At 43.6% G+C, this 144,179-nt stretch overlaps 3 protein-coding genes across 5 annotated transcripts in view; 2 read left to right on the forward strand and 1 right to left on the reverse strand.

Annotated features, from left to right (window-relative positions):
- Positions 1-40,772: 40,772 nt before the first annotated feature.
- On the forward strand, positions 40,773-111,111 carry LOC140494601 (ceramide synthase 2-like). 2 transcript variants are annotated; one of them, XM_072593953.1, is made up of 12 exons: positions 40,778-40,876; positions 41,458-41,559; positions 74,303-74,476; positions 83,185-83,302; positions 87,478-87,596; positions 94,071-94,128; positions 96,271-96,321; positions 97,459-97,551; positions 102,552-102,680; positions 105,750-105,856; positions 107,612-107,768; positions 109,146-111,111. In XM_072593953.1, the coding sequence occupies exons 2-12, from the start codon at positions 41,501-41,503 to the stop codon at positions 109,320-109,322; spliced, it is 1,242 nt and encodes a 413-aa protein (XP_072450054.1). In that variant the 5' UTR covers positions 40,778-40,876; positions 41,458-41,500; the 3' UTR covers positions 109,323-111,111. The 2 variants fall into 2 exon arrangements, with proteins under 2 accessions (XP_072450055.1, XP_072450054.1); XM_072593954.1 differs by lacking the exon at positions 41,458-41,559 and having other exon boundaries at positions 40,773-40,876.
- A 12,212-nt stretch (positions 111,112-123,323) lies between these two features.
- On the reverse strand, positions 123,324-132,402 carry LOC140494602 (kelch-like protein 23). The gene is made up of 3 exons (XM_072593955.1): positions 131,425-132,402; positions 124,702-125,113; positions 123,324-124,224 (listed from the first exon to the last, which is right to left on the reverse strand). The coding sequence occupies exons 1-3, from the start codon at positions 132,344-132,346 to the stop codon at positions 123,906-123,908; spliced, it is 1,653 nt and encodes a 550-aa protein (XP_072450056.1). The 5' UTR covers positions 132,347-132,402; the 3' UTR covers positions 123,324-123,905.
- A 7,071-nt stretch (positions 132,403-139,473) lies between these two features.
- The window catches only part of LOC140494603 (CDC42 small effector protein 2-like), a 24,238-nt gene continuing 19,532 nt past the window's right edge, over positions 139,474-144,179 (forward strand). The window contains exon 1 of one of the 2 annotated variants that reach the window (XM_072593957.1): positions 139,474-139,769. The gene's annotated coding sequence lies outside the window, so the exon portion shown is untranslated. The remainder of the gene's footprint in view (positions 139,770-144,179) is intronic. The other variant, XM_072593956.1, reaches the window with a different exon arrangement.

Genomic DNA, 144,179 nt, shown 5'->3' on the forward strand with positions numbered 1-144,179 from the left:
CTGGCCACGCCCCCTGCCTTCCCCCAGCCAATCGTATTCCGGGAAAGGCTGGGGGGAGGGGCCTCAAGCCCCATGACCACCACGACGGGCGGGGAGGGAAAGGCCCATAAATCCCCCCCTGTCTCTCTGGGGAAGAGGTGCTGGCCTTTGGAGGGGGGAGAGAGTCCTGCAGCGCGCCGGAGGCGCTGCCCCTCTCCGGGGGACGGGCCCACGGTACCCCCCGACAATCCCGCACCGCGGCCCGACAACAGCCACGAGGGCCGCGGTGCGGGCGTCGACAACGGACCCTTTACTGGGTCGCCGAGCGGCGGAGGGGAGGTAGGTGTTATCCCCGCTCCTCCCTCCCAGACTGTTTTTCCGGGTGCCTTGGCCCTGGGGGACGACCTTTTCCTGGGGGATGACCTTTTCCCCGAGGAGCCAGGCGTCCCGGTGTCGGGAGGAGAGCGGGGCCCCGAGCCTCCGCCGCCCGACGACCCGAACTCGGGGCGCTCCGGGACGGGGTGCGCCGAGGAAGGTACCGCCGGTGACCCTGGGGGTGGGGTCGCCGGGGGTTCGAGGCCGGTTGGCGGCGCCGGACCAGCCCCCATCCTCTCGGTGGGGGAGGGGTCGGCGACCGAGGGCGACCTCCCGGAGGAGGGTTCGGGGTCGGTGGCGGACACCGGGGACGACGCGGACTCCGTCTGCAGTGACGTTTTTGAGTCCCAGGTGCCCCCCGCCGGTCTCCCCCTCATCCCCCTCGAGGAACTCCGGGAATTTGTCGAGGAAACTCGAGGTCGCCGGGATAGAGCCCAACTGGCGCTCGACCGCTGGAGCTCTTTTGAGAAAGTTTATTGGTCGGCCCACGCTGCTCACCAGGCGCCTGGGCTCGGCGTCAACGAGCGAAAGCGAGTCAGGAACTTCCTGGGGGCACTCCTGGTGAGGGCGAGGGACTCCTGTGCCCCTCCCTCGTCCTCCCAGTAACTGTATTTGTTTTTGTGTACTGGTGGTGGTAGCACGACGCTTCCGACATGGAGACTACTATAGCCAGCCTCAACATCAACGGCAGCAGGGAGTCACAGCGCAGATTCCAGACCCTCTCGGTCCTTCGGGACGGGAGGTATGCGGTGTGCTTCCTGCAAGAAACCCACACTGCCCCGGGAGACGAAGCCACCTGGCTCCTGGAGTGGCGAGGGGGGGTCTACATGAGTCACCTCACCCGCAGATCTGGCGGGGTGGCTATCCTGTTGGCCCCGCATTTTCAGCCCGAGATCTTGGGGGTCAGGGAGCCGGTGCCAGGCCGTTTGCTTCACCTGACGGTTCGGCTGGGGGGCGCGGTGCTTCACTTGGTGAACGTATACGCTCCCCTGGCCGGGCCGAGGCAAGCGAGCTTCTTTCAAGAACTGTCCGCTCATCTGGCTTCCATCGACGAGAACCAGTGCGTCGTCCTCGGGGGAGATTTTAACTGCGTCCTCGAGGGCAGGGACCACGGCGGTGCCCGCACTGGCTGCGCGTCGGGGAAGAGGTTGGGGGACTTGGTCAAGTCCTTCGACCTGGTGGACGTCTGGCGGACTCTCCATCCCGACTCCGTCGCCTTCACCTTCGTGAGGCCTGGGGTCGGAGCGTCCAGAATCGACCGCCTGTACGTTTCGCGGGCGTACGCCTCCTGTTTTCCGAAGGCCTCCACGCGGCAGGTGTCGTGCACGGACCATCACCTGGTGTGGGCGGAACTCCTTCCGTTCGGCGCCAGGCTCGGCTCCGCGTACTGGCACTTTAACAACCTGCTGCTGGAGGACGAGCGGTTCCGGGACTCGTTTCGTCGTTTCTGGGCCGGCTGGAGAAGGAAGCGGGGAAGCTTCCCCTCCCTGAGGCTATGGTGGGACGTGGGCAAAGCTCACGTCCGCGTCTTCTGTCAGGAGTACGCGAGGGGGTCGACCAAGAGGCGGAAATCCAGGATCGCGGAGTTGGAGAGGGAGATGCTCGACCTGGAGTCACGCCTCGGTCAGCCCGACGCGGACCCGGCCCTGCGCGGGGTGTACGAAGAGAAGAAGGCCGCGCTCCGGGACCTGCAGCTCGTCGGGGCTCGGGGCGCGTATGTGAGGTCGCGGATCCAGCTCCTGCAGGACCTGGACCGCGGCTCCCCCTTCTTCTACTCGCTGGAAAAAAGGCGCGGCACCCGTCAGCAGCTCCTTGTGCTGCTGGCCGACGACGGGTCCCTCGTCTCGGATCCGGAGGGCGTCAGGGCCCACGTCCGAAACTATTACACGGCTCTGTTCTCTCCGGATCCGTCCAGCGAGGACGCTCGCAGAGTTCTGTGGGAGGACCTGCCGCAGCTCGGCCCGGAGGACGCCGGAAGGCTCGACGCTCCCGTCACTTTAGAGGAGCTGACCGGCGCCCTCGACCGGCTCTCGAGGGGCAAAACCCCGGGGCTGGACGGGCTGACTGTGGAGTTCTTCAGGGCGTTCTGGGACGTCCTGGGGAACGACTACGCACAGGTCCTGGGGGAGTGTCTAAATGCCGGACAGCTGCCCCTTTCTTGGCGCAGGGCGGTCATCGTCCTGCTGCCGAAGAAGGGGGACCTTCGTTCTCTGAAGAACTGGCGTCCGGTCTCCCTCCTCGGCACGGACTACAAAATCTTCGCCAGGGTGTTGTCTTCTCGCCTGGCTTCCGTGCTGGCCCACATGATTCACCCGGACCAGTCCTACACGGTCCCGGGCCGGAGGATACACGACAACGTCCACCTGGTCCGGGACCTGATCCATTTCTGTCGACGGGCTGGTCTGCCGAGCGCCTTCCTGTCTCTCGACCAGGAGAAGGCGTTCGACAGGGTCGATCACGAGTACCTGCTCGGGACTCTGCGGGCGTTCGGGTTCGGGACGCGGTTCGTCGCCCGGATCCGACTTTTGTACGCCGCCGCAGAGTGTCTGGTTAAAGTTAACGGGTCCCTGACGGCGCCCCTTCGCTTCGGGAGAGGAGTGCGTCAAGGCTGCCCCCTGTCCGGCCAGCTGTATTCCCTGTGCGTGGAGCCTTTCCTGCGCCTCTTGCGGAGGAGGTTGTCGGGGCTGGTTCTGCGCGGCGCGGGCACGGGGGTGGTCCTCTCGGCCTACGCCGACGACGTGCTCCTCACTTTCACCGACCCGGCTGACCTGGGGAGGATGCGCGAGTGCCAGGCCGTGTACTCGGCGGCGTCTTCCGCCAGGATCAACTGGGCCAAGTGTTCCGGACTACTGGTCGGCCCGTGGCGGGTGGACTCTCTGCCGGAGGAGTTACGGGGGTTCAGCTGGAGTACCACCCATCTCCTCTACCTGGGGGTCTACCTCAGCCCGGCTGAGGAATCCTGGCCGGCCAACTGGCAGGAGCTGGAGGCCAAAGTCTCGGCTCGCCTAGGCCGCTGGACAGGACTGCTCCGAGTGCTATCTTACAGGAGTCGAGTGCTGGTCATAAACCAGCTGGTGGCCGCCATGCTGTGGTACCGGCTGGTCACTTTGGTCCCTCCTCCTGGCTTTGTCGCTGACATCCAGAGAACGTTGGTCGACTTCTTCTGGGACAAAAAGATGCACTGGGTCGCCGCGCAGGTTCTGAGTCTCCCTATCGAGGAGGGCGGTCAGTCGCTGGTGTGCGTCCGCACCCAGGTCGCGACGTTCCGCCTTCAGACCTTGCGGCGATACCTTTACGTCGAGCCTCCTCCTAGGTGGTGCGCCCTGGCGACGTATTTTTTCCGCCAGGTGCGTAACCTCAACTACGACACGCAGCTCCTGTTCGTCGACCGCGACGGTTTGGAGGTCGCCCTCAAGGTGCTGCCTGTCTTTTACCAGGACCTGATCACTGTCTGGAACATGGTCGAATCGCGTCGCGCCTACCCTCCGGCTGGAGTAGCGGCTGTCGTCAGGGAGCCGTTGCTCAGGAATCCGCACCTCCGTACTCGCGGGTTCGAGTGGCTGTCGGAGGGGAGGGCCGTGGCGGCGAGGGCGACCAGGGTCGGAGACGTGCTGGGTGCCGGGGGCCTGGGCTGGACGCTGCCGCAGGACATAGCGAGCAGGGCAGCGGTAGACGTCCGGTACGTGGCCACCGCCATCCAACGCCTTAAAACGGCGGTGCTCGGACCCGACGTAGTGCACCTGTTGGAGGACGCTCAGGTGTGCGGTGGGATCCCGTCCGCGCTCACCCCGGCCCGGACGGAATTTCACATTGGCCCCAGGGTCCCGTACTTCCCGCGGGAGCCTGTGCCCCACAACCTGAGCCGCCTCCGGAATTTTAATTTTGTTGCTTTCAGGGACATAAAAAGGAGGGCCCTGTATCGACTGCTGCTGCACACCGTCCACCTCTTCTCCCTCATCCACCGTCCGGACACGCCTTGGCGTGCCCATTTGCCACCGGGCGGCGGAGATCCCCAGTGGAGGGCTCTCTACGCGGGAGTCCCCCCCCTTTCTCTCGGGGATCTGGGGTGGAGGGTGCTGCACGCAGCAGTCCCCTGCAACCGCAGATTGCGGTGGTTCACGGACTCCCAGCCCAACTGCTTGTTCTGTGGCGCTGTGGAGTCTGTGGACCATGTATATATTGGGTGTGGGCGTTTGCACTCCCTTTTTGATTTTCTGAAAAACCTTCTCCTCTGTTTCTGGCTGCACTTCAGTCCCACGCTCCTGATCTTCGGGCACCCGGTACGGAGGAGGGAGGGCAGGTCCGAGGACCTCCTCGTGGGTCTGCTCCTGGGCCTGGCCAAACTGGCCATCAACAGGTCCAGGCAGCGGGCCATGGAGGGGGTCGTTAGGGCCGACTGCCTGCCCCTCTTCCGGGGTTACGTTAGAGCCCGGGTGTCCTTGGAGAAGGAGCACGCGGTGTCCACCGACACCCTGGAGTCGTTCAGGGAGAGGTGGGCGCTGCAGGGAGTGGAGTGCATCATTTCTCCCTCCAACTCTATTTTGATTTAGTCCCTACCCTCCCCTTCACTGTTTTGATCACACAGCATTGCCCTGTGGTTTGAAGGGCAGTGCTTGTCACTGGCCACTTGGGTGTTTTCATGTCTTCCTGGTGGTGGAAATTGAATAAAGATTTGTGCACTTTGTGTCTTTCACTGTGTCTCACACCTGCACACACACACCATGGGTGCTGGGGAAAAAAATAAGCACTACCGCACTTAGGCGGTAGTGTGGGGGTTAATAAAAAAAAAGAAAAAAAAAAAAAAAGAAAAAAATATAAACAGGGGATTAAAATAAAACTAGGAGATTTACCCTGTGGTTTGAAGGGCAGTGCTTGTCACTGGCCACTCGGGTGTTTTTCCTATCTTCCTGGTGGTGGAAATTGAATAAAGATTCATGCACTTTGTGTCCTTTCACTGTGTCTCACACCTGCGCACACACACCATGGGTGCAGGGGATAAAAATAAGCAAAAAAAAAAAGGAAGATAGAAACAGGAGAAAAAAATAAAAAATAAAAAAAATAAACAAGAGTGAGCCCGGGTGTCCTTGGAGAAGGAGCACGCGGGTGTCCACTGACACCCTGGAGAAAAAAAAAATAAAAAAATAAACAGGGGATTAAAATAAAACTAGGAGATTTACCCTGTGGTTTGAAGGGCAGTGCTTGTCACTGGCCACTCGGGTGTTTTTCCTATCTTCCTGGTGGTGGAAATTGAATAAAGATCTGTGCACTTTGTGTCTTTCACTGTGTCTCACATCTACACGCACACACCATGGGTGCTGGGGAAAAAAATAAGCACTACCGCACTTAGGTGGTAGTGTGGGGGTTAGATATATAAAAAAAAAAGAAGAAAAAAAGAAAAAAAAGAAAAAGGAAAAAAAAAAATAAACAGGGGATTAAAATAAAACTAGGAGATTTACCCTGTGGTTTGAAGGGCAGTGCTTGTCACTGGCCACTCGGGTGTTTTTCCTATCTTCCTGGTGGTGGAAATTGAATAAAGATTTGTGCACTTTGTGTCTTTTCACTGTGTCTCACATCTAAAAAAAAAACTAGGAGATTTACCCTGTGGTTTGAAGGGCAGTGCTTGTCACTGGCCACAAAAAAAAAGAAAAAAAAAAGAGAAAAAAAAAAATAATAAACAGGGGATTTAGAATTTCCTGACTTCTGGGGACTGACTCCGAGCTGGCTGGCCACAGCAGTGTACTGTTCACAAGTAAACAGAGTGACTTGGTGACGGGACACTGGTCTCTATGTAGTTATTTCAGAAAACAGTTTAATTTTTCCAGGTTATCTTGGTCAATTTGTAGCTCCTCAGTCAACCTCTGGTGTGGAATATTCCCCTCCCTGGGGTGACGAGTGTAAAAAGTTAACTGGTGAGAGACCGAAATCAGAGCCATATCACTGTATGAACATGATGTGGAGGTGCCAGTGTTGGACTGGAGTGGTCAAAGTTTAAAAGCACATGACACCAGGTTATAGTCCAACAGGTTTATTTGAAAGTACAAGCTTTCAAAGCACTGCTCCTTTGTCAGGTAGCTAGCTATAACCTGGTGTCAAGTGAGTTTTAACATTGTACGAACATGAATTAGGACCAAAAGCAGGACATGTGACCCCTCAAGCTTACTCTGCCATTCAATAAGGTCATGGCTGATCTGTTTGTCCTTTGGATTCCACATTTCCACCTAACTCCACAAACTCCAATTCCATTCCCTAAAAACAATCTCTCAAACTCTGCCTTAAAAAAGACCATCACCTTCCAAGACAAAGAGTACCAAAATCACACAACCTTCTGAGAGAAAAAGAGATTTCTCCTCATCTCTGACCTAAAAAGGTAACTCCTGAATTTTAAACCGTGCTGCCTCATTATGAACTTACCCACAAGATGAGACATCCTTTCAACATCCATCCTGTTCAGGATTTAATAAACTTCAATCAAGTCACCTCTCTCTTCCAAATCCCAGTGGAAACAAATCCAGTTGGCCCGACATTTCGTTATAAGACAGACAACTCTTTCATTCAGTAAAATCTGTCTGAACTGTGTCCAATTCATTTACATCATTCCCTAAATAAGGAGACTCAAAACTGTACTCCCAAATGGTTTCATGATGCCCTGTATAACTAAAGCATTGCAAGCTTATTTTTTTATTTCAATCTGTTTAACGCTAAAGGAAAGTACTCCATTATCCTTCTTAATTATTTGCAACCTAACGTTACGTGATACATACACTGGAATGGGTATGACATGATGGCATCTTGATTCTATTCAGCGGGAAGAGGATGCCCCCCTCTTTCTGTGCTCCAGTTTGGCCACTTCTTCAGGGCATAGGCTGTGGGGCGAAGGAAAAAAAAGGTATTTTTTGTTGGCATCTCCTGTGTTGCAGGAATGACCAATTCAGGCTGAGCGGAAGGTCCTGATTTGCAGCATCTGAACTGGTGTCTGACTGGCCTTTAAGCACCTAGTGTACACCTGATCAGCTCCTGGGGATTTATCCACTTTTATGCATTTCAAGACATCCAGCACTTCCTCCTCTGTAATTTGGACATTTTTCAAGATGTCACCATCTATTTCCCTACATTCTTTCTCTTCCATGTCCTTCTCCACAGTAAACACCAATGTAGAATACTCGTTTAGTATCTCCTTCATCTCCTGCAGCTTCTCACAAAGGCTGCTTTGCTGATCTTTGAGGGGCCCTATTCTCCCCTAGTTACCCTTTTGTCCTTAATGTATTTGTAAAAACACTTTGAATTCTCCTTAACCTTATTTGCCAAAGCTATTTCATGTCCCCTTTTTGCCCTCCTGATTTCCCTCTTAAGTATACTCCTATTGCCTTTATATTCTTTCTACCCTTTATACCTTTGTACTCTATTCACCTATATGCCTTTATACTCTGCTAAGGATTCACTCAATCTCTCTTGTCAATACCTGATATATGCTTCCTTCTTTTTCTTTACCAAAACCTCAACTTCACTGGTCATCCAGCATTCCCTACACCTACCAGTGCCAGACAGTTTGAACCCAGAAAGTCCAGCCAGTAGAGAGGATTTCCAGTTTCTCCCTGTACGATTTGCCAAGTGTGAATTCGCACAACATTTCACTCTCAAACTAAATGACCTGGGAAGCATGAGATCAGGAGAGATAATGCACCCCTGGTATTGGTAGAAATTACACTATCCAACATATTCAACACCACACATTAGCCTCTAAAGGGAAAGTTCTGTCCCTGAAAATAGCTTAACTCATCATTTAACACCTTGTTGTTTGTGGGAACTTGATGTGTGCAAATCCACAGCCACATTTTCTAGAATGAACAAGTTGTTGCATTTCAGAAGTACATCATTGGCTGCAAAGGTGCCCTGAGATGACAAAAGATGCTCAAGAAATTGATGTCGTTTGTCTATAAAGGTATATCAGAGGGCACTATACATTGCTCAGGAGCAGGAACCCAGCTCCAGTTTTGGTGCCCAATAGTGTCCCTTTGAATGGCTCCTTCTTTTGGTTAGGCATCTATTTTTAACAAAACCACAGTGAAGAGCCTTGAGATCTTTTGTTACATTAAAGGTGCTTCATCATTTTAGGTTATAATTGTTCTTGTCGAAAAGTAGGTGAGAGTTGCAGCAGGAAAGTCAATGTTTCGGGCGTAAGCTCTTCATCATTCCTCCTTCTCGGATGCTGCCTGACCTGCTATGCTTTTCCAGTGCCACACTTTTCAACTCTGATCTCCAGCCTCTGTAGTCCTCATTGTCTCCTTTTAATTGTTATTGTCCATCGTGCTACAATCATCAGTAGTCAGCTAATTCAACCCAGGGCAGGGCTCAAAGGCCCAGGAGCACTTTGCATTGAATCAGTCCCTAATTGGGCAATGCAACTGAGTTCAGAACATTTGGGAACCAATTTACAATTGGATTACACCAAGGAATGTTGTCTTGTAAGAAAGGAATCACTACAGATACCATCTATCAATCCAGACTCTGCATGCCAAACACAAGTATGTTTCCCATGTATTGAACACAGGAACAGTATTTGTAGTGTTATTTGGATTGAGTTCTGGGATACTAATAAATATTAGTGTGAAGTTTCAATCGCAGGATCTTGTTGAAAATGGGTTATTTATATATCTTGGCAGACCCTGGTTTACAGAGAAAATAAACCAGATTTTCATTGACGCAGCCAAAGTTTCAGAGGGATGTGCAGACAAATATTTCTCTGCCCCAAATGCGATAACACAAAAGAGAGTTGAAGAGGCTGAGAGAGATCTTGGCTATGATACTCGTTTTGCTGTGGGCTGTGCTGGATATCTTGCCACAGTCACTTCCTGGTTAGTGCAGGCTGCTTCTCAGACATAAATATTGGCTTACTGAAGTCCTTGAATGAATGAGGCAAACCCCAGATGTTTTTTATTCTACACTTTGTTTCCTGCACATTGGTGTGTTCAGTGCAGGCTGAATTCCACCTGGTGTGATATCTGAATCACTCTTCAATGTTAATCTCGGGAGGGCTCCACCAATAGCTAGCTCCCCCCATTCCTCCGCACACTCCATTTCCTCATTTATCCATTGATTTTCTTGGAGTTTCATGGGCAACCAGTCCTTTCTGTGTTTAACTTGTTGATTGGGTAGAAGTTAATAGATGGTTGGTAAATCCACTGGTTTTTCCTGGTTTTTGAATATGGGGCATCACAAACATATGATCCCTCCAACCACTGCAGGGCATGGGGGCTTATTTACAGGACTTAGGCTTGCTGTCCACAAACAAACATTTTCTAAATTGGTCCTTGCACCAATGGCAGGGGGATGACGTCAAGGATTCTACTCCCTGAGGGAGACTGCTGAGTTGTCCCTCATCTTGGGGATGCTCCTTGTGAGGCTGTAGCCATCACTATATCTGCAGGGCTTCAGAAAGCATTGACTCTTCAATGTACCACTGAGCATCCTCTTTGACAAAGCTTCCAGAATCACAGCTATTCATTTGTGGATCTGTTTGCTCCTTTGGAATGTGCCATGATGGAAACTCAACCTTCAAAGATGTGCAGGTCAGGTGAATTGGCCATGCTAAATTGCCCGTAGTGTTAGGTAAGGGGTAAAGGTAGGGGTATGGGTGGGTTGCGCTTCGGCGGGGCGGTGTGGACTTGTTGGGCCGAAGGGCCTGTTTCCACACTGTAAGTAATCTAATCTAATCTAATGTTACAGCACAGCGTCATCATAACAATGCTGATTGGAATTCCAGAAACTCCCACAGTCTAAATATACAGTATGCTCTGCTCTCTCTCTGTCTAAATTATTTGGATTATTTGTATCAACACTTCTTTCCAACCCTTCCCCACATTATTCTCTTTTTGACAGTTACAATATCCACATGTTGCATTTTCTAGCAATGGATTTCCTCCTTCACAAGCATAAGGACTCATTCCACCAGAGACTTGTGCTACTGCAGAGTAGTTACTGTCTGAAGTGGACAAGCTGCCAGTGCCGCAACTGTGGCCTATTTTTGTGCCTAGCCTCACAGACTAGTTCAGAAGCAGCCTGATATAGCCATACACATAGCCTCATTCATTACATAGAATATCCCATCCAACACCTTCACCAGGGCAGGACAGACTCAGGGGAGGGCCCTTGACATCAGGGCTGCATTTGACTGCAGCCGGATTCAAGGATCTCAAACAAAATTGGAGTCAATGGGAATCGTGGGGAAATCTCTTCATCGGCAACATAACCGACACAAAGTAAGGTGGTTTTGGTAGTCAGAGATCAAGGATCTTATCGGAAGGATATCTCTGCAGAGTCCTCAGTGTCCTAGGGCCAAATGCCGCTTCATGAATGACTTTTCCTTCACCATAAGGAGAGAAACAGGAATGTTTGCTGATGATTGAGCAATGTTCAGCACTATTTTCAACTCCTCATATACTGAGCAGTCCAGGTCCAAATGCAGCAAGACCCGGACAATATCAAGATTTGGTTTTTATAAGTGGCAAGTAACCTTCACGCCCCACAAGTGCCAGGCTATAACCCTCTCCAACAAGAGGCAATCTTACCATCGGCCCTTGACATTCAATGGCATTACTGTCACGGAATTCGCCTTACTGCCGTCCACTCCCCCAACCCCACCCTATTAAAAAGACATCTTGGAAGTTATCATTGACCAGAAACTGAACTAGATTAGCCATTTAAATACTGTGGCTACAAGAGCAGGTCAGAGGCTGGGAAGACTGCAGGAAATAACTCACCTCCTGACTCGGCGAAGTGTGTCCATGATCTACAAGGCACAAGTCAGGAGTGTGATGGAACACTCCCCACTTGCCTGGATGGGTGCAACACCAACAATACTCAAGAACTCAACACCATCCAGGTCAAAGCAGCCTACCCGATTGGCACCACATCCACAAGCATCCATTCCGTCCACTAAGGACACTAGGTAGCAGCAGTGTACTACCTACAAGTGTACTGCAGATATTCACTAAAGATTCTTAGACAGCACCTTCCATGCCCATGAACACTACCATCTCGAAGGATAAGGGATGTGAATGCATGGGATTGCTAACACCTAAAATTCCTCTCCACATGACTCACCATCCTGACTTGAAAATATATCACTGCATATTCAGGTGGACTGCAGCAGCAAAGGCAGCTTATTGCCACCTTCTCAAGAGCAATAAAGGATGGGCCATAAATACTAGTCCAACCAGTGAAGGCCACATTCCCTGAATGAGATTTTAAAAAAGTAAAAGTCACATAAAGATGCAGACACTTGTGCAGAGAGACATGTGCAAATGCACTCGAGCACAGAAAAATCCATGAGTGTACATATAAGCTCAGCAAACACTCATGTGCAGGAAAGCATGATACATACAAAAAACATGTAACCACACACTTACAGACATAAAGATACACACGCTGTAAACTGGTAAAACCGTTACAGCAAGGAGACACTGCAGCCTCACATCGAAATACCCTGTGGAAAAGTGAGCACTGTGCAGGTCAGATTACACAGAAAGAATTTGTAAGTCCGACATCCCAGTGACTGTAAGAAGGGCTTTGTAATTTTTTTTTACGTTTGGAAAGTAGCCTAGCCAAACAAAAAGGTTCGTGAGACTCTCAGCCAATTCAATCTTGGCTCCTGGCCCACATGCTTAGTTTTCCATTTTATACCCACTAAGGGTTCAAGTAATTTCTGTCAACATAAGTTCAGGCCATGTGGTGACAGGCTGAAGTCTTGGCTACAGTATAAACATGACTGGTCTTCTGTCCTTCAGAATCTGACTGGGTCCTTACGCTGGCCATCACATGAATGGACACATGGGTTAATTCTCTATGTCAGGCTAGTACAGAGCTGCAAAGCCACTGACCTTAGCCTCCTGTTAACTGCATTTGGTTCTTTGTAGATTTAAGCTTCCCAACATGGCCTCTGACCACAGTGGGTCAGGATCAGATCAAACTAGCCTAGCTCTGATAAGCAGCTACTTTAATTGTTGATTTGAAACTGCACAGCCTGAGAAGACACTGGGCTTGGTTTTCTTTCAGTCTGTAATTGGCTCAATGTTAAATATGCAATGTGTTGCAAGCAATGTGTGTTCAATGGCTCCCACAGACTGCACACACAGCAGAGGTTGTAGTTACATGACTATGGCAAGCCAGCCAGGACACTAACAGCACAATTGCATTTCTCTACATATCGCCCTTTTGATAAAAAAAATTGCATTCATGGAAAAAGTATATTTTAGCCAGTTCCACCTCCATCAGTTTCTGTGAGGGATCGCACACATCATTTTAAATCATACAGGTCTCTTATTAATAGCATGCCTGTTGTCATTGTCTTTTCCACAGGTATCTGCTCCTTCCTAGGGTGAGAGAGTTTTCTTTAGTCATTCATGGGATGAGGGCATCACTGGCTAGGCCAGCATTTATTGCCCATCCCTAGTTGCCCAGATGGCAGTTAAGTGTCAACCACATTGCTGGGGGTCTGGAGTCACATGTAGGCCAGACCAGGTAAGGATGGCTGTTTCCTTCCCTAAAGGACATTAGTGAACCAGATGGATTTTTCCTACAATCAACAATGGATTCATGGTCATCATCAGATTCTTAATTCCAGATATTTATTGGATTCAAATTCCATCATTTGCTGTGGCAGGATTTGAATCCGAGTCCCCAGAATGTTATCTGGTTATCTGGGTTAACAGTCCAGCAATAATAACATGAGGCGTCATAGAGTCACAGAGATGTACAGCACGGAAACAGACCCTTCAGTCCAACCTGTTCAAGCTGACCAGATATCCTAAATTACTCTAGTCCCATTTGCCAGCATTTGGCCAATATCCCTCCGAGCCCTTCCTACTCACACACCCATCCAGATGCCTTTTAAATGTTGTCATTGTACCAGCCTCCGCCACTTCCTCTGGCAGCTCATTCCATACATGCATCACCCTCTGTGTGAAAAGGTTGCCCCTTGGGTCTCTTTCATATCTTTCCCCTCTCACCTTAAACCTATGCCCTCTAGCTTTGGACTCCCCAACTCCAGGGAAAAGACTGTGTCTATTTAACCTATCCATGCCCCTCATGATTTTATAATCTCTATGTGGTCACCCCTCAGCCTCCGACACTCCAGGGAAAACAGCCCCAACCTATTTAGCCTCTCCCTATAGCACAAACCCTCCAACCCTGGCAACATCCTTGTAAATATTTCCTGAACCCTTTCAAGTTTCACAACATCCTTCCTATAGCAGTGAGGCCAGGATTGAATGTAGTATCCCAAAAGTGGCCTAATCAATGTCCTGTACAGCCGCAACATAACCTCCCAACTCCAATACTCAATACTCTGACCAATAAAGGAAAGCATACCAAACGCCTTCTTCACTATCCTATCTACCTGCGACTCCACTTTCAAGGAGCTATAAACATGCACTCTTAGGTCTCTTTGTTCAGTAATACTCCCCAGTACCTTCCATTAGGTGTATAAGTCCTGCCTGATTTGCTTTTCCAAAATGCAGCACCTCACATTTATCTAAATTAAACTCCATCTGCCACTCCTCAGTCTATTGGCTCATCTGATCAAAGTCTTGTTGAACTCTGAGGTACCCTTCTTCACTGTCCACTACACCTTCAATTTTGGTGTCATCTGCAAACTTACTAACTTATACCTCTTATGCTCACATCCAAATCATTTATTTAAGTGACAAAAAGCAGTCGATCCTTGTGGCACACCACTGGTCACAGGCCTCCAGTCTTAAAAGGAACCCTTCACCAACATCCTCTGCCTTCTATCTTCGAGCCAGTTCTGTATCCAAATGGCTGGTTCTCCCTGTATTCCATGATGATCTAACTATGTGATGTTTCTTCTCTGGGGAGTCTGATTCCTGTGGTGAGTGCTGTTGCCATGGTAACTTATTGCTCAGGAATGGCAGCCATTTGGGATGGATTGTCATCCTGTAGGCTGTACAGGGATGGTGAGCTCGTTTCTTGCTGATCTATCATCTTCAGTGAAGACACAACGTCTTTATCGGTATGTAGCTGTCTGCAGGTAGGACGATAAATCCAACCATTCTGTCCCAGCTTAACTGGGAAGGGTGCACCGATAATTATAGGAGCAGGAAAATTGACGCTTCGGGCAGGAGCCCTTCATCAGGAAAGTCCCTGATGAAGAGCTCCTGCCCGAAACGTCGATTTTCCTGCTCCTCCAATGCTGCCTGACCTGCTGTGCTTTTCCAGCACCACTCTAATCTTGACTCTAATCTCCAGCATCTGCACCCTCACTTTCACAGCAACTATAATTATGTCCCACAGTTCAACAGGCTAACATAAAATGTATGCAATCCCAGTGAGACTATCAAAATGGCCCATTCGCCTAACCAATTGTTATTCAGGACAAAACTAACTCACACCCCCCCAGTTCCACCTTTACTAAAAGTAATCCTATTTACTGTAACAAATTTCACTTGAACGATTGTCAAGGAAAAGAAGAATTATTAATTTAATGTATTATTGTACATGACTCAACTACACCCCTTTACGATCCCTAAATACGCACGCTGTTCACAATTAAGATAGGCAAAAGACAGATGTTCTGACATATTATAGGGGATGGAGAAAATAGACCGGGAACAATATTTTGAAGATCAAAATGTACAGATCTCAAGGTAGGCTCGATTGTCTCTCACAATTTCTTTTGATTTCAACAATGATGACAATTTGTTGTCTGTGACACGATTGTTGTTCTTCACATTGATAATGGATTGTGTGGATTTAGATCTTTTCTTGTTAGAACTTTTTTTTACCCTTTCTTGACCTTTCTAAGAAAGAAGAGTGGGAGAGAGAGAGAGAGAGTGAGATGTTTTCAGGTTGTCGTCTCTGGATGTCTCTCCTGCCCTACACTTATAGCAAACTGCAGCTCAAAGAATCATCACCAGACTGTCATTCCTCAACTCAGAGTCTTTCAGTACCATTACGTCTCAAATTTGCAATTTCATTGCTTCCAGAAGCACCATTTCCTTGCACGAATGAAAATGTGCCCCAACTGATTTTTCCAAGTTGCAAAATTTCTTAGAATTTCAGCCACATAGCAATGCCTGACTTCCATTTCAGGTTATAAGCCAAAAAAGAAAAATATATGATCCCTTGTAGTTCATACTCATTGCATATAATTGAGATGACAACTGATTGGCATGGGTCCCAAATGCCACATTGGCTGACTTCTGTTTTGATTGTTAAAGGTTTGCACTCTGACTGGATCCTCGGCATTCAGCTATAGCACAGGCTTGGCATTTTAATCAAATTTAATTTGCCTTTCTGTCATTTCACCTTGACTTTGTCATTTGTGCTTGCTATTATTTCTAGCTTCTGTAGCCTTTCGCTATTGGAAGGGTAGTTTGGATGCAATGTGACATAGTGTCTGGTCTGGATGACTTTCCATGTTTTCAGTGGGGTGTATTTCTCCACTCAGAAATTGCCTTGTACAAATCTGTGCTCAATTTCTTTGTGATCCCTTCACTGACACCTCCACCTTCCCATTTGACTAGGTATATGTGGTGATGATGTACAGTATTGAATTTCTCAATCCTTTATGAAAGGGCTGAAATCACCACTTGTGAATTGAGGGTAATTGTCAGTCAGTACAATGTCTGGAAGGCATTCAATAATCTCACTGGTAATCATTGACATCAGTTGGTCTAACTCCGCGCTGTCAGAATAGTTAACAATTCCTGCGAGCACTATACCAAGCTTTGTCCATAGTCTATCTGGGGCGTCATGTGTCATAAATGGCTCTTCACTTTGCTCAGCTTGATATTCATTACTAGCACTGTACTGATCTTTAATCTCATAACTCACATTTTGCTAGTAAAGCACTTCTTTTACTGTTCTCAAACTAGATTCAATTCCTTTATGGCACGCAAGGATGTGACAGAGTATATCTTTACTCATCTCCTTTGAAATAACAGTCCAATTTCCTTTTATACAAGTTGCCATCTTAGGCTATCATGTTGTCTCTTTACGGCCAAAACTCTCTTAAAGCAATGGGATCAAGCCACCCTTTCATCACTACTTCCTGCAGCACATGGAGAGTTGGATCTTATTACATAATTTGTTTGGTTTAAGCAAAGCGCTTTTGCCTTTCAGATTTGCTGGGGAGGCTCCGACAGGGGACTGAGTGATGTGGGCTACAGTGAGATTTGTGGCAGAATTGGACATAAAGGGTTGAGGCCCACCTTGAGGTTGGGAGCATCTCGCTCTAACATTTACACTTTTCATGAGCGGTGAGGTGAATTTCGCACTCGGCAACAGCCAGTTGCTAGTTAAAGGGGATTATTACTTGTTAAATCCCTTGTTGGCAGGTCAACATACCTCCATATCCAGCTTCCTATCTTTTCCTAACCATCAAACCAGCCAGACATTGTGGAAATCACCATGGAAACCAGACTGGACACTGAGTCCATTCAGCTCCCACACGCTCCAAACAATCTCTATGTCGCTAAGGATCAAACAGCATCTCAGGATACAATCAACGGGCATCAGTCCAATCAATCGACACATACCCCATTGTCATTGGCTTCAGCCATCTGCCAACTCCTCATGGCACCTCACGAACACTGTGCTGGCTATTCATCTAAGTGTCTTTTAAATGTTGTAACTGTAACTGCATCCACCACTTCCTCTGGCAGTTCATTCCACACTTGAACCACTCTCTGCGTATAAATGTTGCCCCTCACGCCCTCTTTAGATCCTTCTCCTCACACCTTAAAAATATGCCTCCTAAATTTGAACTCCCCCACCCTAGGGAAAGGACGCCTGGCATTCACCTTATCTGCGCCTCTCATGATTTTATAATACGGTCACCCCTTAACTTCCCACGCTCCAGTGAAAAACGTCCCGGCCTTTCCAGTCTATTTTTATATCTCAAACATTCCATTCCCAGCAACACCCTAGTAAATCTTTCCTGAACCCTCTCCAGCTTAATACTATCCTTCCTATACCTGGATGACAAGAACTGCACATAATACTCCAGAAGAGGTCTCACCAACATCCTGTACAACCTTAACATGATACCCTAACTCTTATACTCAAAGGTCTGAGCAAAGAAGGCAAGAGTGCCTATTCTGTCTACCTGTGATGCAACTTTCAAAGAATTCTGTACCTGAGCCCCTAGGTCTCTCTATGCCATGCCAGTAATTTTGATACCATTGGATACAAAGTTCTGGCCCTCTGAATGATTGTATTTGATGTCCCATAATAGCAGACAGACCGGCCTGGCACAGTAAACCAAGGGCATGTCTCTGATATCAGTCCAGGGGATTGGCCATGGTCATGTATTGGTTCAAGGCGGTCTAGGGCAGGGGGTCTACAGTTAGGGAGCTGGATCACAGCTCTTATAGTGGACCCCAATCTGTGGAACTTCAGCTGTGGCCGTGAAATAATGTCTAATACTTTCACAGCACCATCTGAGACTACACAGAGAAACTAACAATTTGATGAAAGGATAATCAGTAACCTTTATTGAAAAGTGTAAAATTAATGCCAGTCCGTTTTCACTGTTGTATGCAGATAAAGTTCCTGATTGCAAACACTCCAGGGTCCTGTCCTGCCCGGAGCTCAGCAATTGCCTGGTCTCCAGTAATCCTTTCGGTACCATGGCCTGGGATGTGCCAGCTACAGAGTTGTCAGAATGAGATGCTCACCAGATAGTGTAATCTCACTGTCAACAACCCGTGCTCCCACTGAGGGGTCAGTATTGCAGCTAATTGGGAGGTGCAGGAGGCAGCTGAGCCAATGTTTCCTCTGGGGTCTCGGCACTCTCCTCCTCAGACCTTGAGGAGATGGTTTTTGGAGGAGCTGAGTGTTTCATTGTGGAGATGGTGGCTGTGAAATAGTGGAGAGAGCAGGCATCACAGCCAGTGGTTGGACATGATGTTCAATGAATGAGACTGACCACAGCATTACTGTGGGAGTTACCGTGGAGTGAAGAATGGTATTAACTTGGTCAATAGGACATGAATGTTTCTGTGAGGAGCTGGATTCTCTCCTCAATGGAATTAGCAACATAATGTCAGGCACCCCTCCATCCAAATGGGCTCTCTCTGTGGTGTTCTGGATTGTCTCCTGTTGTAGTGAGAGAAAGGGAGCAATTGAATGAGATGAATGTCAGTGGTATGGCTGTTAGTGCCAGTGCAGATGGGTGAAAGGTGGTGAGGTGTTCTGAGGCAGTAAGGAGACAGCACGTGGATGAAGTGCCAGTTGGTATGGGAAGCTGGGGAGTGAGCATGCTGTGCAGAGAGCATGCAGGGTCAGTGGTGTTGTGGGAGATTAGGGAGTCTGAAAGGGGACAAGGGAAGATGTGGCAGACAATAGTGAGAGTGTGAGGCCATGGGATTTGATGGGAGGTGGGCACAGTTGCAGGGATGGAGTGAGTGTGAGATAGCAGATAAAAGAGAAAGACACTTACCCTGGCAGAGTGGAGAGGGTCATTCACCTTCTAACAGCATTGTTGGCAGTTCCTCTGGATCATGGAGATGGCGCTGGCCTGGTTGGCAAGCTCTGGTGACAAGATTTCCTCTACCTCCCTCCAGGAAGAGGACGGCCCTCCTTTGTGCTAAGTCATCGTGATTCCTGTTGGAGAATCACGGTGCCACATTCAGCTTTTTCTGACATCGTCCAGGAACATCCTTGAGTAAGGAAGGCAGCTTCAGGACAGGAATACTCGATAGAGTGCACTGTGGCCGTGCAAAATATGGCACAGGTACAAGGAATGCTGGTCTTTTGAATGGTAATTGCTGAGCGGTGAGTTATTCCAGGAATGGTGCATGGGGAAGTCGGGGCCGGAATTGGATGTGAGGGACACCATTGGGCCAGAGTAGGTAGTTAATGAGATCAGTTGGATAGGGTGCAACAAGAAAACTGCAAGGTTTCACGGTGAATAACCTTCCAAAAAATTCATTACAACTCACTCAGTGGTTAGCACTGCTGTCTCACAGCGCTAGAGACCCAGGTTTGATTCCAGCCTCAGGCAACTGTCTGTGTGAAGTTTGCACATTTTCCCAGTGTCTGCATGGGTTTCCTCTGGGTGCTTCGGTTTCATTCCACAGTCTAGAGATGTGCAGGTTAGGTGAATTGGCCATGCTAAATTGCCCAGGCTGTTACGTATATTAGTCAGAGGGAAATGGGTCTGAGTGGCTTAATCTTCGGAGGGTCGGTGTGGACTTCTTGGGCAGAAGGGCCTGTTTCCACACTGTAGGGGAATCTAATCTATACTCGCACCTAGCCAGAACAAAACATTAGAGTCAGACAAATGTCTCTGCTGTGTGGATGACTTCCAGGGAATATTGAACTGTTGCTTCCCATTGAATCTGGAATGTATTACACTCTGTCCTAACAACCTCAACTGGTTTCATAGGGAGTGCTGCTCGTGACAGGATGTCAATATTATAAACCTCTGCCCCTTGACTCTATCTTACATCCAGCTGCTATCTGAGCAGGTGAAAAACATTTTGTGCAGATTGTTTGGAATGGCGAGAATCAGCTTGAGGAAGATTCTTTAAGGAAGTAGCTTGCGGTCAGATTTTATCAGAAGGTGATTAAAATGCTCACAATAGCCAACCACTCTTCCTCCATCTTTGTTCTGCTTGCTTTCGTGCCGTGAATGCAAATGCATTGGTTGTCATGGCTTCATAAGGGTTGTGCCAAGTCCTGTTGTGTTAAACTGCAATGGTCTCAGCATTGCCATTGTCATGATCAGTTGCCTGATTCTTGTGAAAACTCCTTTTTTTCCAGTGCCTCTGTACTGCCTATGTTTGTCCTCAGCTGTGAGCTTGAGTAAAGGTCCACATTCCCATGATCAATTAGGCAAGACCTTTGCCAAGTAAGTCACAAATCCAACAAATTGTTCCATTGCTTTCACATGTGTTTGTTGCTGCAACTCTCACCTTGTCAGGATCCAAGCAAACTCCTTTCCCTGGCAGTACATGACCTAACTACTTGACTTCAGACATCCTCACTTGCATCTTTACTTGCTCAGCTATAGGTTGGTGAGCTTGGGTGAGCTCTCTTCACAATCACACCAGGAGAAGGTGGCACACAATGCCAGGGAGATGGCTCACACAGCAGGGAGAATGCCCCATCTCATCAGCCATACTGCAATAAAAGAGTTGGCATTTGACATGCCTAATAGTATAGGCACAGGTGGAGTGGTGATGAAGACAGGAATATCTATCAGAGATGGTGAAAATCTATTGAATTCTGTAGATGAAGGGGATGGAGTGCATTTCTGCCCATGTGACAGCCTGGCAAAGCGTTTGCTGCATTGAGATGTCTCAGCTGTGCAGGGTCCTCATGATCCTGTTCTGTCTCCGTCCATGACAGTTGTAGAGGCAGAACATGACAATGTCAGAGAGACTTCACCAGGAAACTCACATGAAGATGGAAGCGGCAGTGCCAACTCCATCCCTCACTCAGACATACCTTACACCTACAGGCACACAAACACTGGTGGGTCCTGTAGGTAGGTACTGGGTGAAGAGCATGGTACTCCCCTGAGCCCGAAGTGAGGCCGGGGGTTGGGCGGTGTGGTGGAGTACAGACATGGCCTTGCTCAGCTGAGTGCAGAGGGAGGGGCCTTAGGAGACACAAGCTGATACAGATTTCCCTTCATCAACAGTGGGAAAATGTACCCATGAGTTGGAATGTCCCAATGGGCTCATCGTTCATGAGTACCATTTTGGCTCAGAGATTTGAAGGTCTGAAAGGAATGATCAAGGTGAGTTCAGATACAGCAACAAAGCACTCAGGAAGATTGCACTGACATGCTCACAATGTATGTTACATTCTGCAGCTTTGACTGCCCTGTAGCTCTGATGCACAAGATGCATGGCATGGATTCCAGTTGGGTGCCAACGTTCATGGTGCCCTCCAGCTCTCCAAAGAGCCATCAAAGGGTGGAAGGACTCACTGATGCCCATTCTGGACTGGTTACTACACAGGGGAAAGTGAGGACTGCAGATGCTGGAGAGTCAGAGTTGAGAGTGTGTTGCTGGAAAAGAACTGTTGGTCCGAGGAGCAGGAGAGTCGACGTTTCAGGCATAAGCCCTTCAAAGGGAATGTAAGTACATAGTCTTGTCAGTCACTTGGTTAATGTGCAAGAGTTCACCATTAACAGGAAACATCTGTCAAGCATGGAGCTGGCAGGTGATGGGCTGACCAGACTCAGAGTAGATTTTAAGTTGTTCACATACCAGCTGCAACTTTCCCCTGATTTATAACTGAGAGTAAACTGCCACAAATATTGATTTGTTTGTTAAGGCACTTTTGGACAATTCAGAGGTGATTATTAAGTGATTATAAAACCACAAGTGTTTTATTTCCTTTGAGTGACAACATTTTAAACTGATTAAATAACCTAAAGCCCAACCTTATCTTTATCTGTTTAACCTCATGTACCTTGAGCTAGAACTGTATATAATTCCAGTGAGCATTTGCTGCCACCTGCTGGTCAGAAGGACACTGCAGTTTTGTTATTGTGGGTGAGGTTGCTCAGCCTGTGTGCGGTCATTTGTCTGGTGTGTCCCTGCTTTAAAAGTTTGCACATAGTCATCGTGGGGATATCTGAGCAAAGGGAAATAAGAAAACAGACTTACCTATTTCAAACCTGAGAGGTTGACCTGAAGTCAGGGTCAATGTATTCCATGTTTAACTGAATAGAATCTACAGAACAGAAGGAAGTCCTTTGGCCCACCATACCTTTACCAACTCTTTGTAGGAGACTATAGAAACAGGATTTAGCCATTCATTCCATCAAGCCTACTCTGCCATTCAAACAGATCATGGTTGAATATCTAACTCAATGCCACTTCCCCGCATTATCTCCACATCTCACAATTATTTGGAGTTTCCTCACTGCTCACATTTACATCATCAGCAAAGATGGAAGAATTACATTTAGTCCTTGCATCCAGGTCATTTATACAGATTGTGAAGAGATGTGATCCTTGCAGCATCCCACTAATAACATCCTGCCAACTACAGAACCATCTATTAATCCTGACTCTCCACTTTTAATATACCAGTTTGGTATGCTTTCCTTTATTGGTCAGAGTAATGTGCACAGGAATTGGGAGGTCATGTTGCGGCTGTACAGGACATTGGTTAGGCCACTGTTGGAATGATGCATGCACTTCTGGTCTCCTTCCTATCGGAAAGATGTTGTGAAATTTGAAAGGATTCAGAAAAGATTTACAAGGATGTTGCCACGGTTGGAAGATTTGAGCTATAGGGAGAGGTTGAATAAGTGAGGGCTGTTCTCCCTGGAGTGTTGGAGGCTGAGGGGTGACCTTATGGAGGTTTATAAAATCATGAAGGGCTTGGATAGGATAAATAGACAAAGTCTTTTCCCTGGGGTGGGGGAGTCCAGAACTAGAGGACATAGGTTTAGGGTGAGAGGGGAAAGATATAAAAGGGACCTAAGGGACAACTTTTTCACTCAGAGGTTGGTACGTGTATGGAATGAGCTGCCAGAGGAAGTGGTGGAGTCTAGTACAATTGCAACATTTCAAAGGCACTTGGATGATTATACGAATAGGAAGGGTTTGGAGGGATATGGGCCGGGTGCTGGCAAGTGGGACTAGATTGGTTTTGGATATCTGGTCGGCATGATCGGGTTGGACCGAAGGGTCTGTTTCCATGTTGTATATCTCTATGACTCTATGACTCAATTCATTCTAAAATGTTATTACCAATTCCTCACGCTCTATTTATATTTATTAACTTCCAATGCTGGACCTTACCAAAAACATCATGAAAATTTAATACATCACATTCACTGGTTCTTCCTTATCTATGGTATGTTTAACACCCTCAAAAGAAAGTCCAACAGGCTTGTCCAACAGGAATCCCTTTTCATGAATCCCATGTTGCCTCTGCCCAATCCGACCATTACTGTGTTTCCCAAGTGTCCAGTTATCCTATCTGCTCTAATAGATTCTAACATTTTTTAAGAGATCCTTCAAACTGACAACTCTGCAATTCTCTGAGTCTTCTTCTTCCTCCCTTTTTAAAGGGTGTAGTTACATTTGCTACTCTCCAGATTGCAGGAATCTATCCAGAATCAAGAGTAATTTGATGGATATTCATTAATGCGTCCAATGTCCCTACAGTCACCCACTTTATCCCACCTACACTGGGGTATAGCTCATCTGGTTTAGCAGAGTTAACAAGTGTGGCACTGGAAAAGTACAGCAGGTTTAGGCAGCATCCGAGCAGCAGGAGAGTCGATGTCTCAGACATATGCCCTTCATCAGGAATGTGACGAAAATTCCTGATGAAGAGCTTATGCCCAAAACATCAACTGTCTGGCTCCTTGAATGCTGCCTGACCAGCTGTGCTTTTCCAGCTCCACACATTTTGACTCTGATCTCCAGCATCTGCAGTCCTTACTTTCACCTGGTTTAAGAGAGTTATCAACTTTCAATACTTAGCAAACATTTCAGGAAGTACTTGTTCACTAACATTGGTTCAGTTCAGTTCCTCAGTTTCACAAGTCCCTTGGTTGCTTACTGTCTCATATATCTTCTGTATATTCAAATAATACAAGTAATTATTTAGCTTTTCCTCTGTTTTGCTAGTCTGCACTATAAATTCTCTCCTGTCTCTACCTGTGTGACATTACTATAACTTTAGAAAGTGCAGTTTTTCCTGGCATTTTTTATGAAGGTCAAAACAGAGGTATACAGCAGTGACAATAAAGTAGACATCATGTGAGACCTTGCAGTTTCTTTTTAAGTTGGAACAATAGAAGGAGCCTGAATGGGTGGGTCAAGCTCCCATAGAACCAAGATTTTTAGTTTTTGCATTTAGTAACAGCTGCTGGAGTCTTGAAGCTGGATATGGAAGCTCTTATTCCAATCTCTGTTGCAACTAAAAGCTGGGGTTCTCTGCCTGCTGCTAGAATTGCATGTAAGACAATCTATTTTACTGAATTTGCCTTTGCTAATGGTGTGTTCATGGGATATTACTATATTGGAACAGTTAGTTAGTGGTCGTTAATATTAATATCATTTTAGCAAACATTTTAATAGAATTATAGTTAAGCCAATTCTTATCTTTTCTTTTTATGTTATCTCTTTTTTAACTGTACTGTGAAAATAACGTGGTTTCTTTTCAAGCCTAGTAGTTGGACCAATCAAATTGCATCTGGAATGCAACAGCTTATATTTACATTTAAATTAAGAAAACGTTAGGGTCTAGGCTATCTCCTTATTATATTTTGAGGGGGTTTTGTCTGGCCCATAACAACCTGTAATGGATTTACATTTGTCCAAGCTAACCCTTCCTCTTTCATATTCCTAAAGAAGAATTTACAGCCTGTCTTTATGTTCCTTGGTAGTCTGCACTCATAATCACTTTCCTCTCTCTTGATCACTTTCCTGACCTCCTTTGCCGGGTTCTACATTTGTCCCAATACTGAGGCTTACCACTTTTTCTGACATCTGTATAAACCACTTCCTTTGGTCTAATGCAATTGTTAACATTTTTTGGTAACCACATAATTGATTCAATTTTCCCATAGGGTGTTTGTGCCCTAGAGGAATCTGTTGTAGACTGTGTTATATTTCACGGTCAGCATGCCAGTAAACCTGTATTAGACAAGTAATGATATCATCACAGTATCACAGGGTGTGACCTAAAGGGTGTAAAGATTTCATAGTTCATCTCATTTTGGACCACTTGAAGAACTATGCTGTACTAGAAACATGCTGTCCTGTTGTAGCTAATACCTTTTTTAAAATTATTTTTATTAAAAACTTTTTCAAATCTTTTACAAAAACAACTATATATATAAAACAAAACCAGAATACAAAAGGATAGAGGTGGTACAGCAGTGTTATATCACAATACTATTAATAATAAACTCCTACTATTCCACAAGAACAAACATATCTACTTAAGCTAAACTACAATCAAATTAAATAAAAGTTAAATTAAGTTGAATTCAAGTTAAATTAAATTAAATTACATCACATTACTTTCTTTTATTTCACTCACCGCACTTCCACTGAAGCTCCCATCCGTGAGAGCACTGGTCATTGTACCTATATTTTCCCAGCTTCCCCATCCCAGGGCCCCACGGAGCTGCCCAATCTAACTCCCATGGCTATACCACAGCCCTGGTTAATATTGCCAATATGTCTGCAACTATATAATTTAGAAAGGGCCACCACATCTTGAAGAACTGCTCTGTATTGTGGTGCACCATATTTGTAAGGTAGTCTTGGGGGAGATGCTCCATCACCAGCCAGTGCCATCCCATAAGACCTGGGCGTTTTTCCAACCTCCAATTCATTAGAATGTTCTTCCTTGCACAGGGGTAAGAATGTTACACAACGTCTTCCCGTGTTTCCCTAGAGACAGCAAGTTTGGCAACTCCAGGAGAAGAAATACCGGATCCACCTTGACCTCAATTCCCAGGATTTCCTTCAGCTCCCTTACTATGCCACTCCAGTATCTCTAGATCTTGTAACATGACCAAAAGCAGTGTGTAAGAGTGCCTATACTAATTTTACATTTGAGATATCCTGGAGATACTCCTCTTTTGAACTTAGCTAGCCTCTCTGGAGCCATATGAGCCCTGTGTAAAATCTTCAATTGCATGGCCTGCACTTTGTTACATATTGAGATTTTCTTTACATTTTTCCATATAGCTTCCCATGTTTCCAATGAAATATCCTCACTAGTTCCTGATTCCAAGTCCTACGTAGTCTCTCCATATCTCCTAAGGCACGCCCTTTCTATAAATGATACAAAGTACTAGCCTAAAGAGCACCCATGCAATGGAGCACTCTTCTCCATGTGTGACTTGTAAGGCTGAGCCAGGAGCGTGGTCCTGCTCTATATACAATCCCTTATCTGAAAATATCGGAAAGGTTCCTATTAGACAATCCATATTTCTGACTTAGTTGGCTAAATGATATCAAGACCTCCCCCTCGAATAAATCTCCCAAACAAGAGATACCCTTATTCTCCCACACCTTAAAGCCGGAGTCTTTAACTAATTGCCCCAGGTTTAAATCCTGGGGCTCTCCACAATGGGGTAAATGGTGAGGTCTCAAGCCAGTTGCCCTCATCTTGCCTCATTATCCTCCAAGCTCTCACCGTTTTCAAAGTGATTGGGCTCTTCCACCTGCTCGGTCACGGATTTCACCTTCTCCATAAATAATAGATTAACTAGGGACATCTCGACTTCAAAGCTTCAGCGTCAGGCCAAATCAGTAACTAATACCTGCCTGTTAACCTAGACATTCATGTGTCTCAGGAACATAATATTGTACATAACGTTTGGTTGGAACAAATACATATTTTACAATACTATTATATCCAAATCAAATTTCTATCATGAGGGTTAATATGTTAATTGTCACGTCACTTCCACCCTGCTGGAAGTAAACTCACACATAAATCATGGTCATATTTCTTTAAATACTACCTATTGCCTAACTACCATCAAATGTTCTACTGTATTTTCTCAATCTACCATATCCAACTTGCTGCTAGAGTCATAGGGTTAGAGAGCTATCCAGCATGGAAACAGACCCTTTAGTCCAACCTATCCATGCTGACCAGATATCTGAAATAAATCTAGTTCCCTTTACCAGCATTTGGCCCATATCCCTCTAACCCCTTCCTATTCATCCAGGTGTCTTTTAAATGTTGTAATTGTACCAGCCTCCACCACTTCCTTTGGCAGCTCATTCCATACACATACCACCCTCTGTGAGAAAAAGTTGCCCCCTAGGTCCTTCTTAAATCTTTCTCCTCTCACCTTAAATCAATGCCCTCTAGTTTTGGACTCCGTTACTCTCGGGAAAAGACTTTGACTCTTCACCCTATCTGTGTCTCTCATGATTTTATAAACTTCTATAAGGTCACTCCTCAGCCTCCGACACTCCAGGGAAAACAGCCCCAGCCTGTTCAGCCTCCCCCTATAGATCAAATCCTCCAACCCTGGCAACATCCTTGTAAATCTTTTCTGAGCTTCACAACATCCTTCCTGTAGTAGGGAGACCAGAACAGAGTGCAATATTCCAAAATTGGCCTAACCAATGTCCTGTACAGCCACAACATAAACTCCCAACTCCTACACTCAATGCACTGACCAATAAAGGTAAGCATACTTTCTTCACTATCCTAGCTGCCTCTCCTCATACATTAACAATTTCCTCTGTCAGATTAAAGTCTCTAGTTTCAGAAAGTACTATATCACATTCAAACTTTGTGTGAAATTTTATCATAATAGATTAGTTTTGCTAAAGTGTGGAAACAGGCCCTTCAGCCCAACAAGTCCCCACCACCCCTCTGAAGTGTAACCCACCCAGACCCATTTCCCTCTGAATGATGCACCTAACACTATGGGCAATTTAACACGGCCAATTCACTTAACCTGCACATCTTTGGACTGTGGGAGAAAACCAGAGGAAACCCACACATACACAGAGAGAATATGCAAACTCCACACAGACAGTCACCCGAGGCTGGCATCAAACCTGTGTCCCTGGTGCTATAAGACAGCAGTGCTAACCACTGAGCCACTGTGCCATAATATAGTCACCATTTCCCAAATGCTACTTTGCAGTAAGGTTACTATTCCTGTCTCATTACAAAATACTGATTCTAAAACAGCCTGATTGCTATCAAGTTAGCCTTATTTTCCTACATTTTCTCATAGCCCTGCAATCTTTTCTGCATTGACGTTTTACCCAATTCCCTTTTGATTTCCCCCACCCTTCCAAGGGGTTCATTTCCAGACACTGACAATTTATCTGGAGTGCAATTGCAAGGGTCTTTAAGGTAATGATCAAGTCACCATAGACCTACTGGACCACAGCCTGCTTTCTCATTAGAGAGAGTGCCTGGTTTAACCTGAGGGTCACCACACCTCAGGCAAGGGCAGTTACCTTTGTCTGTGTGGGAATTGTACCCATGCTGTTGGTATCACATTGCATTGCAAACCAGCTGGTGAGCCAACCAACCCAGAGTGGTCTTTATGGGAGAATGTTCATGAGTGAATGTATTCAGGCTGGAACCTACTTCATACAACGACAAATTCAGTGGGGACAGAAAGGCACATCATCACCCTGAGGTAGTGTGGAGTTGTGGCTGGGGTTTGTGACCTCCATGACACACACATCACCTTTAGACCCAAGTTGCCTTATGGTCACAGAGACACAGTTTCAGGCGCTTTTCAAGGTTGCTGGTAAACCTCTCCCAGAGGAAGTTGCAGAGGGAGTAATTTCTCGAAGTCAAATCAGACTGAGGCCTGTCTTCCCCTAAGCATTCTCAGCAGAGAGAGCATGCTGTTTGGTCAGACAGTGGGGATAGGAAGGCCCTGGAAAACATTACTAGGCTGGCCACACATCCCTGGCATGGCGATGGCACCATTCCCCAGAATTTGATTGGAGTCACAATAATGTCCACACTTCCAATGATGCAGCTTCTCTTAGAGAGTAAATTCGCACCTGAGGGTTCTCCACTGAAACTCAGAGAAGGATTACACAAAACAATCCTGTCATTTTGTTATTTCTGAAGCTCTTCAAGTGGAATGAGTGAGAAAAATGTCCGTTCTTTATCTGTGAGGATGCTTTCATTTAAGATTGCTTCATGTGAGAAGAGCCTGCCCTCTTGTGGTTTGTCCGTGAATTAATGACAGAGCCAACATTGATGACAGAGCATTTGTGCTGAGCCTTCGACACTTCACATTAGCCCCAATTTTAGAGAGAAACATTCAGGCATTAACTGGAAACCTGGTGAAGCAAGTAGGTGGAAAGAACATCTTAAAGGAGTAGAAAAGATAAAGAAGTTTAGGGAGAGAATCCCAGAGTTTGAGAGCTGAAGGTACAATCATTAATGATAGAGTGAAGGTTAAAAAGGCAGATGATATGTTGGCCTTTAATGTTGGCAAGACAATAAAAGTACAGGAATGGAGAATCTCACCTAACTTGTACAGGGTTTTGGTGAGACAACATCTGTAATACAGCGTACAATTGTGGACTCCATATTTAAACAAGGCTATACTTGCTTTGGAGGCAGTACAATTAAAGTTTAGTCCCTTCACTCCTGAGAAGACGCTGGGTAAATTGAGCCAATATTTTCTGCAGTTTAGAAGAATGACAGGCAACCTTATTGATATCTATACAAGATGCTGAAGAGACCAGAACAAAATATTACGTCACTGGAAATCCAAATTAAAACAGAAATTACTGGAGAAACTCAGCAGGTCTGGCAGAATGTGTGGAGATAGAGACAGAGTTTATGCTTTGAGTCCAATATGACATTACTGGAACTGAGGAGAGATTTGGAAAAGTGATGGGATTTATACTGTGGGAAGGAGAAAGTAGTACAGAAACAAAGGTAAAAGGAATGACAAGGTTAGAGAGTGGGGCAAAGTAAAGTTCACAGGACTCACAGAACAATAGGTAAAAGAGGAGTGGTATGTTGGAGAGAAGAGTGTAAGTCTGGAGTAGGTAGCAATTATAGATGTTAATCACAGAAAAGGTTGGCCCTGTTGAAAGCAAAACCAAGAAAACCAGGCACTGGAGTGCGGTGACAGGGAAAACAACTTGAAGGATAGGGCTCATGCTGGTTGAACTCAAAGGTGAGCCCGAAGGTTTATGTACCTAAATGAAAAATGAGGTGCTGTTCCTCCAGCTGGCATGAACACCACTGGAGACTGCAGCAGATCTCAGATTGAAATGTGAACAATGAGATTCTGTTTTAAAAAGGCAGATGACTGGAAGTTATAGAGTCATAGAGATGTACAGCATGGAAACAGACCCTTCGGTCCAACCCGTCATGCCGACCAGATATCCCAACCCAATCTAGTCCCACCTGTCAGCACCCAGCCCATATCCCTCCAAACCCTTCCTCCTCATATACCCATCCAAATGCCTCTTAAATGTTGCAATTGTACCAGCCTCCACCACTTCCTCTGGCAGCTCATTCCATATACGTACCACCCTCTGTGTGAAAAAGTTGCCCCTTAAGTCTCTTTTACATCTTTACTCTCTCACCCTAAACCTATGCCCTCTAGTAGTGGACTCCCCGACCCCAGGGAAAAGACTTTGCCTATTTACCCTATCCATGCCCTTCATAATTTTGTAATTTGGAGATGCCGGTGTTGGACTGGGGTGTACAAAGTTAAAAAATCACACAACACCAGGTTATAGTCCAACAGATTTAATTGGAAGCACTAGCTTTCGGAGCGTCGCTCCTTCATCAGGTGGTTGTGGTGGACACAATTGTAAGACGCAGAATTTATAGCAAAAAAGTGTGATGTAACTGAAATTATACATTGAAAAATACGTTGATTGTCTGTTGAGTCTTTCATCTGTTAGAATATCATGATAGTTTCACTTCTTTCATGTGTAAATCAAAAAACCTTTTTTTAAAAAGTTGCATTCTCAGGTTAACTGTAACAATTGGTGATAGCTAGACAATATGTTGACGGTGTTGGCCCCCTGTGTTCTCTGTCTATGACCTGATGTTTAGGTTGATTCTAATCTAAAAAGTGAGATAACAGAGTTTTACATGAATTCATGCAGTTTTTTGAGCTAAGTACATGTAATTCTGCAAGTACAAATTCACCCCCCCAAAGTATATGTGTGCATGTGGGTCTTTGTGTCTGTCTGTGTGTGTGTGTCTGTCTGGGTTGGGGGTTGTGAGTGTGAGAGAGAGTGAATATGTGTGTGTAGTGAGTGTAGAGTGTCTTAGGTCTGTGAGGGGGTGCATGTGTGAGTATGGGAGTGTGTGTGTGTGTGTGTGTCTGAGGTGGGGGATTGTGAGAGTCTGTGACAGAGAGTGTATATGTGTGTGTGCATGACTGTAGAGTGGTCTAAGTCTCTGAGAGGATGCCTGTGTGAATGTGGGAATGTGTGTGTCTGTAAGGGTGTGTGTGAGTGTCTGTGTATATGTGTGTCCGTGTGTATGTGTGTGTATAGGAGTGCGTGCGTGTGTGTGTGTGTCTGTGTGTGTGTATAGTGCAATGGTGGTCACCTGTAGTGTGACATGAACCCAAGGTCCCGGTTGAGGCCCTCCCTATGGGTACCGAACTTAGCTATCAGCCTCTGCTCAGCCACTTTTCTCTGCTGCCTGATCCGAAGTCCATCTTGGAGGATGGTCACCCTAAGGTCTGAGGTCGAATGTCCTGGACCGCTGAAGTGTTCCCCAACTGGGAGGGAACATTCCTGTCTGTTGATTGTTGTACGGTGCCCATTCATCCGTTGTCGTAGCTTTTGCTCGGTTTCCCCAATGTACCATGCCTCAGGGCACCCTTGCCTGCAAAGTATAAGATAGACAACGTTGGCTGAGTCACATGAGTACCTGCCACATACATGGTGGGAGGTGTTCCCACATGTAATGGTGGTACCCATGTCCACAATCTGACACGTCTTGCAGCAGCTACCGTGACAGGGTTGTATGGAGTTGTCCTGAGAGTTGGGCAGCTTGCTATGAACAATGATCTGTTTGAGGTTTGGTGGTTGTTTAAAGGCAAGTAGTGGAGGTGTGGGGAAGGTCTTGGTGAGGTGTTCATCCTCATTGATAATGTGTTGCAGGTCACGAAGAACATGGAGTAATTTTTCAGCCCCTGGGAAGTACTGAACCACCAAGGGTACCCTGTCAGTTGCAGCCCGTGTCTGTCTCCTGAGGAAGTCATTACAGTTCCTTGCTGTGGCACGTCGGAACTGGCGGTCGATGAGTTGAGCATCATACTCCGTTCTTGTGAGGGCATCCCTGAGTACTTACAGGTGTCCGTCACGTTCCTCCTCATCTGAACAGATCCGGTGTACACGTAAGGTTTGTCCATAGGGAATGGCTGTTTTAATATGTTTTGGGTGGAAGCTGGAGAAGTGTAACATCGTGAGGTTACCTGTGGGTTTGCGGTAGAGTGTGGTGCTGAGGTGTTCATCCTTGATGGAGATGCATGTGTCCAAGAATGAGACAGATAGTCGAGAGTAGTCCATTTGTGAGGTTGATGGTGGGATGAAACTTGTTGATGTCACTGTGTAGTTTTATCAGTGACTCCTTGCCATGGGTCCAGAGGAAGAAAATGTCGTCAATGTACCTGGTGTACAATGTTGGTTGGAGATCCTGCATAGAGAAGAAGTCTTGTTTGAACCTGTGCATAAAGATGTTGGCATATTGGGATGCAAATTTGGACCCCATGGGTGTTCCATGTGTCTGGATGAAGAACTGGTTGTCAAAGGTGAAAACATTGTGATTGAGGATAAAGTGGATGAGTTGTAGGATGGTGTTTGGAGACTGGCAGTTGTTGGTGTTGAGTACTGAGGCTGTTGCCGCGATGCCATCATTGTGGGGGATGCTGGTGTAGAGTGTGGAAATGTCCATTGTGACGAGGAATGTTCCTGGATCGACTGGTCAGTGGGTGCTGGGTTTCTGTAAGAAATCTGTAGTGTCGCGACAGAAGCTGGGGGTCCCCTGTACAATAGGTTTCAAGATGCCTTCAACATAGCCGGAGAGATTCTCACATAGGGTCCCATTGCCCGACATGATAGGATGTCCTGGTGTGTTGGCTTTATGTACCTTTGGAAGGCAGTAGAAGTGGCCTTCACGAGAAGTATGTGGGATGAGGACGCATAGGGAATTCTGAAGGACTGGATCCAAAGTCCTGATCAATGTGTTTAATTCTCAGGCGTGCTCTTTGGTCGGATCAGCTGGTAGTTGCCTGTAGTGTTCCTGGTTGTTCAGTTATCGGGACACTTCCTCGCAGTAAACTGTTCTATTCTGAATGACAATTACTCCTCCTTTATCTGCTGGTTTGATGACAATGTTGTGATTGGTTTTGAGAGCCTGGATGGCATTGCATTGTGAACGGGTGATGTTTTGGGTACGGCTGACGAATCTGGCATTTATTTCCTGACGGTTTGAGCATACATGTCAAGCCCAGGGCAGCGGCCCTCCGGTGGGGTCCAAGTTGATACCCTCTTTGGTCGCTCCTCTACAGATCCCTGTGATGAGTGTTCCAGTTCATCAGTGAGCTCATTGGAATCACTGCTGGCATCTTGAAAGAATTCCTGCAGTCTCATTCGTCATAATTTTGTAAACCTCTATAAGGTCACCCCTCAGCCTCTGACACTCCAGGGAAAACAGCACCAGCCTGTTCAGCCTCTCCCTGTAACTCAGATCCTCCAACCCTGGCAACATCCTTGGAAATATTTTCTGAACCCTTTCGAGTTTCACAACATCTTTCCGATAGGAAGGAGAGCAGAATTGCACACAGTATTCCAAAAGTGGCCTGTACAGCCGCAAGCATGATCTCCCAACTCCTGTACTCCATACTCTGACCAATAAAGGAAAGCATACCAAATGCCACCTTCACTATCCTATCTATCTGCGATTCCACTTTCAAGGAGCTATGAACCTGCACTCCAAAGTCTCTTTGTTCAGTAACACTCCCTGGGACCTTGCCATTAAGTGTATAAGTCCTGCTAAGATTTGCTTTCCAAAATGCAGCACCTCGTATTTATCTGAATTAAACTCCATCTACCACTTCTCTGCCCATTGGCCCATCTGGTCAAGATCCTGTTGTGATCTGAGATAACATTCTTCGCTGTCTACTACACCTCCAATTTCGGTATCATCTGCAAACTTACTAACTGTACCTCTTATGCTCGCATCCAAATCATTTATGTAAATGACAAAAAGTAGAGGGCCCAGCACCGATCCTTGTGACACTCCACTGGTCACAGGCCTCCAGTCTGAAAAACAACCCTCCACCACCATCCTCTATCTTCTACCTTTGAGCCAGTTCTGCATCCAACTGGCTAATTCAATATATTCCATGAGATCTAACCTTGCTAATCAGTCTCCCATGGGGAACCTTGGTGAACGCCTTACTGAAGTCCATATATATCACATCTATGGCTCTGCCCTCATCAATCTTCTTTGTTACTTCCTCAAAAAACTCAATCACATTTGTGAGACATGACTTCCCACGCACAAAGCCATGTTGACTATCCCTGATCAGTCCTTGCCTTTTCAAATACATGTCCATCCAATCCTCAGGATTCCCTCCAACAACTTGCCCACCACCAACATCAGGCTCACCGGTCTATAGTTCCCTGGCTTGTCTTTACCGCCCTTCTTAAACAGTGGCACCACGTTTGCCAACCTCCAGACGTCCGGCATCTCACCTGTGACCATCGATGATACAAATATCTCAGCAAGAGGCCCAGCAATCACTTCTCTAGCTTCCCACAGAGTTCTAGGGTATACCTGATCAGGTCCTGAGGATTTATCCACCTTTATGCATTTCGAGACATCCAGCACTTCCTGCTCTGTAATATGGACATTTTTCAAGATGTCACCATCTATTTCCCTACAGTCTATATCTTCCATATCCTTTTCCACAGTAAATACTGATGCAAAGTGCTCATTTAGTGTCTCCCCCATTTTCTGCAGCTCTACACAAAGGCAGCCTTGCTGATCCTTGAGGGGCCCTGTTCTCTCCCTGGTCACCCTTTCGTCCTTAATATATTTGTAAAAACCCTTTGGACGCTCCTTAATTCTATTTGCCAAAGCTATCTCATGTCCCCTTTTCGCCCTCCTGATTTCCCTCTAAAGTATACTCCTACTGCCTTTATACTCCTCTAAGGATTCACTTGATCTCTCTTGTCTATCCCTGACATATGCTTCCTTCTTTTTCTTAACCAAACCCTCCATTTCTTTAGTCATCCAGCATTCCCTACACCTACCAGCCTTCCCTTTCACCCTGACAGGAATATAATTTCTCTGGATTCTCATTATCTCATTTCTGAAGGCTTCCCAGTTTCCAGCCGTCCCTTTACCTGCGAACTCAGGATCAAGCTTGTGAATTGAGTTGAGGGGTTCTGTAAAGCATTTTCTCATTCTGTGTTTGGATGCCCAGTGTAGAGTAGACCATACCATTACCACATCAGTGAACTCTAATCTACAATCTTCAGTATAGGAGCTTTTACGACTGGTGGACACTATGCTGACTGGACACTGTGATCAACACCATTACAGCATATTGATCTGATTGGTAAATTTCTGAATTAGTTTATTGTTCCTGCATCTTTAACGAGGGAAGGAGGAGGCCCTTCCACTGATCTGATTACAGTTAACAGCAACTGCTTCATCCTAAACAAATACAGAGTGTTGGAGAAACTCCACTTCATGAAGAGAAAGCAGAGTTAACATTTTGAGTCTCGAAGCTACTGCCAGATTTGCTGAGTTTCACCAGAATTCGGTGCATTTTTACTGCAACTGCTGCAGTTTTCACAATCTCACCACTCTCCCTGGGTGAAGTCTTTCACCCGAATTCCCTATGGGATTTATTGGTCATTACTTCATACTAATATCCCCTGATTTTGAACTCCCCACAATTGGAAGCTGCTTCCCTGTCTCTGTCCTATCAAACACGAATATAATCTTTAAGACCTCAGTCAGGTTACCTTTTCCCCTGTTGTGAATCTCTACTGGTCTCTGTCAGCAAACCTGACTGCTGTTTGTTTACACAATGTTGCATGTTGACACCACCACCTCCATGTTGGTGCTGACACTGTTTTACTGCCCATCCCCCATTCTGTACCCTCCCGCTTCAATTCATTTTACCTCCAGCGACCTGCTGCTTTTAAATAATGGGACACAAAACTAGTCACTTCCCTCAAACCACATTCCTGCCTCATGACTGCTGCTGGAGGAACAACATGTCATCTTCCACATAGTTACTTCATTACAGTCCCCAGGACTCATAGAGTCATAGAGTCACAGTCATAGAGATGTACAGCACAGAAACGGACCCTTCAGTCCAACTCATTCATATCGACCAGATATCCCAACCCAATCTAGTCTCACGTACGAGCACCCGGCCCATATCCCTCCAAACCCTTCCTATTCATATACCCATCCAGATGCCTTTTAAATGTTGCAATTGTACCAGCCTCTACCACTTCCTCTGGCAGCTCATTCCATATATGTACCACCCTCTGTGTGAAAAAGTTGCCCCTTAGGTCTCTTTTATATCTTTCCCCTCTCACCCCAAACTTATGCCCTCTAGTTCTGTACTCCCCCAATCCAGGGAAAAGAATTTGTCTATTTATCAATTATCACATCTCATGATTGTATAAACCTCTATAAGGTCACCTCTCAGCCTCCGATGCTCCAGGGAAAACAGCCCCAGCCTGTTCAGCCTCTCCCTATAGCTCAAATCCTCCAACCCTGGCAACATCCTTGTAAATCTTTTCTGAAACCTTTCAAGTTTCATAACATCTTTCCGATAGGAAGGAGACCAGAATTGCATGCAATATTCCAAAAGTGGCCTAACCAATGTCCTGCACAGCTGCAACATGACCTCCCAACTCCTGTACTCAATACTCTGACCAATACAGGAAAGCATACCAAACGCCTTCTTTACTATCCTATCTACCTGCAACTCCATGTTCAAGGAGCTATGAACCTGCACTCCAAGGTCTCTTTGTTCAGCAACACTCCCTAGGACTTTACCAATAAGTGTATAAGTCCTGCTAAGATTTGCTCACATCCAAATCATTTATATTAATGATGAAAAGCAGTGGACCCAGCACCGATCCATGTGGCACTCCACTCGTCACAGGCCTCCGGTCTGAAAGACAACCCTCCACCTTTGAGACAGTTCTGTATCCAAATGGTTAGTTCTCCTTGTATTCCATGAGAACTAATCTTGCTAACTGGTCTCCCATGGGGAACCTTGTCAAACACCTTACTGAAATCCATATAGATCATGTCCACTGCTCTGCCCTCATTAATCCTCTTTGTTATTTCATAAAAAAAACTCAATCAAGTTTGTAAGACATGATTTCCCATACACAACGCCATGCTGACTATCCCTAATCAGTCCTTGCCTTTCCAAATACATGTACATCCTGTCCCTCAGGGTTCCCTCCAACAACTTGGCCACCTACAACGTCAGGCTCACTGGTCTATAGTTCCCTGTCTTGTCCTTACCGCCCTTCTTAAACATTGGCACCTCATGAGTCAACCTCCAGTCTTGCTGCACCTCACCTGTGACTATCGATGATACAAATATCTCAGCAAGGGGCCCAGCAATCACTTCCCTAGCTTCCCACAGAGTTCCAGGGTACACCTGATCAGGTCCTGGGAATTTATCCACTTTTTGCATTTCAAGATGTCCAGCACCTCCTCCTCTGTAATATGGACATTTTTCACAATGTCACCATCTATTTCCCTACATTCTATATCTTCTAACACTGATGCAAAATACTCTAAGTCATAGAAATGTGCAGCATGGAAACACACCATTAAGTCTAACTCCTTCATGCCGACATGATATCCTAACCTAATCTTGTCCCATTTGCCAGCATGTGGTCCATATCCCTCTAAATCCTTCCGAATCACATTTCCATCCAAATGCCTTTTAAATGTAATTGTGACAGCTTCCACCATTTCCTCTGGCAGCTCATTCCATACAAGCACTAGCCTCTGTGTGAAAACGTTGCCCTTCTTGGTCCCTTTTATATCTTTCCCCTCTCACCCTAAATCTATGCCCTCTAGTTTTGGACTCCCCCACCCCAGGAAAAAGACTTTGTCTATTTACCCTATCCATGCCCCTCATGATTTTATAAACCTCTATAAGATCACCCTTTAGTTTCTGAATAGCCCCAGGCTATTCAGTTCAAACCCTCCAAACTTGACAACATCCTTGTAAATCTTTTCTGAACCATCTCAAGTTTCACAACATCCTTCATTGAGGGAGACCAGAATTACACACAATATTTCAGAAGTGGCCTACCCAATGTCATGTACAGCCACAACATGACCTCCCAACTCTTGTATTTAATGCTCTGACCAGTAAAGGCAAGCATACCAAATACCTTATATACTAATTCTTCCCAGTTCTGAGGAAAGGTCACCAGACCTGAAATGTTAACTCTGATTTCTCTTCACAGATGTTGCCTGACCTGCTGAACTTTTCCAGCAACTTCTGATTTTGTGTATTCTTCACTATCCTATCTATGTGCAACTCCACTTTCAAGGAGCTATGAACTTGCACTCCAAGATCTCTTTGTTCAGCAACACTCCCTAGGACCTTACCATTAAGTGTATAAGTCCCACTAAGATTTGCTTTCCCAAAATGCAGCACCTTGCATTTATCTGAATTAAGCTCCATCTGCCACTCCTCAGCCCATTGGCCCATCTGATCAAGATCCCGTTGTAATCTGAGTTAACCTTCTGCACTGTCCACTACACCTCCAATTTTGGTGTCATCTGCAAACTTACCAACCATTGCTCCTATGTTCACATCCAAATCATTTATATAAATGATGAAAATTAGTGGACCCAGCAGTGATTCATGTGGCACACTGCTGGTCACAGGTCTCCAGTCTGAAAAGCAACCCTCCACCACCAGCCACTGTGCCAGTTCTGTATCCAATTGGCTAGTTCTCATTGAGTTTAATCATTTCTGAACATGAACACCTTCCTCCATGTTTGGTACTCAGCTTCGTATTCCCCGCTCCTGTAATGTATGGGTTGGTCCCAACACAGCCAATCCATTTGCTATATGGACCCTATCAGATAAGCTATTATCCTATTGAGTGATGGGGCAGGCTCAATGGACCGAATGGCCTTTGCCATTCCTTATGTGTATGTTCTCAAGTTTTGTGACAGTGTAGAAGAGTGGAAAACCCACAGAATCATCACTTTGAACTTCCTTTCAGTATCATCCTCTTATCTGGAGATCAGTAATAGAATAGGACATGGGATAGAAGGAGCGTGCTGAGTGTGGAACACATGTGTAAAGTTGAAGAGCAGTGAATCAGGAATGACAACTACGTTTCATGGAGCAGGAATGGGATAATGGGGAAAAGCGAACAGCTGACTGAGTGACATTCCTATTCAATGTTCACGGAGATTAAAAAGGCCACACATCCATAAACTGGGTCAGAGCAGTCAATAATTGAGGCCCACATGCCAGACAGACTCACTTTTTAGTCCAACTTTGTGATGACCTTGGTTGACTTCAACCAGGTACGAAGTAAGACTGGTGCAATTGGCCTCAGCACCACATAGGCTTGGGGAGAATGGTCCTAGGGCCCCAGCTCAATAACAGAGCTGCAAAGTGGATGCATAAGGATTTGAGAACAGGACAGGATTTTGCTGCAGTACCTCCTCAGTTCCTCACTGCAGTCCCACACGTGAAAATGGCCACTGGAGTACCTGCAGCCTGATCCCCAACAACAGTCAGCAAAATCCGAGAGGAACCTGGACAGGAGGTGGGAAGGAGGAAAATACCTTCTTATCCACTTATAGGGTACAACTGTATGTTGGTGTTATCCCCAGTCCCACAGCACAGGAGTGTTTTCATTTGTTCACATTGAATAATGGAACAGATTTGATGGGTTGAATTGTCTACTTCTACTTCTGCATCTTACAATATGTGGGTGATGCTGTCCAGACCAACATTTATTTACCAATCCCTAATTGTCCAGGGGGAAGATAAGAGTCAACCAGATTGCTTTGGGCCTACAGTCACATGTAGGCCAGACCAGGTAGGGATGGCAGATTAAAGGATAGTAATGAATGAGGAGTTCTACAAAGATTCACAATGCTTAAATAGTCACCATTACGTCAGCTTTTCATTCCAGACATTTGTTGAATGTCATATTGCTGTTCCCCTGTGTCCCAAGGAACCCCTTCCTATTGGTGTACCGCTAGTCTCAAGGTACAGGTGTGTGTTGGTGTACCCATGTCCCAAGATACAGCTGTGTGTTTGTGTATCCCTCAGTCCCAAAGTACAGGTATTGGTTTGTGCACCCCTCAGTCTCAAGGTACAGGTGTGTGTTAGTGTACTGTGTCCCAAGGTACAGGTGTGTGTTGGTGTACTCCCACAGTCTCCAGGTATAGATGTGTGTTGGTGTACTGTGTCCCAAGGTACAGGTGTGTGTTGGTGTACCCCTCAGTCCCAAGGTACAGGTATTGGTTTGTGTACCTCTCAGTCTCAAGGTACATGTATGTGTTGGTGTACCCCATAGTCTCCAGGTACAGATGTATGTTGGTGTACCTCAGTGTTCCAAAATCGAAGGGCAGCTATGTATGTTATGAGGTACATTCTAACCAGATTAGAAATGTGAACTTTTGTTTTTCTTTCTCTCTCTCTCTGCACGTATGAGGCCAGAGCTCCTGAATGCCCGAAGTATTTCTGTATGTGTGTTCCACGTGTATGTCTGTACTGCCGGGTACAGGTGAATGTCAGTGTTTTCCCAGTCCCAGCTGTATCCGTTAGGTAATGATTGGGAATTGCATGTCTCCTCCCCCCGTTAGTGGGCGGTTGGAAGTTACAGAGTTTGCACTAGGTGGCAGCTCGAGTTGAGCTCAGTATTGTCCAGGCTGTTTTCCTACCTGCATTCCCGTCTGCAGCCTTCTGATTTTATTCCGCCCTCTCGATTGTAGAAAGCAGTCCGTGTCCTGAAGTTACATCAGCTGGAAGCGGCAGGTCAGTAAGAAATTTCATCTCACCACTTCAGACCGTAACCTTTCTGTTTGTTTTGGTGACTTGGGAAACAGCTGGAGCCGGGGTGAGTTCGCCTGAGATGGGGAGGGTGTATGTGAAAAGAGAGGGGGAAAAATAAATCGAAAAAAGGTTAAATTGAGGTACAGAAGGAAATGATCGACATGAGTGAGGAGAGAACAGCAGAGAGTGTGGGGAAAATAGAATGAGCAAGCAAGGAAGGAGTTTCAGATGGGTAATAGTTTTTAGTTCTTTCTAACTTATGTGCGTTGTGAATATTTTCCCCTTGAATTTATTTAGTTTTAATACTAAGGTGAGTATCCTTTTCACTATTATACCTAAAGTTCTGGGGAATTAACCCTCTACTCAACCCTGAGTTTGAATTGTATATTTAAAATGCCCCTTTTGGAAGCTTTGGGGTTTCCTACCTGGTAAACTAACAGACAAGCTACGTCTGATTCCCTTTCAACCTTGTAGCTTGCACTCCTACTTTATAGAACATTCGCGCTGTTCCTAATATTAAAGGGAAATGGTTAGATACAAGAGTTGTTTTTTTCTCTCTGCAGAGGCAGCATGCTCTGAGGCAGCATTGGTGTGCCCTGGAGTCCCATGGTACGGGTGTGTGTTGATGTAGCCATCAATCGAAGGGCAGTTACGTATGTTATGAGGTACATTCTAGCCAGAATACAAAGGTGAACTCTTCTTTCTCTCTCTCTCTCTCTCTCTCTGCCAGTATGAGGCCCGAGCTCTTGAAAGCTGACTGGTTGGTTGAGGAGCAAAAGACACTATCACTGAGTTTAAAAGGTTGTATACATGTCTCTGACTTGTTCTCCTTTTCAAATACACATATCTGGAAATTGAGATAAGGTGTTTCCTATTTTTTAAAAACCCATGATAGAGGTGTCAAGATAAAGGATCCAATTTCAGGGAAGGGGGGTGGAAGGGGAAACTGGCCAAAGTTACTTGCATAAAGCCTCAACTGAAGACTTTGAGGAGTAAGCCTAATCAGATCTTTGACACTCCAGGGATATCAGTTGTACTAGTTGAGTCCTTCTGAATTGTGGGTAGGCCCTAGCTCATGATGATGGTCTGACAGAAGATTGATGTTGAAGGCTGGGCATGTAGCTGTTTTCTACTGAACCTGTTTTAGAGATGTTATGTGCTGTGGCACAGTGGCTAGCACTGCTGCCTCACAGTACCAGGGGACCTGGGTTTGATCCCACTCGTGGGTAACTATCTGTGTGGGGTTTGCACATTCTGGTGTCTGTGAGAGCTTCCTCCCACAGTCCAAAGATTGCAGGTTAGGTGGATTGGTTATGAGAAATGCAGGGGTATGGGGATGGGTCTGAGTGGGTTGGTGTGGAATAGATGGGCTGAATGGCTTGCTTCCACACAGTCTGGATTCTATGATACACTCTGGAGCATGTGAGATTTGAACCTGGGTTGTAAATTTGCCATTTCATGTTGAACTTGGGCTCCCCTGTGATATTGCTCTATTGGGTGAACCAAATTGTCAGGGGCTTTGTGTGAAAACCTGTGTTGCTCATAACCTAGGAGGACACCTATCCCTCTAAAACTGTTCCATTGCTAAATTCGATAGAGGCTGCTCTATACCTTAATTCTATTGACCATTTGCTATGATCATTTTAATAATTCAGTAACCTACCTCTTTCTTTTTCCAAAGCAGCACCTGAATACAAATATAGCTCTATTGCAGTGCCCCTCTCCTTGCCTCAACAGCTTTTAGAGGGAAAAATGTGTTTTTTCCACAACTTTTGTTTGAGATCTATCTGCCATCCTTAAATCATCTAGCTCTAGAACTGAAAAGTGTGGCACTGGAAAAGCACAGCAGGTCAGGCAGCATCTGGGAAGCAGGAGAATTGACGTTTAGACATGTTCTCCTTCCTGAAGGAGGGATTACGCCCGAAACGTCGATTCTCCTGCTCCTCAGATGCTGCCTGACCTGCTGCGCTTTTCCAGCACACTTTTTGACTCTGATCTCCAGCATCTGCAGTCCTCGCTTTCTCCTAGCTCTAGAACTGCCCACTAAGAGGTTTCTTTCTTGCTAGGCTTATCAACTTTAACTCTATCAACCCCTTTAATCACTGGCACTTAATTAGGTCACCCCTTAACTTTCAATGTTCAGGGAATGGCCTGTGCAATTTGTGGAATTAACCCTTTAGATGTCTGTGCGCTGAGCAACAACTTAAGCCTGATGTCTGATCTGCTTTGTTAGGTTTAATCATTTTGTAAGAGTGGGTAGAAAGGAGGTAAGCAGTGATTATTTACATTGACATTAGCTCAACTGATAGACTGCTGGACAATGGAAGCAAATTCCATCCCTGAGTCTTGGTGCTGTCTCTCTGTCTGACTGGTTTGACCAAAACATGCTCATGATTAGTTCAGACAAGCTGGTAGATGCGAGAAACTAGTTCAGGTAGCCAAGTCACTCCTGATCCCTGCAGGGCTAATGCCCCAATGCTTACCTCACGTGAACAATCATTGGAAAGTGAACTCAGTCTCTAGTGGGCTGTTTGTTATTCTGAAAACTTTCAGAGATTGTGAAACTCTCAATTATTCTGAACCACTCTAAATTTGGGTCAAAGCAGTCAATGTGGTGTTTGAGAGAGAGAATTCCACAATAGGTAGACAATTTAAGGGTCAAAGAATTTAAGATCATGGCACTTAATTCTTTTCTTCAATGTCAAGGTCCTTGTTAACTAATAACTTCTGGATGAGACACTCCATTGTTTTAATTAAACACTGGACTGTTGAATGGATATTTGGCATCCTGATAATGAAATCTTTGTGCTGTCTTTTCAACACGCTCCAATGCAAGAAGCTTTTCCAGAACACATTGCCTACCTAGGGTGTGTTGTGTTTTACATGTTAACACGCTGAAGGTTTGGATTGTGCACTAGTGTGTGCTGCTTGGTATGAGGCCACCCCTCACCAGATCCCAATAGCTGAGTAGCATCCAGGGGTGGCAGAGATGAGATGCTACACACAGCCTCCAGAGTTGAGTCTGAACCAATGTGAGGGGAGCTCTCAGCAGTCAGAAATGAAAAAGTTAAACAAAACTGTCTGCCTGTTCCAGTTATCCAGATGATTAAAGATTTCAAGTGCTCAGTTCTGATGTAGCTACATTTATTCCTCCAATAGCAGATTAGTGGACTGCTAATCTCATAAGTTGAATTTCTGCTGTAAGTAAGTAGCTCTTGCCATACGTTTACAAAATCCTCAAAGGATCTCTGAGGAACAGGCTATTTGAGATGTGGTAAGTCACTATATAAATGCAGAGTTTTTGTGACACAAGTCATTGTCAATGCATAGCACAGAAATGTCGCCAGTTGTTATTAAACAGGTTTTTGTCATTATTTTTAAACTATGGTCACAGATCACTCCTTGTTTTACTTGGGGAATGGAGAGGAATTTGATCAAGTCTGCAGACTTTAGAGACAAGTCCGTCAGGGAACCACTTCACAAGCACAGAATCAGTTTGTAGGTATTGCATCTTTTAATGGGGTGAGCTGTTATTCAGTAATTCATGGTGTGCTCCTGCTCCAAGAGCACCAGTTAAATAGTAACGGTGCCTTTATTTAATATTAAATGCTGCATGTCTTCAACATTGAGGAAAGGAGACCTATCCACATTGTCTGCCCCAATGCACTTGAGTTTGTGTCAATTGGCAAGGAAGATTGAATCTGTATTCAAACTGTGTGCTGTCTTTTAGATAATTGTGGATGGGAAATACCATTTAAATTTGTTTGTTCATTCAGTGTTTCCTGCACTCAGTACTTAGACAAGGCTGTGCAGGAGAAAATCTTTCCCTGCCAGGGAAGAGCTAGGGAAGTGGACTTTGGAAGATTTAATTTGGCAGAATTATCAGCAATTGAGGAGGAGGAGGAATGAAGGCTAGCAGGCTTCTATTGGACCAATCCAGTCAACCCTTGTTGAGTAATACTGACGTTAGATGAAGTCTAAAAGGAGTGATATTGAGCTTCCTGTTAATACTTGTCTCCAAACTTGCATTTAAATCAATGCAAATCTGGAGGTGCATTTCATTTGGCTGAATTATTATATCCCATTTTGCACAAAGTCTTTGTACAATCTGACCCCCATTTTAGTGCTTTGAGTGGTCTGGAAAAACTAAGTGTGGAGAAGGTGGGAACACTTCTTACAGTGGATACAGTTTGAAGGCTAATGGATCACCAAATTGCTTCCCTGTAGACCCTTGTCTGTTGATGGATAGTTAGAGCAACTTCCAAGTTTAAAGGTTGATCAATAGCCAGTTGCAAAGCATGGGTGGCAGGGTGTAGAGAATCGGGATATAACAAAAGGTAGAGCCCCTATGCCATTGAAAGTCTCTCAAACCTACTTCACAGCACCCTATGATGTGGCGAGCAAGGAGCACCATTCACTTAGTCCTATTACAGCAAAATTCCTTCTGTAGAATAAGCAGCTGCTTTGCTGTGAAGTTGAGTAGAAGGCTGCAGCAGGGTGATGCCCTGGATTAACATCCCAATCTAGCAATGCCCCACCAGGTTCTCACCCTCTGAATGACACTATACCCAGGCCACTCTATGGGATGTCATGACCACTATCTCCAATTATCACAGTTGGACTTTAATGTTCCCTCTTGTTATGCTGCCTTTTTTGTCTCTTTCCCCATTTTCCACACCCTCAGCCCAGTCCCCCCCTCCATCCTGTAGCCCCAGGTGCTATCCATGTGGAATACTCCAGGAGTTACCTCTGAGTCAGTGCATTTAAATCCTCTTGCAACAAAGATAACTAGTTTCTATTCAGCAGATGGGGAATCAATAGAGAAAAGGAAATGAAATTCCTAAAATGATTCAAGACTTCCTTGAGTTGTTTGCAAGCCAATAAGGAGAGATGATGCATCTAGCTTAATGAGTCAAAGCTTAAGGAGTTGAATGTGGCTGGAGCAACTATTATATGGTGAAATTTAAAATCACAATAGGAAAGACTTAATTTTTGTTTTGCAAGGTCAATGCAATAACTGAAGGAGCAGGGGAAATTGGCACTCAGACCCTAGACTATTGGAATATGAGACTACTTACTTGTAGAGTCATTAATGAAGGGAGTATTGCATCAGTGTAAAGGAATGATACAATAGGGTGAATACAATGCAGTTCATTACAAATGCAGTTCATTACAATGCTGTCTGGCATGAAGTGCAAAAGACAGACTTGGAAATATTAGGAAGAACGTTAGTGTCTTTGGTGTTTAGAATTATGAAGGGATGGAGTAGAGTACATAGAGAACAGAATGCTTCCAATTGTTGAAGGGCCTAGAATGAGGGGATAGATAAAAGGTTAAATCTAAGCAAACTAAGGTGGAGAATAGGAAAAAGATTTTCCTGCTGTGGATTACATTAGCACAGCTGGTTGAAGAAGAGATGATGTAAATTATTTAAGTTCTAATGAGTTACCAGACTGAATTTACTCTGCTTTCTTCTCTCAGATGCTGACAAACTTAAGTTGGCCAGCAATTTGTTTTTGTTTCAGATCTCCAGGAGTATAGGTGTTGGGAGGTCATGTTGTGGCTGTACAGGGAGAAAGTGAGGACTGTAGATGCTGGAGACCAGAGTTTAAAATTGTGGTGCTGGAAAAGCGCAGCAGGCCAGGCAGCATCCAAGGAGCAGGAGAATCGACATTTTGGGCATAAGCCGCCATCTTCCTGAAGAAGGGCTTATGCCTGAAACATCGATTCTCCTGCTCCTTGGATGCTGCCTGGCCTGCTGCGCTTTTCCAGCACCACGCTTTTCAACTATGGCTGTACAGGGCATTGGTTAAGCCACTTCAGGAATACTATGTTCAGTTCTGGTCTCCCTGCTATAGGAAAAATCTAAATCTTTTCTGCACCCTTTCAAGTTTCACAACAGGGAAGTTGCTGGGCTTGAAGGATTTGAGCTCGAGGGAGAGACTGAATAGGCTGGGGTTACTTTCCCTGGAGCTTGGGAGGCTGGGTGGGGGGGGTGGGTCCTCCAGAGGTTTATAAAATCATGAGGGGTATGGATAGGGTGAATAGCCAAGGTCACCTTCCCAGAGTAGGGGAGGGTATGGGTTTTAAGATGAGGGGAAAAAGATTTAAAAAGGATCTGAAGGGGAATTTATTACAGAGGGTGGTGCATGATGAATGACCTGCCAGGAGAAGTAGTGGAGGCAGTTACAATTACAACATTTTTAAAAGGCATTTGGATGGATATATGAATAGGAAGGGTTGAGAGGGATATGGGCAAAATGCTGGAAAATGGGACTAGATCTGTTTAGGATATCTGGTCGGTATAGATGAGTTGGACCAAATGGTCTGCTTCTGCGCGGTGTAACTCTGACTCTATCTGCAGTTTTGTCTGTAATGAGAATAAGTGAATATAGTCACAGGTTGAAAGTAAACTCAGGAATGTTGTACTGCTTGTGTGGAGGTGAAGCAAAAATGGTTTGGCTGAATGAGCACCACCTGTGTAATTCCATTGATGGAGAAAAGTGTGTATGGGACAAATACCATTTAGGTGACACAGCTTGTATATAGGGGAAGTCTGTATCCATCAACTAGGAAGTAACTGAAATGCTGTGAAAATCCATCTTTTCTCTCTGGTTGCCTGTAAATTTGTAAGTTTTGTTCTTACTGTTCACTTGAGTAATGTAAATATAATCTAAACAGCAAGGCACTTAGAATTACACAATCAAGCAGAGCTTCAGGAAAGGGAACTTGTACCTGAAAAATGTATTAGAATTCCTTTGAGGAAATAACAGGCAGGATAATGGAACATACTTACAAACAACATTCAATAGTGTAGCACACATTGGGCTTCTTAATAAGAGCCCATTGTATTGGAGGTTGCATATTAGCATGGATGGAGGATTGGCTAATCCTGATAAGAAAAGCATTCTAGAGAGATGATTTGGAGATGCCAGTGTTGGACTGGGGTGTACAAAGTTAAAAATCACAGAACACCAGGTTATAGTCCAACAGGTTTAGTTGGAAGCACACTAGCTTTCGGAGCAACGCTCCTTCATCAGGTGATAGTCAGCGTCGCTCCGAAAGCTAGTGTGCTTCCAATTAAACCTGTTGGACTATGAGGTGTTGTGATTTTTAACATTCTAGAGAGAGGTTGCAAGATTGATCCTGGGCGTGGAGGGGTTTTCTTTTGATGTGGGGTTGAACAAATGGGCCTGTACTGTAATAGAGGAGACTCTTTGAAACACGGTTATTTGGGGGCTTGACAGAGTAGATACAGAACAGTTAGTTTTCCCACAGGAGGAAAACATCTAGAAGCCAGAGGGTAAAATGCCTAAGTGAAGGATCACCTATTTCAGAATGAGTTGAGGAAGAATTTCTTTCAGAGTTTAATAAAATCTGTGGAATTCTTGACAGTATTGTTCAGGCTGGGTTATGTGAATTCATGGCTGCAATAGACCAGATATTCAATAAGGGAATCTTGGGTTATGGGAATAAGGCAGGAAAGTAGAGTTGAGAATAATCAGATCAGCCATGATCTTGTTAAAGGCACTGAATGTGGACAGCATGTTATAGTCTTGAGATGTGGAGGATTAGAAGGATTCATTAATAACAATTCATCAGTAATCCTGGTACCTGTGCAAAGCTGAGTAATTCTAGAGCAGGCCAAATGTCCTTTCCTGGAGATTCCCTGCTGTCTAGTCCCCAGTGTTGTCTTCTGTCAGCATGTGCTACTACTAATCTTCACAAAGTGTATGCAAACTCTTCAGATTGAAAATAGAGGGTGTTAATAGTCTAAATGCTAAACCTATACCAAAATCCACAAAAGGAGACTTGACTTTTTTATAATTTTTAGAATTTTAAAAACTGAATTCAAAATGTCAAGCAGCAATGGTTTATTAGTCATTCAAATTGCAACAATGGCTGTACTTGCACCAAAAACATGGTTGCACGACATGTCTGAGTTGTTTGTGCCTTTGCCTCTTGCTTTAAGAGTATGTTAGTTGAAGTCCTGTGTTTCCATCGGTTCAGTGAATACTTGCCTTTCTTAAGGGCATTAGTAAGGTTGTTTGCACAATATTCAGTTCTACATGCAGCTTGAGACTGCTGTCCACTAACATTGGCTGTGCCCTGATTTTCACAGAAGTTATAGGAAATGTATACACACTGTTCATGATAGGCAATGGCCATTGTGAGCAAGTGTAGTGATCTGCCTCCTACTGCAATGATTTGAGAAAGTTCATTGTTATGGCAATTTGGTATCAACAAGGAGTGCTGCCATTGCAGGATTATCATTATCTTAAAATGTGGGGGGAGGAAAAACTGAATAAGCACACAAGGTAGGTTGAAACTTCAGTTTGGTGGAAATGGACAAGTTTTAACTTTTGTTAAACTAGATTAAAAGTAAAATGGCCCAAGGTGCTTCACTGGACTGACTTTATACAATTATGTTTCCTGACCAGAGGTGGGACAGGTGACCAAAATTTAGTCAGAAATGCAATTTCAGTAGCACGATGAAGGGGAGGAAAGGCCCAAATGTTTCACTTAATCCACACAAATCCCCTTATTCTCTACCTGAACTCTGATCATCTTCACATCCTTCTATTCACCTGACTCTTATTCATGTAGTGTCCTTTCACTGCTATCTTATTGAAGTATTGGGCATGGGAGGGTGGAGGTGGGGTGGTGGAGGAGGAAGAGGTGTGCAGATGCAATTTAGAGTCATAGTCATAGAGATGTACAGTATGGAAACAAAACCTTCGGTCCAACCCATCCATGCCGACCAGATATCCCAACCCAAATTTCAGCATCCAGCCCATATCCCTCCAAACCCTTCCTATTCATATACCCATCCAAATGCCTCTTAAATGTTGCAATTGTACCAGCCTCCACCACATTCTCTCTGGCAGCTCACTCCATACACGTACCACTCTCTGCATGAAAAGGTTGCCCCTTAGGTCTCTTTTGTATCTTTCCCCTCTCACCCTAAACCTATGCCCTCTAGTTCTGGACTCCCTAACCCCAGGGAAAAGACTTTGGCTATTTATCCTATCTATGCCCCTCATAATTTTGTAAACCTCTAAGGTCACCCCTCAGCCTCCGCTCCAGCGAAAACAGCCCCAGCCTGTTCAGCCTCTCCCTATAGCTCAAATCTTCCAACCCTGGCAACATCCTTGTAAATCTTTTCTGACATCTTTCACAACATCTTTCCAATAGGAAGGAGACCAGAATTGCATACAATATTCCAACAGTGGCCTAACCAATGTCCTGTACAGCTGCAACATGATCTCCCAACTCCTGTATTCAGTACTCTGACCAATAAAGGAAAACATACCAAACACCATCTTCACTATCCTATCTACCTGCGACTACGCGTTCAAGTAGCTTTGAACCTGCACTCCAAGTTCAGCAACACTCCTGGGACCTTACCATTAAGTGTATAAGTCCTGCTAAGATTTGCTTTCCCAAAATGCAGCACCTCTCATTTATCTGAATTAATCTCCATCTGCCACTTAGCCCATCTGGTCAAGATCCTGTTGTAATCTGAGGTAACCCTCTTTGCTGTCTACTACACCTCCAATAGACAATAGGTGCAGGAGTAGGCCTTTCAGCCCTTCGAGCCTGCACCGCCATTTAATATGATCATGGCTGATCATTCCTAATCAGTATCCTCTTCCTGCCTTATCTCCACAACTCTTGATTCCACTATCTTTGAGAGCTCTATCTAACTCTTAAGTGAATCCAGAGACTGGGCCTCCACTGCCCTCCAATTTTGGTGTCATCTGCAAACTTACTAACTGTTTCTCTTATGCTCACATCCAAATCATTTATGTAAATGACAAACAGTAGAGGGCCCAGCACTGATTCTTGTGGCACTCCACTGGTCACAGGCCTCCAGTCTGAAAAACAACCCTCCACCACCACCCTCTGTCTTCTACCTTTAAGCCAGTTCTGTATCCAAATGGCTAGTTCTCCCTGTATTCCATGAGATCTAACCTTGCTAATCAGTCTCCCATGGGGAACCTTGTCGAATGCCTTACTGGAGTCCATATAGATCACATCTACAGCTCTGTCCTCATCAATCCTCTTTGTTACTACTTCAAAAAAAACTCAATCAAGTTTGTGAGACATGATTTCTCACGCACAAAGCCATGCTGACTATCCCTAATCAGTCCTTGCCTTTTCAAATACATGTACATCCTGTTCCTCTGGATTCCCTCCAACAACTTGCCCACCACCAATGTCAAGCTCACTGGTCTATAGTTTGATAAATGTGAGATGTTGGATTTTGGTAAGGCAAGGACTAATACACTTAATTATAAGGTCCTGGGGAGTGTTGCAGAACAGAGACCTTGGGGTGTAGGTTCATAGTTCCTTGAAAGTGAAGTCACAGGTAGATAAGTTAGTGAAGGTGTCTGGTATGCTTGACCTTATTGGTCAGCGAATTGAGTATAGAAGTTGGGATATCATGTTAACAGCTGTATAGGACATTGGTAAGGCCACTTTTGGAAAACTATGTTCAATTCAGGTCTCACTGTTATTGAAAGCATGCTGTGAAACCTGAAAGGGTTCAGAAAAGATTAACAAGGATGCTGCTGGGTTTGGAGGTTTGAGCTATAGGAAGTGGCTGAGTTGGCTGGGGCTGTTTTGCATGGAGTGTCAGAGCTGAGAGGTGACCTGAAAAAGGTTCATAAAATCTTGAGAGGCATGGATCGGGTGAATAGCTCATTCCCTAGGCTAGGGAAGTCCAGAAGTAGAGGGTACAGGTTTAGGTTGGCGGTAAACGATTTAAGAAGGACCTAAGGGGCAACTTTTTCATGCAGAGGATGTGGTGAAGACTACTATAATTACATTTAAAAGCCTTCTGGATGGGGATATGAATAGGAAGGGTTTACAGGGATATGGACCAAATGCTGACAAATGGCACTAGATCAGTTTAGGATATCTGGTTGGTATGGATGTGTTGGACTGAAGGGTCTGTTTCTGTGCTGTACAACTCTGACAGTGGTTCTGAGGAAAGATCACTCAACCTGAAACTTAGCTCTGATTCCTCTCCACAGATGTTGCCAGACATTTAGTGAGCAAAATTAGGGTGCATGGTATTCGGGGCAAAGTACTAACTTGGATTGAAAGTTGGTTGGCTGATAGGAAACAGTAGTGATAAATGCCTCCATTTTGGAATGGCAGGCAGTGACCAGTGGGGTACCGCTGGGACTGCAGCTTTTTACAATATCTATTAATGATATAGAAGATGGTATTAGTAGTAATATTTAGCAAATTTGCTGATGATACTAAGCTGGGTGGCAGGGTGAAATGTGAGGAGGATGTTAGGAGATTACAGGGTGACCTGGACAGGTTAGGCGAGTGGTCAGATATATGGCAGTTTAATGTGGATAAATGTATGGTTATCCACTTTGGCAAGAGCAGGAAGGCAGATTACTATCTAAATGGAATCCAATTAGGTAAAGGGGTAGTACAAAGAGATCTGGGTGTTCTTGTATACCAGTCAATGAAGGTAAGCATGCAGATACAGCAGGTAGTGAAGAAGGCTAATAGCATTCTGGCCTTCATTACAAGAGGGATTGAGTATAGAAGCAAAGAGGTTCTTCTGCAGCTGTACAGCGCCCTGGTGAGACCACACCTGGAGTAGTGTGTGCAGTTCTGGTCTCCAACTTTGAGGAAAGACATTCTGGCTATTGAGGGAGTGCAGTAGTAGGTTCACGAGGTCAATTCCTGGAATAGCAGGACTACCTTACGCTGAAAGACTGGAGCGACTGGGCTTGTATATCCTTAAGTTTAGAAGACTGAGGGGATCTGATTGAGACATATAAGATTATTAAAGGATTGGACACTCTGGAGGCAGGAAACCTGTTTCAGCTGATGGGTGAGTCCCGAACCAGAGGACACAGCTTAAAAGTACGGGATAGACCATTTTGGACAGAGATGAGGAGAAACCTCTTCACCCAGAGAGTGGTGGCTGTGTGGAATGCTCTGTCCCAGAGGGCAGTGGAGGCACAGTCTCTGGATTCATTTAAGAAAGAGTTGGATAGAGTGCTCGAGGATAGTGGAATCAAGGGTTATGGAGATAAGGCAGGAACAGGATACTGATTAAGGATGATCAGCCATGATCATATTGAATGGTGGTGCAGGCTTGAAGGCAGAATGGCTTACTCCTGCATCTATTGTCAGACCAGTTGCACTTTTCCAGTCATTTTCTTTCTCTTTCTAAGACTCTGCGGCAAGTTCCGCTTCCTTACTGGAAAATTAGAGAAATTTCTCCACTTGAATTTATTAGTAACTATGTGGCCTCTGATAACTTTGAAAATAAGATTTTCTAATCGTATTCTTCTATAAAATCTCAACCTGTTCAATCTTTCCTGGTAGCTGTGATCTCTCGGTTCTGTTATACCCTTGTAAGTTCTCCAAACCCTTAAGTAAGGTGACAACCAGAATTGTACACTGTATTCTGTGATCCAAACCAGATTTGATTTAAAGGGTGTATTTTACTTTTATGTCCTTGTAAGACTAAGTGTTGTCATATTTTCTCTTTCCTGGTCTGACATGCAGCATTTAACAATGTTTGCTTGAATCTCAAAATTCATTTTGCTCTCCTATCTTCAGCTTGTTATACAAAAAACCGCATGCACTTGTAGGTTTCTTTAGTGTGTAATTTAACTGAACTGTTGAATGACGTTCCAGACTTTCGGGTGTGGAAAGCTGAAGGCTTGACCCCCAGTGCTGGTTGTGCAAAGAATCAAATGCTTAAGATATGGAGGAGTAAGGAGACTTGAGGGCTGTGGGGCTGGAGCAGATCCTAAAGAATGGGAGCTGTGAGGCCATAGAGACATTTTTAATTCAGTGGATGAGAATTTTAAAATAGTGGCTTGTTCAAAGTTTGGGAGAAGATTTGTAGCTCAGGTGCTCGTTGTGGTTCTGTTCGCCGAGCTGGGAATTTGTGTTGTAGATATTTTGTCCCCTGTCTAGGTGACATCCTCAGTGCTTGGGAGCCTCCTGTGAAGCGCTTCTGTGATGTTTCCTCCGGCATTTATAGTGATTTGTTTCTGCCGCTTCCGGTTGTCAGTTCCAGCTGTCCGCTGCAGTGGTCGGTATATTGGGTCCAAGTCGATGTGCTTATTGATTGCCATGCCTCTAGGAATTCAATCAATAAGCACATCGACCTGGACCCAATATACCGACCGCTGGAACTGACAACCGGAAGCAGCAGGTACAAATCACTATAAATGCCGGAGGAAACATCACAGAAGTGCTTCACAGGAGGCTCCCAAGCACTGAGGATGTCACCTAGACGGGACAAAAAATCTGCAACACAAATTCCCAGCTCGGCGAACAGAACCACAACAACATAGTGGCTTGTTTCATGTTAATAGTTTAGGTTAAAGATCCCACTCTAGAGTTTTGTTTACTGTTCAGTGCTTCAAATGTTAAGTGGTGTGCAAGCAGAGGGTTAAACTGCAGAGAAGCTTCAGGAAGGCAGAACTGCGTCCAATTGACGTTCTTTTGTTTTCATTTTATCCTTTTTTTTATTTCCCTGTGGTTATAACCACTCATCCCCACTCAGTCTTCCTTTTTCCAGATTAAAAATCACACAACACCAGGATGTAGTCCAACAGGTTTGCACTAATACTTCCAAATAAACCTGTTGGACTAAACCTGGTGTTGAGATTTTTAACTGCTCCAGTCCAACACAGCACCTCCAAATCATTCCTTTTTCCAGGTAATCACTGGGTGTGACCATTGCTTGCTCAATGCATGATCCAGTAAATTAGAAACAAATGAGTACATCTGATACTTCCTGGTGAGTTGGTAGTTTTGCATGAATAATCATTATTGTTTGTTTTTAGCATGAGAATGGCAGCCTTAGATACTTGTGTACAACAAGTGTTTAAAAGGAGGTAGCATTGAGATTAAGTAAACAGTGTGGACAATGCATGTTGTTCAAAAGTAACAATCAATTAAGATGCAAGACCTTTCTAAATCATTCAGCTTTTACGAAAGCTGCATGAATTGAATTTCAATTGCATTCTGCTCTTCAGCCCCTCCTATCCAATTGTATGTAGTTGGATCCTATAATAGTGTTGGAAGTTACCTTAGCGAGAGCCAAGTCCCACAGGTTTGAAAAGGGGGTTGAGAGAGAAGGCAGTAAATCAGCAAACAATGGTTCAGGGACACAGTTTGGAGATTCCAGCTGGAAGCTGAAAGAAAAGCCTCTGGAGAACTTGCCAATCTTTTTCAGTTGTCCCGAGAACCTCTTGTGCAGAAGTTGGTGTGAGTGTCCAAATGTCAAGACTGAGGATTAAAGGAAGAGGAAGTACATAATGTCAGTCTTCAGATAGAAGTTGAGATGGTCCTCAGTGTGGCAGGTTCCAGGGTTTCATTTTAAATTGTTTCAGTCTCTGTTCTGTCTTCCAGGCTGTTTCATTATTTGACAACTTTCATGTGCAATAAAACAGGTAGTTCCCCATTTCACCGAGAATGAGGCAGAAAAATGGGGGTTGTTACGAAAAGAACTTGTCTTTATAGCACCTTTCATTATCTTTAGATAGATCAAACTTTTGGAAGTGAGCAAAAGTGAGGACTGCAGATGCTGGAAACTAGAATTTAGATCAGAGTGGTGCTGGAAAAGTACAGCAGGTCAGGCAGCATCTAAGGAGCAGGAAAATCAACGTTCGGGCAAAAGCCCTTCATCAGGAATAGAGGCAGGGAGCCTCCAGGTTGTCGAGATAAATGGTGGGATGGGGATGGCTGCTGGGGAGAAGGTAGCAAAGAGTACAATAGGTGAATGGGGGTGGGGATGGAGGTAATAGGACAGAGGGGAGGGTGGAGTGGATAGGTGGGAAGGGAAGTTGGCAGGTAGGACAGGTCATGAGGTCAGTGCTGGGCTGGAAGGTTGGACCTGGGATAAGGCTGGGGGGAAGTGGGGGGGGGGGGGGGAAAGAGGAGAAAGAGGGAGGCAGGGTGGGGAAGGGAAATGAGGAAACAGGTGAAGTCCACATTGATGCCATGGGGTTGGAGTGCTCAGAGGTGGAAGTTGAGGTGTTCTTCCTCCCAGGTGTCAGGTGGTGAGGGAGCGGCGGTGGTGGAGGCCCAGGACCTGCATGTCTTCGGCAGAGTGGGAGGGGGAGTTGAAATGTTGGTCCACAGGGCGGTGTGGTTGATTGGTGCAGGTGTCCCAGAGATGTTCCCTAAAGTGCTCTGCTAGGAGGTGTCCAGTCTCCAATGTAGAGAAGACTGCATCGGGAGCAACGGATATAATAAATGACATTGGATGTGCAGGTGAAATTTTGGATGTGCAAGGCTCCTTTGGGGCCTTGGATGGAGGTGAGGGGGGAGGTCTGGACACAGGTTTTGCAATTCCTGTGGGCGGCGGGGAGGGGGGGGGGGTGCGTGGACCTGAACAGGCAGTCACGGCAGGAACAGTCTTTGCAAAAAGTGGACAGAGGTGGGGAGGGAATATATATCTCTGGTGGGGTTCGTTTGGAGGTGAGAGAAATGTCTTCGGATGATGTGGTTTACGCGAAGGTTGGTAGGGTGGAAAGTGAGGACCAAGGGGGTTCCATCCTTGTTGCAGTTGGAGGGGTGGGATGTGGATGAGATGCATTTGGAGGGTATCTTCAACTATGTGGGAAGGGAAATTGCGGTCTCTAAAGGAGGAGGCCATCTGGTGTGTTCTGTGGTGGAACTGGTCCTCCTGGGAGCAGATATGGCTGAGGTGGAAGAATTGGGAATACAGGATGGCATTTTTGCAGGAGGTAGGGTGGGAAGAGGTATAATCCAGATAGCTGTGGGAGTCGGTGGGTTTGTTTTTTTTAAAAAAAAAAGTCAGTGTCAAGTCAGTTGTCATTAATGGAGATGGAGAGGTCCAGGAAGGGGTGGGAGGTGTCAGAGATGGTCCAGGTAATTTAAGGTTGGGGTGGAATGTGTTGGTGAAGTTGAATCGCTCAACCTCCTCGCGGGCGCACGAGGTGGTGGCAATGCAGTCATCAATGTAGTGGGGAAGAGGTGGGAAGTGGTGCTGGTGTAACTACAGAAGATGGACTGTTCTACGTAGCTGACAAAGACCGGCATAGCTGGGGTGCACATGGGTGCCCATGGCTACCTCTTTGGTCTGGAGGAAGTGGGAGGATTCTAAGGAGAAATGAAGAGTGAGGATCAGTTCAGGAGAAAGTGAGGACTGCAGATGCTGGAGATCAGAGCTGAAAATGTGTTGCTGGAAAAGCACAGCAGGTCAGGCAGCATCCAAGGAGCAGGAGAATCGACGTTTCGGGCATGAGCCCTTCCTGAAGAAAGGCTCATGCCCGAAATGTCGATTCTCTTGCTCCTTGGATACTGCCTGACCTGCGCTTTTCTAGCAACACATTTTCAACTGAGGATCAGTTCAGCCAAATGAATGTGTTGGTGGAAGGGTACTGTTGGGGATGTCTGGAGAGGATGAAATGGAGGGCTTGGAGGCACTGGTCATGGTGAATGGAGGTGTAGAGAAGTTGGATGTGCGTGGTAAAGATGAAGCATGAGGGGCCGGGGAAATGTAAGTCTTGGAGGAGGTGGAGGGCGTGGGTAGTGTCTGGAACATATGTGGGGAGTTCCTGGATGAGGGGACGTAGGTGGAGATGAGTTCGGTGGGGCAGGAGCAGGCTGAGACAATGGGTCGGCTAGGGTGGTCAGGCTTGTGGATCTTGGGAAGGAGGTAGAATCGGGCCGTTCGGGGTTCCTGGACTACAAGGTTGGAAGCTGTGGGTAGGAGATCTCCTGAGGTGATGAGGTTCTGTATGGTCTGGGAGATGGTTTGGTGATGGGGGGGTGGAGTCATGGTCGAGGGGGTGGTAGGAGGAGGTGTCTTGTTGCTGTTTGGAGCAGAGGGAGTGGTGGGTTGCGCATTGAGGGTGAGGTTTTGGAGTGGGGGGGATGTACAGTTTGAGGCGGTTAATGTCTCGGCGGCAGTTGGAAATGAAACTCCAATCCTGACCTCACCATCAAGCCAGCAGATAAAGGGGGTGCAGTGGTAGTCTGGTGCATTGACCTCTACACCGCTGAAGCCAGATGCAAACTCGAGGACACCTTCTCCTACTGCCCCTTTGATAATGACCCCACCCCCATCACCAAACCATCTCCCAGACCATACAGAACCTCATCACCTCAGGAGATCTCCCACCCACAGCTTCCAACCTCATAGTCCGGGAACCCCACACTGCCCGGTTCTACCTCCTTCCCAAGATCCACAAGCCTGACCACCCTGGCCGACCCATTGTCTCAGCATGCTCCTGCCCCACCGAACTCCTCTCCACCTACCTCGACACTATCCTATTTCACCCCCCCCCAGTCAAGGAACTCCCCACATACATTCGAGACACCACCCATGCCCTCCACCTCCTCCAAGACTTCCGTTTCCCCAGCCCCCAACGCCTCATCTTCACCATGGATATCCCAATCCCTCTACACCTCCATCTGCCATGACCAGGGCCTCCAAGCCCTTCGTTTCTTTCTCTCCAGACGTCCCCAACAGTACCCTTCCACTGACACACACATTCGTTTGGCCGAACTAGTCCTCACCCTTAACAATTTCTTCTTTGAATCCTCCCACTTCCTCCAGACCAAAGAGGTAGCCATGGGCACCCGTATGGGCCCCAGCTATGCCTGTCTCTGTCTGCTACATAGAACCGTCCATCTTCCATAGTCACACCAGCACCACTCCCCACCTCTTCCTCTGCTACATTGAAGACTGCAATGGCGCCACCTCGTGCTACCCTGAGGAGGTTGAGCAGTTCATCGACTTCACCAACACATTTTCACCCCTACCTTTTAAATTCATCTGGGCCATCTCTGACACCTCCTTCCTCTTCCTGGACCCTCCATCTCCATTAAAGTCTCTGACTTGACACTGACATTTTTTTTTACAAACCCACCGACTCCCACAGCTACCCGGATTCTACCTCTTCCCACCCTACCTCCTGCAAAAATGCCATCCTGTATTCCCAATTCCTCCGCCTCTGCGGTACCTGCTCCCAGGAGGACCAGTTCCACCACACAACACACCAGATGGCCTCCTTTAGAGATCACAATTTCCCTTCCCACCTGGTTGAAGATGCACTCCAATGCATCTCATCCACATCCTGCACCTCAGACCCCACCCCTCCAACTGTAACAAGGACAGAATCCCCTTGATCTCCAGCATCTGCAGTCCTCACTTTCCCCTACCTGCCAATCTCCCTTCCCACCTATCACCTTCATCCCCACCCCCTGACTAATGCACCTAACCTCCCCCTCTCTGAACAACAGGGGCAATTTAGCATGACTAATCCTTCTAACCTGCATATCTTTAGATTGTGGGAGGAAGCCCACACAGACATGAGGGGATCTTACAAACTCCACACACAGTTGTCTGAGGCTGGGAAAGATTCTGGGTCCATGGTGCTGTGAGGCAGCAGTGCTAACCACTGAGCCACCATGCTATCCAATGTAGTGCCCTTGTGAGAATGCTACTGAGACAATGCTGTGACACATAATATCACATGATCTTGCTCTCCACCTGAGTAAAATGAAATCTCTAAAAGTCTCAATTTGTTTAGCTTACCTCGGGGAAACTCAATGTTTTGTAGTCACACAGTGAGACTAATGAAGTGTGACGGTGATTGTCCTGTTTGAAACCTGTTTTTTTTAAAAAATGGACTGTTTGTCAATAATTGAAGAGCACTTTTCTGACTACATTAGTGTTTCAAGTGTACAACATGAGGACTGTATTGAACTGCAGCTTGATGTCTCTACTGGGTATGTCTCCCACCATAGAGGTCATGTGACTGGCAGACTCCGACATTTGGATGTGATTGCATTTCAATCCAAACATCCTCTTTCTGATACAAGAAGGAAAAACCACTTGCTACTTATTGTTTTTAGTTACCTAAGTTCTCAATCATATGCAACTGTTATCATGCCTTAGGAGTTGATTTCAATCCATCTGTGTATGCATTGTTCACAAAACCTTTTGTCATGTTAGTGTCTCTTAATGGTCTATGGTGTTGTTGTTGGCTGTTCATTTAGGTAATGTTTTACCAGGGAGCTGTGCTTCTGGGTGAGGGGTTGCAGGTAGCTGATATTGTTCTGATCCGCTGTTGGATTGCTGTGGATCTGATGGTTGATGTGTTCGGTTAGATGGTGCATTAACCTCTTCCTGATCAGTCAACTGCAGTCAGGCTAATGTGCCTATGCTTGCAACAGCATCTGGTCACTTACTTGTACCATGCCCAATCAAGGTGGGAAATACACTATGCAGATCCCAAGCTGCCACTTCTGCTGGCTTTAGTTGACATTGAGATGGCTGTGGTTCGCACCACTGTCTCAATGCCAAGAACCTTGCCTTCCGTGACTGTCTGTTTGTCTGCAAACGATTGTCCAGTCCCTGGTCTTGTATGAAAACTGGCCCTAGAGGTTATTTTTACCTGCATTGGGTAGGAATTTTCCCACCTGGTCCACGATTCCCATAAATCATTGGAGTTGTTTCTGAGCAGCAGAAATGTCCTGTTTGACTCCTATCTTCTACAGGTTTGCTGTACTCCCTCCTTCGAACAGCATGACTCAATGTTGGTTTTGAAAATTCACACTGCCATTAAATGTAGCAACTTGTAATGTTTCTAAGATACTCTGCACCCTTTCTTCCTATTTATTTTTTTAATGGGCCAATGGCTGAGAATATTATGTGGCAAATGCCACATTCCATATAATTTGGACATTGCTCAATGGTCAATCTAAGGTCTAGCTGAGATTCCAAAAGGCAGACAAATGAAACAATGGCTTCCAGAAGGGATTATGGAGGTGGTTAGTCATCTCCTTGTAATACCTTGTTCAAATTTGTGTTTATGCAAATAATAGTGGATACATTCAGTTTGAAAACTGGCACCATAGCAGGGGACCACTTGGGTCAGCTTTGAGAGAAGGGAAGTAACCCTTTGAAACTCAGACTCCATCTCACTTTGTACCTTTTTTTTAAATTAGGTATGGGACTTTGCTAAGTGTGATCAAGCAGATGGGATTAGCATCTGCTTTCAGTGTGATGTGGTAGACAGTGTTTTATTTCTCCATGCCTGAGTTTTTTTTTAAATTTGATATTCAAATTTATTTTCTGGTTCCTGTTTGACTGTTTCCACTTTAAAGAAGAGATTTGTGCAGGGCGTCTGTGTATTTAGCAGTGAATGTGGCTGTTTTTTTTGCTTTTGTCTTAACATTGCTTGAAGTTGACTCTTTTAACTTGGTCAAAGGGTTCCCCTGAGTAGTGTTGTTTGATAGATGAAGGCTACAGGATAATAACCATTTAAGGTCATGTGACCGTACAGGCTCCTACATCCAATTTAAATGGTATTCATCTGCATTAATGTTGGCCCACTCCAATATTGATTATCATTGTTTGTTTATGATTTGCCCTCAAGTAGTTTTATAAAGTTGCATTTAAAGTTGGATACATTGTGTTTTATGAATGCAGTTTTGTTTTGTGGTCCACTGTCATAAAATGACTTTTATTGTAGCCCTTAGCCTGTAATAGTGTGGGCCTGGTAGAACATGTTGCTCACCAGAGTGAAGTCCATGTCTCCTGCAATACTGTTTGTATTTCTAGGTTAGTCTGGTGGCTGGGTCATTTTTAAAGTCTGTGCTACTTCATTGTTCCCAGACTTTCTCCCTCTTCTGCAGGTGAAATACTGAGCTGGCCACCACCTTCATGCACTACATATCTCAGCTACTGCTAGGCTTCTCTTCAGACAGCGTGTTTACTGCTGGCCATGGTTTGCTATCATTTTAGTAATATTGTATCTGGGTGATTTTTAAAAAGTGCACCCCTGTTCATGAACATCAATCTTTTTATTAAGTAAACAGACTACGAGGACAAACTAGTACAAGATGTATCTGGAAGCCTATGTTCTACTGTCCAGTTCTATGTGCTTTTATATTATGGCCTAGAAACTGAACATGTGCATTATGGTACATTGAACCTGTTACTCCAGAAATATGATCAGGATATGTAGGGAAGGGGGTGGGCAGTACAGGATAAATGAAGACTAGGACTTTTTTTTTACATTTTTAATTGATTTGAAAAAATCTTTGTTCATTCACACTGTTTTCACATTCCAATTTTGGAAGGAAATAGTCCAAGCATAGTTTATTTGTTCTTCTCCACTCCCAATAGTTTCTAGGCCCTTCAACTTTATTGTAGTTGACAAAGAAAAGTAACCAGCTCTGACCAGAAGAGGCAAAGAGTTGAGGTGCTTTTTAATTAGAGGTTCCTGAAATGAGCATTAAAGTGACATAAATGATTCTTTTCCCTCAGCTCAGTACCTTTTGTTTGTTTGGCTTTGTTATTTAAGGGCTTGTTTTATCCAAATGTTGTTATTGTAATGTTTAATGAATTAGTGATCCCCTTTGCCTCATTTTAACATGAATCTTTATACAAAAACTGAAATAAAACCAGATGGAAAATGGCTGGGCTTTATGCCCTCAACAAATATGGGGAGACTCAGGTGGGAAGAAAGAGTAAGAGCATTTCAATTTGGGAAAGTCTCTTTTTTTGTGTTGTCTACTTTGGCAGAGCAGCATTGGGGAGTGAGTTATCTGTTTGAGTGAGGAGATGAGTTGAGGGGTCCTCTTGTGTACATCTCTTTTTGGATGAAAGATGGATTCAATTTCGTTTTAGTACCAATCCCCAGTTGCCTAGTGACATTATATGCTGAAAACTGCTTGGACTGTATACCAGAACAAATCCAGAGAGACCCCAACTTCAAGAGGGGTAGGAGAATGGGGTCTGGAATGCCACTGTGTTGATTTTTTTGATAGGAGAACCTGTTGTGTTTGGGTTTTCATGTATTGGGATATCGACTGAAAAAGGACAGGCTAACATCAACTATCTTCTAAAAGATTCTTAACTAAACTCAGCTACTTTGTTATAGTTCAAAGGTTGTTGGGGTGGTGCCTTGACTACTGCAATGTTGTGATTTCTGCTTGTGTTAACCCTGCTGGTTAAAGACTTTCCTAGCTGGGGATGGAAATAGGGTTTGGTCCCAGCACAGAGATTCGAAACTAATCTTGCATTGTCTCGGCCTGGAGTTTGTGAAAAATGCTTTCTCATTGGAAAAGAAAACAGCCAGCAGTTTAGACTGATCGGCAATCTGCTCCCTCTTAAAAATAACCTTGCTTTCAATATCCCAAATTCTGCATTAGCACAGAGCCTTGGTCTGATCGCATCTTGGGAAGTAAACCAAACTAATGGACATTAGAAATGAATGGCCTTTTGTCTAGCTCATGTTGGTTATCCACACATCTGCTTTTCTGATAAATACTCCCTCACCTCGGCTCTGAACTGAAGAGTGATGGACTAAATCAGTGCCCAAGAGCTGCATCTCCACAAAGAGGAGAGGGCAGAGTGTTTGGATAAAAACATTAATTCTTGCTGCACCATAAGTTGGCAAGGCCAAAGTTTCCTGTAAAACTGGCATCTTCTCCACTTAACAATGGGATATTTTGTTCCACAGGGAACTGACTGGTCTCATTTGGGATTTGACAAACTTCTTGCAATCAGGAATTTGGCAACACATGATGGATATAAGATGATTCTTAAAATGTGTGGAGTTGGGTTTCCTTCTGAAACTCTGCAAGTCTGATAGCAACCATTGGAAGAAAGCAGAGTTAATGTTTCAGGTCTGGTGATTCTTCAGGACAGTTCTGCTTTCTTCTCACAGATGTTGCCAGAGTTTGTTTCTCTATTTTGTTTTTCTTTCAGATCTCCAGCATCTCAGTCATAGGCATACAGACGTATAGTGCAGATACAGTCCTTTTTGCTCCAACTTGTCCATGCCAACCTAAACTAATCTAGTCCCATTTGCCAGCATTTGGCCCATATTCCTGTAAACCGACCTATTCATAGACCCATCCAGATGCCTGTTAAATATTGTAATTGTATCAGCCTCTGCCACCATCTGGCAGCTCATTCTACACACACACTCCAACCTCCATGAAAAAAATTCTCCTTAGATCCCTTTTAAATCTTTCTCCCCTCACCTTAACCCTACGCCCTCTAGTTTTGGACTTCCCCACCCTGGGGAAAAGACCTTGTCTATTTACCTTATGCATGCCCCTCATGATTATATAAACCTTTAAGCTCAACCCTCCATCTCCGCCCCAGGGAAAATAGTCCCAGCCTATTCAGCCTCTCCTGATCGCTCAGACCTTCCAACCCTGGCAACGTCCTTGTAAATCTTTCCTGAACCCTTTCAAGTTTCACAATATCCTTCCTGTAGCAGGGACATCAATGTGCTGTATAGCTGCAAGATGACCTCCCAACCCCTATACCCAATGCACTGACCAAACAAGGCAAAGTACAAAACACTTTTGTCACTATTGTATCTACCCATACTCCAAGGTCTGTTTGTTCAGCAACACTCCCATGACCTTACTATTAAGTGTATAAGTCCTGCCCTGATTTGCCTTACCAGCATGCACCTAATGTTTATCTAAATTAAACTCCATCTGCCACTCGGCCCATTGGAATCTTGATCAAATGGGCCATTGTACCCTGAAGTAACCCCTTCACAGTCCATGATACCTCCAATGATGGTATCATCTGCAACTCTATTAACCATACCTCATGTTCACCTCAAATCATTTATATAAATGACAAAAAGCAGCACACCCAGCACCAATCCTTACAACACCACTGGTTCTTTGAGTTACTTTGGGGTTCCTCCTAACTTTCTGCTGTAGACTGGGTGCATGACACATTTCTCAGGACTGTTCACATTCTAAAGCATTCGAAGTGTTGTATATAAACTGTTTAATTATACACCGTGAAAGCTATTAATTGGGGTTTTACTTGAGCATATAATGCAGTCTAGTGACTAATGTATTGCCTAACGTGAAAGGTCCCAGGGAAGAGAATGAATCTCTGGTTAGGAGGTGACTGCTTGTACTGTAAGTAGTACAAGCCTGAAGTAAAGGTTGACTTCAGTAATATTCTTCGCAAATTGACTTTAACGGAATCAAATTTTTAATTTAAACTTTGCTGTTCAATCTTTGTTATCTGTATCAAAGGATTGATTCTCCAATGGAGAAGGCCACCTTTTTAAAGACCAACATTCTAATTGACAATACAGCAATCCCTGTTCTTCTGCAACAGAAAATTGGATAATGTTCAATTCTTCTTTAATCAGAGTCAGGCAGCATGGAAGCATCCTTTGGGATGACGAGTCCATGTTGACCATAATCCTGAACTAAACTAGCCCCATCTGTTTGTACTTGGCCCACGTCTCTCCAAATGTTTCTTGTCAGTGGATTCATTACTTAGAACGGTTTTAGTTCTTCCATTTCTAAAAACGAAACTCCGCCGCCAAAAAACTATGATCTACTTTGCCTAAGTCTGGTCCTTTGGCTTGTATGGCATGATGGATTAGTGACTGGATTTGGGTCCTGTATCTGATGCTGTAAATAGCATAGTTTAAGACTTATTTGTATAAGGAATGGGACCAAATCACTTCCTCCTTGTTTCATACAAAAGCAAGTTATGAATTGAGACCTTATTTTGACCTTATTTTCCATTTGGACAGAAGCTCTGGATGAATCCAACATTGTGCGGAATTCCTGTTATCGCAAGCTATTTTCATTCAATTTTAAACCACCAAGTCTGACTCCATCTCTGGTCCCAGGATTGCAATTTCACTATCTTTTAGGATTAAATTTCCTTCTGTTGCTTTTCACTAGTTATAATACTGTGTATGTATTCTACTCAACTTTACTAACCCTAACCCAATCACAGTAACAACTTTTTTTTGGATACATGCAGGAAATTGCAAAACAAATTAGTCTGGACACTAAATATTAGTGTTCAACTCACTTGTCTATCAGTTGCAAGTAGCAAAGTGAAAATGATCAGCTGGTGTAAACATCAGTCCCATCCTACTATTGCGCAAACTGCCATTTGTCGGGCGCTCCCACCATGGAATAGGGGTAAACCTTTTTTTTGCCTATGTGCGCCAGAGAGTGGTTAGCATTGCTGCCTCTCAGCGCCAGAGGCCCGGGTTCAATTCCCACCTCAGGCGACCAACTGTGGAGTTTGCACATTCTCCCTGTGTCTGCGTGGATTTCCTCCTACAGTCTAAAAATGTGCAGGTTAGGTGAATTGGCTATGCTAAATTGCCCATAGTGTTAGGTGCAGGGTAAATGTAGGAGAGTGGGTGGGTGCATTTGGGCGGGTCGGTGTGGACTTGTTGGACCAAAGGGCCTGTTTCCACGCTGTAAGTAATCTCATCTCTTCAATTGAAGAACACTACTTGCTGATCTATTAGAGGATCTATGCAATCTCCTTGAAGTTCTGATTGTCATCCTTAGTAGGATATATTTCTAGGGGTTTCATTAAGTAATCTCCTAACTCCAAAGGCCTACCAAATTAAACAGTCTTTTTCTCATCTCCAGTACTTTTATAACTACATTGTAATCAAATTTGAATAAAAAAGACTAGTCACTTTTGTAAATGTATGGAGTTGTAAATGTGATAATTATGTGGACTACAGTACAGTCCTGTAGGGTTGGCAGCCCCATACTCCAAGGACAATCTCAGGCGATAATGGCTGCTGGAATGAGGTTAGGTCGAGGATAGTGTGTGGGAGAGGAAAGTGCCAGTGCCTTGACTGGAACAAACAGGGATCTAGGAGGTACCTTTTTTCTGCCTTGAGTTATTGTACGGATTTGCCGGCTGAAAAATGTTTTTCAGCCTAAAATACTCAGCTGTGCTGGCTGATTTTTGAGCTGGAATAATGCCAAAATCGAATTCCTATTTGATCAATGCTGATAAAGTTTCGTCAGGTGGACTTTGGGCATCTTGAATATGGCTGAGATGTCCCACTTCACACCATTAGCCCCTTACACAATTTCTAAATGTTGCACCTCTGACCTGCTCCAGTTTTACTCAAAATGTCCTTATCTCTGAGGAATTGCTGCAAGTGAAGTGTGTTAGATTTTCTAACCAGGTTAGAGATGCTGTTACACAGGTTGAGATGTGAACCCAGGCCTCCTGGCTCGGAGATAGGGGCACTACCACAGTGAAACGTTGTCAATTGGCAGCAACAAGGTTTTTCTGTAGCACAGTTTTAATGTGCTATCACTAAAAGTGCTGGTGTAATCTTTAGTCCCTCCTGTAGATAATTTGTACCTGCCTGCTCTACACTTAACTCTGTGATAAGGAGAGAAAGTCTGATAATTGGATGTGGAGTTTGAATCATTTTGAATTTTAATCCATCTTTCTCCTTGTGTTGTCTGCAGGTGTGGTTTAAATTCAGCAATATTATCAAAACTTGCACTTTCACCACTGTTATTGAAAGTGGTTTTGATTCCAGTTCACGCTATTAGCGTCCATGTTTTGATTCATTTCTGGCTGCATTCGCAGAGATGTATAATCACGGCTGCCCTGAACACTTTGCTTATTTTTCCTCTTTATTGCAGCATCTTATTGAAGTTAGAGTTTTAAAACTTTGTCACTTTTCTTGAGGGTTTAAATAGTAATCCAACTACTGGCCCCTTTTTGAGTTGAGCTGAGGAATATTGTGGGATTGATTTAACATACTGGGAGTATGTTGGAGAATGCCAAACAATGGAAAGGAAATTAAACTTAACATAGAACAATACAGCACAGAACAGGCCCTTCAGCCCACGATGTTGTGCCGAACATTTGTCCTAGCTTAAGCACCTATCCAATTGCTGCTTAAAAGGTCACCAATGATTCTGACTCTGCCACTCCCACAGGCAGCGCATTCCATGCCCCCACCACACACTCTGGATAAAGAACCTACCCCTGACATCCCCCCCCCCCCATACCTTCCACCCTTCACCTTAAATTTATGTCCGCTTGTAACACTCTGTTGTACCTGGGGAAAAGGTCTCTGACTGTCTACTCTATCTATTCCCCTGATCATCTTTTAAACCTCTATCAAGTCACCCCTCATCCTTCGCCGTTCCAATGAGAAAAGGCCTAGTACTCTCAACCTATCCTCATACGACCTATTCTCCATTCCAGGCAACATCCTGGTAAATCTCCTCTGCACCCTCTCCAAAGCTTCCACATCTTTCCTAAAGTGAGGCGACCAGAACTGCACACAGTACTCCAAACGTGGTCGTACCAAGTCCTATACAGCTGCAACATCACCTCACTACTCTTGAATTCAATCCCTCTGCTAATTAACACTAATACACCATAAGCTGCCTTACAAGCTCTATCCACCTGAGTGGCAACTTTCAAAGAGCTATGAACATAGATCCCAAATCCCTCTGCTCCTCCACCTTACTAAGAACCCTACCGTTAACCCTGTATTCTGCATTCTTATTTGTCCTTCCAAAATGGACAACCTCACACTTGACAGGGTTGAACTCCATCTGCCACTCCTCAGCCCAGCTCTGCATCATATCTAAGTCCCTTTGCAGCCGATAACAGCCCTCCTCACTATCCACAACTCCACAAATTTTCATATCGTCTGCAAATTTACTGACCCACCCTTTGACTCCCTCTTCCAAGTCATTAATAAAAATTTACAAACAGCAAAGGACCCAGAACTGATCCCTGTGGAACTCCACTTGTAAATCGGCTCCAGGCTGAATATTTACCATCTACCACCACTGACTTCGACCGGTTAGCCAGTTCTCTATCCAACTGGCCAAGCTTCCCACTATCCCATGCCTCCTGACTTTCCACATAATCCTACCGTGGGAAACCTTATCAAATGCCTTACTAAAATCCATGTACACTGCATCCACTGCTCTACCATCATCCACATGCTTGGTCACCTCCTCAAAGAATTCAATAAGACTTAAGGCAAGACCTACCCTTCACAAATCCGTGCTGGCTGTCCCTAATCAAGCAGTGTCTTTCCAGATACGCAAATCCTATCCCTCAGTACCCTTTCCATTACTTTGCCTACCACTGAAGTAAGACTAACTGGCCTGTAACTCCTGGGGTTATCCCTATTCCCTTTTTTGAACAGGGGCACAACATTCGCCACTCTCTAGTCCCCTGGCATCACCCCCATTGACAGTGAAGACGAAAAGATCGTTGCTAACGGTTCTGCAATTTCCCTTCTCGCTTCCCACATAATCCTAGGATATATCCCGTCAGGCCCAGGGGACTTGTCTATCCTCAAGTTTTTCAAAATGCTCAGCACATCTTCCTTTCTAACAAGTGTCCTCTTGTCTACCAGTCCATTTTATGCTCTCCTCTTCAACAGTTCCTCTCATTTGTAAATACTGAAGAAAAGTACTCATTCAAGACCTGTCCTATCTCTTCCGACTCAATACACAGTCTCCCACTACTGTCCTTGATTGGACCTACCCTTGTTCTCGTCATTCTCATGTTTCTCATACGCATAAAAGGCCTTGGGGTTATCCTTGATCCGACCTGCCAAAGATTTTTCATGCCCTCTCTTAGCTCTCCTAATCCCTTTCTTTAGCTCCTTCCTGGCTATCCTGTATCCCTCCAATGCTCTGTCTGAACCTTGTTTCCTCAACCTTATGCAAGTCTCCTTCCTCAAAGACATTCAATCTCCCTCGTCAACCAAGGTTCCCTCATGTGACCATCTCTTTCCTGCCTGACAGGTACATACATATCAAGGACACGTCACATCTGTTCCTTGAAAAAGTTCCACATTTCAACGACTTCCTTCCTTGACAGCCTGTGCTCCCAATTTATGTTCCTCAGATCCTGTCTTGCAGCATCATATTTACCCTTCCCCCAATTGTAAAACCTGCCCTGTTGCACGCACCTATCTCTCTCCATACCAAGGTGAAAGTCACAGAATTGTGGTCACCATCACCAAAATGCTCACCCACTAACAAGCCCATCACTTGTCCCGGTTCATTACCAAGTACCAAATCCAATATGGCCTCCCCTCTGGTCGGATAATCTACATACTGAGTTAGAAAAGCTTCCTGGACACACTGCACAAACACCACCCTCATCCAATCTACTTGATCTAAAGAGCTTCCAATCAATATTTGGGAAGTTGAAATCGCCCAATACCACTACCTTGTGGCTTCTGCACCTTTCCAAAATCTGTTTCTCCACATCTCTGCTATTGGGGGGCCTATAATAAACACCCAACAAGGTGACTGCTCCTTTCCTATTTCTGACTTCAGCCCATACTACCTCCAAAGGCAGATCCCCCTCGAACTGCCTTTCTGCAGCCATTATACCATTTCTAATTAGCAACACCCCCCCCCCCCCCCCCCCCCACCCAATCTTACTGAAACGTCTTTAACCAGGAACTTCCAACAACCATTCCTGTCCCTCTTCTATCCACATTTCCGTGATAGCCGCAACATCATAGTCCCAAGTACCGATCCACACCTTAAGTTCACCCACCTTATTTCTGATACTCCTTGCGATGAAGTATACACACTTGAGCCCATCAGTGTCCGCAAGTATTCCCCCTGTCAGTGCTACCTTCTCCACAGCCTCCTACATTCTTCGACATCCTGAAAAACAGCTAACCTACTTGCTGGACTACAAGTCCGGATTCCATCCCCCTGCCAAATTAGTTTAAACCCCCCCCCCCCGAAGAGCGCAAGCAAACCTACCTCCCAGGATATTGGTGCCTTTCTGGTTCAGGTGCAACCTGTCCTGCTTGTACATGTCCCACCTTCCCTAGAATGCAGTCCAATTGTCCAAATACCTTAAGCCCTACCTCCTACACCATCCTTGCAGCCACGTGTTCAACTGCTCTTCTCAAATTAATAAGGTGTGCTTTAGCATGTTTATAGCTGCAAGAGATTAAAAATGTACAAACTGGAATGCAGAAGTTATTTGTTTGTGGTGTGAAGGGGGAGGTACATTCAGAACAATGTTTCTTCAAATGAAGAAAAGTGCAGTTTTACTTCTAAGTGACAAAGCGAATGGCCTAAATATAGCTGTGTTTGGATAAAGTGACCCTTTTGTTTTGGGCTTGGCGTAGAGGAAATTGAGGTTTGGTGACCTTGCCCTGATGGAAGGAAAAATTGTACTTGCTCATGTAGCAGCAATGGAAAATATTTAAATGAGATGCAAAGGCAACACATCAACAATCTTTAAAGAGCGAGTGGGCTGCTGTGAAATCAGGAGATAATGTACCACCTTTTATTTCATTGTGTGAATTACGTTCTGTAGTTCCGTCATTATTTATGTATAAATACCACTGCCTTTTTGTTTAGAGTGTAATAACAGCACTAAACAAATGATTGGCTAATTTGTTTTAGTCATTGATTTGAAGAATATTAGGTTGTAGAAAGAACGTGTACTTAAATTTTTTTCAATCTGTGAGCAGGCAGGTGGGGCTTTATTTTAGTGCCTCATTAAAAAGGTGATCTTTTTGGCAATGCAGTAATCCTTCAGTTCTGCTTGGATTAGTTCCAGCATGTCATGCCTGAACCCACAAGCTTCTGTAATAAAGAAGAACAAACATTTTTGGATCTAAAATTTGAACAGAACTGACTTGCATCTTCAAAGATTGCTGAACTCTGGCACGTTGCCGGTTTCTCAGTTATTTTTTCCCAGTATCCCAACTAATGGACCATTGGGCCTAGCTGCACCTTCAATGTGATTCTTATTTGTAGTTTTGTGTGCAAAATAATTTGGGTTTTCATTTTGACAGCAGGACAAGCTAAATTGCATGTGCAACCTGAAAACCTTCTTATTTAAAATTCCCAAATCCATTAAAGAGGTGTCTTTTGTTGCTTTTTTCTCAACTCAGGTTTTTTTTTGGTACAAAGTAGTTCAAAGTTATTCTTAGTTTTGCTTTTGTAGATTTGTATGTATGCACGCCTATCTCTGTATGATGGTACCACTTATCAGTCTTCATAACCCTGCCTGATTCCCTTTTCCGTTCTGTACTGGGTGCTTGAGCTGTTTGTAGTTCCTGCCTGGTTGACGTGCCCTACTCTGCACCGATCAAAGGACTAGTTGAGGCAGAGACAATTCCATTCTTTAAGCTGCTGTATGTTTAAAGGGAGAAAGCAGATAGGCTACAGGAAACCAACAGAGCATTTTGAGTCATTCTAGTAGAGAACTAGCACAAACCTGATAGGTCAAATAGCCTTTTTCACACTCCAAGCTTCACTAGTTGTATCTGGGCTGCAGCCTGTGACTCTGAGTGGCTCATTGCCATATCCTGCAATATACTTGCCCACTGAGCCATTGTATATCTAAGGAACGGGAAGTAAGAGTCTCTCCTTCCTGTGTCTCCCAATATTTAATTAATGGAGCAGTGAAGTATCATGAGCATGAGTTAAGTCTGAAATGTTATTTCCTCCTCAGCTGCAATGTTTCAACAGCAGATATTGTGATGCTGTGAAATAAATGTGGACAAGAACTGGTTCAGCAAGAAACCAATAGAGAGTGACCTGTAATTACTGTAAAGAAAAACATTGGTGTGGGTGGGGATGGGGAACTTAGGCCTGACTGAATGAATAAACATGCTTTAATTGACCTTGGGTTTGTTGTAAGTGGGTTGAGCATGGGTTCATTGTGTGTGTCTCAAAACTCAAATTCTTAAAAACAACATCTGAAATTGCTGGAAAAACTCAGGTCAGGCAGCATCTGTGGAAAGGAAGTAGAGTAAACCTTTTTTGGTTCTGGAAGATTCTGAAGATGGGTCACTAGACCTAAAACACTGTTTTCTTGCCACAGATGCCCAACCTGAGTGAAATTGCTGGAAAAACTCAGGTCTCACATCTGTGGAGAGAAAGCAGAGTTAATGTTGAAGATCCAGTGACCCTTCAGAATCTTCTGGAACTGAAAGGCTTACTCTGCTCCCTCTCCACAGGTGTTGGCTGGTTGGAGTTTTTCAAGCAATTTGATTTTGTTTCTGATTTTCCCGCATCCACAGTTTTTTTAACAAATGTTTAAAATCTTTTCGCCTGGGTTTTTAACTTTCTCCCATCTCCTTCAGACACTAATGCCTCAGTTAGGTTATCATGCCATGGTGCCAGTCTCTCTGGCACTTGAGCAAGGTCTCAGTCTTCACACTCTTGACAGTTGAGGGGCATCACTGTGGGATGGCCTAGTCTGCTGTTGGTGCAAATCTCCCCAATAGCATTCCTCAACTGGGATTTCTTTTAGTTGGTGAACCTCAAATAACGTTCAGGTGTGGTGAAGAGTGAACTCACTAGTTCTGGGATATGCAGTTGTGGTTCATTGTGGCGAGGGTTTAACTATTAAAGATTTGCTCTCTCTACTCAGTATTCACATCATCATAGGCAATGTGAACATTTGCTGTGTCCATGTTCTTTAAATCAGAGTGACTGTACTGGAAGCTAAACCATTGGAGAGAAATTGTATCTTTAAACTATGAATATTTAAAAGTAATAATTGCATTTACTTAGCATCCTTTATGACAACTTCATCTCAAGGCAGTTTATAGCCAATTGAAGTCCTTCCTGAAATGTAGTCGTTGTAAATGCAGGAAATGTAAAAGCCAATTTGCAATGTAGTGGTGAACTAACTGTCTTTTGTAACGTTGGCCGAGATACATATTCATCAGGACAGTGGGAATGACTCCCCTGTGCCTTAAAATAATTCTGCAGGATCGTTTGCATTCACTGAGGTAAGCAAGATTGGGCCCCTGTTTTAATAATGCATGATGACATCTCTGAAAGTGTAGCACTCCAGTAGTGTGCTGGAGTGTCAATGCTGCTTCTGCTGAAGTCCTGAAATGTCTCCTTGCATGGTTTCATTAGTATGGAACAAATATAGGGTGAAAATATAAGATCAGTTTATCTCTGGAAAAGTAATTTATATAAAATAAATCTCTCCTAAACTAATATCTAGTGCCATCACCCAGATATGTATCCAGGAATTTTGCTTGCATATTGTAGAATCCCTACAGTGTGGAAGCAGGCCGTTCAGTTCAGTCCAGTCCAGTCCATGCCCACGCCCACCTCTGAACAGCATTCCATCCAGACCCACTCCCCTCCCCTATCCCTGTAACCCTGCATTTCCTATGGCTAATCCACTGAGCCTGCACATCCCTGAACGCAATGGGCAATTTAGCATGGCCAATTCACCTAACCTGCACATCTTTGGACTGTGGGAGGAAACCCATTCAGACACAGGCAACATACAAACTCAATAGATCAGTTGAATGAGACTGGAATCGAAGCCGGGTTCCTGGTGCTGAGAGGCAGCAGTGCTAACCACTGAGCCACCCTGTCCTTAGTGTTTGGCACTCTCTTGTGGTCTACTTGAGATTGAGCTCCTTTATACTTCAACATGAGTGGGATTCTGCCCTGTGCTCAGACTCCAATACAAACTGGTTCACACTTACTTCAAAAATCTCAGACCGATTGAGGTGGATTCCAGGGAAGTGTAAGACAGTGAACTGGAAGGAGTTAGTGTTGACCACCTGTTTGTTTGGTTTTTTTTGTCTCTAGGATGTCGTCTTTCCTGGACAAGTGGCTGTGGCATCATGAATATTGGCTTCCTCCAGGAATCACATGGAAAGATATGGAAGATTCAGATCATGACCGATATCCACGGCCTCGTGACCTTTTCATCTCGATCCCATATGCATTTGTGTTTATCGCTGTCCGTTATCTGTTTGAAAGGTATCACTAATATGCATTATTTTCATTCATTTTGGCCTGTCCTTATGTATAAAACCAGATTTGGCCTCAGCTGGGCTGTTCTGGGCACTACAGTCCAGTTCTGGGCACTACACTTTAGGGTGGATATGAGTACATTGGAGAGAGTGCAGAAGAATTTACGAAAATTGTTCCTAGGATGAGGCATTCCAGATGGAAAGACTGATTGATTGGAGATGTTGGGACTATCTGTGTTATGAAGATGTGGGTGTACTATACCTTTTTTTACGAACATTGAAAAGCATTCAAGCACTTTCAAGAAGAACAGTAAATTTAAAATGTAACGGTTGATTGAAACAACTAGCTAAGAGCTGTGTTGCCAGGATACACAAACTCAAATTTGGTCAATCAGTTTAAATTATGCCCCAACTTACCAAAATCCAATCCAATATGGGGGGAAAAAGTTTTGACAACGCTAAATCAATTAAATGATCTGTGTTTTGGGGTATAAATGTCAGATTTTGAACAGTTAGAATGGTAAAGAGCAGATAGCACCAGCCACTAGAGAGACAGCTTGCAGAAAGATCTGCTGTCTTGAAGGTACCTTTACCTATTGAAGACCGGGGTCGCAGAATCCCTGAAAAGACCGAGGAAAATCTAGAGGACACTTGGCAAAGCTGACTGGTTTTTGGAAACATGATTTGTTTTGTCAATCATAATTCAGATTTTTATCCAATCAGTATTATAGAGGGGGAGGTGGTAGAAAGGTTTGAAAAAGGAGTTATAGTTAAAATTTTGTTAGACTTGAATAAAAGTTTAAGAACTTTATTCTTTTCAGTAGTGACCTTTAGGATACTTCTCTGCCCCTTGAATTTTAACAGATCGCTCCTGCATGGAGCGAATCTTATCTGTGTTGCTGGTTTAAATTAGCAGAGGTGTTTAACCCCATGTCATAACACTAGGAAGGAGAAGGCTGAGAGAAAATCTGATGGAAATTTTGGAAATCCCTGAGCAATCAGGATAGAGTAAATAACGTGAAACCTTTGGCTGTCCGGAAAGGATTAAGAGGGCAGAGGTTTAAAGTAATAAGTAAAAAGGATGTGAGGAAAACCTTTCTCATGCAATGAATGGTTAGGCTCTAGAATGCCTTGCCTGTGTGAGAGAGGGGGGGCAGGTTCAATCAAGGCATTCAAAAGGGAATGAGGTGGTTAAAAATAGAATATTGCATAGGGTTTGCTCACTGGATGAGATATTGGCTCTCCAAGCAAACATGTGCACAGAATGGGCTGCTTCCTGTGTTCTAGTAATTGAGTCCACAGAAGAACACCACGAAAAGGCTAGGATAGGATACACCATAGTCCTTTTTTTTTAATGAAGATGCAGGGAAGCAGAAGCAGTGTGGAATCTAGCATTTTCATCTTGGGAGAAACCTCAGTTATAATTGTGTTGGATAGTGTTTGGTTCAAGTTCCACCTAAAATACTTTAACACTAAACCTAGACTGAGACTCCTGTGTAGTGGAGATTTGGTGATGGCCTCTCGTATCCAGGCTCCACAATCACCAGCAATCTGTCTCACGATGTTGAATCGATGCATACGTTGCAGAAGCTGAATACCAAACTGAGGGTCTCCCAAGCCTGCATCCTGTACGCACTCTTTGTCTGCAGTGATGAGACCTGGACAATGTAGGATAGGCTGAACGAATGGTTCTTATCTTTCGCAGCCAAGTGTTGCCAAAAGATGCCCAGGATTACGTTGCCAACTGAGGTCCTGGAGGGTGATAATTCCATCAGTAAACACACTCTTGTTAATACAATTATTTCTAGTTTGGCCATGTTCAAAGTCCCCTATAGTGAACTAGCCACTTGGATGTTCATACCTCTTTTGCTATAAGGACACCTGTAACTCAGATGTAAAGTTTGCATCTGCAGACACTGACAGCTGGAAGGCAGTCACTGGCTGGTCAAGGAGTCCTGTACCTTTTTTAACACCATGTAGAGCACTCTGGCTGCACCAAGCAATGCTTAATAGAACTGGCCACCACAGAGTGATCATCTCGATAGAAAGCTGCGACCTGTATACAAATACTAGGCCTTTATTATCGTGGGTACTTGGTTTAGTTGCTGCTTTACTACTCCATCCAGTGACTATGACACACCCTTCCATCCATACAGCACTAGTTAAAATTTCATTTGAATAGTTAATGCCTTGTTAGTGAGAATTTGCAAGTAAGTTGACCCAAACAAATAATTCATGCACTATAGTTTAAAGGCTAATCTTGAGTTATTTTGTTTAACTGGCTGAATCCAATATTGCAAATAGTATATTAAGCACACAGTCAGGAGTTCAGTCTGTACTGAGCTGTTATTGAGAGATCAATCCTGGAGATGAAGCTTTAGGAATCCAATGATGGTCTAAGTGAATAACATAAGCCATATCAAAGATGCAGTCGGCATGCACTGCACAGATTGAGTGTTCATTCAGATTAAACACATAGTTATCAAGGTCATAGAGATGTACAGCATGGAAACAGACCCTTTGGTCCAACCCGTCCATACTGACCAAATATCCTAACCCAATCTAGTCCCACCGGCCCATATCCCTCCCAACCCTCCCTATTCATATACCCATCCAAATGACTTTTAAATGTTGCAATTGTACCAGCCTCCAACACTTCATCTGGCAGCTCATTCCATGCATGTACCACCCTTTGTGAAAAAGTTGCCCCTCAGGTCCCTTTTTATATCTTTCCCCTCTAGCCATAAACCTATGCCCTCTAGTTCTGGACTCCCCAACCCCGCGGAGTCTATTTATCCTATCCATGCCCCTCATAACTTTGTAAATCTCTGAGATCACCCCTCAGCCTCCGCTCCAGGGAAAACAGCCCTATCCTGTTCAGCCTCTCCCTATAGCTCAAATCCTTCAACCCTGGCAACATCCTTGTAAGTCTTTTCTGAACCCTTTCAAGTTTTCACAACATCTTTCCGATAGGAAGGAGACCAGAATTGCACACAATATTCCAACAATGGCCTAACCAATGTCCTGTACAGCCGCAACATTACCTCCAAACTCCTGTACTCAATACTCTGACCAATAAAGAAAAGCATACCAAATACCACCTTCACTATCCTTTCTACCTGCTACTCCACTTTCAAGGAGTTATGAGCCTGCACTCCAAGGTCTTTGTTCAGCAACACTCCCTGGGACCTTACCATTTAAGTGTATAAGTCCTGCTAAGATTTGCTTCCCCAAAATGCAGCACCTCACATTTATCTGAATTAAACTCCATCTGCCTCTTCTCAGCCCATTGGCCATTCTGATCAATATCCTGTTGTAATCTGAGGTAACATTCTTTGCGGTCCACTACACCTCCAATTTTGGTGTCATCTGCAAACTTACTAACTGTACCTCTTATGCTCGCATTCAAATCATTTATGTAAATGACAAACAGTAGAGGGCCCAGCACCGATCCTTGTGGCGCTCCACTGGTCACAGGCCTCCAGTCTGGAAAAACAACCTCCCACCATCACCCTGTCTCCTTTGAGCCAGTTCTGTATCCAAATGGTTAGTTCTCCCTGTATTCCATGAGATCTAACCTTGCTAACCAGTCTCCCTTGGGAACCTTGTCGAAAACCTTACTGTAGTCCATATAAATCACATCTACCGCTCTGCCCTCATCAATCCTCTGTGCTTTTTGAAGTAGTAACAATCAAGTTTGTGAGACACTATTTCCCACGCAAAAAGCCAAGTTGGCTATCCCTAATCAGTCCTTGCCTTTCCACATGTACATCCTGTCCCTCAGGATTTCCTCCAACAACTTGCCCACCACCAACATCAGGCTCACCGGCCTATAGTTCCCTGACTTGTCCTTACCACCCTTCTTAAACAGTAGCACCACGTTTGCCAACCTACAGTCTTCTGGCACCTCACCTGTGATTATAGATGATACAAATATCTCAGCAAGAGATATCACTTCTCTAGTTTCCCACAGAGTTCTCAGGTACACCTGATCAAGTCCTGGGGATTTATTCACCTTTACCCATTTCAAGATATCCAGCACTTCCTCCTCTGTAATCTGGACATTTTTGTAAGGTGTCACCATCTATTTCGCTACTTTCTATATCTTCCATGTCCTTTTCCACAGTAAATACCGATGCAAGATATTCATTTTGTATCTCCCCCATCTCCTGTGGCTCCACACAAAGGCCACCTTGCTGTTCTTTGAGGGGCCCTGTTCTCTCCCTGGTCACCCTTTTGTCCTTTATGTATTTGTAAAAATCCTTTTGGATTCTCCTTAATTCTATTTGCCAAAGCTATCTCATGTCTCCTTTTTGCCCTCCTGATTTCCCTCTTAAGTATCCTCCTACTGCCTTTATACTCTTCTAAGGATTCACTCGATCTATTCTGTCTATTCCTTACATATGCTTCCTTCTTTTTCTTAACCAAACCCTCCATTTCTTTAGTCATCCAGCATTCCCTATACCTACCAGCCTTCCCTTTCACCCTAACAGGAATATACTTTCTCTGGATTCTTGTTATCTCATTTCTGAAGGCTTCCCATTTTCCAGCTGTCCCTTTACCTGTGAACATCTGCCCCAATTTTGAACATTTTTGGCTAATTCCATTTAAATTGGCCTTTCTCCAATTTAAAACTTCAACTTTTAGATCTGGTCTATCCTTTTCCATCACTATTTTAAATCTAATAGAATTATGGTCACTGGCTCCAAAGTGCTCCCCCACTGACAACTCAGTCACCTGCCCTGCCTTATTTCCCAGGAGTAGGTCAAGTTTTGCACCTTCTCTAGTAGGTACATCCACAAATTGAATCAGAAAATTGTCTTGTACACCCTTAACAAATTCCCCTCCACCTAACCTTTAACACCATGGCAGAACCAGTCGATGTTTGGAAAGTTAAAATCCCCTACCATAACCACCCTATTATTCTTACGGATAGCTGAGATCTCGTTACAAGTTTGTTTCTCAATTTCCCTGTGACTATTAGGGGGTCTATAATACAATCCCAATAAGGTGATCATCCCTTTCTTATTTCTTAGTTCCACCCAAATAACTTCCTTGGATGTATTTCCAGGAATATTCTCATTTCAGCACAGCTGTAATGCTATCCCTTATCAAAAATGCCACACACATTTCTCTTTTTCCCCCCCCCCCCCCCCCCCCCCCCTCCTCCTCTTGCCTCCCTTTCTTTCCTTCCTGTTGCATTTGTATCCTGGAACATGAACTTGCCAGTCCTGCCCATCCCTGAGCCATGTTTCTGTAATTGCTATGATATCCCAGTCCCATGTTCCTAACCATGCCCTGAGTTCATCTGCCTTCCCTGTTAGGCCCCTTGCATTGAAATAAATGCAGTTTAATTTATTGGTCCTACCTTGTCCCTGCCTGCCCTGATTTTTGACTCACTTCTGTTCTCAACTATACCAGTCTCAGATTGATCTCTTTCCTCACTATCTCCCTGGGTGCTATCCTGCCACCTTACTAGTTTAAATCCTCCTGAACAGCTCTAGCAAATTTCCCTGCCAGTATATTAGTCCCCTTCCAATTTAGATGCAAACTGTCCTTCTTGTACAAGTCACTTCTACCCCAAAAGAGGTTCCAATGGTCCAAAAATGTGAATCCTTCTCCCATACACCAGCTCCTCAGCCATGTGTTCATCTGTTTTATCTTCCTATTCCTGTCCTCACTAACCCATAGCACTAAGAGTAATCCAGATATTAATACTCTTGAGGACCTCCTTTTTAAATTCCTGCCTAACTCTCTGTAATCTTCCTTCAGAATCTCAACCTTTTCCCTTCCTATATCATTGGAACCAATGTGGACAATGACCTCTTACTGGCCCCTCTTCCCCCATGAGAACATTCTGCACCCTCTCGGAGACATCCTTGATCCTGACACCAGGGAAGCAACACACCATTCTGATTTTTCGCTGCTGACCACAGAAATGTTTGTCTACCTCTGACTAGAGCGTTTCCCTGACACAATTGATCTCTTGGAACCCGACGTACCCCCCCACTGCATTAGAGCCAGTCTCAATAACAGAAACTTGGCTGTTCATGCTACATTCCCCTGAGAATCCATCACCCCCTACATTTCCAAAACAGCATTCTTGTTTGAAATGGGTATAGCCACAGAACGCTCCTGCACTAGCTGCCAAACTCTGTTCTTTTCTGAAGTTAACCCATCTATGTGACGGTATCTGAGACTTTTTCTCTCTCCTTCATCCCCTCCCCTCCCCCCTCCCCCCCCCCCCCCCCCTCTCCTCCTCCCCACCACCACCCCCCTCCAAAACTGCCATCCATCACATGCTGTTGCAAATTCCTCATTGCTTCTAACTGTCTCTCCAACCGATCCATTCGACCTGATGAGATTCGCAACCAACAGCATTTATTGCAGATATAATCTGCAGTAGCCCTTAAACTCTCTTTAAACTCCCACATCTGACAAGTGCATTTTTGCTCCTTCACAATCTACAGACCCAGAAAATAACCGACTTATTCCTCTACAAAACACTGTCCTAGGTTAAATTAATAGTTATGGCTTCTATTTTAAGTTTAATCGAGCCATATCTCAAAAAACATAATCAAGAAAGAACCCACTCTACTCAATACTGCATACTTTCTGTAGGTCACTTAAAAACAATACACTTATTTGCTTCTGTGCTGTGAGCTTCATCCAAACAGTTCCTCAGAGGTCAGTTGTGAATTTTACTGTTTGTTAATTTTCCCAGATTCACTCAAGTCCAGCGATACATGAATTCAAACAGCAAAGGCAGTAACTGTGCAGGTTCATTGCTGTGTCAGTTTCTCTCCCCCTCTCCCCTGCACTGTCCTCACCATGTGCTTCCTTTGTCTGTTTTTCTCCCTTTTAAAACTGCTGTTGTTTTCAGCCAGAAATTTTTCCTGTCCTCCATGGATTAACCAGAATCCTCCTCTACTAATGTTTACAGATTTGCTATTTATACATATTTCTTTGCAGCCTCATTGCTATATAGGTGGTTCAGTGGATGGCCAAAAGCATTGCTGATGGAATGCATCAACTGGAGAAGTACAAAGTGGGAAAGTAGAAGATATTTCAATGATAAAAGTGAAACATTGGTATTTAAAGGGATCTGGGTGTCCCTGTGCACAACTCAGTAAGCTAACTTCAGGTACAGTGAATAATTAGGAAAGCAAATGATTTATAACTACTTTTAACCAAGGAATTGGAGTATGAGTAAAAGAAATCTTGCCTCAATTGTGCAGGACTGACCAGACCTAGAGCACAACAGCAGGAACAAAAAGCAGGAGTTGCTGGAAAAGCTCAGCAGGTCCAGTAACATTTATGGAGAGAAATCAGTTAACACAGTCTGGTAACCCCTCAAACCTAGAGTACGGCGTATTTTACATCCCTCTGGCAATGCATGCTTCCCTAGTCCTTGAAGGAACGAACCAAAGTTCTGTAAATTCTTCAAGTAGAGAGTTTGCCTATAATTTATTCGAAGTTAGAATGAGAGGCGATTTATTGAAACATCAAACACTGAGCTCTTGTTCATTGGAGCTGAGGAACTATTGACTTTAATCTGGATTATCAGGACAGCTGACATTGAGGATGTCATTTCTGGATAGAATGAAAAATAATTCCAGGATTGCATCCCAACTCTGCACACCAGGGAATGATCTGTATCACGGTCAGCTGTGTGGTAGCTGAGTTTAGAGTCAGTCATAGAGCTGTACAGCATGAAAACAGTCCCTTCAGTCTAACTTGTCCATGTTGACCAGATATCCGAACTTAATCTAGGCCCATCTGCCAGCATTTGGCCCGTATCCCTCTAAACCGTTCCTATTCATATGCCCATCCAGATGCCTTTTAAATGATGTAATTGTACCAGCTTCCACCACTTCCTCGGGCAGCTCATTCCATACACACACCGTTCTCTGCATGACAAAGGTGCCCCTTGGGTCCCTTTTTTAAATCTTTCCCCTGTCACCTTAAACTTATGCCCTCTGAACTCCCCCATCCTAGGGAAGAGACCTTGGCTATTTCCCCTATCTATGCCTCATGATTTTATAAACCTCTATAAGGTCACCCCTCAGCCTCTGAGGCTCCAGAAAAAACAGCCCCAGCCTTTTCAGCCTCTCCCTATAGCTCAAGTCTTCCAACGCTTTCAAATCTTTTGAGCCTTCTCAAGTTTCACAACATCCTCCCAATGGGAGGGAGACCAGAAAAGACTGCATTCATATGGCACTTACCACAACCTCTCAGCACCTTACAGTGCTTTACAGAAAATGCAGCTTTATTTTTGCGTACTCGCTGCCAAAGCTGCTGGACAGGATAGACACTGGGAGGATGTTCTCCTTGGTTGGAGAATCTGGAACTAGGCATTTCATTCTAAAATAAGCAATTGACCATTTTAGAGTTAAGGATTGTGAATCTTTTTATCAATTCTCCATCGCAAGACTCTGTCATTAAATGATAAGTTTGGGATGAATAAATTTTTGAAGGTTTAGGAAATGGAGATATTGTGGGATGGTTAAGCTAAAGAAGGACAGCAGCCATGGTCCTAAATGGTGAAATGTGATCTCATTGGCCTACTCCTGCTCTTAGTCATTGCTCTTCTATTGTGAGGCACTTTCTATTGTTCCAACACAAGTGACCCTGCACTCTGCTGTGGATATCTGCTAACCTGTTAGTAACTGAAGCTATTGCATTGATAAGTCTCACCTTTTGCCACACATCCAGGTTGATTGCTTTGCCTCTGAGCAAGCAGATGGGTGTGAAGGAGAAACCCAGAAGGAAAGCCTCTCCTAAGCCAACCTTGGAGAAGGTGTATACGTCACAGAGCACATGTCCGAAAGAGGTGGGCAAGTTTTCTTAATTCATTCTAACCTGGCCACTGGATTGGGAAGGGCTTGCAGTTTGACGAAGCAATTCTCTATTCTACACTTCCAAAAATCTTCAAAGCAAAAGAACAGTTTTTATATCAGATAACCAGAATAGGGATGTGTACCCTGATTAATGACCTAAATGGATTAGTAGACAGAGGACTATGGTTACCTCTGATATCATTGTGGGCTCTTAGATGTTACTTGGAATCCTCATCTCTCAAAAGTAGAAATGTTTTTGTTTTACTGCCCAGAAGACTGACTATATAAAGAAGAAAAATAAGCTGTTAGTACAATACCTGCCTTGTGCAATATTTCATGTTTTTGAAGAAAACCAAATGTAAGGCTGTGACATTGACCCTGAGCTCTGAAAGGCCACATTACAGGAGGAATGTGGGAAGCAGGAGACTTAGGAGCACGGCAATGCTGCTCTAAGGCAGACCAGTGGGGGAACAGAGAAACATCAGGGAGCATGCAAGGATAGAAAGTGCTAGAGAAATTCTGGTCCTGTAGCATCTAGAGAGAAGTAGTTGTTAATATTGAGTTCAGGGACTTTCAGCTTTCTGGCAACATGGATGCATGGCTCTTAAAAAGGAACTAACAATACAACTAAGAAATCTGTTTGCATTGTACAGGCCTGAGTGCTTATTGACTCGAGTAAATAGGCTGAAAATAGCCTCTTGGTAAGTTTCTTTTGCGGAAAATGTATAGAAGGAGCATTTAGAGGTGTGTTTGTTGCAATGTTGTGCTTAGATCAGCAGAAGTGTTGACCGTATGGCTGCTGTACTTGAGTGGCTCCTACTATTTAGCACTTGTCACGTGTCTGACTGGGGGTGATTTCAAAGCCTAGCTCTGTTTGATAAATTATTCACCTGTGTCCCTGGCTAGTAACCTGATCCAACTGGAGCTGAATTCCATGTGAGACTCAACTGTACAGAAGAGGGAGAGTATTTAAGTCTGGCATTTTGCCACCTGTGTTGTGCAGTATCTGAATGGCTTTGACTTTTGTGGTCTTGTCTGGTTTTGAACTGATCTATTTTTGTTAACGAACTGCCAGATGTCATGCTCTCTGGGCCCAGGATTGGTATTGGATCCCTGGGGTGTTGGAATTCCAATATAGGCAGCTCTTAACATAGTGTTGCAGCTCAGTGCTCCCTACAAAGGAATAATTGCTCGAAGTTCCTGCTTGCCTCTAGCTGTCGATCTTGTGATGACCTCGAACAAATATTTATTCAACTTGTTGGCTATGTGCCAGAGTGGCCCTACTGAGGATCTGAATGTTCTTCAGGATGAGACACATCTCCCAGCGCCACTTGGAGTCAGATTAACAATTCAGGAGTTGAAATAGCAAAGGAATAAAAGCTTTTTTTTGAGAAAAAAGCACTAAAATAAAGAACTGCAAGTGCTGGAGATCTGAAGTAAGAACTGAAATGGCAGGTGAAGTTCAGGTTTGGCAGCGTCCATGCAAAGAAAGTGGAGTTAATGTTTTGAGCCCAGTGGCCCTCCTGCTGGGGCAGGGCTAATAGGTGGAAGGAATGCTGGATGACGAGAGAAATTGAGGTTTTGGTCAAGAATAAGGAAGCATTTGTCAGGCACAGACAAAAATCGAGTGATTCCCTAGACTATAAGAGTATACTTGAGGGAAATCAGGAAGGCAAAAAGGGGATGTGAGCTAGCTTTGTGTTAAGGAGAATCCAAAGGGAGCCTACAAACTAATTAAGGACAAGGGTAACTAGGGAGAGAATAGGGCCTCAAAAGATCAGCAAGACCGTTTGTGTGTGGAATGGAAGATATTAAATTAGTATGTTGCATCGGTGTTTACTGTGGAGAAGCACATGGAAAATGGAGAATGTGGGAAATAAATGGTGACATCTTGAAAAATCTCCATTAGAGGAGGAACTGCTGGAGGCGTTGAAATGGGTAAAGGTGGATAAATCCCCAGAACCTGATCAGATGTACCCGAGAACTCTGTGGGAAGCTAGGGATGTGATTGCTGGGTGTCTTGTTGAGATATTTGGATCGTGGATAGTCACAGGTAAAGTACCAGAAGATTGAAGGTTGGTTAACATGGTGCCATTATAAGAAAGGTGGTAAGGAAAAGCCAGGGAACTGTACACTGAGTCTTGCATCTGTGGTGGGCAAGTTGTTGGAGGGAATCCTGAGGGAAAGGATTTAAATGTATTTGGAAAGGCAAGGACTGATTAAGGATAGTCAACACTGCTTTGTGTAGAAAATGTCTCACTAACCTGGTTTGTTTTCATTTAAGTAAAAAAAAGAGGATTGAGGGCAGAGTGGTGGACATGAACTATTGGATTTCAGTAAGGTATTCAACAAGGTTCCTCATGGTAGACTGGCTAGCAAGGTTAGATCACACTGAATGCAAGGAGAACTAGCCATTTGGATACAGAACTGGCTGAAAGACAGGGTGATGGAGGGTTGCTTTTCAGACTTGAGGCCTGTGATCTGTGGTATGCCACAAGTATCAGTGGGTCCACTACTTTTCATTTTTATGGAAGTGATTTGAATATGACCATTGTTAGTAAGTTTGCAGATGATGCCAAAAGTGGAGGTGAAGGTTATCTCATTACAACAGGGTCTTGAACACCAGCCAATGGGCTGAGTAGTGGCAGATGGAGTTTAATTTTGATAAATGAGGTGCTGCATGTTGGAAAGGCAAATTGGGACAGACTTGTACATGAAATAGTAAGGTCCTTTGGGATGTTGTCCAGATTAGTGGTGCTGGAAAAGCACATCCAAGGATGTGCCTGACCTGTGCTTTTCCAGCACCATTCTAATCTAGACTCTGATCTCCAGCATCTGTAGTCCTCACTTTTGCCTCCTTGGGAATGTTGCTGAATGAAGAGACCTTGGAGTGCAGGTTCATAGTTCCTTGAAAGTGGAGTTGCAAGTAGATAGATGAATTGAGAAGGCATTTGGTATGCTTGCCTTTGGTCAGTGCATTGAGTATAGGAGTTAGGAGGTCATGTTTCACTGGCATTGGTTAGGCCACTTTTGGAATATGGCATGCAGTTCTGGCCCCCTCTGCTGCAGGAAGAATGTTGTGAAACTTGAAAGGGTTTAGAAAAGATTGACAAGGATGTTGCCAGGGTTGGAGGATTTGAGCTACAGGGAGAGACTGAATAGGCTGGGTCTGTTTTCCCTGGAGCATCAGAGGCTGAGGGGTGACCTTATTGAGATTTATACAATCAAGAGGGGCATGGATAGAGTAAATTCCTTGGTGTGGGAGAGTCCAGAACTAGAGGGTGTAGGTTTAAAGTGAGTGGGGGAAGATTTAAAAGGGACCCAGGGAGCAACCTTTTCCAAGAGTGGTGCATGTATGGTATGAGCTGCCAGAGGGTGTGGTACACTTAAACGTTTAAAAGGCATCTGGATGGGTACATGAAAAGGAAGCATATAGAGGGATATGGGTCAAATGCTGCAAGTGGGACTAGATTTATTCTGGTTGGCATGGACAAGTTGGGCTGAAGGGTCTGTTTCCATGTCAAATCTCTCGGATTCATCTACAGAACTTAGCAGAACTCAGCTTGCTTCTCTTGTGCTGCCAGACCAGAGGTTCTCTAGCAATTTGTTTTTGCTTTATCAGAAAAGATTTGTATGAATTTGGGAGGAGTAGTAATTTTAATTTGGCCTTCATTAGAGAAACACCAAGCTCTTCCTGAACCATCAAACAGTCAGGTGTGTGTAGGTATTTTAAATCAACCTGTTTAGAGATGTTGTTCTGCAACTTTGGAGCAGATGAGACTTGAACACAGACCTCCTGGCCTAGAGGTAGGGACACCAATGCACCACAGGACCCCCCCCCCCCCCCCCTCTCCTTGGCACTTTCTAAGCTAATTTGTGAGATCCCCCTTGATGTTTGAGTTAGCATGCCATATCCTGTTGGAAAAATGGTTACCCAACACAAGAACACTCCTACCGCTGTCTGTCAACACACGTGAATGCATTTCTGAGCTTTGCTTTCCCACCCGATTGTGATGAAAATGAGGGGCAAAGAAACAAAGTTCCAGTTTGTTCAGAGTGGCCATGTTATCTGTCTGAAGCCACGTGGCAGTGCATAGTAACTGTTTACCAGTACAGCCTGTGGTCATGCAGCAGGGTTAATCAGTGTGTTTTATTCTGTTTATGATAGAATGAACTCCTTGCCCTTTCCAAGCAGTGCGACCTCTCTGTCCAGGAGTTAAAGGTTTGGTTTCGGCACCGAAGAAATCAGGACCGACCCAGCATCTCTCAGAAATTCTGTGAAGCCAGGTGAGAATGACGTTGAGACAGTTTAAACCGAGTGGCAATAGATTTGTCCTAATATCAGACATAGACATGGCTCAGATACATCAGCTTTGAATAACAGATCTGTAATCATTCCGGAGTGGGAGTGGTCCCTTTCCTTTGCCTGGATGCATATCTTTCTGCACATTTCTGAGTAACTCTCCAACACAGTTAGAAAGGAGGTGGTCACTTGGGCTAAATGCACCATCTCTGGGAGTACGTTGCCTGATAAGAGACCAAGTTATGTGACTGACTATATCCAGTTTCCTCGTGTTCAGAGTTAGTGGTTAGAATTTGACTTGTCGCTTGTGGAGGGAAGGCAGTGATCCTATCTCCCAATGCTACGGGATTGCTCATCTCCATCCCTGCCTCCACCGCTACTGCTGAAACCCTTCATCCATCAGATGCTGAGTTGAGATCACCTCTGCCCGCTCTCCTGGCTCCGGTAGATCTTGACCAGACTTCCCCAAAACTTCTCATTTGATGGAATGGATCTATTAAAAATACACTGTATCCAATAACTTGTCTGGCAGCAATCAATCCAAGTTGTATATATTTGTTTTTGGACTCTTGATAGATTTCAAGATTTGACTCCTATTGTAGAAAGAAAAGACGTTAAAAGCATTTCCTCCTCGTGGAGGAGTGGATTGAGAAACAAGGGAAGGACTGTATCCTCTATTAGAATGCCTAGTTCAAGTGGATGATTGCATTTTAATCTGTTTTTACAGAGCAAGATTAAATGAGCAATATGAACAATGTGTTCTGTAGGAGCTTGCTCTAATTTGGTCTCTTCAGTGTAATCTCAGGCCTTTATCATTGATTTCTGTTTCATACCCCTTTTTTTGGGGGTGGGGTGTTGTGGCTCCATGGTGGTGTAAGTGTTGAATGGGAGGTCTGCTTTCCCTGAGGAATACTAGGGGGGGATACTTCTGAGAAAGCCTGCAGATGTAATGCTATATGCAACAGACAAGCAGAGGAAATCTGAAGCTGATATGTGGGTGTGGGGTGCGCAGGGTCATGAGGATGGTCAGCTCCTGGGCTGTGGGAAGAGTGGGTGTGGGGACTGTAGGGGTGAGAGCATGATGGAAACAGGAATAGAAATGAAGCAGCATTAGTGAGGGGGTGGGGTTGGCTGGTGGAGTGGGAAGAGGATTATTGGCTGAGGAAAAGTAGGATGGCCATGGTCACCAGAGAATGGTAGGGTTGCAGAGGTGTGCATGAGGGGCGTGGAGTGCTGATTGGATAGGACAGTGGAGGAAGGGGATGATGTCTGTACAGTCTTAGGTGATGGATGCTGCCAAAGTGGGGACCATTCTGAACAGGGTTGCTGTGTTAAGTGGAGGGTGCGGGGAAGCTGAGAATGGAAAGGCAGCAGCTATGTGGGAGGGGGTCCTGAGTAGGGAGTGGCAGGCCCTTGGGAGTGACTGTCTATAAACTGATCCTAAAATTAATGGTTCTCAATGTCATACTGTTGCTTATTCTGCTTCACATTCTTTAAACTGGGCCATATGTAAAGTGAAAAGCTCCTATTATTGGAGAGAGTTCCTGCGAATATTTCATGATGGGAATTTCTTCCAAATGGATTGTATGATTTAAGTCACAAAGGGGTAAGAAAATTGCAGATTTCCATCCTGGTGGTTGTAACCTGAAAATCCATGCAACCACAGTAACAAGATGCTATATTTAACCTCAGCCTGTCTCCTACTCAAGGATTCTGGCACCCAATCACTGACCATCACAGATGCAGAAGTCTCACAACACCAGGTTAGAGTCCAACAGGTTTATTTTAAATCCAGCTTTCGGAGCACTGCTCCTTCGTCATCTGACTAAACCTGATGTCATGTGACTGACCATGTCTTTCCCCAGTCCATTACTGGCACCTCCACATCATAGATTGGTGATGCCAATACTGAAAAATGTGCCAGTATCTGGATGACCTGACAGAAGGGTGGTACAGTGGCTCAGCGGTTAGCACTGCAGCCTCACAGTGCCAGGGATCCTTGTTCAACTCAAGCCTCTGATGACTGTGCAAAATCCACACATTCTCCCTGTGTCTGCGTGGGTTTCCTCCGGGTGCTCCAGTATCCTCCCACAGTCCAAAGATGTGCAGGTCAGGTGGATTGGCCATGCTAAACTGCCCGTAGTGTTAGGTGCATTAATCAGGGGGAAATGGGTCTAGCTGGGTTACTCTTTGGAGGGTCAGTGTGGACTGGTTGGGCCAAATGACCTGTTTTGCACTGTAGGGAATCTAATCTTGGGGAGGAGAAAAAAGGGCTATCCTGAGCAGGATCCTGGGATACTAGCTGACCATGAAGCTAAGCCCAGTAGGACCTAGGTATTAGGGGGAATTGTAGCCTGGAGGGGTTCAGTGCCCTCCAGGGAAGGAGCACTGTAACAAGTAATCCAGCCTGCTGTGTTGGGGCTTTGTGGTTGGCTGTCTGTATGCTTCAAAGTCAGGTGGATGTTTCACTAACCCTCACTGTCAGCAACCGATTATTTTAAAGCCCAGTACTTTTTGTTTATTTTTATCAGTTGTGCTCATGACTTCCAATCTGATCTAATCTCTTGAGACTTGTTCATGTCTCATAAATATCTCAAGGTTGCTGAGTTTCGTTATTTGCTCCACTCCCTCAACAAACCTTTGTTTCTTCAAGGCAATCCAGGATGTGTGACTGGCTTGTGTATCTGCATGTCTCTGACTGCACAGTGTGAGAGAGTTGGAGAGGTGCAAATCAGCTCTCGTAAAGGCTGATTACTGCAAGAAGTCATTTAGTCTTTCAGCTATGCAGAGGATTTTGCTGGGGTAATCCAGAAGGAATTCCATTACTCTGTTGTTTGAGGGCTCAGTTTTCCTGATTTAATTTGTCTGCTTTGTCCTTAAAAATAATAGGTGACACTGCTTTATACACTGTCGCAAGGAGCCCCCATTATTTACCACCCTCTTTCCAAGAGCATTTAATTTGCGTTGCACCAGCCTTTTAAAAGTGGAAGATTTCTGGGAGGGTTGTGGTCCAGGCTCTCAGACAGACACTGCTAGAAGTAGCAATGGACGCTTATTAGTGGGGTCTTCCCTGAGGCAGCCAATTTTTATTTGTAAAATCCAGCCGATTCCTCCAAATTGAGGATGGTGACCAGGTTCTATTTTTGGGAAGTCTGTGCAAGGCAGACTCTGGATACGATGACTGGTTGCCTTGGCAGTAATTGCTGTTCAAGGGGCCAGCAGCTTCCTTTTGCAGCAAGTGCTTCATTTGCAGAAACTGCTTTGGCTTTGCTGTGAAGTGGCTGCACTGGGATGCTTTGTGTTTAGATAGACTTGGCTAAAAATCTCAACCACCAGGTTATAGTCCAACATGTTTAGATTAGACTAGACTACTTCGTGTGGAAACAGGCCCTTCGGCCCAACAAGTCCACACTGACCCTCCGAAGCACAACCCACCCAGACCCATACCCCTACATTTACCCCTTCCCCAAACACTGCGGGCAATTTAGCGCGGGCAATTCACCTAACCTGCACATTTTTGGATTGTGGGAGGAAACCGGAGCACCCGGAGGAAACCCACGCAGACACTGGAAGAATGTGCAAACTCCACACATTCAATTCCCCTGAGGTGGGAATTGAACCTGGGTCTCTGGCGCTGTGAGGCAGCAGTGCTAACCACTGTGCCACCCACTTTGGAAGTTCTACTTTTCAGAGTGTTGCTCCTTCGACAGATAGTTACCTGACGAAGGAGCAATGCTCTGAGAGCTAGTACTTCCAAATAAACCGGTTCGACTATAACATGGTGTTGTGATTTTTAACTTTGTCCACCCAAGCACCTCCCCATCATTAGACCTGGACATTGTTGGGTATTCTCAGTGGATGAATAAAAGATGCAAACGTATTGCATATTGCCTTTTGTGTTGTGAAGCCAGCTTTGCTGCCTCACCAAGGAGGGAGGGAGGTAAATACAATGACTGCAGATTCTGGATTAGTGGTGCTGGAAGAGCACGCAGTTCAGGCAACATCCAAGGAGCAGTAAAAGGAGGGAGGGGGTCTGTGTGCCACCTGATAAACGTCAATCCATTGTCAATTTTTTTTGCATTTGACGACTTGCCACTGCTAAGTAAAACAAATTTGTTTCAGAGAATACGATATCTTTGCAATTTCCAGGCACCTCACTTGGGTCCAAAGCCTCTTGGGGGAATTTGGGAAATTTCAGCTCAACTCACCCTCTATTTCTACAATGAGTGGATTTTATTCTCCTGTTTGGCTTGACCCAGCTGCCTCTTAACATTACAAGAGTTCTAATGAAACTCCTTCACCTCCAGTTGACAGTCCTGGTATCTTATCTCTCTCGTGATTAAATTTCTACCTCCTGGTATCCCAGTGAATGAATGTTGGTTTAATTTTCATTGTTAATAAGGCCATAAAAATCTTTCCACAATACAATCTGCCCCTTAACCATTTCCTTGTCTAAAGTTTTAATGTACAGTTTTGTTCAATTTTTTTGTTCATAAAACTTGAAAAATTTATTTCTGCAAGACTTCATTCAAGTGCTCCAAATAAATATTTATTTGATCATTTGATTTTCTATTTACTCTCCTATTTTCATCCCACTGAATTGTACTCCTTGCTGTTTCTCCCAAGGTGTATTTATCTCTCCTATTAAATTACAATGACTAGTTTCAACAAACTCTTCCTGTGCTCTGTTTACCCAACTCTGTTGTTGTCTTGTTGGCTGTATATCCAGGTTCATTCCCCACACCAACCCCCTGCAAAACTACCAGGTCTCAGGACAACTTCCAATGCTACCTCAATCCCAGTTTTCCACCCTCTGTGATCTCTGTCTGCCATTCCTCCTCAAACCTCCGCATGTGTCACTATCTTTTATTAATACCTCTTGTCATATCCATTTGGAAAGATAAAAATGACAAGTAAATGAATCTAGAAGGATAATGGAAATAGTTTTCATGGGAAGATTGACAATCTGTGACCTCCATTCTTAAATTGGAAAGGATTGGGCGCAAAGTTGGCAAGGATATAAAAGGGTCTGAGGGGGTGGGGGGGGAAATTGTCAGTGATTTTATGATACGTTTTCAGTAACTAAAGTCTTTGTCATAGAGATGCAAGTGGGGGAAGAAATCAAATTCAGTCTCTGTATTACATCCTGAGTTCAGATTTGCTCCATCAGGTTAATGACTGTATTTGACCAATTCCACCTTAGAAAATGCTAGATGGCCACCTTCCAAGATTACAATTTCCCCTTTCCACACAGTTGACCGTTGCCCACCAGCATACCACCTCCACTTCCCGCACCTCCGTCCTTGAACCCCACCCCTCCTGACACAACCCCCTGGTCCTCACCTTCCACCCCACCAACCTCCCGGATACATCGCATCATCCTCTGCCACTTCTGCCATCTACAAATGGACCCCACCACCAGATATATTTTTTTCCCTCCCCACCCCTCTATTCCAGAGAGACCATTCCCTCTGCCTCGTCAGATCCATGTCATCTCTCTCTTTCTTCCCCTCTTTCCCCCCCCCCCCCCCCCCCCCCCACCAAACAACCACCACCAGCCCACACTCCACTCCTGGCACCTTCCCCTGCCATCACAGGAAGTGCAAAATGTGCTCTCGCACCACTCCCTCACCTCCAGCCTAGGCCCCAAAGTATCCTTCCACTTCTGTCAGAAGTGGACCTGTACTTCCACCAATGTCATCTATTGGATCCGTTGTACCCAATGTGGTCATCTCTACAGTGGGGAGACAGGACGTCTACTTGCGGGATCGTTTCAGAACATCTCTGGGACATATGCACCAACCAACCCCACCGTCCCATGGCTGAGCACTTCAACTCCCCCTCCCACTCCAAGGACATGCAGGTCCTGGGCCACCTCCATTGTCAAACCGTAACCACCCAACGCCTGGAGGAAGAACTCCTCATATTCTGCCTTGGGACCCTGCAACCATACAGGATCAATCTGGATTTCACCGGTTTCCTCATTACTCCCCTCTCTTCTCACCACCACCACCACCACCACCACCACATTATCCCAGTTCCAAGCCTACAACTCTGCACTGCCCTCCTGACCTGTCAACCTATCACCTTCTCCCTCACCATCTACCTATTCGCATTCTCAGCTACCTCTGCTCCCCCCCATTTATCTCCCCGTACCATCTCCCCTCCAACCCCCACCCCCCCGCCGGCCCACAGGTCTCATTCCTGATGAAGGGCCTCTGCCCAAAGTAGTGATTCTCCTTCTTGGATGCTACCTGACCTATGTTTTTCTAGCACCCCACATCCTTGACTAAGGATTGTATTTGCCTTGGCTTGTGCAGTATCGGCAGTGAAACTGTCTGCTTAATGTTGATTTGCAAAAGTTTAACACCCATGCAAATGGGCTTTTTCTTTTGCTCTTGGCGTCTCGTGCTTGAGTCCCAGCCTGAAATCACTTAATTGTTTCTCCTCTGTTGCAGTTGGAGGTTTGCGTTTTACCTGCTTGCTTTTGTTGCTGGTCTCTGTGTGCTCCTTGATGTAAGTATAAATCCTACTGTTTGGCAGCATTGTTGGAGAGAGGCCCAAGCTTTAAAGGGCTTGGCAGGCAGTTCCCGATTCTGTCCTTGCACCCCCTTGTGCTAGAATTGCTATGGAGACCAGGGTGACTTCTGGTTATTTATGTAGTGTGACAGAGCACAACAGTCAGCTGAGTCCCAGCAAAACACCAAATGTTTCAAAGCAGAATGTTCAAGAAGTCAGTGACAGGCTTTTAATACAACCGTTTGGAACTTGAAGCATTTTATCATGTTTTGTTTTACTATAGTTTTTACTGTATGTAATTCAGTTCAAAGTTCTAATTTAGTTCCTCTAACAGATGTTTTGTATTAGGCTTGGATAAAGCTAACCATGTCTGCTTTCATGAGCATGGCAGACGATTTGAATGCATTGATTTTTAATAGATTTTTCTCCTCTAATTTGTGTTCACTTTTTAAAAAAAAAAATCACTCTGCTTGTGATTTTGTTGAATGGGATACAATTCTGCTGGTATTGTCTGCCTTCAAACATGTTTTCCTCCAAGGTTTTGCCACTTTTTCCACCCCTCACTCTTCCCAGTCAATCTCATGTACACCATGCATTGTTGAATGAAGGGAGAGCATGGTACAAGAGCATGCAGACTGTTATCTCAAGTTGAACTCTGACACAGCATCAAGGGTTGTTATCTTTCAATGACCACTTGAGTCTGTGAAAAGATGCTATAGCATTCTGTCTGGCCCATTTTATGACAATGTCACAAACCATGGTGGTGTACTACAATGAAACAAAACATGTGAAAACAGGACAGTTAAGGCATTTATATGCTTGCCTTCAATGTTTAGACCTTTTGAGTATAGGAGTTGGGATGTCATGCTGAGGCTGTACAGGATGTTGGTGAGGCCTCTTCTGGAGTACTATATCCAGTTCTTATTAAATGAGAGCATTCAGGATGTTGCTGGGTATGGAAGGTTTGAGTTATAGGGATAGGCTGGGACTTTTTTCACTGGGGTGTAAAAGGTCGAGGGTTTCTTTATAGAGGTTTAGAAAATCTTGAAGCACATAGACAAGATGAGTGGCAGGTATCTTTCTCCTATGATAGGGGATTTCAATACTAGGGGCATATTTTTAAGGTGAGAGGAGAGATTTTTAAGCAGGATATGGGGGGCAACCTTTTTTTACACAGTAGTTAATGTGTGAAAAGAGCTTCCAGAGGAGGCGATGACTGCAGTTACAATATTTAAAAGACACTTGGATAGGTACACGAATAAGGAATGTTTGGAGGAATATGGGCCAACCACAGGCAGGTGGGACCAGTTTGGTTTGGGATTATGATTCACGTGGCCTGGTTGGACCGATGGGTCTGTTTCTGTACTCTGGCTACATGCAGCTGGGATCAACTCAATCATCTGTCATGAAAAATGATTTTATTGTCAGTATTTCACCAGATATTTATAATGCACGGTACGCATCCATCCACAATGGTAGCACATTGCAATGTGAAGCTACACAGCCATGTCACGATAATTCTATAAGAAATAGATCCTGTTATGTTGTACACCTGCCAATTTGTTTCATGTAAAAGATAATATGCTGATTTACATTTTCAGTAGAAGTTTCCTGTTTTTCAAGGGGGAGAAAGGTATTGTTGAATTCTTGCACGGATCTCGAAGACCGTTTTAAGAATGCTAGATGAAATCGTGACATTTGACATTCTAGTACGTCTTCCTCTGGGTTTGTTGAACAAATCAGCTACACACCAGACAAAAGGATGAGGGTATGTTGTTTTCCCCAGTGTAATCATGTGCAGGACCATATTGTGAAAGGAATATTCAAGGTTCCAGCATTAACCCAATTGGCTGTAACAGGCTCTTAAACTTCACTTGTTAGGTTATTGAGCAGGAAGGTGTCTGTCAAGGTAAAAGGTGTGGCTGTGATGAGCCGTCCAGAATGGATTGTAGAAATTCCTAGAATTTTCAACACCTGAAATGGGTCATTTTGCTCAAGTGTGTAACTCTTTGGCCCTGGGCCAATAAACTGGCTCTAATTGTATACAATTGCCCACTTACCATATCCATTTATCAACGCTTCCTCCATCCAGCTGTTCAGTCTAGCAGTCAATTATTGCAATGTTGTCTTTTGTTACAGAAACCGTGGTTTTGGGATCAAAAGGAATGCTGGAAAGGATACCCTCAGCAAGTATGTACTGCCTGCTTTTGCAAAGAAAATAGTTCAACCCAAAGAGTGATGATTAAATTGGTGCCCCCCATCCTCTCATAGGCCGCCCATCCCCTGGCAATGTTCTCAGCATGTTCAGTTGGTATTGTTGATCCATGTTGTGTAAGCTAGTGGATGTTGAGCTTACACGGTGTACTGTGCTAATTACACTGCATCTCGATTCTGGAGTACAATGTATACACTGACTGATTCAACTATAGAAGTGTTGCAGAGTCACAAAGGTGACCACCTAACTCCAAAAGGTTGGGTTGTGGTGAAGATTGGAGAAAGAGTTTCTGAGGTGATTGCGGCTGTTTAGAATGGTTATGGGTCTGATTTTTAAAGAAACGATGTACAGGTCATTAGTTTTGATCACCATAATTCTACAACACTTAGTGAGATGGTCAGAAAATTATTGGTAGTGACAACCCAAACCACTTTCCATTTTATGGAAATGACCTGGCACCCAGTCTGACTCACTCCAACTCACCCTGATTTAAAGCAATGAGTGCTCTCTGGAGAATGCCTCCTGTTTTTGGAAAGAGGGATTGAAATTGGTCAAGAAAAGTTTGTGTGAAACTGGAATTATTTGAAAGCGAGGACCCTGTGAATGAAGGACAATGGATGATTGTGATTTGAAATGCTTTTGGAGCATGGTGGGAACCAATGATCCCAAAGGAAATTGGGCACAAACCAACTTAAAAGACTTATGGGCATCTAGTGAGGGAATGGGATTGATTGGATTACTGCAGTGGAGGGCTAGCATGGATTTGACAGGCTGCGCAGTAACTATTTCTGCCATAATAATTTGGAGGAGCTGGGATGGTTTCTAGTGCACTCCAATCTATCATCTAATCCATTAAACAGAAAACATAAAAACCCCATAATTCCTGCCTCAACCCTCTGCTCAATCATAGGGCAATCCCAGTTGGTCAATGCTTTCTAATTACTTTCTTCCCCTTCAGGGGATAAAGTCCAATTGTTTTGTATTTTAGTTTTGTTTTCTCATTTGCATTCTATTTCTAAAGAATACTTTGTGCTGCTTCCCTTGCTGTCATCTTGATTTCTGTTTTCTTAACTTCTGAAAGCATAAAAAGTGAAGCTATTGTTCTGTTTCAGGTGTTGCTGCCCTCCCAATACTGGTACTACATGATAGAACTGGCTTTCTACTGGTCCCTCCTCTTCAGAGTCTCATGGGATGTGAAGAGGAAAGTAAGTGATTTCCTGATCTATTACCAATCAACATTAACATTGTATTGACATTTATACAGCTACTTTTAATGTAATAGATACCCCAAGGCAGAGGTAAAGATGGTGCTGCACCTGTCCCTCCCTCACCAGCCTGAGCACAGCAGGGGAGGAGTTTCTCCATAGCCCCAGCACCTGGACCATGGCTCTTGGTGGAAATTGGTGAGGAAGCAGTGTTTGTGGTAGAGCTGCTGCTTCCCGATAATTTAGAGGGAGAAATCTCAGTTGGATGCGATCTCAGTTGGCGAGACTATGGGTATTGAGAGAAGTGCTATCTACTAGTATCAGATTGGTGAGCTTTGAGGAAATGTGAAATGGTGGAGGCATGGTCTTTGCTCATAGACTTAATCTGATGAGTTTGAACAGGATCTGCGATTGAGAGAGAATTATTTATCATTCCATTGTCTCTATATTTAACTCTTTTATGTGACCTAGAGGGGTAAGATCCCAATCGTTTTGAGTTGCTTTTGTGGCAAATGGTCACTGGTTTGTGAAAACTTTTTTTTTTGGAAGCGAATATTTGAAATTTCATGGCATGATTAGTTTCTATGGACCAAAAACCCCGAGGAAGCCAATTGAATGAAGTGACCTATCAATATCCCAATTCAGCATCAGATTGCACACAAGATGGAGCCAGTGACTGGCTCCAAGTTTCACCTTTTTTTACCACTGACTGCACAGTCCAAATGACTGTTGCTCTTGCTGAAGTCAACCATTCTAAGGTTGCAGTTGATCTCGCGCTTAAAATCTCATTGAGGCTTCAAATCCCAATATTCTCATCAGTCCAAGATATTTAAGGCAACTTCTGTGGATGAGCTGTTGGTCCAGGGGTTTATGGCTACTCTACAGTGATGGGGATCACAGCAGATCAGGCAGCATCCATGGAGAGCAAGGAAGCTATTGTTTTGCATCTTGATGACTCTTCAGAGCTCATAATCTTGACTCAAAGTTAGCTTGCTGTCCATGGATGCTACCTGGTCTGCTGTGATCACTATTTGTTTTCATCACCGGTTTTGGCATCTGCAGTAACTTGCTCTTACATTTGAGCTAGATATGCTTCTGAAACTTAAACAAAATTGTGGCTATCATCAATACTCTTTAAATAATTATTGCAAAGTCAACAGCTGAACTTGGTATAGATATACACTGCTGTTAAGGGGGAAGTTTTCGGATTTTGATTCTGACAGTGACAACAGCAATGTCATTTCAAGACAGTATGGTGTGGAGCTTGAAGGGAAACTTGCAGACAGTGGTGTTCCCATGTATCTGTTGTTCTTATTCTTCTAGGTAGTAGAGATGCTGTTTGGAAGGTGCTATCTAAGGAACTCAGTTGCTGCACTGCATCTTGCACACTACTGGCAGCAGTGGAGTGAATGGAAGTGTTAGTTGGGGTGCCAATCAAGTGGCTGCTTTGTCCTGGATGGTGTTAAGCTGCTTTTGTTGGCACTGCACTCAGCCAGGCAAGAGAATAATATTCCATCACAGTCCTGATTTGTGCCTCCCAAATAATAGGGTTTTTAAGTCAGACGGCAAGTTAATTACCCAACTGATGACCTGTTCCTGTAGTCACTGTATTTGTATTGCTACGCCAGTTCACTTCTCTGGCATGGGCTCAGTGCTGCCTCGCTATACCAGGGCCCCAGGTTGGAGTTTGCACATTCTCCCTGTGTCTGCGTGGGTTTCCTCCAGGTCCTCTGGTTCCCTCCCACAGTCCAAAGATGTGCAAGCCAAGTGAATTGGCTATGTTAAATTGCCCATAGGGTTAGGTGGATTAGTCAGAGGAAATGGGTCTGGGTGGGTTACTCTTCGGAGGGTCGGTGTAGACTTGGTGGGCTGAGGGGCCTGTTTCCACACTGTAGGGAATCTAATCTTTCTGGTGAATGGCAGTTGAAAGTGGAGATATCAGCAATGGTAATGTCTTTGTTAGAGAGATTGTGTTGGATTCTCTCTCATTGGAAATGGTCATTTAACTGGCAATTCTATGGCACAAATGTAATGTGCTACTTGTTGGCCCAAGCCTAGGTATTGTCCATGTCTTGCTGCATATGGATATGGACTTATTCTGACCAGAGATCTATGACCAACGGTGTTCTGCAAGGATCACTGCTGGGATTCCTGTTGTTTTATATATATAAATGACTTGGAGGAGTATGATCGCCTGATTAATAAGTTTGTGGATGACAAAGATTGGGGGAGCTGCAGATAGTGAGGAGCTTTGCCAGAGGATAAAGCAAGATGTAGATAGGCTGGAGACTTGGGCAGAGAAATGGCAAATGGAGTTTAATCCGGACAAATGCAAAATGATGTGTTTTGGAAAATGTAATGCAGGAGAGAAGATTGTGGTAAATGGCAGAATTCTTGGCATCAACATCCAGAGGCATTTAGGTGTACTGTTCTACAGTTCAGTGGATAAGGTGGTGGTCAAGAAGGTATATAGTATGCTTCCCTTCATTGGGGCAGAGTATAAAAATTATCAAGTCATGTTGCAGCTGTATAAACTTCATTTTGGCCACATTTGGAACATTGTGTATAGTTCTGGTTGCCACAAGAAGGATGTGCAGGCTTTGGAGAGGGTTCAGATATGGTTTACCAGGATGTTGCGTTTGTTTAGAGGGTATTAGCTATGAGAAGATTGGTCAAAGATGGCTTGTTGACACTTGAATGTCAAAGAATAAGGGGTGAACTGGCAGTTTTGTAAACTTCTCAAAAGATAGAATGGATAGTCAGCCTTTTTTTCCCAGGGTAGAAATGAGTTACTAGGGTAAATCTTAAAGGAGATGAGGTGAAGTATTTTAGTGATAAGTGCCTGGAATGTGCTGCCACAGGAGGTGGTGGGGGTGGATCCAATGGCAATGTTTGAGGCATCTTGACAGATACATGAATAGTCAAAGTGTGGTGCTGGAAGAGCACAGCTGGTCAGGCAGCATCCTAAGATGAAGGGCTTATGCCCGAAACGTCAACTCTCTGGCTCCTCAATGCTGCTTGACCTGTTATGCTTTTCTAGTGCCACACTTTTTGACTCTGATCTCCATCTGTAGTCCTCACTTTCACTGAAATACATGAATAGGCAGGGAATAGAGGGATACAGATGCCAGATAGGCAAAAGACTTGTAGTTAGAAAGGTATGTGTTAGTGCATTCTTAATTGGCCAAAGGGCTGTTTCTGTGCTGTACTGTTCATTGCTTGATGTCAGGAGTCACATGCTGAGAAACATTTGGCAAACATTTGGCAATCATTGATGAACATCTGCACTTCTAATCTTTTTATGATGGAGGGAAGGTTATCAGAGTAACTGAACATGGTTGGGCTGAGGACATGACTGGAGGAGTTCTTCAAGGTAATATTTTGGAGCCAAGCTGATTAACTGACAGCCAACAACCACAGCTATCTACCTTTGGTGCTAGGAGTGACTCTGACCAGCAGAGTATATCCCTGGACTTGTGCTGAAATGATATCAGGAATTGCATAGCTCTGGCAGAACACTAAATGCTCGCTGGCCTTCAGTGTTTAAGGGTATCTTGATACCACTGGGGACACCTATCACATTTGAGTGTAAACTGTTGGGGTAGTAATGGTTGCATTGGAATTGTGCTGCTGCTTGTAGACACATCTGGGCAATCTCTTTCTCTCATCTCTGATAGATGTCAACGTTGTAACTGTACTGGGATAATGTAGCCGGGGGTACAGCTCGCTCTGGAGTACAATGACTTTATAGGGTCAGGGGTCCATTCTGAAGATTTCCCAGGGCAACTCCCTCCTGACTGTACACCAGGTTGACATTGGTAGATTTGTCTGATCAGTAGGGCAAGACACAGCTAGGGATGGTGACCGTGATGTCTTGAACATAATTACTGTTTTAGCTGTTACTTGACTAGCTTGAGAGACCGTTCTCTCCATTTAGGAACAGGTTGTTGAGAAAATATCCCAGATGTTACTGGGGATGACTATGCAAGGTCAGCAGGCACCATTGGCATTTCTGATGCCATGGTCAATGCAGGCCGTCCAACCAATTTTGTTTCTTTTATCTGACTTTGTAACTATTAGATATAACTAGCTTGCTGGGCATTTAGGAGTCAACCATGTTGCTTTGTGGGGATTTGGAGTCTCATGTAGGTCTGACTGGATATGTTATCTCATGTATTACATGGAGAACATAGAGTTCTCCAATTTCAAATAACCTCCCTCCTCCTCCCCAATTCCCTCCTTCACCCCTTTCCACCACCCCCCCCCCCCTCCCCCCCCCCCCCCCCCCCCCCCCTTTCCTCCTCTGCTCCCTGCTACCAACTGGATCCATATCTCCCATTGACCAACCAGGTCATACCCTCTACATGTCTTCACTTATCCCCACTTCACTGTCCTACGCCCGCCTCCCCCTTTATCTGCAGCACCCCCCAACCAATCTTGAAGGGTTACATCTGAAACGTTGACTTCTGCATAACCTGATGCCGCTTGGTTTGTTGTGTTCTTCCAGCCTCCTGCCTGTCCACTTTGGATTCCAGCAGCTACAGTTTGTTTTTTGTTTCATGCCCCTGTGATTAGGCACTATATAAATGTGGGCTTAAAAATAAACTAACTCCATGTTTGCAGCTGTACCAAGTGAGTGTGCTCCTGTTCATTTTGCTTTACATTTTGAGCAGGTTCACCAAGGATCTGCTAAACGGTTCTTGGTCTGAAATAGTAACCCTGTATTTCCCTGCATGACTGCTGCCAAGCTGAAGTATATCAGCATTTCCCACCTTTTTTGATGGAAATTATACAAACTCATTTGAACAGATATGCTGGTAACAAAGCAGCCCGAAGCTCTGGAAAATCTAGGGATGGCTGATTCTAGTTGTCAGGAGAGATGGAGTATTTCTGGTCAGATTGTCAATCACTGAAAGCAATGGACTGTTTTTAACTTGATTCTAAGACCCCCATCCGAGTTGGTGCGCTCTCACCTTAAATTTAAATCTCTTCTGTTGCAGGACTTCAAGGAGCAGATTATTCATCACATTGCCACAATCTTTCTGATTGGTTTCTCCTATTGTGCAAACTATATACGGGTGGGGACACTGGTGATGCTGGTCCATGATGCATCAGACTATATTATGGAGGTGAGCTTTTGACCTGTCAGTATGGGCAAGTGTCATATTCAAGCTTCCTGGTTCCTTTGTGGATTATTGAACCACCAATGGCATGTTGACATTCATTGCTAAAGGAATGGAATATAAAAGTTGGGATGTGTTGCCTCTGGACAATGTATCAGTGAGATCACACCTGTAAGATTGTGTACAGTTTTGATCCCCTTGAGGGGTGTATGATTACTTTGGAGACAGTTCAGAGGAGGTTCTTGAGGTTGATTCCTGAGATGAAGAGTTTGAGTTTAGGTCTACATTCTGGAATTTGAAAGAATAGATTTAATTGAAGTATAAAGGATGCTAAAGGGGATTGACAAAGTGGATTTACAGAGAATGTTTCCTCTTCTGGGGGAATCTAGAATGAATTCATAAATTTGGAAAAAAGGGTAGCAATTTTTTAATAAAAATGAGAAGTTACTACTTGTGAATTTGTGGAGTTGACCGTATCAGAGGACAGTGGATGCTGTGACACTGAATACATTTTTACAGAGTGAGACAGATTTTTAATTGAAACACTTGAAGGTTATGAGGAGTGGGCAGGAAAGTGGAGTTGAGGCTGTGAGGAGATGAGCCATGCTTATACTAAATGGAACAACAGGCTTCAGAGGCTGATTGGCCAACTCCTCCTCCCAGTTCAAATATTCTTATCTCCTAGAAGAGAATATATTTGTTTGGATCACCAGTTTGTGCTGAATTGATTGATCCCAAGGGTGGGTTGGTGGGTTGTAGGAGAAGGTAGCTACAGTTTGCTCATACCCATGTCTACCATGCAGTGCTCAATATTTGCGGTTTCTCAGGCCCCAATTGTCACCAGAAATCATTAGTTTTGTAACGTCCACAAGGTCCGCAATGATTGATTCACTAAACCGAAGATCTTGTGTTTTAGAATTTTCAGATATGTGATGGGGTCATTCAGAGGATCAACAAGTGAGGCCTGATGCCAAGTTGGCTGACCTCCTGACCGACCTGTGCATTACTCCAAACAACACCCTGCATTAATGTGCATTTAATACAGTCAAATACCGTTTTCCCTCCCCACTTCCCTAAAGTCTGGTCAGAGGCTCAAGTTCGAAGGGGTGGCTTAAATTGGGAGCAACTAGACAGGTTTAATGAGAAAACACCAGAGCTTTAGGTTCTCAGCAGCTGAAAGTGCAATCTCTACTGGTGGAACCAACAAAGATCTGAGGTGCGAGGGGAAATTGGAGCAGCACAGATATTAGAAGATAATGTGCCCAATGGAGGGGTATAGAGATTGAGATGAAACCATGGACTGATCTTTGAAATTCCTATTCTTGTGTTCAAATCTAAGTGCCATGAGGCCAGTTATTATCAGACTAAGAGCTAATTTTAGTTTTAGCGAGTGCTGGGCTGATGGGTGAGTGGGATCTAGTGCAAGTTGGGATAGGAGTAGCAGAGTTTGGATAAAGGAGAGTGGACAACCAGCCAGGAAGACATCTGAATAGTTATCTGAAAGGTTTTACAGCAGTCAGTGAGCTGAGGTGAAGCAAAAATGAATGATGTCACTGAGGTGGAAGTAAGTGCCATAGAATCAGAATCAGAGTCAGAGGTTTACAGCCTGGAAACTGGCCCTTCAACCCAACTTGTCCATGTCACCAGTTTTCATAATTAACCTCGTCCCATTTACCTGTGGTCCATATCTCTCCATACTTAGACCATCCATGCACCCGTCCAAATGTTTCTTAATGACAAAATTGTACTCTCCTCCATCATTACTTCTAGCAGCCTGGTCCAGGCACACTCCACTTGCTATAGACCAGGCCATACTCCCTCAAAACATTTCTACAAAGTAACCCGGACTCTAACTTTTTCTAGTTGCTAAGCTGGTGTATAGTCGATATTCCAGGAGTAATGCAGCTGGCCCAACCACATGTTTTAAACAAAACAATTTATTTGCCAGATTACCAAATGAAACAGAGCAAAATATAGAATAACTTAACCTATCCAAAAACCCAACAGATTAACTCAACTCAATGATGCTGTCCCAAATATTTGCAACACTCCCCATAAACACCCCTTGGCACACAAGGTAAAATCAAACTCAGGGACTTGCAGGAGAGAGGATCAGCATGGACCTGCTGCTTTGGGTCCAGCAGCTTCGCAACTGACTGCCTGCTAAAACCAAACCAGAGGTAGCTGGGAGAATTGGCCACTCCCCTTCATTGTACAAGTGTATTTCGTAAACTTAAAAGCTACTTCAAATAGATGAACTCCCAGACCTTTTGGAACCTGTCTTTATGACCACCTGAAAATAAAAACCAAAGATGATGCAACCTTGTTAAGGGTGCAGCAGCATCATCGCACCACCCTCCATGTGGAAACATTTGCCCTTCTGGACCCTTTTTGTGTATCTCACCTCTCACCTTAAGCCTATGCCCTACTAGTTTTAGACTCCCCTAATATGGCTACCTTCCTTATCTCTGCCTCATCATTTAAAGACCTCTATAAGGTCACCGAGTCTCCTAAATTCAAGGGAAACTAGTCCCAGCCCCTCAACTCACTGCCTCCAATCCAGGTATCATCCTAGTAAACCTTTTTTCTGCACTCTCTCTAGTTCAGTAATATCCTTTCTACAACAGGGTGACCAGAACTGCATATAGTACTCCAAGCGTGGCCTTACCAATGTCTAGTACAGCTGCAATAAGGTGTCCCAAATCCTATACGTGATGCTCTGACTGACTGAAAGCAAGCATGCTGAAAACTGCCTTCACCACATTCTGTGTGACTCCACTTTCAAGGAACTCTATCTTTTGTTCTCTTCAATTATCAAGTGGCCACAACAAGAGGGTATGAGATTGGAAACTCCTCTCTGGGTCAGACATTACAAGGAGTCCGGTTCAGTTGCAAAGGTTGGACAGGGAGGGGCGTGGAGTCAGTGGCTAAGGAATAGTTTGTGGTAGGGACTGAAGACCAATCTGCAGACTAGAATCTACAAAATCGAGGTGGAGGAGGAATGTGGAAATAAAATCCTAACGTTGAGGCTAGTTTCAATGAATTCATTCTTCTACTTTTGTTTTTTTTTTGCAGTGTGCAAAAATGTTGAACTATGCAGGATGGCGCAGGAGTTGTGACGTGCTGTTTGCAGTCTTTGCTGTTGTCTTCCTAATTACACGACTTATCATCTTTCCAAATGTGTGAGTGTTTCTTTTGCTTAGTGTGTGGTGTTTTCATGTTGGGTAATTTGGGATTGTCAACTAGGGTTCAGTGTGTCAATGAGGGATGCAGCTTATCATTCAAGATAAAAACTCCTCTACTACAAAACCAGGCTGATTATCTACTGTTGTATGGGACAGTAGACATGATGTGCCTCCCCTGCCCAAACATGTGAAAGATTGCCTGGAATAATAGATGCTTCATGCTGACCTCTGCCTGCAGGTGCCTTCTTGCTAGAAATTACTTGGTCTATGGCCAGGATGCAAAACCAAATCAGGAAAAGAGCCCAGAAAATGGATTAACATTTCTGACCAGCATTATTCAAGGTCAGGTGAAATACAACACAGACACGTCTCCATTGGCTTTTTGCTCAGTAGGAATGGTCAATGTTGTAGATAACTATTTAAGGACTGACTCAAATTGAAGTGCAAATCATAATAAGTCCCCTAAGTGCTAATTAGCTACTTCTCTGAAATGACCCAATCTTGAAAGATTAAACAAAAACCAGAGAAATATTAAAAGACATGGCAGTATCTGTGGAAAGAAGACCAGAGCTAATGCCTTAGGTAAAAGTCTTTCATCAAAGATGCCCATGCTGCTCATTTACTGCCTTTGACAGTGGTTAGTGCAGGAGGAGGGTATAAGTTGCTCCTTTTGAGGTTTCAATAGCACTGAAGTCTCAAGTGGGCGGTACGGTGGTTCAGTGGTTAGCACTGCTGCCTCAGCATCAGAGACCCAGGTTCAATTCCCGCCTCTGGCGATGACTGTGTGGAGTTTGCACATTCTTCCCGTGTCTGCATGGGTTCCCTCCGGGTGCTCCGGTTTCCCCTCACAATCCAAAAATGGTCAGGTGAATTGGCCATACTAAATTGCCTTAAGTGTTAGGTGAAGAGGTAAATATCAGGGAATGGGTCTGGGTGGGTCGTGCTTCGGCGGATCGGTGTGGACTTGTTGGGCTGAAGGGCCTGTTTCCACAATGTAGGTAATCTAATCTAATGGTGCTGTTGTGTAATGGCGAGGGAAGCTCTGTGATGCCACCATCAGTCCCTTGATGGTACAACAATTATTTGGGCCATATTTAAGACAACGCTAGATGGCACAGTTCCTTTGTACAATATTAATTTTCATTTGATTATGGGTGCTATAGACTTTGAGCCATAGTGCCGCTAGGGATAGGGTTTTTTTTTGCCTTAATTCGTCCATGATATGAATCTCTATTTTTGGGGTCGTGGGTATTTTTGGAAACTGTTCAGGTGTTGACAAATGGATTAGATAGAGGTTAGACAGGTAAACATTATTGAAACAGTTTCCGGAACACAACTATCAGTTTACAAACTTTAATGTGATTAGGTGTCTGGTTCTTAACTCTCCATTTAATACTTGGCCATGTGGGAGTAAAATTTAATAAGGATCTGCAGATGTTAACTCTGAACCACATAGCACTCAACTGCAGTATATCCAGTCATACCTTTAGTGCATGTTTGGCTCTACAGAATCCCCACAGCCACTTTTTAACCCCTTCCCTAACCAACATCCTTTTGAATACACGGACCTTCATATTAGCCTGTGACACTAGAGGTATAGTTTTTAAGGCAAGACTAAACTGAATGTTATGCCCATGAATCATGAGCCAATAGATGGGAGAGTTGGATTTCTCAATCTCTTTGCTTGTTTGACACACACTTTTTCCCTGCTGCCCATCTGTTTTTGCTAACTTTGAAAACTATTGTTTGCAGGGTAATTTACACCACCTTCTACCACTCCATGGAGATTTTCCAGCCCTTCTTTGGTTATTATTTTTTCAATATTCTTCTGATGGTCCTGCAGCTGTTGCATATATTTTGGGCATATCTCATTCTGCGAATGGTGGCCAAGTTCATATTTCTTGGTAAGGTAAGGATGTGCAACATTTGAAATGTATTAGAAATATGAAGTGGACTTTTGCTGGTGACAGCAACACAACTGGGGCTGGTAAACTGACTTTGGTCTGTTTCACAACAGGATCTTGAACTCCACACAAAGGGCTCAGCTGTTCATCAACTTGAACCATAGTTTGGAGAAGGTGCTTGACCCTACCTTCAAAGTATTGCCTCAGATCAACATTAGGTTAGATGATCCTGTAACTGTTCAAACCTTCAGGTCCTCATTGATGTTAACCACAGATCAGCAAAAGGCCCTAGTGAGAATTGTCATGGCAATTTTGACAGTATTCATAAATTGCCATTGGATTAGGATGTGCAGTCATCTAGAATTGTATTGCCAGGGAAGGTCACTAAATAAGACTTACGTGACTTAAATTTTTTTAGACTTGGCACAGCATTCATGACGTGCAGATTTATTTCCCTCCTCCACCCTATATCCAGTTCAATACTGCATTTTAAAACCATTTTCCAAATGGTACAGCATCCTTAGTCCATCATTTTTGTCATCCACCTCTGTATGGATACTATTTAGTGGCAAATATCAGGTATTCACTCCTGCACGAAATGAACTGAAATCCTGAGGAACCATAGCAGGAAACGGTGAAAATGCAGCCTGAACAATTTGGCACTAGATGTCCACCTGCCTTTTTTCTTTTCCTAACTCTTGAGCTTCTGTACATTTCCAGTACTTTTTTCTTCCCCTCCTGCTGGACTTAAGGCTAATTAGCTGAGCTTGTACTGTTCAGAACTGTTCCTGTTATAGGAGTGATTCATATCTGCCTCCAATTCTAAACTTTGTTTCCCACACACTTAATCTTGCAACTATCTAAATGGTGCCTTCCTATTCAATCTTAAAACTAAGAATAATGCACTGAGGCTTGCTTTGACCCTTGTATTCTGAGCTGAGTAGAGGCAACTTTCCAGGGTTGCAAGGAACTTGATTTTTTTTTAAATCCAGGAGGTCGTTCTTGAGACTTTAAGGTTCTCTCAGAAATTGCAGATTGTATCAGAGAGATCTCAAAGATCTCTTCTTGGTTGAGTAATACTCCATGTTTAGTACACAACACTACCCTGTTAGATTCCCTGAAGGGAAGGAACAGATCGTTCTCTCACCAAAAGAGAAGAATAATAGGAATGTCTCCACTCCACTCCACTCCACTCTGCTGTTCCTTTTCCCTCCTGAGATGTTTTCAGGGTGGAAATAGGAAGACTGACAGTATGGTGTGGACATTCCAGAAAGACTGTGGAAGAGGTGGCGTTTGGGATCTTGCACGAGTAGTCTTGGTGATAGAGTTTGAAAATGTAGAATCTCCCTCTAAAACGTTTATTTTTGCATCTCTTTTTTTAGATTGATAAGGATGAAAGGAGTGATGATGAAGAAAGTGATGGGACAGAGGAGGAGGAGGAAGATGAGAGAATGGAAACAAAGTCTGCATCATCCAATCACAATGGTGTGCTAAATAACATGACAAATGGGATGAAGGGCAAATCAAATGAAAGGAACAAATTGCCCAAAGCCAGGTAGCAGGTAGCTACTTTGCTAAGGATGGATTGGGAGCTGTTACTTAAAAATTACTCTGCTTTTTGCTGATGAACATTAACATCTGCCAGTTTTGAGATCCACCCTATACATTGTGAAAAGTTTCTCTGAGCTGCAGAATCAACAAGCCAGCGACAATGGGCCCATCTCCTTCATGAACTGTTAAACCCCTCATTTTTCATTGGTCTTCTGTCTCCTATCAAAACGTGTCTAACACCATGTTCTCAATTAACTGTTGAAACCTTCATATGGATGGAAAATTTGGGAACTGATCTAAGTAACCTTTTGATATTGAAAAAGTTATTTAAACATTTTTATAGAACTGAACAGTTTTTTTAAAAAAAATTTTTGCTTTCCTCCTGACTCTTGTATTCCATTGTGTGATCAATTCCCTTGGATCTTCCTGTGTAATTCTCAAAATGGACACTAGATGGTGTGCGTCTATAGTCTGAGTGGATTCTTTGGACAAGTTTGAATAGCTGAGGGGGGTACTCCATGGGACACTAAGGCATGAAAATCCAGATCCCAATTTAAACTATTTTTGTCTTAAGCTAAATAATTGCAATGTTTGGTGTTACAATTTATTTTTATGCAGGAGGCAGAACTGGTGAATTTATCTGGTGTTTGGTTAATATTTAACATCACATTTTGTGTATCATTGGGCTGAAAAAAGGTGTGCTAAATTTTGAATTTAGCTTTAGATTTAAGAGTAGTTTTTGTTTTGGTTAGTTTTCTGTGATGCAGATTGGAAATGATCAAAGTGCTGTGATACAACTGAGATCCATTTTGCAACACTTTTTTGCACTAGGGTTAGCATGTCCTCACAAAGGAAAGATGTGTGTTTTTGACAGTTTTAATTCTTGCAATTCTCCACGTTCCCCCAACACAATGGTTTAGGTTGTAGAGAGCCTGAAATGTGTCAGCACCAGAGATTTCATGATCCTTACTTCCAATGCACTGGGTAAGATGACATCACATGGAGGTTACTTTGGCTCCTCAAAAAGATTAGAATATTACAACATTAGAATTCCAGTTTCTGTGGCATTATCTCACTGTACATGAGTCTGCCTCCAGAAATTGCAAGATTCAGCTAAGAACAGTAATTCATGTTTGTGAAATGATGCAGTAACACAAGATGTCTTCCAGAAATGAAATTTTAAGATGGGATATGATAGATCACTATCCCATGGCATGTGTGTGTAGGACATCGGAGTATACCTGCTGTTTGGTTTCTCCAGATCTCCTCCTCAAATTGGACATCAAGATGGAAATTGCATCAGTTTCTGCATGTTTTGTATGTAACCTGCACAATGATGTGGGAGAGGACAATGGGCTCAGAATCATGTTTTAAGTTTGGAAACCCCTGTGACTTTATTATCAATTTTATAAAATTAAATATAATCTGAATTTAGAACAATAGATGGCTTGTTGCAGGACAGTTTTTGAAAGAAACTTTTATTTTGCAAATATGAACTAAACCAAGAACTGCATGAAATATAACAAAATACTGAAATGATCCTATGGATTTTCTCATTTTTGTTAGGTTGCTCATGCACTTTCTTCATGTTTGTTTCATCTTTTTTGGAGTTAAATTTAATCAAGACTGAGTGACTTTGTACAAATGACAGTCTTGGTTACAGTTTTTGTAAATATAAAGCCAATCTCAGTACACTACTTAGACTTAATTACTAGAACTGATTGACATAGTGTCTGACTCTGTCATTTGATCATCACAAGTCTTGTTTTGAAATTTCTGAATAAATTAAAACTTTTACATTTGTGTTTTTTTTCATTGGTAACACTGAACATGTTGAGTTTGTCAGCTATATAGTCACTGTCCAGGTGTATTTTGGTTAGTGAATGACTGATCATACATTGCCTGGAGCTAATCTTCATACAGTTTGGGATCAGTTCAAATATTAGAAAGTGAGGACTGCAGATGCTGGAGGTCAGAGCTTAAAAATGAGTTGCTGGAAAAGCGCAGCAGGTCAGGCAGCTTCAAAGGAACAGGAGAATCGAAGTTTCGGGCATAAGCCCTTCAGGAATCAGAGGAATCAGTTTCCTGAAGAAGGGCTGATGCCCGAAACGTTAATTCTCCTGTTCCTTTGCTGCCTGACCTGCTGTGCTTTTCCAGCAACACATTTTTAAGATCAGTTTAAATATTGTCTGGATGAATAAAAGGGGTGAACTGAAACTGACATTTTGCACTTTTTTCATTAATTGTGGAACACCGATGGATTTGATGTACTGTCGCTGTAGGTAATTACAGCAACCAGTTTATGGAGGGTGAACTTAAACAGAAATATTATTCATGACAAGTATATAGTCTGTTTAGTCTTTTGAGGAATCGTAGCCAGCACACTGGGAGAACACTTTGAGTTGAGTCATGGATTTTTGTTTTAAATTTAGTCGGCTCAGACCTTTTTTTTTTTAAAAAAAAAGTTTTATCAGAAGGGCAGCATCTCTAGTGCAGTGCTCCCTCAATAATGCACATGAATGTCAATCTAGACTGTACCTTTTTAATCCCTGGAGGGGACATGAGACTGCATCACAAAACTGCTCCTAATGGCCCCGATTGGAAATTCACATCTAGGTACATTTGAATAAAGTCAAGATGACCTCAACAGTTTGTAACACTGCAGCATGAGCATCCGGTAATCAGAAAAATTTAGTTTAAGGTCTCTCTGCTACTCCCAAGCAGTACTGTGTGGTATATACATGTGACTGATTTTCTATTTGAGATATCTTTCTTCCATGGGAGTCTGGCAGATAGCCAATAGCATTGCAATTAAAATAAAACTTCAAACACTTGGATTACAGTGTTTGCCAACTGGGAGGACTGTATATTTCTCTGGCACTTTGTGTAGGAGGAAAAGATTTGATGTCATGGAGGAAGTGTCTCATTGCTTTCCCTTAACTCTGGTTCTTCTATCAGCCCAGAGATTTTTGCAATGTTTCTGGATCTCTCATTTTACAGTCACAACATGCTAAATGGCAGAATTCAAACAATTATTTATAAGGGTTTGGTCAGATTGTTACTTGACTAACAATGTGGAGATATTAATCCAAATCCCACTGACAACTAGGAAATTTAAGTGATCAATTAGAGTATAAAACTGACTGCAGTCATGGTGATGACAAAACTGCCAAATTATCATTTAATGAGTTGGATGGATTTTAATGTTCCTTTTAAGGGAAGGAAATCTACTGTCTTCCTCTATTGCCCTAAGTGTGATGAAACCATAGTAATTGCAATGTGATTGATTCCTAGCTGCTTTGAGATGGCCACTCGGTTTTCATGAGGAAAGTGATACTCTGTTTAGATATCAGTCAAGCAACATAATTTTGAAAGAATGGCTCTTTCAGCCAATATACTGTACTATCATTCTCTTACTAACACTGGGTATATGTTGTCCTACTAGGTGTGCTGTTGTACTGTCAGGGAATGTCCATGGAAGTCTTTAATGTTGACTTCAGGCCTAATCTCCTAACACCAGGTCAGAAATGGGCAAATAAAACTGATTCCCACCTAGTACCCTCCCTTAGTCAATGAATCACTGCATCTCAATGTTGAACACTGCTTGGGAGAAGCACAGAAGACAATAAAAGCACATGTTCTGTGATTGAAGGGCTTCAATCCGCATCACCAAGGGTAGTTCAGAACCGATAGGCTTATGCCTGAAATGTCAACTCTCCTGTTCTTGGATGCTGCTTGATGTGCTGAGAAAGCACAGCAGAACACTGACTCTCCAGCATCCGCAGTCCTCACTTTCTCCTAGTTTAGGACTATGGGACAGACTGGGTCCATAAGACCTGGTGAGAGTATCCTCACCATTTCACCTATCACTATTGCATCTATATGAAAATGGTAAGAATGACTACAGCATAGTCCTTATGGAGATGAAGTCCTCCATTGTGTTGTGATGTTACCACCATGAAAAATGGAACAGATTCAGAACATATCCATCTAATGCTATAGATCATCAGAATCAGCATAAATGTATTTCACCACCATAATCTTAACCTTGTGGCTTGCATTTCCCTCACTCTATCATTATCACCAGGCTAGAGGATCAATTATATTTTAGCGAGGAATGTACATGGCAGGAATGGCAATTGCCATACTTAGAGGTGTCAACATAGTAAAACTAAAGCACAGGATTATCATGTGATGAACTGCAGAAGCACAGTGCTATTGATTGAACTAAACAATCCCATAACCAACAAATCAGATCAAAACTTGGGATATCCTATCACAGAAATACTATGATGCATTCAGACTAATGTGCCTATACTAGCTGTATTATGTAATGCCAATCTTTGCCTTTTTCCCATATCCCTACATACCATCCCCATCAAAACAAAAACCCTCCAGTCCCCTTTTGGATGCCTCAATTCAACCTGCACCACTATTTTTCCAGGTTGTGCATTCCGTACCTAACTACTGTGTAGGAGTACTTTTCAATACCCCACTCTTGCTTCATTTGCACAGCACTTTTTAAGTATATGCGCTCTCATTCTTTTTTTTTCACCCTATCTAGTCTGTCCAGCCCCCTCGTGATTTTAGAAACCTTAGTCCGATCTCTCTGCTCTCTGATGGTGAACTACTACACCATTAATGAGTGGAAAATCATCATCCGTGATAGCAGCCCTGTACCTCAGTGCAAAGACAAGGTCAAAATTTTCACAAACATCTTTAACTAGCAAGACCGTGTTGGTCACTGCCCTAAGGTTTCAGCCTCATGGATACCAGTCTTTAGTCAATTTGATACACTCCTTGCAGTATCAAGAACTGTCTGAGTGCACTGGGGGGGAAAGAATAAATCTGAACCCCAACTGCAGCAATGAAGACTTGAGAAGCAGAACCAGCTGTGTGCCTAGCAAAGCTCATTCAGTATTGATACAACACAAGAATCTACCAGACATATGGAAAGTTGCCATGGTTGTGGTCCACAAAGAGCAGGACAAATCCAATCAGTTGTGACCCCCATCAGTCTACTCTCTCACATCAGCAAAGTGATGGAATATGTCATTGACAGTGCTATCAAGGCCACTCAGCTCCAGACCTCTCAACAGATATTGTCTGATCAACCTGCTCAGAGATGTTGTTACATACTTCAGGTTGATGGCACTGGAACTTGGGTCTCCTAGCTTGTCAGTAGGGACACCATCACTGGAAGGAATTTGCAAGTTATGGTGTATCTGCTGTCCTTGTCCTTCAAAATGGTAGTGGTTGTGGGTTTGGAAGGCACTTGAGTTTCTTCAGTGCATCTTGTAGATAGTATACACTGATGCTAATGACTGTCAGTAGTGGAGGAACTGGATGTGGTGCCAATCAAGAAGGCTGCTTTGTCTTGGATAGTGTTAATCATTGATATGTTGTAGCTGCATTCATTGAGGCAAGTTTGGAGTATTCCATCACACTCCTAACTTGTGCCTTGCCAAGGTGGACAGGCTCTGGGAAGACTCAAGATGAGTTACTTGCTGCCTCTGACCGGTTCTTGTAGCCACATGGCTGACCACTTCAGTTTGAGGACCACGGTAACATTAGGATATTGATCGTGAGAGGGATTCAGAGATGGTAATGCCATTGAATGCCAATGGGCCATGTATGGATTCTCTCTTGTTGGAGATGGTCACTTGTGTGGCATAGATGTTACTTTTGCCATTTGTCAGCCCAAATCTGGAAATTGTCCGGGACTTGCTGTGTTTGAACATGACTCATCAGGTACTGAAGTAGTCTATGAGTGGTGCTGAACATTGTGCAAAAATCAGTGAACATCCCCACCTCTAACCTTATGAAGGTGGGAAGGTCATTGAAAATGGTTGGGCCTAGGACACTATTCTGAGGAACTCCTGCAGAAATGTGCTGGTGCTGAGATGACTGACTTCCCAATCCTAGGAACATCTTCCTTTTGTGCCAGGTATGACCCCAACTAGCAGACAGTATTCCCTCAATTCCATTAACTCAAATTTTGCTACAGCTCCTAGATGCCATACGCAGTCAAATGATGCCTAGGGCAATCACTCATCCTCCTCTCACCTCTGGAAATCAGCCTTGTCGTCCATGTCTGAACGAAGGCTGTAATCCGAACAGAAACTCAGTAGCACTGGAGAAACCAAAACTGAACATAAGGAAGTAGGTTATTGCTAAGCAAGGGCTGTTTGATAGCACTGTTGATGGCACCATCCATTGTTTACTGCTGATCAAGAGTAGACTGATGTGCATGCCTGATATCAATCAGAGTTAGGGACAAGTAATGCCATTAGTATTTATATTCACTTGATGCAAGCCTCAGCAGTGACTAATATTTAAATTAGTTTGTGGGAATGTGGGTGTCACTGATTGGATTAAAATTTATTTTCCATCCCTAACTGCCCTGGAAAGGATGTTGGTGAACTGTTACCAAACTGATTGCTGGGACGGCAGGACTGATGTCTGAAGGGAGACTGGATCTGTTTGGGCTATATTCACTGGAGTTTAGAAGAATGAAGGGGGATCTCATAGAAACCTATAAAATTCTACAAAGACAGACTAAACACAGAAAGATGGCCAGGAAGTCCAGAACCAGGGGTCACCATTGAAGGGTAGGGGTAGGCCATTTAGGACTGAGATGAGGAGACATTTCTTTACGCAGAGAGTGGTGTGCCTGTGGAATTCTCCACCACAGAAAGCAGTGCAGGCCAAGACATTGAATATTTTAAACAAGGAGTTTGATATAGTTCTTAGGCTTAAAAGAATCAAAGGGTATGGGGAGAAAGTGGGAACATGGTACTTAGGTGGACAATCAGCCATGATCAAATTAAATGGCAGGGAAAGCACAAAGGGCTGAATCACCTGCTTTTGCTCCTATGTTTTATGTTTCTAATTGGCTAGGATTTGTCCTCCTTTTAATATACTAGATCTCTCTGGGAAATTCTCCACATTGGCATCGATCCAACAATGTTGTAACTATACTGGAACAGTTTGGGTAGGGGTGTGACAAGTTCTGGAGCTAACTCTTCAGTACAATCGCTGGACAGTTGTCAGGATTCCTTCCCTTCACAGTATCCAGTGCCTCCAGCTATTTATTTATCACATGGAGTGAATTAAATTGGCTGAACAAGCTTGTGATGCTGGGGATCTCTGGAGAAGTGCTTTTCCTTTACTGTCATGGAGTCAGATTTTTGGACCTCCCTTCCTAACAGAGCCATGTATGTACACCTACACTATATGGACTGCAACAATTTGAAAATTTTCTAAGGTAGTTAGGGATGGGCAACAAATGTTGAACTTGCCAGTGACAGCCACATCCATGGAAGTTTTTTTTAAAATCCTATTATTTATTTGGCTCTAAATAGCGAAGGAAAGAAACAGAAACGAGCTGCTAACAGAGCAGCTCAGCACAATTTTTGTTGAAAGACTGTCAGTGCAAGACTGTACTCATCCAAGTCTGTACGACCAATTTACAAAGCCAAGATATGCTTGTATTGAAACAGACTAATACTCCCAAATCTGCACCAATGTTAGGTAGTACCCACTGAAATGTGTAGCAGCATCGAACATGGTTAGGAAAACAGGATTTAGGAAGTCAATTGATTCTTTATTCCACTTGTCGAACTCTGTAATGATTTTAAGTGACAACCCAGTTTGGTGAACTGGTTATATTTTATTTAATATGATAAGGGCTGTTACATGCTAATGTCTGAGTAGTAGTGTCATAGCACATTATAGTTTGGACACAGGTGCAAGATCCATGTAAATACTCCCTGGTCAATGCAGTACCTAAAACCTTGACAAATTTCTATGCTCAGGAATCCCTTCTTGCGTCTTTTTCACAGAAAAGCCTATAGAGACAGATTTAATGTAATCATTCCTGAGCTAGCATTTAAACACACCAGTTACAAAACTTGTCATTGAACCATCTGTGTCAACCCTAGCTACATCCAACTTTCAAACAATTGGCTTACTATGCTCCATCCCTGGTACAGGGCGTCAACATTCCCATGCCAACCAGTGCTGGGCTCAACACTTGAGCATTTCGTCTGGGATTCAAGACACTGTTAGTTTTTGTATCCTCTGGGAGTTGTTTATCATCTTCTTCCCACAGTAAGTTGTCTGTTCTCACACTTTACTGCACTACTGATGAAGTTTGCTTTTTCACCATTTGGCTTCTTCTACACATTTCAGCCAATAAAGCATTTGATCAATGGAGTCCCAAACCACAATCTCCTACCTTGTCACCAGTTACCCAGAGCACAATCACAACAGGAAAAAAAAGGATAAAAGCAACAATAACATTTCAAAAACTAAATTCACAGCCAGTCATAACATTTATTTTATTATTTATTAAAAATTAAGCATCAACTGTTCTCCCAGAGGTGATGAGCTGGCAGGAACAAGTACCGACTCTTACCAAGTTGTAGTTTGGCGGTCCCAGGAGTAACAAAAGCACAAAGCTCTACTCAGAGACAAAGATTGGATTATGGTCTCTATATTTGGGAATTTAGGTCTGACAAATATTGTCAATTCCCACCCAAACTAACAGCAGGAAGATTCACACCCATGAATCATAGCTCTGGCGAGGACTATCAGAGGTGTCATACATGGGTGTCATAGAGTCACAGAGATGTACAGCATGGAAACAGACCCTTCGGTCCAACTCATCCATGCCAACCAGATATCCCAACCCAATCTAGTCCCACCTGCCAGCACCTAGCCCACATCCCTCCAAACCCTATTCATAAACCCATCTATCTAAATGTTGCAGTTGTACTAACTTCCATCACTTGCTCTGGTAGCTCATTCCATACACGTACCACCCCTTGCGTGAAAAAGTTGCCCCTTAGGTCTCTTTTACATCTTTCTCCTCTAACCCTAAACCTATCCTGGGGACTAAACTGATATTGCTCACGGATGGCATTTCAGGGTCTAGTGTCAAGAGCTGAGCTAATGTCAAATGCAGAATGTCATTGTCTAGTGTTTCACATGAATAATATAGTGACATATAGATTCAGCAGTGGCCTTCAAATAAGGGAGAGGCTGAACAGACTGGGCAGTTTTCCCTGGGGCATCGGAGGCTGAGGGGTGACCTTATAGAAGTTGATAAAAGCATGAGAGACATAGATAGGGTTGACAGACAAGGTCTTTTCTCTGGTGTGGTGGAGTCCAGAACTAGAGGGCATAGGTTTAGGGTGAGAGGAGAAAGATTTAAAAGGGACCTGAGGAGCAACTTTTTTATGCAGAGGGTGGTGCGTGTATGGAATGAGCTGCCAGAGGAAGTGGTGGAGGCTGGTTCAATTACAACATGTAAAAAGCATCTGGATGGGTATACGAATAGGTCGGGTATAGAGAGATATGGGCCAAGTGCTGGTCAATGGGACTAGATTAATTTAGGATATCTGGTCAGTACAGACGAGTTGGACCAAGGGGGTCTGTTTCCATGCTATAAATGTCTATGACTCTAATTGAAGAAGGAAACAATTGTAAGGGTTTGGAGAAAGAGGGGTGGAGTGGGACAAATTTGGAAGAAATGGCACACATTCAAAAAGCTGAATGGTCTCCTATGCTACATAACTATATCATTCTGTGAATGCAGTGTTGGGGAGTTAATATAGTATTAGTACTGACATTGAAACACTGAAGTGACACAAACTTCTAATTACAAAAATGAACATATGCTGACCATTCAATTTTCCCATGAGAAATTTATTGGACTGCAGGTAAAACAAAATGTCCAGGATAGATGTCCAGAGGAGATTTCTGTCACAGCAATGGGAGCTGATTGTCAGAATTCTCCCGGGGATTTCTAGTATTTTTCTCTACCTGTTGCAGTGAAGCCACAAATTTCTTTGATGCCCAGTGCTGGATGTCAATCTCCTCCCAGTTCGTTCCCCAACCCAACACAACATGGGAACATTTCTACTTAGTGATCCATTTGGAGCAGATGCATGTTCTTCAGTGGCTGACACAAGTCGAAGGATCAAATTAGTATAATGATTCTATATGCTTCTAGAAACTCAACACTTGGTACCTTATTGTCTACCAACAATAACTGATAACTCATGCCAAACAGAAGTCCTCATATTCAATGCCACAACTGGAGAAAGCAAACTTAGACATATCCAGCCTGCAGGCATTGCTGGTTGGTATAGTAGTTATTGCCCATCCCTAGTTGCCTCGAGAAAGTAGCCATGAACTACTTTCTTGAACCTCTGCAGTCCATTTCGTTCAGGTAAACCTACAATACTGTGAGGGAGTTTCAGGATGTTGACCAACAACACTGAAGGAGTTGCAACATATTTCCAAGTCAGAATGGTGACTGTTTGGAAGAGAACTTGTAGGTGATGGTGTTTTAAAATTCTCCTTCTAGATAGTAGCATTCATGGATTTGGAAGATGCTAAGGAGCCTTGGTAAATTTCTGCAGAGCATCTTGTAGCTGTTACACACGACTTGCTACTGTATGTTAATGATCGAGGGAGCAAATTCTTGAGGATATGGTACCAAACATGTATGCTGAATTGTCCTGGATGGTATCAAGCCTCCTGAGTGCTGTTGGAGTTGCACTCATCTTGGCAGGTGGGGAGTACTCCATCAGATTCTTTACTTATGCTTTGCAGAGAGTGAACAGGAGGCGAATTACTCGCTGCAGGATTTCTAATTTCTGACCTTTAGCCTCAGTATTTATATGGTTAATCTAGTCCAGTTTTTGGTCAATGGTAACCATCACAATGTTGAGATGGGGGATTCAATAATGGCAATGCCATTAAAGTGGCAATAGTTAGACACTCTGAGATACTATCTGAGATAGTAATTACCTGGCACTTATATGGCATGAATGTTACTTGCCATTTGTCAGACGATTCCTGGATGGTGTCCAGTTCTTGTTCCATTTGCATAAGGACTGCCTCACACATGGTGCTGAATATTGTGCAGTCATCACCAATCATTGCCTCTTCTGACCATATGATGGAGGGAAGGCCATAGATGAAGCAATGATGTTGTTTGGGCCTGAGGAACTCCTGCAGAGATGTCCTGAAGCTGAAACGACTGAACTTCAACAACCATGACCATATTCCTTTCTGTAAAAATAATTCTACCTAGCAGAGCTTGGGTTCTCAATTACTCTAATTTTGCTAATGCTCCTTGATGCCACAAAAGATCAAATGTGGTCTTACTATCAAGGACACTCACTCTAACTTTCTCCCTGAAGTTCAGCTCTTTTGAAATAAATTGAATTGAATTTATTGTCACGGGCACCAAGGCACAGTGATAAGCTTTGCCTTGTGAGCCATACAGGCAGATCACAGAGTTAAGTAGCATAGATAAGTGAATAATTAATGTTTAAACCAAGATTTTAAATAGGTCAGCAGGTCTAAATTTAAAATTGAAATGCTAAAGAAGAAATTTGACAATGCAAAACAAAAACAAAACTTTCTGGTGCTACGCAGCAAGACTGTGAGTACACGAGTGAAAAGGCAAGTTAACATTTCAGGCACCAGCTTCAAGCATGGACTTGACTCCACCCTGAAGACTTTTTTTGTGGTTTCCTTCTATTGCTAAAAGAGTTGCAGTGCATGTCTAGAATTTCCTGTTAGTATAGTGAAGTGACATTACATTAAATGATCTTGGTAGTTTTGAGAGCATCCAGGTGTTTGCGAGCAAAGATGACTCATAAGTAGCCTTTATTTAACCACAACTGTGTGTGGCAATGAAGGTGGGGAGCTTGTGGATTGTTCTGAATTATGTCTCATGAGCATCCTGTGTTTTTAAATGCTTCTCTATTGGTGTCCTCATCTTGAGCTACACAGACCCAAAGCTCTGGAATCCCCTCCTTAAATCTCCCCACTGGTTTATTCACCTTTAAAACACTCTTTAGAGCAAAGATTTTTGACCAGAATAGCTCACCATGTGGCTCAAGTCCAATTCTGTTTGATACTACTCTTGAGAAGCATGTTGAGACACTTTATATTAAATGTGCTATGTAAATTAAAGTTGTGATTGTAGCAACTGGGGTGGAGTGGTAAGTACAGAGTGATATAAGATAATAAATGTTGCGCAATATCCCTACTGAATTTCCCACTTAATTTATTCAAAGAATCCGATTTCCTGACTTTCACACCAATATTTATGATTGCATACATGTTCTCCTGAATCTTCCACCATGTTACACTGATGCTGCAAATAGTGGCAGAAAAGCCCAAAGTTGTTTTCAGTCCAGAATACACACTCAAGGTCAGAAAGAAAACCAATAAACTGATCAATAGTTACTGAAGGAAAGTCCATTGCTCCGCTCTGCTGCAGATCAGTACAAACAAGTAGGGTTCTAGATAAATTATTTTAATGATAAATAACTTCTAGACAAATAACTTTAATGTCCAATATCTACAAAGCATGGGAAAATGACTGCTGAACCAAGGAAGGGTAAAACAGCAGAGGGGAAGATGGATAGGAGGAGGAATTCTGTTGCATGTTGTCTAGGTCACTGCAATGCCAATAACAGGGTGGAGTTAATGGGTGTCAGCAGATGCATAAGGGGTCACAGTCACAGGGTCAGGTGATGCGTGAAGAACTGCAAAAGGAGACATTCGCAGGTCTGGAAGCATCCATGGAGAGAAACAGAGTTAATGTTTCAAGTCCAGCATGATTTTTCTTCAAAACCAAACTTGTTGCAAAATAGGATACAGGTAATAGAGTTGAGGTTGAGCAATTTTGAGAAGATTTGTAGCTACGGTTGAGGTTCTAGATGTAGGTTTGCTCACTGAACTGGAAGATTTGTTTTCAGAAGTTTTGTCACCATACTAGGCAACATCTTCAGTGAGCCTCTGGATGAAGCATTGGTGGTATAACCCGCATTCTATTTATGGGTTTGGGTTTCCTTGGGTTGGTGATGGCATTTCCTAGTGGTGACATCATTATCTATGGTAATGACATTGCCTGTTCTTTTTCTCAGGGGGTGGTAACTGGGATCCAGTCAGTGTGTTTGTTGATAGAGTTCTGGTTAGAATGCCATGCTTCTAGGAATTCTCGTGCGTTCTCTGTATGTCTTGTCCTAGGATGGATGTGTTGTCCTAGTCGAAGTGCTGTCCTTCCTCATCTGTACGTAGGATACTAGTGAGAGTGGGTCATGTCTTTTTTGTGACTAGTTGATGTTCATGTATTCTAGTGGTTAGTTTTCTGCCTGTTTGTCCAAAGTAGTGTTTGTTACAGTTCTTGCAAGGTATTTTGTAAATGACAACAGTTTTCCTTGTTGACTGTATTGGGTCTTTCAAGTTCATTAGCTGCTGTTTTAGTGTGTGGGTGGGTTTGCAGGCTACCAAGATGCCAAGGGGTCTGAGTAGTGTGGCAGTCATTTCCGAGATGCCTTTAATGTAGGGGAGAGTGGCTAAGGTTTCTGGGCGTGGTTTGTCTGCTTGTTTGGGTTTGTTGCTCAGAAATCAGCGGACTGTGTTCATTGGGTCGCCATTCTTTTCAAAATATTCAAAAGTTTTCAGAATATTCAAAAATAACGAGTATCCAATGAACAGTGTCCACTGATTTCTGAGCAACAAACCCAAACAAGCAGACAAAATACGCCCAGAAATCCGAGCCACTCTCCCTTACATCAAAGTCATCTCGGAAATGACAACCAGACTACTCAGACCCCTTGGCATCGTGGTAGCCCACAAACCCACCCACACACTAAAACAGCAGCTAATGAACTTGAAAGACTCAATACAGAAAACAAGCAAAACTAATGTCATTTACAAAATACTGTGCAAGAACTGTAACAAACACTACATTGGACAAACAGACAAAAAACTAGCCACTAGGATACATGAACATTAACTAGTCACAAAAAGACATGACCCACTCTCACTAGTATCCTTACATAAGGATGAGGAAGGACACCACTTCGACTGGGACAACATATCCATCATAGGACAAGCCAAACAGAGAACAAATGAGAATTCCTAGAAGCTTGGCATTCCAACCAGAACTCTATCAACAAACACATTGACTTGGATCCCACTTACCACCCGCTGAGAAAAAGAACAGAAAATGACATAATCATAGGAAATGCCATGACCAACACATAAACAGAAAGCAGGCTATACCACCAATGCTTCATCCGGGGGCCCATTGAAGATGTTACCTTGTATGGTGACAAAACATCTGAAAATGAACCTTCCAACTCAGCGAGCAAACCTACATCCAGTTGAGGTTGTGCTAGGGTTTATATAGGGTAATAATAATTAAGTCTGGAAGCAAGAAAAGCCTAAATGTGGGAGAAAAAAAGACATTTAGCTCAGTCAAAGAGACCAGATTAATAGCCACAAAAGGACTGGCTGTGAGTCAGAGATTCTCATTAATGCATTGATGGTTTACCTAGGTGGTGAGTCTCAGGCTATCTTTCAATAGGACATTTGATGAGGTGGCAATTAGATTCCAGATTTTGTCCAGGGTAACCAGAAAGCAATTGTGATTGCAGTCTCTCCTTAGCTGGGAAAGCTGGAACCTTGATTCCCTAATCCTGATGCTACTCTCAAAAGGGTGGCAGATACAGGGGCAGTAACACAAGTGACTCATTCTCTTAAACTGTATCTGATTAAATTCCAGATCTCACATTGAACTTTCGGATGGACACACAGCCTCGAATAGGGAGTGGGCAGGGCACAGTTGCATCCACTACCTGACATGTTTCTGTATAGGGGTCAAAGAGAATCATGTTTGGGATGGACGTGTTCCCTCTCCTCTCGCCAAGGACAAAGATCCTTCCATTAACAGTTGTGCAACCGCTGAAAAACTTTTCATTGAAGCATTCCTCGTCAACTGGAGTCCATTCGTCAGTGTCTATGTCCAGACGGAATGTTTGACCTCCCACAACGTACACTGCACCGTTCAGAATGGTGGCACAGAGATCATATCTTAAACAGGTAAAGAAAACACCAGTGTCAGTGACAGTGCTGCTGATTTGTGTTTCATTCTGAGATATCTGATACACTGCAGCTACATTACACCCTTTAACATCTCATCACAGGCAAAGCTCACCTTAAACAGGAACGTCGTGAACTTACATAGAAAATGCTGAAAAAAAACCTCAGCAAGTCAAATGAAAATGCACAGAGACAATCCCAATTAGTATTTTAGATGTGTCCTTTTAGGCAAGTTGGTCAAATTTTAAAGTAGGAACAATGAAAGGAGGTCTCTGACAGGATGAAATTTAAATAATAAAAGGGCTTATGAGGCAAAACAAAGTAGTTAGGGGACAAGAACCAAAAGATAGATCGAAAGAGGCTTCACTTAAACATGACCAATTTAAGCTGAAAGCCTGAGTAGCTGAAGACATGTACGTAGCTGTAAAAGAGTGTCAAACACCCTCATGAAAATAAAACAGGACCTACCGAGGAAGAGGGGAGAAGGAGATCATGTCCCAAACATCATTGTCCACATTCAGATGCTGCACCCCACTGTAAACGTCACCATTTTCATCCAGTCCACACAAAACATATATATTGGTGCCAGCACTGACCACTGCAGCCCTCTCCACGGACCGCATCATGGGGGCTGTTTTTTCCCACTCTGTCGCCATCAATGGAAGACGCTCAACATCAGCGATGACCGCCTCATCAGTGCTCCCTCCTAGTACATACAGGTACATCCCAACACCGACTGCACAATGCCAGTTGCGAGACTGCTTCATTGACGGTCCTTCCATCCAACTGTCTTCACAATAGTTATAAACCAGCACCCAGTCCACACAGTACCACACCACACTTTCTCGAAAGTATCCGCCTGTCACAAAGATGAAATTCCCTGTCGTAGAAACATGCAAAGAACAGCTTAATCTTAGAGTGAAAACCTGTTGAGATCAGAGCTTGTTCAGATTTAAAATATTTAACCTCTCAGACTTTTAGCCAATAACATATAAACAAATCCATTTGAAGCAAATTATTAACATCAGAAGAATCTGTAGCTTTAAAACTTGCAACTTCTTAGAATTCAACTCCATTTTCACTGTTAACTAATAGCCCTCCAAAGCAACTGTGCTTTAGGTTTAAAGGCCATGATTTCTTATATTTACTTCATGGGTTGTTAGTTACACAGCAATAATAGTCATAGAGATAGCATTGCCCATTTATAGAGTCACAGAGATACACATCACGGAAACAACTTTGGTCCAACCCGTCCCTGCTGACCAGATATCCCAACCCAATCTCATCCTACCTGCCACTCCTTGGCCCAATATCCCTCTAAACCCTTCCTATTCATATACACATCCAGATGCCTTTTAAATGTTGCAATTGTATTAGCCTTCACCACTTCCTTTGGCAGCTCATTCCATACATGTATCACCCTATGTGTGAAAGAATTGCCCCTTAGGTCTCTTTTATATCTTTCCCCGCTCACCCTAAATCTATGCCCTCTAGTTCTGGACTCCCTCATTTCAGGGAAAACACTTTGCCTATTTATCCTATCCATGCCCCTCATGATTTTGTAAACCTCTACATGGTCACCCCTCAGCCTCCAACACATCAGGGAAAACAGCCACAGCGTATTCAACCTCTCCTTATAGATCAAATCCTCCAACTCTGGCAACATCCTCGTAAACCTTTTCTGAATCTTTTCAAGTTTCACAACACCTTTCCGATAGGAAGGAGACCAGAATTGTATACAATATTCCAACAGTGGTCTAACCAATGGCCTGTACAGCCGCAACATGACCTCCCAACTCCTGTACCCAATACTCTGACCAATAAAGGAAAGCATACCAAACGCCTTCTTCACTATCCTATCTACCTGCTACTCCACTTTCAAGGAGCTATGAACCTGCACTCCAAGGTCTCTTTGTTCAGCAACACTCCTTAGGACCTTACCATTAAGTGTATAAGTCTTGTTAAGATTTGCTTTCCCAAAATGCAGCACCTCACATTTATGTATATTAAACTCCATCTGCCTCTTCTCAGCCAATTGGCCCATCTGATCAAGATCCCGTTGTAATCTGAGATAACCTCTTCACTGTCCACTATACCTCCAATTTTGGTGTCATCTGCAAACTTACTAACTATACCTCTTATGCTCACATCCAAATTATTTATATAAATAACCAAAAGTACTGGACCCAGCACCAGTCCTTGTGGCACTCCACTGGCCACAGGGGTCCAGTCTGAAAAACAACCCTCCACCACCACCCTCTGTCTTCTACCTTTGAACCAGTTCTGTATCCAAATGGCTAGTTCTCCCCATATTCTGAGAGATCTAACCAGTCTTCCACGGGGAACCTTGTCGAATGTCTTATTGAAGTCCATACAGATCACGTCCACCGTTCTGCCCTCATCAATCTTCTTTGTTATTTCTTCAAAAAACTCAATCAAGTTTGTGAGACATGATTTCCCACACACAAAGCCATGTTGACTATCCCTAATCAGTCCTTGCCTTTCCAAACACATGTACATCCTGTCCCTCAGGATTCCCTCCAACAACTTGTCCACTGCCATTTTTGTCACTGAGAATATCATTTCATAGGTCATTCCTATCTTGAAGTTCATCAATAAAGCCTTATCTGTTATTCAGGTATTTTGCAGAAAATTGTCTCTCAATCAGTTCAGACTTAACTAATAAAATACATTTCAAAGAACTGCTTAACAGTTGCATGTATCATTTTCTGCCTGACTGTAATGTGATGTGGATTGCTCTGACGAGCTGCGGGTATTGTCATCCCACAAAATCATTATGTGAACAATCACTCATGATCCAATTTACACACACACACAATTAGTCAATGGTAATTAAAATTTGAGAACATCTCAAGATTCAGCAGAAGCTTTGAACGCGAATTCAGACATCAAATACAATAAAAGGGTCAATGCAGAGGAAATTTTTGCAAACATCTGTAATATTTAATAACTATCTTTATGGCAGAGTTGTGTTTTTTCATCCAGGATTGAATAATACTCTGTGGCCTTTGTTATGGCATAAATTAAACTTTTAACAGCGAGAAAGAATTTTAATTTAGAATCATTTCATAACTTCAGTGTCCCAAAGCACTTCACAGCCACTGTTGAAGTGTAATCATCGTTGTAATGAAGAAATTGCAGCAGACAATTTGCAAATAGCAAGATTCCACAAACAGAAAAGTGATCATGATAAATCTTATTACCTCTTAGTGCTGATTGAGGGATAAATATTGACGATAACACCAATAATAACCCTCCCAATATTCTTAAAATAGTATTGTGGAATCTTTTACATGCATCTGAAAGAGCAGGTCTAATGTCTCATTTGAAAGATAGTTCTTCTGACTGTCGCACTCTATCAGCACCATTAGTGTAAATTGGTTCCCAGTATGGGGTGTGAATTTACAATCTTCTTGACGAAGGTGCAGTGCTCTGAAAGCTATTACTTTGAAATAAACCTGTTAGTCTATAACCTGATATTGCGTGATTTTTAATTTTGTCCGCCCCAGTCCAACACCTGCACCTCTACATTATCAGTAATTGGTTTGCTATTAGAGTCACAGCTAACACATAATACACTGAGAGACAGCTAAACAGAGAACACAAATGGTTTGGACAAATTACATATGATTTATTTTTTCATACACACGATTTATGAATTTGAAGGAAGTGATTTAAATGTTTGGTTTTGTCTGAATTACACAATCTGGATGAGCCTCCTGTGATTCATTCACATATAGCAAATCAGATATTGGATTGACTACCTAACAAAGCAGCACCTCAACCAAATACTACAGCTATGCTCAAGATATGTAACAGCTTTGGCACATGATGTAATTGACAGATTACATATTTACAAGTGATAGCCCAGTCAGCTGTTTTGGAATGGAAAGTGATGACAATAATATGGGTTCAAGTCTTCCTTGAAGGACATTTGCCTGAGAGGTGGTGAGCCTTAGATTTAAACCACCAGTCATCTTCCTTGAATGAAAGAAGAAGGGAGCAGCTCTATAGTCTGGTAAGATTATGACAACTTTACAACTTTATTACAGATGTGGTTAAACACCTGAATTCCTACATAAAGTATAAAAGCCATTTATCTTTCTTTCCTTTAATGAATCTAAAAGCACACATCAATCATGTTACAAAGGCAGAAGTGACCCTAGGTCACTAGTCTGATGTTTCCATCTTCCTACTGGGGGAAATTGTTCACCGAACTTTTGGAGTTGCGCTCAAATCCGACAGTTAAAGGTAAAATTCTCTGTGTGACATGTGCAGACATAAATCAGGATAAAAATGAATGAGAGGTAGATGCATTTCCGAAGAAGAAATAATAGGTGAGGTCAGTCTGACAAAAGGCCCAAAGGTCTTTTTTGTTCAAATTATGTATCAACTATCATCCCCCCCAACACACTTCCAAACCTGTTATTCTTAATGTTGTAGGTGACAAAATGGCTTTTATTTATATTACTGTCACCAAATCCTGACTTATATTTTTTCACATTTGTTCACACTATTAAAAGCTAATGAGCCAAAAATGATCTGACACTTTAAGTACCTGGGGTTGAATGGTAAAGTTCAATTAAAACCTTAACTTTAATTTCTGAGATCTGTTGTGACTGAACACATTTTATTTTCCTATTTTGGACTATAAACTGAAATGGAAGTTGGACAGTGTTAGGTAAAATACCATGAGTTTTGCAACTTGGAAAAATCAAGTATGCATTTTTAGCTGTGCAACACAATGTTGCTTTTGCAGCATTCAGATTGTCACGTTGTTGAGTCAGAGTTGCACCAGGAGTTTTTGAGTTAAGGATTTACTGCCTGACGTGGGCCCTTGGATTGATGACTGCAGTTTTCTACAGACTAGAGGGAAAAGTACAGCTAGAAACATCCAGAGCCTGCAAGAAGAAAACATTTTTCTCCGTCTCTCCATGTGAGTGAAAAGACAAATTAAAAAAAAACCAAAAGAAATAATTCTGGTATGAGACCTAATCCCCCGATCAACTATTGAGAAGAACAACCATCATTCTAAAATTCAAAGGTCTGTGGGAGACAATTCAACTCATCCTTCTGATCTAAACTTTTGATTTTTAGAATTTTGTATTCCCTGTCTATATTTTCCACACTTATTTGCTGCCTGTCTTATTTGAAAATAAGTGCATGTATATTTAGGGTATGCATTTATAATGAATAGTTTAACTCAAGTAGTAGGAGGTTAGTTATCCTTCGTTTCACTCTGCCATGTAAACAATAAATGTGTTTACAATAAATTACTTTCTTGTGAATAATGAATCTTGGTGTGAATTGCTTTTGTCCTAAATCGCAGTCAGTCAGAAATTGATTGTCTTTGTGTTTTGAAGTTTTTACACATTTGTGATGGCAGGTGGAATAGTGGAGCTTCATAATTGGTGCACTGTTCCCAGTCAAGTCATATCAATGTGCTCAATCTAAACTAAACTGATAGGCTTTCCTCTGACTTCTGAATGTAAAGGTTCTAGGTGAATTATGTCTGGGGACTGGACCCTCAGCTGTAAAATTTCACACTTAATTCTGGCGATACTAAGGCTTTAAGAGATGTATTTTGTCCTTATTTTTGTACTGAAGAAAGGATGAGACAGAGATGTAGGCAGTCTGCTCCAAAGCCAGTGAAGCAAACAGCTTATGAGGCCTTGGGTTTTTAAAAAAAAGTTGGAACAATAGAAGCAGCCTGAATGGGCGAGGTCAAGCTCCCACAGAATCACCATAGAGTGGAAGCAGGCCGTTCAGCCCATCAAGTCCAAATCTACCCTCAAAGAGCATCCCACCCTCTATACCTCTATCCCTGCATTCCCCGTGGCTAATCCACCTAGCCTGCACATCCCCGGACTGTGGGAGGAAATGAGAGACTGCAGAAGAAACCCACTCAGACACAAACCAGGATTTCTTTTAGGTTTAGCCTTCAGTAGCAGTTGCTGGGGTCTTGAGGCTGGATGTGGAAGCTCTTATTCTTTCTTTGTTACAGCTAAAAGCTGGAGCTTTCTTCCTGCTTCTAGAATTTCATGTAAGACAATCTATTTTACTGAATTTACCTTTGCCAAGGGTATGTTTATGGAATATTGTTAAATTGGAACATGTAATTAGTAGTAGTTAATACATATTATTTTGTAAAGCATTTCAATAGAGTTACAGTTAATCCAATTCTTCCCTTTTAATTGTGTCAGTATTTTAATTATAGCCATGGAGTCATAGAGATGTACAGCAAGGAAACAGACTCTTTGATCCAACTTACCCTTGCCGACCAGATATTCTAAATTAATCTAGTTCCATTTGCCAGCATTTGGCCCATTTCCCTCTAAACCCTTCCTATTCATAAACCCATCCAGATGCCTTTTAAATGTTATTTTACCAGCCTCCATCACTTCTTCTGGCAACTCGTTCCATCCGCATGAAAAAAATTGCCCCTTAGGTCCCTTTTAGATCTTTCTCCTGTCCCCTTAAACCCAAGCCCTCGAGTTTTGGACTCCCCCATCCCAAAGAAAAGACCTTGTCTATTCACCTTATCCATGCCCCTCATGTTTATAAACCTCTATAAGATCACCCCTCATCCTCTGACATTATAGGGAAAGTAGAGCCTATTCAGACTCTCCCTATACCACAAACCCTCCAACCCTGGGAACACCCTGAAAATCTTTTCATACTATATGAATCAAAAGTGTTTTATTTCTAGCCTGGTAGTTTGACCAATCTAATTGCACTAGAACACATTGCTTACACTTACCTTTAAAATTAAAAAAAAGCTTGGGGGTCTAGACTATCTTCTTAATATATTTTGAGGGAGTTTAGTCTATTCCATAACGTAACACTCCTCTGAGGTTTTGTTTGAGTATTACCTGCATTGAACAAGGACTGCTCTTCACCCAGGAATGTTTATACAGTTAACTTTATATTTATCAAATGCAGAAAGCTTCCTCTGATTTTGATTCAGACCCTAGGTGCTTGGAACACAAGATTTTCCAACAATGCCAAGTATTATCTTGATGGGTACTGAAATGCGTTTTTAATTCAGCCTACAAACAGAATATTGTATGTGCAGGCAGTCATGTTTATAAACGACTCTCCCCACTAACTCTAAAACTGTGCCAAGTGGCTGACTTGACCTTCTGTGCTATAATTTGCACATGGTGTTACCTACTGTTGCTACGGCATATTGGGTGAGGTTTCTGCGTCGGAGAGGAGAGCAGGCTTGCCAAGTGTTCGTTTGAGGATGAAACTTAAATAGTTCCTGCTGTTCTTGCTCATGTTTGCCCCCCAGAACATACATGGTCTCATAGGTCCTGCTGGTCTGGGACTGGCCCATGGTCCAACTCTGGGGAAGGCTGTGATTTAATATTCTCAGGAGTCTGCTGTGAGGGTCAGCCTGCAAGCCGCACTTGGAGCGTTTTATCATCAGATCGAGGAAAGACAGGGTCAGGAAGGGGGCCCTGACCAAGGCCAGCAGTTCCAGAAAGTGACCTTCCCTGCTGTTGTGGTGACTCACCCACTTCATCACGGCTTCAAATACCTGGTCTTCTTTGGCCACGTACAGGTGATCACTAGCCAAAAGCTCGGCCAAAACCTCTTTCGGAAGCTGCAGGAACTCTTCCTCCTCGGCCATGAAGGCGGTCAGGTGGGTGAGGGCCACCCCGCGGGCGGCCGCTGCTAGCCCGGGGCAGGCCAGGCGCTGGGCCAGGGCCAAGGCCCCCGCGCAGTTCCCCACCCTGAGCTCCCGCTGCAGGAAAGCGGCGCACAGCAGCTTGACCCGGTCAAAGAGCAGGAAATCGGCCGCCTCCAGCAAAGCCTCCACATTGCGCCGGTCCACACTCACTCGGCCCCGAGCGGCAAAGCCCAGCAGCAGCTGGAAGACCTCGGGATCCAGGCCCCACAACACGATGTGATTCTGCGAGCTCTCCCTGGTACCACCCCCGAACAAGGCTCGGAAATACTCGCTGGTCGAGGCCAGCAGCCGCCTATTGACATGGAACAGCCTTTGGCCAACTTCAAGCACAGTGTCAGCGGCATGATCTTTGTCTCTGAAGCTGGTCTCCTCAGAGGCCATTTCCCCCTGATCCATAGAGAAGCTGCAGGCCAGAGCTATATCTGGTGCCCTGGCCTATTTTAATAAACCAATGAGGGTAACACCGATGTCCTTTTAAAGGACACCACTGATACAGTCCAATCAAACTGGAAGCAGCTCAGTATTGATCTAAAACATTTCCCAACAAAAGCAAAGCGAACCTACCCAAGCAAATTAATGTGGTGCCTATAACTTAAGATACATTGCAGTGCCCACTCATCACAAAAGGCCACAAATATGCCAGCAGTTCTTCCCTTAGGCCACTGTGAGGAAAACATAGGAGACAGACAGACAGCCAACTCAACCAAACTTTCAATGTGAAAAGTTGGCAAGCACATCTAAGCAAAACATATCTTCAGTTTGTTCCACCATAGTAACTTAATGTAAATCACTGGCCAGTGTAGTGAACAGATCACACACTACATCAAATACCACAGTGGCCAACTCTTAAGAAACAAAATAAAGGACACGTCAACAGTGGGGTCAATCCCATGGCTGCTGCTTGCAGTTCATTCGTGTTCCAACTTACCTCGTTTGCACTTTTGTCTTCAAACCAATATCGCCTGACATTATTTGTAACTGGTCCAGTACCAGGAGTGCATTTATTCAGGTAGAATGATGCTGTACACCAAACACCACAAACTTGATGTGCCGAATGATCCCTTTTTGCACTGCAGTGATTCTGTGATTCACCTATCACTCTAATGCAGTGATTTACTGCATTAATGTCATGATGCAGCATATATATTCAAGACAAGTTACTGATGCTCAAAGATGTACAATTTTGGCTCTTTTCCAAAACTCTTATCTAGAATACCTAGAACTAAGAATTACCTATAGTCATCCCATTTCTGGAAGAGTTATTTTTGCAAAAATATATTTTATTCATGAGAACATGGTCTTGCTCTTCTGCAATTTATTTTAGCTCCTGAGCCCAGTTAAAATTAATTCCAGATACACATCAGTCTGTAAGTCACCAGTGGATCCAAGCAGGACATGGTAAGATTGTCCACATATATGGAGACTTTGACTTGAATGTCTCCAATACCCAAAAGTTTCACCATTATGTCCACATTTTTCGCTATGGACTCAACAAAGGGAAATGCGAGAGAGGTCAGCTTTGCCTGACTGCAGATTTGATTTGAAAACTTCCAAATTTCCTAGGATAGTATTCTAGTAACAACAACTGACCTTACACATCTCATCCCTGAAATAGTGTATCTAATGTAAACAATATCCTTATATATACAATCTCTGAGATTTTGTGTCCATGAGTGTAACTGGGTGGAAGCAATCTTTGGTTTGAACGTTCAATGATTGTGTAAGGAAGGCAGGATTATATTCTTTAAAGTAATCATTGCCACAGATATTGTTACATGTTTTCCTTTAAAATTATGCAAGATTGGATTTTCCTAACTTAGCTTACAGCAGGATGGTAAAGAGCACATAATCAGCATTACTCAGTTGACTAACATTGAAAAATTGTCTTCAAGCACAGGCCTTCTCTATGCTGAAATGTCAGAAGAAATGGAATACTTGATTTCATCACCTCTTCTCCCATCCACCTCTACTGAAAATATTTTAGTTGATTCTCTTTTGTGGTCAGATTAATTTCAAGTGTGATACCTATATTTTGAGGGAAGTAGGTCAATGCAATGCAACAAACTAGCCATGCTGGGCACACATAGGAAGCTATATCATCCGAAACTTTATCAGCTCCAGCCAAAGTAATGGTTCACTAAGAACTGCAGAAGCTTAAATTGGTAAGGGGTTAAAGGTTACCTAGGATGATTAAACTGTATTCTGTGTATCTATATAACACAAGATACTCCCACACTAATTTTTCCCAAGCAAATATTTCTTCAAATACAATTTCCCAAAGGAATTCCAGGCAGCACAGTCTCAATCCACTTAAATTCTCATGGTAGAAAATAAACTGTTATGTATACTTGGAAACTAAGAAACTAAATGCATGAATTAAAAGAGGAATTAATCCTGTATATCATATATTATACATACTTAGACATACAGAAACAAGTATGTCAACTTACATCAGTTTATAGGATTTGACTGCTTGTTTTTTCCTATTTTACAGTTTTTTTCCTACTGTTGTTGTTATTCAGGGTGCATTTATATTTGAATTGATGTGTTATCAGATTGTTTATTTAATATCAAGCTTGAGATAAATCATAATTCTGGGAGTTGAGAATGTTGGGAATATTGTTCCACCTCCATCTCCTTTCCAGTCACTGTCTCAGGCTGAGCCAGACTGTTTCCAAACTGGTTTCCTGATAGACCTCAAGTGGACCTTCTTACCCCATTTTCTTTCCATCGCCAAGACCATTGAAGTCAGTTTATAACAATGCCCACCTCTACCCCATCTCAGCCTTAGGCCATTGGAACGTTCAAACATACTGGCACTGTCAGAATTTGAGGCCCTCAACTTAATATCAATTCATTACAGTAAGTCTTTTATTGGAATACAGCAGAGATCATAGCATGGAAACAGACCCTTTGGTCCAACTTGTCCATGCCAATCAGCTTTCCCAAATCAAACTTGTCCCATTTGCCTGCATTTGACCTATATCTTCTAAACCTTTCCTCTTCATGTATCTGTCCAAATGCCTTTTAAATGTTGTCATTGTAACTGCATTAGTTACATATTTGTTTAGAATCTCAACCATGTCCTGTGGTTCCAAACAAAGACAGCCTTGTTGGTATTTAAGGGGTTCTATTCTATTCCTAATTGCTCTTTTGCTCTTAATACAAATTAATGCTAATGAAAGGAAATGGAAACTGGTTAAATTAAAATAGCATCGTCTGGGGTGATAATGCAATCCATCCCTTGAGGTGCTTACCAGTCTCTAACTGCTCCTATTGTGCTAGTGAGCCCTGCATGCTTCTTTTCTCGGGACACCCGAGTGGGGCCGTAACAATGAAAGTGTGACAGACAGTCAAGAACAACGACCCCCTTTGTGGCCCGCTGTCTGAACCTGTTAATGGCCACTATGACCAGGCCCAGGAGCAGTCCCACAAGAAGGCACTTTGATTTGTCTGCCCCTCCCCACACATGATCAGCATATTAGTTTCTAATTGCTCCCTTTAGTGAAGAGACGTTTGAGAGGAAACTTAATAAAGTTGTGCCTTCTTGTGGGACTGATCCCGGGCCTGGCCATAGTGGCCATTAACAGGTCCAGACAGCAGTCCACAAAGGGGGTCGCACTTTCATGGTTACATCCGCATCAGGTGTCCCTAGAAAAGAAGCATGCAGGCCTCACCAGCACAATAGGGGCAATTAGAGACTGGTGGGCACCACAAGGAGTGGAGTGCATCATCACCCCAGATGATGCTATTTTAATTTAACCAGTTTCCATTTCCTTATACAAGTTTCATTAGCATTAATTTGTAGCTTATTTGGGGCAAAAGAACAATTAGGAATAATTAATGTAGTTATAATGACAACATTTAAAAGATAAATGAAGAGGAAAGGTTTAGAAGCATATAGGGCACACACCCTTAATACAAATTAATGCTAATAAAACGTATATAAGGAAATGGAAACTGGTTAAATTAAAATAGCATCATCTGGGGTGACCTGAACAGGGTAGACAGGAACAAATTGTCTTCATTGGTGGAAAGGGGAAGAATCAATGGCAACAAGAGGAAAAATAATTTTAATTTCACACATAAATAGTTAGGATCTGGAATGCACTGCCTAGGAGGGTGATGAAGGCAGATTCAATCTAAAAGGAATTGAGTAATTATCTGAAGAGATTAAAATGATGTGGGGCTTTAGGAAAAGGGCAAGAGGGTGGGCTAGTTGATCACTAGCCAGCTATAGAGTGCAAGTGTAGCATAATCAGCCAGAGAGAATCCTTTTGTGTTATAACCATTCTAAGATCACCTTCACCACCAATTTCACTTCTGTAACATTTTATGGAACACCTTGCACCCGCTAATCTGCAGCCAATATCCTCAACTATGCCTTTGGTACATCTGGATTTGATCATTCCAACAATCTCCTGGTTAGCTCCCACATTCCACCTTTTGCAGGCTTGAGGTCATTCAAACGTCTGCGACCCATGTGTTAACTCAGACTGAGTCCCAATCATGAATCACTCCATTGCTCCTAGTTATGTAATACCCAAATGTTAAAATTCCCGTCCTTGTTTCCAGATCACTCTATGTACTTTCATCCTATCTCTTTCTAATCTCTTACAAATTCATAAGTTTCTAAAGCGTGTTTGCAAGGCAGAGAAAACAGGTTAGAAAATAGACAAGGGGGTTTAACAGTCTTAAACGGTGCATAATTCAATGCAGAAGCAAAAAGAAAAGGCAAGAGCCTAGAATGGCAAGTCAGAATATGACAATACAACTATTACTGAAACATGGCTGAAACAAAGGCAAGAATGATAGTCACAGAGTTTTCAGACATCATGTAGAGGAGGCTAAAAGAGAAAGGGGCCACAATGGTGATTGAAGGAAAAATTCCAGCTTTGACTAGGGATACCTGTAGAAGAAGCAACTAATTAGGTCATATGGATTAAGCTGAAGAACAACAAGGGGTTAAGCACACTACTAGGAGTGAACAATAGATCTACCCCCACCCTGCCACAAGCAGTCAGATGGTGATAAATGAGCACATATGTAGGCAAATCACTTAGAGATGCAGGAACATCCAGACAATGGTACTGGAGTATTTCAATAACACTATCCTAATTTTAATTGCATTATCATTAATATGAAAAGCACAATTCTCAAAATAAATATAGAAGAGTTTTAGCGAGTTTTGAGAATCTTTGTAGCTCAGGTTGAGGTTGTGGATGTAGGTTTGCTCGCTGAGCTGGAAGGTTTGTTTTCAGACATTTTGTCACCATACTAGGTTACATCATCAGTGAGCCACCAGATGAAGCACTGGTGGCATAGCCTGCTTTCTATTTATGTGTTTAGGTTTCCTTTTTCTAAGGGGTTGGGAAATAGAATCCAAGTCAATGTATTTGTTGATAGAGTTCTGGTTGCAATGCCATGCTCCTAGGAATTCTCGTGTGTGTCTCTGTTCGGCTTGTCCTAGGATGGATGTGTTGTCCTTCCTCATCCTTACGTTAGGATACTAGTGAGGGTGGGTCATGTCTTTTTGCAGCTCGTTGATGTTCATGTATCCTGGTGGCTAGTTTTCTGCCTGTTTGTCCAATGTAGTGTTTGTTATAGTTCTTGCAAGGTATTTTTATAAATTTTGTAAATCGGAACTCTATCAACAAACAAATTGACTTGGATTGCATTTACCACTCCCTGCGAAAAAGAACAGGAAATTATATTGCCACAGGAAATGACATCACCAACACAAGGAAACCTAAACACATAAATAGAAAGAGGGCTATGCCACCAGTGCTTCAAACTCCACACAGACAGTTGCCTGAGGCGGGAATTGAACCCGGGTCTCTGGCGCTGTGAGGCAGCAGTGCTATCCACTGTGCCACCATGCCACCCGTTAAATTTGAATTGTTGTCAAAAGAGCAACCAAAACTCAGGTATCCTTTTCATAGCCAAATATTACATATTTTCAATTTTCCATTACACTCTAGGACTGCCATTTAGTCATATACACAGGTGCTTGTAATCTCTCAATTCAGAACAGCATTCTCTCTCTTAAAGGTACAGTACACACCTTCAACTTCATAACAAAGGGTAATGGTCAGTGGCTAGTTGTGTTACTGTAAGGCTGTTTCCAGCAAATATCCATTGAACTCAATACTAAGTCCTTGGTATTTTTTTAAAGAGTAATTATCACTGGTTTGGACTTGAAAGAGTAATACGTGCAGATAATACGAGCATTTTCCAATAGTTGATAATGAAAAAAAGTACTGCAAGCATTTATCAGAAATCTAATCAGGTGGTGAGAACAGCAAGAAACAGTGCTCAACCTGGAGCAGTATGAGGCTAAAAGGTCAAGAACATATACAATAAGTTGTAGGATATTAAGAGGTTTTGAGGAACAGAGAGGCCTTGGCAATGTGTTTCCAGAAATTCCTTAAAGTGGCTGTACAAGCAATTACGTGGTCAAGTGATGTTCAGGATACTTGCCTTTTTAAGTAGAGACAACACAAAATTAGAGTAGGGAAGTTTTGCTGTAACTGCAGAAACACTAATTAGGTGTGCTGCATGCAATTCTACTCACCACACCATAGATAAAATAATGATGGATGGGGTACAGAGCAGATTTAATAGCATGTTGCCTGGACTGGAGAATTTTATGAGTAAAGATTGAATAGTTATTTTCCTTGGAACAGAGAAGCTGCAACATGATCTAATGTCTGAGTAGAGTGGATTGGTGTGGACTCTGTTCGGATTGGTTAAGGGATCCAATACTAGGTAGCATACATTGAAAATAACAGGTTTAAAGACGTTTTGAGGGAAACTTTAATCTGTAATTCATTGCCTGAAAGGGTATTTTAGGCAGAAACCTTCGTGATGAAGCAAACGCAACCTGCAATGGCCTCTTTAGGTGCTGTAACTTTCCTTTGATGACTTACCATCATGCCTTCTTGAATTCTAGTATCTTGGGCAGTCCCAATTTAAACTGCTCCACTATTGGTGGCTATGCCTTGCACTCCACACAGCGGAATTCCCTTCCTATATCTCTTGACCTCATTTAGCCACTCTTTAAAACCTATCTCTCTGGCTAAATCTTTGATGTTCTCATCTAACACCTCCTTATGTGGTTTGGTATTAATCTCTGCAAAGTAACATGGGATGTTTTAGTCGCTCACAGACATTGTGAACGCATTGAGCTCAATTTGAGATATCTTGTAATCAATCCGTTCAGAAATGTTCTTACACACCTCTAGGCTAGAAGGGTTTTGAACCCGGGACTTCTGGCGCAGATGTAGGGATATTACCACCGCACCACAAAGGCCCTATTTTAATATGGTGCTGAGCAGCAGCCTCTCACCCTTTGAAGTCAGAACCAGCAGCTTCCAGCCTGCGGGGCGGGTGCTTTCGGAGATTGGGATGACTCAGCCCCCAACTCTCGGGGAAAGTCCGCAGCGAGGTTTCCACAGCAACCGAAGGGGGCGGGCAAACCGTGATTGACCGAGAGCCCACCAATCAGAGGAAGGCACATCCCGCCAGTAGGGGGCGGGGCCAAATGGGCGGCAGCGACCGTTAGCCAGAGCCGGTTCTACCCCTCCCCCACTGTACCGTGGCCTATCCAGTCCGACCGTTAGCCCGGACTAGCCCCGCCCCTCCCCCACTCGCAGCGGGTCCTGTTCTGCTCCTCCCCCACTGCAGCCGAGGTCTATCCTGTCAGTTCGTTAACTGGGGCCTGTCCCATCTTGTCCCTCCCCCACTGGAGCCGGGGCCTGGCCTGTCCCGTCTATCCGTTAGCCGGGGCCTGTCGCACTGCCAGAAGATTGTCACTGAGGTGTGTGTATAATTAATTACTATGTCTCTGTCTGGGAAATGGCAAATGGGGATAATTTTAATGCTCAGGTCAGGTGGGGAGCAACTGTGTTTCCTGATTTATTTCTGGCTGCAGATCAGAAGAATCTAGCATAAAATAAGGCCTTGGTTAAATTGTGATCCAGTCAAGTTTGCTTGTAATTTAACAGCTTTTTGAGTCTTTTATATGTTTATATAAAGATGGTTCTAATGGACGATAGAATGCGCAATAGAATTTTCTTCTCTCCTTGATAAGTTCTTACTTCCTCTTTTTTAGGATTTTTTTCTTTCACGACTGTGTTTTTCAGATACTTGGTAGTCTTATGCTATCTCAATGAATTGTGTGATTGTGGTTACAAAAAGGGTCAACACAGATGAGATGCATTCAATCTGGTTAGGGATCAGGAGCAGGATTTTAGCATTTGGAAGCATTGGAAAGCATGAGGAGGGTGGTGTAGAACTTCAGAATGACAGCTCAAATGGTAGAGTACTCGCTTAGCATGTGGTGGGTAGTGGGATCAGTGTCAATGTTCTCAACTTTATGACTGGCTCCTTGGGTTGAAAAATGTGGTGCTGGAAAAACACAGCAGGCCAGGCAGCGTCCGAGGAGCAGAAGAATTGACGATTCGGGCATAAGCCCTTCTTCAGGAATCCTTATGCAACAATGCAATGTAGGGGAAATGTTGGCCAGAAAGCCCAGGATCAAATTCACATTCAAATTCAAAATCCACCTGTTCCATTCCATGTTGATGAAAAATATCGACAATCGTTGCTTAGGGATGTGTAGTGAATTGTGTAGTGTAGGGAAAAAGTTGGACCCGTTCGGGGTCTGTAGCAGAAGTTTTAAATGAGTATTTTGCATCGATATTCATTATAGAAAAGAGCAGTGTAAGTCCAGAAATCAAAGTGGAGACCTGTGATATACTTGAATAAAGTAGCATTGAGAGGGAGGAGGTATAAGCAGTTTTTAGTGGGGGAAGTCATAGAGAAGTACAGCATGGAATCTCCAAACCCTCCCTATTCACATACCCATCCAAATGCCTTTTAAATGTTGCAATTGTACCAGCCTCCACCACTTCCTCTGGCAGCTCATTCCATACACATTTGATTTAAATTTTTGAGGAGGTGATGAGGTGTGTCGATGAAGATAGTGCAATTGATAGAGTCGACATGGACTTTAGTAAGGCTTTTGACAAGGTCTCACAAAGGAACTGGCTAATAAATTAAGAGCCCATGGAAGGCAGTGTGGCAAATTGGATTCAAAATTGGCTTAGTGGCAGAAATCAGAAGGTGGTAGTCTAAGGATGTTTTTGTGACTGGAAGACTGTGTTCAATGCATACCACACAGTTTGGTGCTGAGTCCCTTGCTTTTTTTTAAAGTGTACATTAATTGATGTAGGAAATATGATCAGTAATTTAGCTAATGACTTGAAAATTAGTTGTGTGGTAAATATCGACAAGGAAAGCCTTAGATCACAGGAATATAAAGACAATCTAATCAGATGGGCTGAACACTGGCAAATGGGACTTAATCCTGAAAAGTATCAAGTGATGCATGTTGGGAGGACTAAAAAGGCAAGGGAATACACATTGATTGTTAGAACCCTAGCAAATACAAAGGAATCAGTGGAACCTGGGTGTGCATTTCCATTGGATATTTAAGGGCAGTGGGACAGGTACATAAGGTGGTTAAGAAGGCATATGGGATATTTGCTTTATCAGTTATGTCATTAAATACCAGAGTAAAGAGGTTATGATAAAGTAGTAGTGTTAGTTAGGCCACAGCTGGGGTACTGGGTGCAGTTCTGATCGCCGCATTATATGAAGGATGTGATTGCATTAGAAAGCATGCAGAGAGATTCATCCGGATGTTGCTTCGGCTGGTGTGATTCAACTTTGATGAGAGACTGCATAGGTTGGGGTTACTTTCTTTAGAGCAGAGAAGGCCAAATGAGGATTAAAGTGTACAAAGCTCTGAGTGGCACAGAGTGTAATTAGGGACAAACCTTTTCCCCCTAGAGAGTCAGTAGCCAGTGGGCACAGTTTGAAGGTAAGGAGCAGGAGAATTAGAATCCATTTGAGGAAAATGAAGATTGTGGGTATCTGGAACTTGCTGCTGAAAGTGTGGTAGAAGCAAAAACCCTCAAGATGTTAAGAACTATTTAAAGGAAAACTTGAATTGCCATAGTGTACAAGGCTATAGACTTAGTGCTGGAAAATGCAGTTAGAATAGTTTGATGACAGACATGGACACAATGGGCCAAAGGGTCTCTTTCCATGCTGTAAAAGTCTATGACTTTGACTTTGTGAATGAGTACACAATAGATCCCGGGTTCAAATTCTGGATGAGCTCTCCTGAATTGCATTTTTCAAAATCTGAGTAAGGACTTGCCCATTTAAGAGAGAAGTGAATCAATGAGATTTTTAACTGTAGAGAGCTGTTGAGGCTATGTCCTAAAGAATATTCAAGGCTGAAATAGACAGTCTCACCTGATGAACTGAAAGAAGGACCGATGAACTGATTGACTATTTATCAGTAAGGAGATCTGGGATTATTGGGAAAAAGCAGGAAAGTGAAATTGAGGATTGTCAGATCAGCCATGATCTCACTGAGTTGACAGGCCAAATGGTTTACCTTTGCCCCACATCATATGATCTTATGGACATTATCAAGTTGGTGGATGAGGCAGTTAGGTGGCAAATAAGGTTCAGTGTGGAAAAGTCTGACGTGATAACACTGTAGAAAGTGTGTGCAGCAACAGAGGGTTCTGGGTGTATATGTGCATAAGTTATTACAGGTGGAGAGAATGACCTATTAAGCATATAGTATCCTTGGCTTTATTAATTGTGGTAGAGTACAACAAGGCTATGCTGAACCTGTATTTGGACCTAAATTGAAATATTATGTACAGTTCTGAGCATCACACCTTAGGATGGGTGTGAACCTATTAGAGAGAGTGTAGAAGAGATTTACAAGAATTTCCAAGGATGGAAAACTTCTGCTATGAAGAATTGGAGAAATTGGGATTTACTTTCTTAGAGAAGACAAGGTGAAGAGGAGATTTGAAAGAGATGTTGAAAATCATGGTGTAGATAGGAAGAAACTGTTCTCATCTGTAAAAGGATAAAGAAGAAAGGGCACAGACATAAAGTAATTTACAAAAAAATGCAAAAAACAAAATGAGAAAAAGCTTTTTCATGCAGTGAGTGGTTCGGATCTGAAATAAACTAAACAAGTACAAGTTCCGTTTACACTTCCTGCTGCCTCGGGAAAGTAATCAACATAATCAAAGACTCCTCCCAGACTGGTTATAAGCTCTTATCTTTGCCAGATGGAAGATAGTATACATTTGAAAATACATAACAACAGATTTAAGAACAGCTTCTTCCCCGCTTTATCAGACTTCGGAACAGATCTCTCATATTAGAATTGATCTTTCTCTGCACCTTTCTGTCGCTGTAATACTATATTCTGCATTCTGTTCTGTTGACCTGTTGTATTTATGTAAGGTATGATTTGTCTGGTTAGCACTATCTCGGTGCTTGTGACAATGATAATAAACCAAATCAAACAAAATCAAATCAAGAAAACCAAAGAACTGTGGATACTGTAAATCTGAAACGAATGCAGAAATTGTTAGAGGAGCTCAGCAGGTAAGGCAGTATCTGGAGAGAAAGCAGATTTTAACCTTTCACGTCAAGTCATCCTTCTTCAGAACTGATTGTAGCTCAGAAAATGTTGGTATATATGCTGAAGATGAGGTGGGGGAGGGGAGAGGAGTTATTGATTAGTTGGAAATGGGGCTCAGAGAGTGAAAACAACAGATGGGCAGAGAAAGGAATGGATCATGGTCGGTCATGGTCAGCCTGGGGAGAATAGATAGTTGCTAATGGGGACCATGAGTAGCTGACAGTGGGTTGGTTGTTTAACAGGGAGAAAGTGAGGAGTGCAGATGCTGGAGACCAGAGTTGAAAAATGTGGTGCTGGAAAAACACAGCAGGCCAGGCAGCATCCGAGGAGCAGGAGAATCGACGTTTCGGGCATAAACCCTCCTTCAGGAATGGTTGTTTAATAGCCCATGTGATGACAAGGCCTGGTGTGTACGGGTTGGGAGGACATCAAAGAAGATGCTCAGGCCCTAAAATTATTGAACTTGATTTTGAGCTCTGAAGGTTGCAGGATTCTCAAGCAGAAAATGAGGTGCTGAGGAATAGCCATCGAATACCTCCTCCTATCTCCCTGGACCATAATGTGACCATTAAAGACCTGGCTATTGTGTCCACAATGGTCACTAATCTCATTGAATCTGGTGGTCTCCTTCCCGCTACCTCCAAGCTCATTGTTCCTCTAAACCCACATAGCCCTACATCCTTCCCAAAGACCACAAACAGG

The sequence above is a fragment of the Chiloscyllium punctatum genome, chromosome 24, assembly GCF_047496795.1.
Source record: "Chiloscyllium punctatum isolate Juve2018m chromosome 24, sChiPun1.3, whole genome shotgun sequence".
NCBI lineage: Eukaryota > Metazoa > Chordata > Chondrichthyes > Orectolobiformes > Hemiscylliidae > Chiloscyllium > Chiloscyllium punctatum.

Bases quoted from the DNA above. Each gene is read 5' to 3' on its own strand.
- LOC140494602 (XM_072593955.1), bottom strand. From the start codon at position 132,346: ATGGATCAGGGGGAAATGGCCTCTGAGGAGACCAGCTTCAGAGACAAA. The intron at 125,114-131,424 runs GTAACACCATGT...TTTCTACGACAG, and splicing joins ATATGCCGTAGCAACAGTAG to GGAATTTCATCTTTGTGACA. The intron at 124,225-124,701 runs GTAGGTCCTGTT...TACCTGTTTAAG, and splicing joins TCCTTCTCCCCTCTTCCTCG to ATATGATCTCTGTGCCACCA.
- LOC140494601 (XM_072593953.1), top strand. From the start codon at position 41,501: ATGGTACGGGTGTGTGTTGATGTAGCCATCAATCGAAGGGCAGTTACG. The intron at 102,681-105,749 runs GTGAGCTTTTGA...TTTTTTTTGCAG, and splicing joins CATCAGACTATATTATGGAG to TGTGCAAAAATGTTGAACTA. The intron at 107,769-109,145 runs GTAAGGATGTGC...CTCTTTTTTTAG, and splicing joins AGTTCATATTTCTTGGTAAG to ATTGATAAGGATGAAAGGAG.